General features: G+C 42.2%; 2 protein-coding genes across 8 annotated transcripts; one reads left to right on the top strand and one right to left on the bottom strand.

The window, feature by feature from the left end:
- Positions 1-31,037: 31,037 nt before the first annotated feature.
- Positions 31,038-58,694, bottom strand: LOC103280475 (UAP56-interacting factor). Of its 2 annotated transcripts, XM_062963800.1 has the most exons (9): positions 58,548-58,694; positions 46,009-46,146; positions 44,578-44,690; positions 43,006-43,136; positions 40,436-40,508; positions 36,902-36,945; positions 36,740-36,814; positions 34,430-34,541; positions 31,038-33,185 (listed from the first exon to the last, which is right to left on the bottom strand). In XM_062963800.1, the coding sequence occupies exons 1-9, from the start codon at positions 58,615-58,617 to the stop codon at positions 33,090-33,092; spliced, it is 852 nt and encodes a 283-aa protein (XP_062819870.1). In that variant the 5' UTR covers positions 58,618-58,694; the 3' UTR covers positions 31,038-33,089. The 2 variants fall into 2 exon arrangements, with proteins under 2 accessions (XP_062819870.1, XP_062819871.1); XM_062963801.1 differs by lacking the exon at positions 46,009-46,146 and having other exon boundaries at positions 58,548-58,692.
- A 2,918-nt stretch (positions 58,695-61,612) lies between these two features.
- Positions 61,613-113,940, top strand: lrch2 (leucine rich repeats and calponin homology domain containing 2). 6 transcript variants are annotated; one of them, XM_008119630.3, is made up of 22 exons: positions 61,613-62,228; positions 75,850-75,994; positions 77,959-78,085; positions 78,911-79,016; positions 79,125-79,261; positions 80,268-80,401; positions 81,712-81,799; positions 83,359-83,434; positions 86,038-86,135; positions 86,252-86,319; positions 86,795-86,899; positions 87,953-88,030; positions 90,133-90,201; positions 99,341-99,389; positions 100,935-101,051; positions 103,807-103,851; positions 104,750-104,800; positions 106,412-106,457; positions 106,539-106,648; positions 107,971-108,108; positions 108,708-108,785; positions 109,812-113,940. In XM_008119630.3, exons 1-22 carry the CDS (start codon positions 61,628-61,630, stop codon positions 109,929-109,931), a joined length of 2,586 nt encoding a protein of 861 aa, XP_008117837.2. In that variant the 5' UTR covers positions 61,613-61,627; the 3' UTR covers positions 109,932-113,940. The 6 variants fall into 6 exon arrangements, with proteins under 6 accessions (XP_008117837.2, XP_008117836.2, XP_003226760.2 ...); XM_008119629.3 differs by having other exon boundaries at positions 83,323-83,434; XM_003226712.4 differs by lacking the exon at positions 87,953-88,030 and having other exon boundaries at positions 83,323-83,434.
- Positions 113,941-128,800: the final 14,860 nt, after the last annotated feature.

The raw sequence follows: 128,800 nt of genomic DNA, 5'->3' as shown, positions 1-128,800 counted from the left end.
CCTCGGCTTATATTTGGGTCAGCTTATACTCAAGTATATACGGTACTTTTAAAAATTTATCATAAATGAGTCACCAACTGCATTGCAAGTATAATGTGAAAATGCATACAGAAGGCCTTCCTTCCCAATACAGGGTATTATTTTATTATGTCACAGCAAACAAGATTGATATGCTGGATTTCGTATCACAAAATTACAAGTCGAACACTTCCGAAGTTTCTAGGACTGTGTGATGTATTTTCAGATGATGCGCGCAGATCCCAGTAGGGTGGCCTTTTGCAGTTGGCAGATCGTAATTTTGTCAATGTCTATTGTTTCCAAATGCCGGCTGAGATCTTTTGGCACAGCACCCAATGTGCCCATTATTATTATTATTATTATTATTATTATTATTATTATTATTATTTGCATTGATCCAAACCTGCAAACTACAATGCCCATTATCCTATAGCACTGAACCAGGGCAGTTCAAGTGACACCAAACTGCATTAATTCCACGGTGTAGATGTGCCCTGGGAAGCAATTCAGTTCTGCCCCACCTAGCAAGAGACTGCAGGGTTTCCTGAAGGAAAATACAGTTTAAGAAGCTCACATTAAAACAGGGCAAGCAAGCTGAATTAAAATGCAAAGCACATAGGACCCAAAAGGGCTTCTCTTTCGAAATGCCACGGCCAGATGTGGGTTGGGTGATTCAAATCTCTCAAACCTCAATGCGAATGCTGTTTGCAACTAAAGTGTGACCTGCTTCCTTCCTGCTTAACAGTCGATAGGTGCAAAACATTTTTTAAAAATGCAAAAAAAAATTCTGCTCTACCTGAATGATCGCAATGAATATTATTTATTTATTTATTTCTTTATTACAATATTTATATCCCGCCCTTCTCACCCAATAGGGGACTCAGGGCGGCTTACAATAAAACACATATATACAATTGTACAATATATTGTGAATCAATTAAAAAGTTATTAAATTACATCAGACATTCATAAAAACACTTATAAAATACAGATGGGCATGTTCCAAGTTTAAAAGACTGGGTCTGTCAATTGAGTTCCAGCATACATAATAATAATTAGTGCTAATTATTATTATTATTAATCATAATTATTATTATATAATTATATATAATAATAATGAATACCAAAGAAAAGAATCCCTACAAAAGGCAACCGGCTTAATGCCAACATTTAAACATTCTTATTTGAACCAAAATTAAGTCACAAAGAGGACATCCACATTGTTGATTGAATGCAGTTTGAAACCATGGCCAAATAGGGTCATGCAGTCCAGCCCCCGTCTGTCAGGCAGGAAGACACAACCCAAACCATCCCGACAGATGGCCATCCAGTCACAGAACTATAGAATTATAGCACCATAAGGTTGGAGCCTCCGGTGGCTCAGTATGTTAAAGTGCTGAGCTGCTGAACTTGCAGACCAAAAGGTCCCAGGTTCAAATCCCGGGAGCGGAGTGAGCGCCCATTGTTAACTCCAGCTTCTGCCAACCTAGCAGTTCGAAAACATGCCAATGTGAGTAGATCAATAGGTACCACGTCGGCGGGAAGGTAAGGGCGTTCCATGCAGTCATGCCGACCACATGACCTTGGAGGTGTCTACAGACAACGCTGGCTCTTCGGCTTAGAAATGGAGATGAGCACCAACCCCCAGAGTCTGGACTTAATGTCAGGGGAAACTTTTACCTTTACCTTTAAGGTTGGAAGGGGTTCTAAAGGCCATTCAGTCCAACCCCCTTCTATCAGGCAGGAAGGCACAACCCAAGCCATCCTGACAGATGGCCATCCAATCATAGAACTATACAATCATAGTATCATAGAGCTGGAAGGGACTCTTCACGTAAAGTTGAAAGCCTTATAACGCTACAACTCTCATGAGTCCGTTGGATTGAGCCATGGCAATTAAAGGTGGGCCAAACTGCATTCCTTTTCCACGTTTTTATGATAGAATCAATTAGGAAATGGCCTTTATAACCCAGAAACAAAAATCGTGTTACATAGTGTTATATTTCCTTCTTGTTGCTAATTCAATTTGTAGCATTGACGGTTGTAGCAAACCCAAATCCGGCCAATGATTGATCAGTTACATTTCCTTTGCCTTACAACTTCAATGCATAGTCTTTGATACTGCACCAAACCCATGTCCATATATCTTTACTTCTCCAGCCCCAAAGCAGATAATCCACATTATCTGCTTTGAACTGCCAACCTAGCAGTTTGAAAACATGCAAATGTGAGTAGATCAATAGGTACCGCTCCGGTGAGAAGGTAATGGCGTTCCATACAGTCATGCCGGCCACATGACCTTGGAGGTGTCTACGGACAATGCCGGCTCTTCAGCTTAGAAATTGAGATGAACACTACCCACAAAGCCAGACTTGACGAGACTTAACATCAAGGGGAAACCTTTACCTTAATTTTTCCACTGGCCTATAAGCCATTTCAAAGAAGATAACCTGGATTTATATATAGAATATACTGTATATAATCGAGTATAAGCCTAGTTTTTCAGCCCTTTTTTTAAGACTGAAAAAGCCCCCCTCCGCTTATATTCGGGTGAGGATCCTGGTTGGCTTGTGTTTGGGTCAGCTTATACTCGAGAATATATGGTACAGTTATTATATTTCTCTAATATTATTATTAATACATGTATTATTTCACTCTGATCTTATTATTATTATTACATTTATTATTTTACTCTATTTATTATTGCATGTATTATTTTCTTGTAATTATTATTATTATTATTACATTTATTATTTTACTCTATTATTGTTGCTACTATTACATTTATTTTACTCTATTTTTATTATTATTAATGCATTTATTATTTCACTCTGATCTTATTATTATTACTACATTTATTATTTTACTCTATTTATCACTGCATGTATTATTTTCCTGTATTTATTGTTATTATTATTACATGTATTATTTTACTCTATTATTATTAAAAGGATACATAAGCACATTTACATTGAAGAAGATGAGAATAATGATTTGATCAGAGTTTGACAGTCTTATCTTAAATTTAAGCTGTATGTAAATATTCAAAAACATTTAACCTACTGATGCCTCAATTCATGTAATTTTATTGGTATCTATTTTTATTTCTGAAATTTACCACTCTCGGCTTATAATTGAGTCAATGTTTTCCCAGTTTTTTTGTAGTAAAATTAGGTGCCTCGGCTTATATTCAGGTTGGCTTATATGCGAGTATATATGGTAGATTTTATATAGATTTTATATGGAAAGGGCCTCAGAAACCACGCATGGCATTGCACCACCCGCTGCTACCTGACACCCAAACCTCATGTGACGCAGATCCGGGGGGCTTTTGTGCAGCTGCTGAACTCGAACACATGGCCCCAGTTGATGTGGTTTTGGAGAAGAGCAACTGCTGAGTAGCAACTGTCTTGGGAATGTAAAACCTAAGCAAAAGGTAATGGAGATGCCATGGATGCAGGGGATCAAATGTTGACAGCTGATGGATAGCCTTTGCATCAGAAGCAACTAGTGCAAATGGTTTCTTTAGATCAGGGGTCCCCAAACTAAGGCCCGGGGGCCGGATGCGGCCCATTGAAGCCATTTATCCGGCCCCCACGGCACAAGGGCAGAAGGGGGTTGGGCTAAATGACCCAAGGGGTTTCTTCTTCTCTTACAACCCTTATTATTATTATTATTATTATTATTATTATTATTATTATTATTATTATTATTTGAAATACAACAAGATGTCCACAGCAGATACTGGCTGTTGTATTGGATCCCACGTCGGACACTTCCTAAGTGTCTAGGACTGTGTGATGTATCGGCGAATAATGTGTGCAGATCCCAGTAAGGTGGCCTTCTGCAGCTGGCAGGTGGGGATTGTGTCAGCGCCGATTGTGTTTAAGTGCAGGCCAAGTCTTTAGGCACTGCACCCAGTGTGCCGATCACCACTGGGACCACCTTGACTGGCTTGTGCCAGAGTCTTTGTAATTCGATCTTTAAATCTTCATATCATGTCAGCTTTTCCAGTTGTTTTTCCTCAGTCCTGCTGTCACCTGGGATTGCAACATCGACAATCCATATTTTGTTTTTTAACACGATTGTGAGGTCAGGAGTATTGTGTTCCAAAACCCTGTATTATTATTATTATTATTATTATTATTATTATTATTGTTACTAACATTGAGGCTGGGTGGCCATCTGTTAGGGGTGCTGTGCTTGTGCTTTCGGTGCACAAAGGCAGAAAGGGATTAGACTCAGTGGCTCAAAGGGTCTCTGCCAATCCTCTTTATAATTATTATTATTATTATTATTATTATTATTATTATTATTACTATTATTATTTATTGCTCGGTGGCCAACTATAGTCTGGCCCTCCAACGGTCCGAAGGATTGTGAACTGGCCCCCCATTTAAAAAGTTTGGGGACCCCTGCTTTAGATTTTAATATTAGGACAGTGTCTTTTAATGTTTTTAGGTGTGTTAACTGTAGTTCTCAACCTAGAGCTTGGAGGAGAAGCAAGTAACTCAGGCATGGAGCATCCTTGGCCCACAGCAGTCTACCTGCCGGCCTCTTCTCTGCCTTTATATATTTCCAGATAAGTCTCTTTGCAAACCAGCTGTGAATGGATGGTGGCTCTGCATTGAGTCACGCGTCCAATGGTTTCACGTAGGCTCTTTTGCTCCCTTTTCCGCATCGCAGCCTCCTTGAGAGCTTTGTCGGTTGCCAGACTCAAACCAGGTGTGCATCACTTATTCATGATCCGCTCGGCTGGGTATCGCAAGGGGATAAATTACAACAAGAAAAAAGTGTCTGCGGTGCCAGGAAGTGCCGGGAAATGCCAGGCAAACGCCATTGCGGCCTCTCTCTTTGCAACTGGTGCTCAGAAACATGCAGTTTAGGCCCCATTGACACTCCATTATTTGATCAGTGCAGACTCATACAATGTGTCCAGTCCAGTTAACGTGCATATTCTGACTCTATATTGCACTAGCTGTGCCCAGCCACGCGTTGCTGTGGCTAAATATGGTGGTATGGGAAATAAAGTATTGAGAAACTGGTGGTAGTTAAGGTAAAGGGTAAAGTTTTTACCTTACATTAAGTCCATTATAAATGGGTAATATAGCTGTGTGGAAGGGCCTTGAGTCTACACTGCCATATAATCCAGTTAAAATCAGATAATCTGTATTTTATAGGCAGTGTGAAAGAGCCCTAAGTGAGACCTAACTGTGCCTGTCCCCTGGGCTGAGTGGGTTGCTAGGAGACCAAGTGGGCAGAGCTTAGCCTTCTAACTGGCAGCAATTGGATAAAAACAATTCTTCCTCTCCCTCTAATTAGGACTTTATTTTTCTTTTCTTTTTGTTGTATGGACGTAGAGGCATGAATGAGGGGTTGTGCTGCCAAGTTTAGTGTTTCTGGGATGTGTAGTTTTGTTGTTTTGTCCTAGGCCGAAATTTCATTACCCTTTTATATATATAGATTATATGTGTCTACACTGTGTTATATGGTTAGTATGGACTCATATAATGTGTCCAGTCCAGTTGAAGTGCATGATATGAGTCTACACTGCATTATATGGTCAGTGTAAGGTAAAGGTAAAGGTTTCTCCTGACGTTAAGTCCAGTCATGTCTGACTCTGGGGCTTGGTGCTCATCTCCATTTCCAGGCCGAAGAGCCGGCGTTGTCCATAGACACCTCCAAGGTCATGTGGCTGGCATGACTGCATGGAGCGCCCTTACCTTCCCGCTGGAGCGGTACCTATTGATCTACTCACATTGGCATGTTTTCAAACTGCTAGGTTGGCAGAAGCTGGAGCTAACAGCAGGAGCTCACTCCGCTCCGGGGATTTGAACCTGGGACCTTTCAGTCTGCAAATTCAGCAGCTCAGTGCTTTAACACACTTCGCCACCGGGGTGATTATATGTGTCTTCACTACATTATATGGTTAGTATAGATTCATATAATGTGTCCAGTCCAGACAGTTGAAGTGCATGATATGAGTCTACACTGCATTATATGGTCAGTGTAGACTCATATAATATGTCCAGTCCGGTTAAAGTGCATGATATGAGTCTACAATGTATTATATGGTCAGTGTAGACTCATATAATGTGTCCTGTCTAGCTAAAGTGCATAATTTGAGTCTACACTGCATTATATGGTCAATGTAGAGTCATGTAATGTGTCTGTTCTGGTCAAAGTGCATGATATGAGTCTACATTGCATGATACGAGTCTACACTGCATTATATGGTTAGTTAAAGTACATGGTATGAGTCTATACTCCATTATATGCACCTGCACTGCATTATATGGTCAAAGTGTATGATATGAGTCTACACTGCATGATATGAGTCTACACTGCATGATACGAGTCTACACTGCATTACATAGTTAAAGTGCATGATATGAATCTATACTGCATTATATGCACCTGCACTGCATTATATAGTCAAAGTGTATGATATGAATCTACACTGCATGATACGAGTCTACACTGCATTATATGGCCAGTTAAAATGCATGATATGAGTCTATACTGCATTATATGCACATGCACTCCATCATATGGTTGGTGTAGATTCATATAATGTATCCAGACCCATTAAAGTGCATATTCTGGCTCTGTACTGCATTATATACATCTACACTGCATTATGTGGTCAGTGTAGACTCATAGAATATGTCCAGTCCAGTTAAAGTGCATGATATGAATCTACACTGCATTGTGTGAGTCTATTGTGAAAGTTAACTATGACTTATGTGACAACTGACTTTCTTGGCAAAGATTCCATTGCTCACTGGGAGTTATAGCTTTGGGGAGGCACCCACAATTTCTGCTGACCTTGCAAAGCTACAACTCCTGGGATTCTCTGGTATTGAATCATGGTCGTTAAAGTGGTGTCAAACTGCATTAAAGCTACAGTGTAGAAGATGCACCAAGAACAGTCTTTAAGGGACATGCATGTTCCCCTTTATGGGCCCCATCTTTTCTTCATGTCATAGGGCGTTCCTAGAGGTCTAAGCCTTAGCTATCTGAGTTGCAAATTTAGCAAATGGTTAACTTCCCTTAACCAATCAGTTATCTTTGCCAGATAAGGAGCGAAGGAAAAGCATGTGCTCAAACATACAGAGGTCTTTCACTTATTTAAGAGAGCAGTCCTTCTAAATGCTGATTGAGAATATTGCCTGGTGTGGTCCTGAGAAGCTGAGAGAGTGCCTTGCAGTCAGAAAGGTGAAATTCCTGAATAAGCAGGGAGAGTGCATCTACACTGGAGAATTAATGTGGTTTGACACCACTTTAGCTGCCATGGCAATAGAATCCTGGGAGTTGCAGTTTGTTGCGTCGTTAGCCTTCTCTGCCAAAGAAGGCAGGTGCCTCGCCAAACTACAACTCCCAGGGTTAAACAGCATTGAGCCGTGGCAGCTGAAGTGGTGTCAAACTGCATGTATTCTCCAGTCTAGATGCAAAAGCAAAATCACAAGCTGCATCTTATATTCTCTTCTTCTGTCCCTGAGAAAAAATGCACTTAAAAGGCGATGAAAGAGAAGCAAAGGGAACAAAAGTGAAGGATGTGGTTTTTGCAAATGGGGTTGTTTTGCTATCAGAGGAAAGCCTTGCAAAACAGCTAAAAGGGTGGGAGGAGAAAAAGAAGATATGATCAAGATGAGAGGGAAGGGACTTATGGGAGCACCACGTATTTCAGAGTTTTCTTAAGCAAGGGATATTCAGAGTCGACCAGTTCCTTCCTCTGAAATAGAAACATTAACAACCTTAGATATGCAGATGACACCATTTTGATGGTCAAAAGTGAGGAGAAGCTGAGGAGCCTTATAACCAAGGCAAAAGAAGTAAGTGCAAAAGCTTTGCAGTTAAACACCAAAAAAACCCAAGATGATGGCAACCAGACTGACTGATAACTGGCAAATAGAAAAGATGGAGGTATTTATTTATTTATTTATTTACAGTATTTATATTCCACCCTTCTCACCCCGAAGGGGACTCACATTATATACATATAGGGCAAACATTCCATGCCCATATACACATACAACCAAGACAGAGACAGACACAGAGGCAATTTAACCTTCTCCTGAGGGGATGTTCGATCCTGGCCACAGGGGGGAGCAGCTGCTTCATCATCCACTCTGACGGCACTTCCTCATTCCAACATCGTAAATTAGTTAAATTAGTTAAAATAAGTGGTACCTTATTTCCTACTTGATAGATGCAACTATCTTTCGGGTTGCTAGGTCAGCAACGAGCAGGGGCTATTTTTTATTTTTAATTGACAGGTGCTCACCCCGCCATGGGCTGGCCTCGAACTCATGACCGGGGCCGGGTTGTGGCGCAGCTGGCTAGTAACCAGCTGCTATAAATCACTACTGACTGAGAGGTCATGAGTTCGAAGCCCGGTTCGGGTTAAGCCTCCGACCATTAATAGCCCTGGCTTGCTGTTGACCTATGCAGCCCCAAAAGACAGTTGTATCTGTCAATTAGGAAAATTTAGGTACACTTTATGCGGGGAGGCTAATTTACAACACCATAAAACTGCCAGCAAAACATGAGGAAAGGAATGAGGAAGTACAGCCACTAGTGGACAGTGAAGCAACAGCTCCCCCTGTGGCCGGAATTGTGAAGCTGGAAAAATGTTTTAAAAATGCCTCTGAGTCTGTCTAATGTATGTTGTTTGTCTGTTGGCATTGAATGTTTGCCATATATGTGTTCATTGTAATCCGCCCTGAGTCCCCTTCGGGGTGAGAAGGGCGGAATATAAATACTGTAAATAAATAAATAAATGACCTCATGGTCAGAGTGATTTATTGCAGCTGCTCAACAGCCTGCACCACAGCCCGGCCCCAAGTAGTGACAGACTTTGTATTTCTAGGCATAAAGATTATCGCAGACGCAGATTGGGACCAGGAAATGAGAAAAAGTTTGCTTTTTGGGAGGAGAGCAATGACCAACCTCGATAAAATAGTGAAGAGCAGAGACATCACACTGGCAACGAAGGTCCGCATAGTGAAAGCAATGGTATTCCCCATAGTAACCTATGGCTGCGAGAGCTGGACCATAAGGAAGGCTGAGCGAAGGAAGAGAGATGCTTTTGAACTCTGGTGCTGGAGGAAAATCCTGAGAGTGCCTTGGACCTTGGCAAGAAGACCCAACCAGTCCATCCTCCAGGAAATAATGCCCAATGGCTGCTCACTGGAGGGAAGGATATTACAGGCAAAGATGAAGTACTTTGGCCACATCATGAGAAGAGAGGAAAGCTTGTAGAAGAGAATGATGCTGGGGAAAATTGAAGGAAAAAGGAAGAGAGGCCGACCAAGGGCAAGGTGGATGGATGGTATCCTTGAAGTAACTGACTCAACCTTGAAGGAGTTGGGGGTGGCAATGGCCGACAAGGAGCTTTGCGTGGGTGGGTTGGAAACGACTGAATGAATAAACAACTCCTTCCTTCCTTTCCTTCTCCTTCTCTTGCCTTTGTTTCCCTTCTATTTCTCATTCCTCCCTCCCTTCCCCTCATATACATATTATCTCATATACATATCATGAACCCGGCGAAGACTGAGATTCTCTGGCATGGCCGCTCGACTGGTCTGACCCACTTGCTACCCACCTTCGATGGTGCTGCCCTATCTCCTTCGCCCACCGTTAAGAGCCTGGGTGTCGTTTTAGATTCGCAGCTGACAATGGAAGCTCAGGTCGCTGCTGCCAGCAAACAGGCCTTTTTCCACCTACGACAAGCGAGGCAACTGGCACCCTATCTATCTGATGAGGCTCTGGCAACAGTCATTCATGCCACGGTCACGTCTAGGCTGGACTATTGCAACGCCCTGTATGTTGGCCTTCCGATGTCCACGACCCGAAAGCTCCGTATTGTTCAGAATGCGGCAGCCAGGCTACTCACAAGAACACCCATGAAATGCCATATAACACCAGTGCTGCAGCATCTGCATTGGCTTCCAACTGACTACCATGGTCTATATAAGATGCTAGTTTTGACCTTCAAAACTCTTTACGGCCAGGGCCCATCGTATCTTAGGGACCGTCTCTCCTTCTCCCATCATCGGAGGTCGCAACGACCATCCCAATGAGACTTACTTTATGTACCGGGTCCTAGAGAAGTGCACTTGGAAAGGACCAGGCGCAGAGCTTTTTCTATTTCTGCCCCTGCCTTATGGAATGCCTTGCCGGCCCATATGAGAGCCATGCGTGAGTTGGGGCCTTTTACCCTCGCACTCAAGACCTGGCTCTTTACTAGAGCTTTTAAGCTATGTTAATTTTATCAATATTTGTATGTATGTTTTTATCCTTTACAATTTTATCTTGTAAATCGCCTAGAGCATCTTGGATGGACGGCGATTAATAAGTAATTAAATGATGATGATGATGATGATGATCTTTCTTTCCTAGTGACATCACAGAGGGCTACTTCACTTAGCAACAGCCTTTGTGGTGCAAGCAAACAGACAAACATACATACAGTAGAGTATCGCTTATCCAACCTTCACTTATCCAACGTTCTGTAAGTTCAGCAACTCAGCGCTTTAACACACTGAACCACCGGAGGCTCATATAAATATATGAGTAAATATAGTAATTACTACATAATGTTGCAGAGTATTGAACTGCTTTTTCTGTTGTAAAACATGTTGTTTTGGTGCTTAATTTGTAAAATCATGATGTAATTTCACATTTAATAGGCTTTTTCTTAATCCCTCCTTATTATCCAACATTTTCGCTTATCCAACGTTCTGCCGGCCCATTTATGTTGGATAAGTGAGACTATACTGTACTTTAAGAAAGACAGATAGATAGACTTCCATGCATGCAAAATTGAACAGAGCAGTTTTGCAAATGGAGTTGCATGATATTGCAATAGACAGGCATTGGTAGTTCGGTGCTGGAGTGACTGTTGCACCAAGGCCAATGTGATGTCAGGATCTCCAATCCTTGACATCTCTGCTCAGCGGACAAAGAACAGCGGACAAAGAACAGATGCCAGCCATAAAGCAGGCCGGCCATAAAACATCAATGACCCTCTGGTATGTAAGAGTCCCTATATATGTGGCACAAAAGAAGGTTCTGGTATTCAGTACAATAAAACTTCTTGGAATCTACCCGCGTGTGTCTTGGTGCTTTCTTTGGAAGACGGACCCACAGCACAACTGGGAGAAGAGAACCCGACAATTTGTACTGAATACCAGAACCTTCTTTTGTGCCACATATATAGGGACTCTTACATACCAGAGGGTCATGCACAACTGGGAGAAGAGAACCCGACATGTGCAAAGAGTTCTGTTGCTTGAGTTCTGATTCACATTTGCACATTCGTTTCAAATGCCTGATGTGCATACAAAGTATGCCTTTTCACCAGTGCACTGCTGTGCCATCCGTATTGTCCCACCAATGGAAGACGCCATTCACCTCTGAAATATCTTTCCATCCTTCCCACTCCAGATTTCCCAGCTTTGCCCCACATTCGAAGGGCAGAGGATGCCATTCTTGAGATTGCAGACCTGAAATCGGAAAGGCAGCTCCAAGTCACCAAGGCCGAGTACAGGAAAGATGCAGTCAGAAAATAAAATAAAAGAGATATCTCTGATAAAGGCCCACTTGCTGTGTCTTCGGGCAACATCCCACAGTCTGACCTTCACTTCTGGGAAGCTTTTGGGCTTTGCAAACAACAGAAAACGCTCTTAATTTCTTGCCTTAATGGGAAATGCCTGCTTTATGGCAATGTTCCTATCTAGTCATTTTTGCAAGGCAGGAAAAAGGAAGTGCCCTGAGTCATGCCAACCGAAAAGTCCCTGACGGGCATTAACGGAACAATTAGTCTTATTCAAATTAAATTAGCAGGAGAAAACTTCAGACCTCCAGGACTTAAATGCCACAGATAACATCACGGAGATGAACCACAGCATTTGACAAGGAAAGAACAATCCCCAATTGTTGTGTTCAGCGCTGGGGCCTTTAAGCCAAGCCTCCAATGTGGGAACAGCCAAATGTTAGAACTTCGCGTTTTAGTTCCATATTTTAACTTCCATATTTCGCAGCTGCTTCCTCATTTCCTTTCCTTAGCCTTTTTTGGGCAATAAGACCCAAAAAAAGAAGAGGAAACAAAATGATAGAGAGGAGAAACCTTATAAATAGTCATTCCTAGGAAGGATTTTTGCCATTTGCAAAGCACGCAAGTGATCTCTGGGCACTGAGAAACCATTGGCTGAAAACTCTAGTTCAAGCTTAAACTGGACAAATAAATCTTGACTGTAGAATTAATGTGGTTTCTCATCACTTTCTTGACTCAATGCTTGCTTTACTAGGTAAAGGTAATAATAATAATAATAATAATAATAATAATAATAATAATAATAATAATAATTTTATTTTTGTACCCTGCCACCATCTCCCCAGAGGGACTCGGGGCGGCTTACAGATATAAAACCAACATACAATAATATCAAATACAAAAACACACAAATAAATTTAAAAGGCATTAAAAAATCACAATTATTATAAAACACTTGAGAAACAAAGGTAAAGGTTTTCCCCTGACGTTAAGTCCAGTCGTGACCAACTTTGGAGGTTGGTGCTCATCTCCATTTCTAAGCCAAAGAGCCGACGTTGTCCATAGACACCTCCAAGGTCATGTGGCCAGCATGACTGCATGGAGCACTGTTACCTTCCCGCCGGAGCGGTACCTATTGATCTACTCACATTTGCATGTTTTCGAATTGCTAGGTTGGCAGGAGCTGGGGCTAACAGCGGGCGCTCCCGGGATTTGAACCTGGGACCTTTTGCTTGCTTTACTACAACACCCATAATCCAGTCTTAGCCTTAATTTTGAAAGAGCTATCCATGGTATCATATGGAAACCACATTAACTATCATGGTTCCAAACTATGGAATCATGGGATTTATAGTTTACAGGAGCCCAGTAAACTATAAGAAGATGGAATGCATTACATGTCTCTAGGAGAAAATTCCAACTTTGAATGAGACATCATAGAGAGGCAGCATAAATAAACGGTTTGAGCATTGGACTCTGGAGGAGACTCAAGTACGGATCTTCACCACAGAAACCCACTGGTTGACCTTGAATAAACTACATACTATAAGCCCCATAAACACCAACAGATTAGTGCATTGACTCGAGTCTAATGTACCATCACATCTAAAGCACATCTCAGTTTTCAAAACTCTGGAGCCAAAAAAAGGTATTTGCTGCCAAATGTAATGTGTGGCAGCCAAAAGTGCCCTCTATGTAATTTGGCCAAGACAGATATGCCTTACAGTTGCTGCCTGTCCTACTTCGAAACACCAAAGTTTCCATCAATGGAAAAGAAAAGCTCGGGATGCATTTATGCTGTAGAATGAATGCATTTTAATTGCCCTGGATCAATACTATGGAGTCATGGGGGCTGTAGTTTGACAAGGCCTTGAGCCTTCTCTGCCAAAAAGTCTAGCGACTAACCAAACTACAACTCCCAGCATTGCATAGCATTGCTCCCCTTCTGCTTTGGCTCAGCACTAATCTGATGTGCACCCTAATTTTGGGGAGGTCATTTAGCCCCAAAAGCTGAGCATTATATTTGAGTAAATAGGGTATATTATTGTATCCATTATAAAGGTACCGGTAAAGACATTAAGTCTAATCGTGTCTGACTCTGGGGGTTGATGCTCATCTCCATTTCTAAGCTGAAGAGCCAGCATTGTCCGTAGACACCTCCAAGGTCATGTGGCCAGCATGACTGCATGGAGCGCTGTTACCTTTCCACCGGAGCGGTACCTATTGATCTACTCACATTTGCATGTTTTCGAACTGCAAGGTTGGCAGGAGTTGGGGCTAACAGCGGGAGCTCACTCTGCTCCCCAGATTCGAACCTGCGACCTTTCTATCAGCAAGTTCAGAGGCTCAGCGGTTTAACCTGCTGTACCACCGGGGCTCCATTATATCCATTATATATTCCATGAATTTGGACTTGTATTAGCTTGAACCCTTTGTGCCATTCTCAAACACTTATAGAATCAAAACTGCAAAGCTAAGGTTGGACTTAAGGGAGGAAATTCTCCCTTTAAAAAAAAAAAAAAGCAAGATGGCTTAAAACTAATGCTAGGTCGGCTTATACTCAAGTATATATTTATTATTTTTCTCTATTATTATTGGTATTGTTGCATTTATTATTTTACTCTATTAATTATTATTATTACATGTATTATTTTACTCTATTATTGTTGTTACTTTTACATTTATTTTACTCTATTTTTATTATTATTAATACATTTATTATTTTACTCTATTTTTATTATATTTATTATTTTACTGCATTTATTATTATTATTATTACATTTATTATTTCACTCTATTATTATTAAAAGGATACATAAGCACATTTACATTGAAGAAGATGAGAATAATGATTTAATCAGAGTTGAACAGTCATATCCATGCAGTCATGCCGGCCACATGACCTTGCAGGTGTCTATGGACAACGCCGGCTCTTCGGCTTAGAAATGGAGATGAGCACCAACCTTTCAGCATGATCCAACCTCCAGATCTGCCAGTTGTGTCAATATTTCTAACAGGTTGAGCAGGGACATGATTATATTTGTGAGGATTTCATAATCAAGAAAGGGGCCAGATCCCCTCCCCATTGCTATCAATGATAGGATAAGTAGCAATGAGTTCAAATTGCAGGAAAAGGATTCCACTTAAACATTAGAAATAACGTCCTGATGATCAAAAGTGGCATATGGTGCCTCAAATGGTGATGAAACCTCCTTGTTTCTATGCCTTTTAAAATAGAAGCTGGATGGCCATCGGTCTAGAGGGCTTGGATTGGGTCTTCCTGCCTGGCAGAATGGGCTTGGACTGGATTGGGATCATGTAGATACAGTAGAGCCCCGGTGGCGAAGTGTGTTAAAGCACTGAGCTGCTGAACTACCAGACCGAAAGGTCCCAGGTTCAAATCCTGGGAGCGGAGTGAGTGCCTGATGTTAGCTCCAGCTTCTGCCAACCTAGCAGTTTGAAAACATGCAAATGTGAGTAGATCAATAGGTACTGCTCTGGCGGGAAGGTAACGGCGCTCCATGCAGTCATGCCAATGGCCACATGACCTTGGAGGTGTCTACGGACAACGCCGGCTCTTTGGCTTAGAAATGGAGATGAGCACCAAGCCCCAGAGTCAGACATGACTGGACTTAACGTCAGGAGAAACCTCTACCTTTTTAAAAAATCTTAAATGACAGTTTGATGTAAAGATTCAAAAACATTTAAACTACTGATGCCTCAATTAATGTAATTTTATTGGTATCTCAGCTTATACTGGAGTCAATGTTTTCCCAGTTTTTTTGTGGTAAAATTTGGTGCCTCGGCTTATATTCAGGTCGGCTTATGCTTGAGTATATACAATATCTGCAAATGAAGGTTGTTATTCTTTCTCTCACTCCTTCTCTTTCTCTCCTTCTTTCTCTCCAGCTCGCTCTCAGAATCTGGGATTGCATTCCTGCGGTTTCCCTCCTTCTCCGGCTCCAGGGCAAGCCGGCTGCCTCTCTTTCCACCCAGCAGCAAAAGCCAGACAAAAGAATGGGCTTTTTTTTGTCTCCACCTTGAAGAAAGGCCTGCTTTTCCCTTGACAACTGCTTCAAAGCCTGCCGTCCTTTTTCTGTTAGGAAATTACACTTGAAGTTGAAGTTGGAGGTTTGGGGGCTCTTTTTCTTGGAGCTCAAGAGAAGCGCAGGATCGTGTTCATTCCGGACAGTTGAGACCCAGGATGAAACCATTGCTTTGGTTGCTGCCTTCCATTTTTGGTCCCATTCTAGATGGTATTTCCCTGAAATATTTGATACAGTAGAGTCTCACTTATCCAAGCTTCGCTTATCCAAACATCTGGATTATCCATGCCATTTTTGTAGTCAATGTTTTCAATATATCATGATATTTTGGTGCTAAATTCATAAATACAGTTATTACAACATAACATTACTGCGTATTGAACTACCTTTTCTGTCAAATTTGTTGTATAACATGATGTTTTGGTGCTTAATTTGTAAAATCATTACAGTAGAGTCTCACTTATCCCACATAAACGGGCCAGCAGAACGTTGGATAAGCGAATATGTTGGATAATAAGAAGAGATTAAGGAGAAGCCTATTAAACATCAAATTAGGTTTTGATTTTACAAATTAAGCACCAAAACATCATGTTATACAACAAATCTGGCAGAAAAAGTAGTTCAATACGCAGTAATGTTACATAGTAATTACTGTATTTATGAATTTAGCACCAAAATATCATGATATATTGAAAACATTGACTACAAAAATGCGTTGGATAATCCAGAACGTTGGATAAGCAAGTGTTGGATAAGTGAGACTCTACTGTACCTAATTTGATGTTTAATAGGCTTTTCCTTCTTCCCTCCTTATTATCCAAGATATTCACTTATCCAAGCTTCTGCCGGCCCGTTTAGCTTGGATAAGTGAGACTCTACTGTACTCCTTTGGGGAGGGGTCTTGAAGAGGGGAGGAAGAAATGATTATGCATGACGTGACTTTGTTCCTTTTTGGTTCCTTTTCATTTTATAAAAAAAGAAAGCCATGTAACAATTTAAAAAAATAGTTTAAAGTTTGAGGGGGAAAGTCCCCTCCAATCATACCCCTCCACCCATAAAAATCCCTTCTCAAATGTCAGGAGGAAAACTAAGAAGTGTGTACTTCTGTAGAGTGATTTTAGCTGACCACTAAAGCAGTGATTCCCAAAGTGGGTGCCACCGCTCCCTTGTGGGCACTGCAGTGATCCAGGGGGGCGGTGATGGCCACAGGTGCATTTGGGGGTGGGGCCAGGGGAGGGGCGGGGCCTCTTCCCAAGTGCCGGAGACAGGGCTGAGCCCCTGAGGTGCCTGTTAGGACACAGGGGGCGGAGCTAGAGGAGTGGGAGTGGCTTCTTCCCAAGAGCCCAAGACAGGGCTGAGAATCTATACCTCTCCTGAGATGCTTGTTGGGACACAGAGGGCGGAGCTAGGGAAGGGGGCGGGGCCTCCTTCCAAGAGCGTGAGACAGGGCTGAGCCTCTATACCTCCCCTGAGGCACTTGTTTGAACACGGGGGTGGGGTATAGAGGTTCAGCCCCGTCAGGCACTTGGGAAGAGGCCCCGCCCCTTCCTCTAGCCCCGCCCCCTCTGTCCTGGCAGGTGCTGCAGGACAGGGATAGAAGCTCAGCCCTGCCTCAGAGCTCGTAACTCCGCCCATCCCAGTCCTGGCCACCTATTTGTGGCCCCGCCCACCTCCCCCTCCCCCTCCCAGCCCTGCATCTTGGACTAGGGGAGACACTCAGCCCCGCCCTCTTGAGCAGGAGCCACGCCCACCCCTCTAAACCACACCCCCTTTCCAGGGGGCGCTGGGTAGTATTTTTTCTGGAAAGGGGGCGGCAGGCCAAATAAGTTTGGGGACCACTGCACTAAAGCCTGAGTTCTCATTTGCAAAATTGTGTAAAGAAGAAGGAGCCAATGCATTGTTAAATAAGCGTGAAATAGGAGCCGAAATTACCTTTGGCTTCTCACCTAGATTTCCTTTTCTCCCAAATTGTTCCTGTCGCAATTGCAAATGCGTTTGAACAAGTATTATTGGTTTCTCCAGAAATGTCTCCAGAGGTGGCATGATGGGAGACCAGATCTCGTTTGACTTGAACTGACTGGCTTTTCTAGATGATATAATCCAGAGAATTTGAAGATGGGAAAGATGATATCAGCCACAGCAGTCACATGAGAGGCAGGGTGACCGTCCAAGGAGACAATGGCTCTTGTGTTGAGAGGACAACGCTGCTAGACAAATGGGAAGTCAACTGCCTCCTTGGACAGGGAGGATGGCTGTTAAAAATAACCACAGATGATTTAATAAGGAATTGGAGGGGGGTTGAAATGTCTGCCCAGAGTCACATGAATGGAAATTGTTCTTTGGTCCTGGTCACATGGAGAAAGAAAGCGGCATCCTTTATGGAAGATGATGGTGGAGAGATGAAGTGTCATCAACAGACATCCGTCTTCCTATCTGAGATAAGGAAGAGTTCAGACATCAATGAGAAGCGAAGAGATGGATGTTACCAGAAAGTGGAGAAATTGGACATGTTCAGAAGTGGAGATAGAGGTAATTGGAAGGTGGAGAGAGGGGATATTATCAGTACATATGTATCCAAATAACAGAAATGAGGAACAGATAGGAAATCACCAGAAGGTGGGTGTTGCACCCCAAGGCAGCGCGAGCACTCGAAAACCAGGCAGGAGCCAATATAACACACAAGCTGTTTATTGAAGCAGAGTAAATATATAGGTCTATGCGCATTTAAGGTGGAAAATCAAAGTAAGAAATAGTCCACAATATATACTCTATTGCAATTCAGAAAGAGTTCATCAATGTCTAATTTGTAATCCACAAGTGAAGCTCGATAGCTTTCCTTAGATATCAAAATTTGTCCATGAAACAATAGTGGAAAACAAGCACTGCAAATCCGCTTGAAAAGTCCCGTAGCAAGGTAAACAAAGCGAAGTCAATCTCGATTCAGGAACAAGGAAGTCGTGTTAACAAGGCAAGGTCTACTCGGGAGTTGCGGCTCGGCACGGCTCTCCTGGAACTGGAAACTTGGCACGGATTCAGAAGTCAAGGCAAGAAGCTGGAAACTGGAACCTCTTCCGAGGAAAGGCAAAGTTGACACCGCAATGAAAATACAGTGCAGAGTACTTTTAACAGAATCCCAAGTCTGTAAGAATTAGGGAGTACAGGGCCCACAAAAGTTCTCATGGGAAAACTAATCATTATCTAGTTTGAGAGCGAGTCTTTGACTTCTTCTCAGTCCTTGTTTTCTACTTCTATCTTGGGTAACAAAATCTCTCCAATTAAAACTTCCATTCTCCCCCAATTCTGTACCATCTGGTGTGGTTAACGCTGGAGAGAATTCGGAATGTTTGCCAATTAGCGTATCCGGCACCTGCAAGGCCATGGGGCCTGAATTCTGAGCAGGAATGTCTTCAGATTCCACCTCCTCATCTGTTTCTTTTTTTTTAACATTGTTTTTATTGTGCATTTTACAAGCAACTTGTATCTTTCTTAATACAGCCAGTAGTCTTTTTCCCCTTTTCTCGATGAGACCTGGGCCATGATGGCTGAGCCACAACACTGGGGAAATGGGACATCATTGGAAGACATCCGTCTGAATATCAGAGATGGTGAGGAGATGAGATATCACAAGAAAGTGTGGAGATGGAACACCATCATGAGACATCCATCTGAATATCAGAGACAGTGGAGAAATGAGACATCATTGGGAGACATCATCACTAGAAGTAGAGATGAGACACCTATCCAAATGTCAGAGATGGAGAAAGGAGATATTATCAGAAGTGGAGATGGAAGACCATATAAATATCAGAGATGGTGAAGAGATAAGATATCACCAGAAGGTGTGGAGATGGAAACGCCATCAGGAGACATCCATCCAAATATCAGAGATGGTGGAGAGATAAGATATCACCAGAAGGTGTGGAGATGAAAACATCATCAGGAGACATCCATCCAAATATCAGAGATGGTGGAGAGATAAGATATCACCAGAAGGTGTGGAGATGGAAACACCATCAGGAGACATCCATCCAAATATCAGAGACAGTGGCGAGATGAGACATCATTGAGAGACATCGTCACTAGAAGTAGAGATGGGACAACATAAGGAGACACCTATCCAAATGTCAGAGATAGAGAAAAGAGATATCACCAGAAGGAATAGAGGTGGAAGGACATCGAAATATCACAGATGGCGGAGAGATGAGATATCACCAGAAGGTGTGGAGATGGAAACACCATCAGGAGATGTCCATCCAAATATCAGAGACGGTGGAGAGATGAGACATCACTGAGAGACATCGTCACTAGAAGTAGAGATGGGACAGCCCAAGGAGACATCTATCCAAATGTCAGAGATGGAGAAAAGAGCAATCACCAGAAGAAATAGAGGTGGAAGGACATCGAAATATCACAGATGGCGGAGAGATGAGATATAACCAGAAGGTGTGGAGATGGAAACACCATCAGGAGACATCCATCCAAATATCAGAGACAGCGGAGAGATGAGACATCATTGAGAGACATCGTCACTAGAAGTAGAGATGGGACAGCCCAAGGAGACATCTATCCAAATGTCAGAGATGGAGAAAAGAGATATCACCAGAAGAAATAGAGGTAGAAGGATGTCAAAATATCAGAGATGGTGGAGAGATGAAATATCACCAGAAGGTGTGGAGATGGAACTCCATCTGGAGACATCCATCCAAATATCAGAAATGGTGGCTGCCACCAAAAAGGGGAGATGGGACATCATCAGAGATGACGAAGACATAGGACATCCTTGGGAAATATTTATCCAAATATCAGAGAGATATTTGTCCAAGATTTTATAGGAAGGTTAATGACTTTCACAGGGGACCTCATAAGGTGCTTCCTGATTTCAGCTTCCTCAAATTACAGTGAAGCGGAAGTGAGAGAAAAACATGAGAGATCCAGAAGTGAGAGACAATGTAATTAGTGTAAAGTTCTTTCCTTTATGGGTGAGGGATCTATGGGACGATGGGTGTTCTGCTCTTGCAAGTAATGAGCCATGGCTCAATACAAGTGGCGTCAAACTGCATCCATTCAACAGTGTGGAGACACCCTTCATCTTAGAATGACAATTAAAGGATAATAAGAGTTGGAAAAGATCATATGGACCATCTAGTCCAATTGCCTGCCATGTAGAAAAAGCACATACAAAGTACCCGACCCTCACTGTCTTCCGGAAGCAATTAAAAACATGACTTCCATTGTGCTTTTGAGTAGACAGGTCTATTATGACCTGGCCCTTATCCACATTGAAACACCCTGTCACTTTATAGTTTGATTTCCGTTCAGATACATCTTCCCTGCTTGTTGTGTCTATTTAATGTATGTTCTATTCTGTAATGGACACTCCCTTCATCAGTTTTGACTGTCGCCCAGACTGTTGTCCTATATTGGACCTTTTAACGCCTTGGATGATTGTTTTATATTTTAATTATGTCTATTTTAAATTATGACTTGTTTAATTTGTTTTTAAATGCATTCCTTGATGTTTCAACTGTTGATTTTATGGTGTTATATGATTGTATTGGGTTTGCCCCCGTGTGAGCCACTTCGAGTCCCCGTTGGGGAGATGAAGGCAGCATACAAAATAATAATAATAATAATAATAATAATAATAATAATAATAATTATTATTATTATTATTATTATTATTATTATTATTATTTTATGACATAGCTAACAAGATAGACATGCTGGATTTTGTATCACAAAATCACAAGTCGGACACTTCCCAAGTGTCTAGGACTGTGTGATGTATTTTCGGATGATGCACGCAGATCCCAGCAGGGTGGCCTTTTGCAGTTGGCAGATCGTATTTTGTCAATGTCTATTGTTTCTAAATTATTGTCAATGTTTATTGTTTCCAAATGCCGGCTGAGATCTTTTGGCATGGCACCCAGTGTGCCCATCACCACCGGGACCACCTGCACTAGTTTCTGCCAGAGTCTTTGAAGTTCAATCTTGAGGTCCTGATAGCGGCTGAGTTTTTCCTGGTGTTTTTTGTCAATGCAACTGTCACCTGGGATGGCGACATCAATGATCCAAACCTTTTTCTTTTCCACAACTGTGATGTCTGGTGTGTTGTGTTCCAGAACTTTGTCAGTCTGGATTCGGAAGTCCCACAGTATCTTTGTGTGCTCATTTTCCAATACTTTTGCAGGTTTGTGATCCCACCAGTTCTTTACTGCTGGAAAGTGGTACTTGAGGCATAAGTTCCAATTAATCATTTGGGCCACATAGTTGTGCCTCTGTTTGTAGTCTGTCTGTGCGATTTTCTTACAGCAGCTGAGGATATGATCAATGGTTTCGTCGGTTTCCTTGCAGAGTCTGCATTTTGGGTCATCAGCTGATTTTTCGATCTTGGCCTTAATTGCCTTTGTTCTGATGTCTTGCTCCTGGGCTGCAAGGATCAGGCCTTCTGTCTCCTTCTTCAGGGTCCCATTCTTGAGCCATAGCCAGGTCTTCTCCTTGTCAGCTTTTCCTTCAATTTTGTCAAGGAACTTTCCATGCAATGTTTTGTTGTGCCAGCTGTCAGCTCTAGTTTGTAGTGTGGTTTTCTTCTACTGGTTTTTTGTCTGCTGTGCTTTGAGGAGTTTCTGATTTTTGACTTCAATCAAAGCAGGTTCTTCACTTTGCTTTACATATTCTGCCAGGGCATGTTCTTCTTCTTTGACTGCTTGTTTGACTTGTAAGAGTCCTCTGCCCCCTGATCTTCTAGGCAGATATAGCCAGTCAACATCACTGCAGTGCAGTGAATGATGAATGGTCATGAGTTTTCTTGTTTTTCTGTCCAAATTGTCCAGTTCCATCTGTGTCCAGTTTATGATGCCAGCAGTATATCTTATGACAGGTATGGCCCAGGTGTTTATGGCCTTGATGGTGTTGCCTCCATTGAGCTTGCTTTTGAGAATTTTTCTGACCCTTTGTGTGTATTCTTTGTTGACCACAGTCTTCACATGTTCATGCTTGATGTTGTCCAGCTGTAATATGCCCAGATATTTATAGGCCTCTGGCTGGTGACACTTTATCGTTTGGCCATTAGGCATATTTATGCCCTCACTTTCAATGATTTTTCCCTTCTTCAATGCCACTGTCGAACATTTGTCCAAGCCAAACTCCATGCTGATATCAGTGCTAAAAATTCGGACAGTGTTAGTCAGAGACTGGATTTCAGTTTCCATTTTTCCATACAGCTTCAGGTCATCCATGTACATCAGATGCGAAATTTTGTGAGAATTCTTAGATGTTTGATAGCCGAGATTTGTTTTTTGTAAGATTGTAAGATTATTATTATTATTATTATTATTATTATTATTATTATTATTATTATTTACTATTATTTCCCCGATAGATGGCTATCCAGCCTCTGTTTAAAAGCTTCCAAGGAAGGAGCTTCCACCAGACTCCAAGGCAGAGAGTTCCACTGCTGAATAGCTCTTACAGTCAGGAAGTTTCTCCTAGTGTTTAGATGGAATCGCTTTTCCTGTAATTTGAACTCATTGCTTTGCGTCCTAGCTTCCAGGACAGCAGAAAACAAGCATGCATCTGATGAAGCAGATTAGACCTGAGGAAGTTCTTCATTGCCTGTTTTAACATGCCATAGCCCTCTCCGCTCTCCCCCATTTCCTAAAAGTTCCCAATGATAGTCAAAAGTCCTTGTAAATGAGTCAAAAATGTACTCCACGAATCAATATGATGCAAACCATGCAAAACTAAATGCACCTAATAACGATTTTGAAAGAACTGCGGTGGAGAAATCCTCTTTCAGTTCGAAACTGTGGCATTTGTCATATCCTCCCTTCTCGGCAGGTTGAATTGCTACAGAGGCGGCTGCATTGCTTCAGCAAGTCTCACTTCTGGACTGGTTTGCACACTAAGGGAACCAATGAGGGTAAGGAGTCTACTTTAGAAGGCCTTCATTCCCAATTCCCCATTTTGCTTTCAACCCAGAGCAGCAACACGGCAGGTAAAACCTTCCCAGCAATTGAGCTGCCAGCATTCCTTTAAGACAACCCAGATAGGAACGGAGCACAGGAAACCTTGCAAAAGTTGATGCAAAAGAGAAGATAGCAGTCTTGTCATTTGAGATCAGCATTTGCACAGAAGTAGGACAAATGTCAAAGTGGTGCTTTGTTGAAAAAGCACCGAAAGAAAGATTCCTGAGCTTCTCAAGCCCAAAAGAGATCGGGCAACTTCCACCCAAAAGGCCAACTCAGCATCCGGAAAGGCAGCTGGGCTGTGGCCAAAGAAAATGTCAGAAAATAGCCAAAGTAAAATGTCTGAGTCAGGGTTAAAATGCACTTTTCTTCGCCCTGTGTGTCTAACTTTGGACTTTTCGCCTACACTTGCTATTCTGGGTCACGAGAGAAGTGCAAAATCCCTTCCTTTACTTTGATTATAATATAAACCTGGCATTTGAGCTTTTCAGTGCCGGGTCAACTTTGGCCTTCTACACTGCCATATAATCCAGTTCAAAGCAGATAATCTGGATTTTATACGGCAGTTTAGAAGGGGCCCCAGTTGCATCCACTCCTTTCCAACAACAGTTTTCCAACAAAGGTAGAGGCAGCATAAAATTGTGGATGACCCATTCCTTTCGAATATGGGAATCAATTTAGGGATCCGTTGGGTGTTTAGTCTTCTCCCAACCTAGCAGTTCGAAAACATGCCAATGTGAGTAGATGAATAGGTACCGCTCCGGCGGGAAGGTAACGGCACTCCATGCAGTCATGCCAATGGCCACATGACCTTGGAGGTGTCTATGGACAACGCACAACGGACAACGTTTCCTCGTTTCTGGGACCTTGGCTTCGTTTTAAGGATCTTGTTTCATGCCTAATGTTTCCATGGATTTGTTCTTACAGCCTTGTTTTTGTAACTATCTTTTGGAACTGAACTTTTGCCTTTTATGAACTATCTTTTTCCCTATTCCTTAATAAACTACAAAAGACTACATCTGGTGTGCAGTCTGGTGTCTTTAGCAAGGTGAAGCTAGCCTGATGTGCGACAGCCCACGAGGTCTCTTCCAACTCTATGATTCAACATTGGCCATCAAATCCATGGACAATCAAAACTGCAGAAGCCAAACCCGCAATTGCAGAGGGCCGGCTGTAACTCAAAACCCTGGGCTCAACCCATTCATTCTCAGATTGTACTTCTTTGGCACCGGCTTGCTATTCTTTCCTTCTGGGTGAGTTGGCAATTTCTAAAAATAAAAGCAGAAGGAGTCACAAACAGAGGGAAGGCAACAGGGGAGTTAACCCTTCCCTATGCTATCCATAGGAGCCCCGGGGGCAAAGTATGTTAAAGCACTTAGCTGCTGAACTTGCAGACCGAAAGGTCCCAGGTTCAAATCCCGGGAGCGGAGTGAGCGCCCACTGTAAGCTCCAGCTTTTGCCAACCTAGCAGTTCGAAAACATGCCAATGTGAGTAGATCAATAGGTACCGCTCCAGCTTCGGCTTAGAAATGGAGATGAGCACCAACCCCCAGAGTCGGTCACGACTAGACTTAACATCAAGGGAAACCTTTACCTTTACCTATGCTATCCAAAGCTTCTATATCTATATCTACATCTATATTTACATCTAATCTATCTAGAGTTACATTTAATAAATGTCCCTGTTCCAACTTACACATACATTCAACTTAAGAACAAACCTACAGAACCTCCCTTGTTCATATCTTGGAGACTGCCTGTAATTGAAGGGCATGACCCATTCCATGCCATGCAAATGGATGGAAATATCCAAAGCAAAGCCTTGAACCAGAAGCCCGCGTTTGGGATGTGCATCAAGTGAGACATCTCCTGTCGAATATCATTAAACCTTTTGGATTGAACGCTGTCAGATTGGATGTGGAAGGAGCAGAAAAGGCCTGGAGAGGTTATTTTATCTGAAAGACTTTTCTTTGAAGTATATTTTGTTTTTTGAAAAGTTTTTGCTCTTTCAGGTAGAGAGATGGATGGATAGAGAAATGATAGAGACCGAGATAGGAGTTAGATAGATGGATAGAGACAGATGATAGAGATAGATAGATAGATAGATAGATAGATAGATAGATAGATAGATAGATAGATAGAAAGAAAAAATATTAACAACAACAACAATAACACTTGGACCTAATGTGCATGTGTACTGTGTTGTTATGTACAACAACAACAATAATAATAATAGTAGGCCAAGATCGAAAAATCAGCTGATGACCCAAAATGCAGACTCTGCAAGGAAACCGATGATCATATCCTCAGCTGCTGTAAGAAAATCGCACAGACAGACTACAAACAGAGGCACAACTATGTGGCCCAAATGATTCATTGGAACTTATGCCTCAAGTACCACCTCCCAGCAGCAAAGAACTGGTGGGATCACAAAACTGCAAAAGTATTGGAAAATGAACATGCAAAGATACTGTGGGACTTCAGAATCCAGACTGACAAAGTTCTGGAACACAACACACCAGACATCACAGTTGTGGAAAAGAAAAAGGTTTGGATAATTGATGTTGCCATCCCAGGTGACAGTCACATTGACGAAAAACAACAGGAAAAACTCAGCCGCTATCAGGACCTCAAGACTGAACTTCAAAGACTCTGGCAGAAACCAGTGCAGGTGGTCCCGGTGGTGATGGGCACACTGGGTACCATGCCAAAAGATCTCAGCCGGCATTTGGAAACAATAGACATTGACAAAATTACAATCTGCCAACTGCAAAAGGCCACCCTGCTGGGATCTGCAAGCATCATCCGAAAATACATCACACAGTCCTAGACACTTGGGAAGTGTTCGACTTGTGATTTTGTGATACGAAATCCAGCATATCTATCGTGTTTGCTGTATCATAAAATAATAATAATAATAATAATAATAATAATAATAATACTGTTCTAAATGCTTGGGAAGTGTTCGACTTGTGATTTTGTGATACGAAATCCAGCATATCTATCGTGTTTGCTGTGTCATAAAATAATAATAATAATAATAATAATAATAATAATAATAATAATAATAATAATACTGTTCTAAATGCTTGGGAAGTGTTCGACTTGTGATTTTGTGATATGAAATCCAGCATATATATCTCGTTTGCTGTGTCATACTGTGTCTTTTTTTAAAAAAAAAAAATACAAAATCCAGCATATCTATCGTGTTTGCTGTGTCATAAAATAATAATAATAATAATAATAATAATAATAATAATAATAATACTGTTCTAAATGCTTGGGAAGTATTTGACTTGTGATTTTGTGATACGAAATCCAGCATATATATCTCGTTTGCTGTTTCATACTGTGTCTTTGTGTCAATAATAATAATAATAATAATAAAGAGAGATAGATAGATAGATAGATAGATAGATAGACTTATGCTGAAATAGAGCATTGACGCACACTGGAAGACTAAGGCCCCTTCTGCACTGCCATGTAAGATCCATATTATCTGCTTTGAACTGGATTATATGGCAGTATAGACTCATATAATCCAGTTCAAAGCAGAAAATGTGGATTATCTGATTTGATCATCTGGATTGTAAAAGGGGACATAGTCTTCTTTGCCTAAGGAAAGCTATGGAAAATTGATGGGATTGTCATTAGTCAACAGGCATTTTGCCAAAGTAACTTTTGCAATATTTTACGGAACGTGCCCAGAAATGAGGGCCTGATGCTATACTGTGCTCCAAATGAGCTATTAGCTAAATGAAGTTTCCTATTGCCATCCAGCCAAGAAAGTCCTTTTATTGCTGTCATTGGGAACTCCTGGGGATATTAAAATGGCTCAGCATTCAAAGGGTCAGAAACAATTTCATTAAAAGATAGAAAATGCCAACATTTTAGTATCTGTAGCCAAATCTAAAGAAGCCCCCGGGAGCGCAGCAGGTTAAACTGCTGAGCTGCTGAACTTGCTGACCAAAAGGTTGGTGGTTCGAATCCGGGGGGCGGGGTGAGTTCATATTTTTGGGTCAGCTTATACTCGAGAATATAGGATACATGTATTATTTTTCTCTATTATTACTGGTACAATTCCCAGAATCCCCCTTTTCACATGGCCACCATACTTAAGCACTTCTTCTTCTTCTTCTTCTTCTTCTTCTTCTTCTTCTTCTTCTTCTTCTTCTTCTTCTTCTTCTTATTATTATTATTATTATTATTTTATTGTATGACACAGCAAACAAGATAGACATGCTGGATTTCATATCACAAAATTCCCAAGTGTCTAGGACTGTGTGATGTATTTTCGGATGATGCGTGCAGATCCCAGCAGGGTGGCCTTTTGCAGTTGGCAGATCGTAATTTTGTCAATGTCTCTTGTTTCCAAATGCCGGCTGAGATCTTCTGGAACGGCACCCAATGTGCCCATCACCACCGGGACCACCTGCACTGGTTTCTGCCAGAGTCTTTGAAGTTCAGTCTTGAGGTCCTGATAGCGGCTGAGTTTTTCCTGTTGTTTTTCGTCAATGCGACTGTCACCTGGGATGGCGACATCAATGATCCATACCTTTTTCTTTTCCACAACTGTGATGTCTGGTGTGTTGTGTTCCAGAACTTTGTCAGTCTGGATTTGGAAGTCCCACAGTATCTTTGTGTGCTCATTTTCCAATATCTTTGCAGGTTTGTGATCCCACCAGTTCTTTGCTGCTGGGAGGTGATACTTGAGGCATAAGTTCCAATGAATCATTTGGGCCACATACAGGGCTGTAGCCAGAAAAATTTTTCAGGACGGGTTTGGAAAATTTTGGGGGGGGGGGTTGAACCCCTAGCATATACCCCTCCTCGCTACAAACCTGTCAATATCTGCTTGAGATAGTGCCTGGAGGGACTCTCAAAGTTTTGCATCTCATAGACTTAGCATGGGGATTTGGTTAACCAGTTAAAATTCACGAGTAAATGAGATTTTTTTTATAACTTGAAAAATTTCAGGGGGGGGTTGAACCCCTAAAACCGCCCCCTCGCTACAGGCCTGGCCACATAGTTGTGCCTCTGTTTGTAGTCTGTCTGTGTGATTTTCTTACAGCAGCTGAGGATATGATCCATGGTTTCGTCAGTTTCCTTGCACAGTCTGCAAGATGGCACCTGCGGGGGGGATTATTATTATTATTATTATTATTATTATTATTATTGTATCCTACTTTTTATTGTTGCCATTAGGAGCCACGGTGGCGCAAAGGGTTAAACCCTTGTGCCGGCTGTGCTGCTGACCTGAAGGTTGAGTTGCTGACTTGAATGTTGGGGGTTTGGATCGGTGAGACCAGGTGAGCTCCCGTCTGTCAGCTCTAGCTTGCAGGAACATGACAGAAGCCTCCCAGCAGGATAGTAACACATCTGGGCAACCCCTGGGCAATGTCTCTGTAGACGGTCAATTTTCTCACACCAGAAGCGACTTGCAGTATGTTCTCAAATTGTTTATGATAAAAAATATTATAATATTATATTATTACCATAGCACAATATTAGTAAATGAAAGAACAATGCAATATTTAAAAATAAAAACAGTTTTAACCAACATACTGTAAACCTATCAGGATTTCAATGGGAAGTGTGGGCCTGCTTCTGCCAATGAGATAGTCAAATGTTGGATAAGTGAGACTCTACTGTACTAATAATATTGCAATATAGTCATATCATATAATATAGTGTAATATATACTTGTAAACTGCCTTGAGTCCCCTTCGGGGTGAGAAGGGCGGGATATAAATGTCTCTAATAAATAAATATAAATAAGTTTGATCCAATTCCATCTTTGGTGGAGCTCAGAGTGCTCATGGATTGCAGGTAGACTATATATCCCAGTCCCTACAACTCCTATAAATCATGGTAAATTATCCCCAAAACTCTTTAGTATGTTTAGTTGCGGATCAATTCCTCTGCTTGCTGTGTGCCATAGACAAGAATAGGAAAGGGTTAAGGGAGAGGCAGTGGCGGGGTCATGCAAATTCCACACCAATGAAGAGAGTCAGAAACACTGGGATGTCTGTGGCGGAGGAAAAACAGAAAATTTAGATTGAAAATGTTCCCGTATGAAAAGCTTCTCATGGGTCGTGGGTAGTATGGTGTTTGTGGAGGACATTGGCAGGGACCTTGGACATGTTGCCATTGAGACGCAAAGGTGTTGAAACATGATGGCTGGACTGCCATGCCCAGAATCCACCTCTTGCTGGCAACGAATTTGCTGGAAAAATTTGAGGGAGGAATGGTCAGAAAATGATGCGGGGAAATCCTATGGTAAAACACTCAGCTGACTATGCATTTGGCCCTAACAGCTAGAATTTCCAAACTCCGCCTGGTTCCTTAACATTTCTTAACCTTTCAAGTTGTCTGTCCTGTGGATTTTTTAGGGTTTTCTTTAGTAAGAAAAGGAAACTTCCTTGCAGCATTATCTCTCGTGTTCTTTGTTGGCCAGGATTTGCACTGCAGCAGAAGTATGATTCCTCTGCAGTACATGGGCGCCTTAACAAAAGCCAGCAAAAGATTTGTTTCAAAGCCAGCCAGGTCAGACAGGCAAAATGCCAAGGAAAGGAAAGACTAGTTTTCCAGCTGGAAAAGCCCTTTCCTGGAAGTTTGTAGCAGTTTGCAAACAGAAATGATCCAATGATAGAGAGCTGCTGCTACCTAGCGGTTGAATTCAAAAGCACACCGAATATAACACTATGTAACATTATTTTTGTTCCTGGGTTATAAATGTCATTTCCTAATTGGTTCTATCATAAAACATGGGAAAAGTTTATTAAACTGCTAAAACTTTGTTTTTGCAGGACATCCTGCAGCATATTTTGCTCTAGTTTTCAATGACTCATCACAGAGTCTCAAACAATTCAACATAGTTTGTGGCAGCCACAAAAACAATGTTTCTGGAGGGTAACAACTACTTTCACAGTAAGGACCACACAATTAAACAGGAAATAATACTTTCAAACCAGGAACAGAACATTTTTCAAATATTGTTACACTAGCTGTGCCCGACCACGCGTTGCTGTGGCGAAGTATGGTGGTAAGGGAAATAAAGTATTGAGGAATTGGTGGTAGTTAAGGTAAAGGGTCCCCTGGGCTGAGTGGGTTGCTAGGAGACCAAGTGAGTGGAGCTTAGCCTTCTAACTGGCAGCAATTAGATAAAAACAATTATTCCTCTCCCTCTAATTAGGACTTTATTTTTCTTTTCTTTTTATTGTATCAACCTAGAGGCATGGATGAGGGGTTGTGCTGTCAATTTTCGAGGTTGTGGGGTGTTTACTTTTGTTGTTTTGTCCGCTGCTGTGATGTCATCACTCTTTTATATATATAGATAGTGTTAAAAACTGTGAAATTGTATCTCTGTTCTTGGTATTTGGGTCTACTGGTTTTTGCCCATTGTCCCTGGCCAACTTGCCACCAAGAACCAAGACAATTTCGTCATTCCAGCTTCTCAAAGTGATTTTATTCAGTGCACTACAGCGCTTCGCAGTCCAATCCACCAAACAACCTCTGCAAAAAGTGTTTAAGTACTGTTTGGGTTTGGGAGGCAATAACAGAGGATTATCGTAGTTGTAGTCCATCCATATCCTTATGCATTTTCTAATGGGACCAGTCATGAAATTCCAGATACAAACAATGGCCTCATCTACACTGCCAGATAAATTCCAGATGATCGTCTTTGAACTTGATTATATTAGTATACACTGCCATATACAGTAGAGTCTCACTTATCCAAGACTCGCTTATCCAAGATTCTGGATTATCCAAGGCATTTTTGTAGTCAATGCTTTCAATATATCATGATATTCTGGTGCTAAATTCGTAAATACAGTAATTACTACTTAGCATTATTGCATATTGAACTACTTTTTCTGCCAAATTTGTTGTATAACATGATGTTTTGGTGCTTAATTTGTAAAATCATAACCTAATATGGGGGCTGGGCTGTGGCGCAGGCTGGTGAGCAGCCTGCTGCAATAAATCACTCTGACCATGAGGTCATGAGTTCGAGGCCAGCCCCTGGTGGAATGAGCACCCGTCAATTAAAAAATAAAAAATAGCCCCTGCTCGTTGCTGACCTAGCAACCCAAAAGATAGTTGCATCTATCAAGTGGGAAATAAGGTACCACTTATAAAGTGGGGAGGCAAATTTAACTAATTTACAACATTGGAATGAGGAAGTGCCGTCACAGTGGATGATGAAGCAGCTGGTCCCCCCTGTGGCCAGAATCGAACATCCCCTCAGGAGAAGGTTGAATTGCCTCTGCCTCTGTCTCGGTTCTATGTGTATATGGGCATTGAATGTGTGCCCTATATGTATATAATGTGATCCGCCCTGAGTCCCCTTCGGGGTGAGAAGGGCGGAATATAAATACTGTAAATAAATAAATAAATAAATAAATAAAATAGGCTTTTTCTCCTTATTATCCAAGATCTTTGCTTATCCAAGGTTCTGCCGGCCCGTTTAGCTTGGATAAGTGAGACTCTACTGTAATCCAGTTCAGAGAAGATAATCTGGATTTTATCTGGCAGTGTAGTTGGGGCCAAAGATTTTTTTCTAATGTTTATCCTTACCAAAAGGAACTGCTTCATGTCAGAAAGCAGCAGTTCATAGAATTATAGACTCCTCGAGTTGGAAAGGACACCATCTGAGCCCTCCCAACAGATGGCCATGCAGATGGTGCAAAGGAAGAGCAGATAGATAGATAAGATACCCTGTTTCCTCTAAAATAAGACATCCCCAGAAAATAAGACCTAGTAGAGGTTTTGCCGAATTGCTAAATATAAGGCCTCCCCCGAAAGTAAGACCTAGCAAAGTTTGTGTTTGGAAGCATGCCTGCCGAACAGAACACCAGAACATGCAAGATCGGTAAATGTACGTACCATAGAGTGTTGTACATGGAAATATTGGTAGTAACAAGACATTCTTGATAGGATTCAGTTTGTCTGGTTATGCTGGTTTATGATGACAACTACTGTACAGTATATGATAAATGTTCGCGTTTTTTTGTTCAACAATAAATGTGAATTCTTCTTCATGGAAAAATAAGACATCCCCTAAAAATAAGACCTAGAGCATCTTTGGGAGCAAAAATTAATATGACACTGTCTTATTTTCGGGGAAACACGGTAGATAGATAGATAGATAGATAGATAGATAGATAGATAGATAGATAGATAGATAGATAGATATGGTTTCCAGGTAGGTGCTATATTTGTGCCGTTTTATGATTGCATTTTCAAATTTTGTTGGAAACTGGTTCCAAAACCAGCCCCGGTCCATGGACCTTGACTTGGCTTCATAGTGTGAACTCCACAGATACAAAATAAGGGTCCTTTCCATCCACCACACAGAAGAAAGGGCTACGGAGTCATAAGGTAGCCACCCTTGTTGTCTTCATCCTTCTGGTCCGAGGTCGGAGAAGTCTTTCCCAGCGCTATCCAAGCCAAAGAAGACAAATAGCTCGATAGGGAGGCTGGAATAGGGCCGCCTCAGGGCAGCGTGACCATCCGATTTGTCCGGCGCGTGGTGTGGAAGGGCCGTTTGCCCCTCAGTCCGGAGAAGCGTTCGTTTAACATCAAGCTGGTCTATGATGGAAGAACATAAATAGAATATAAGATTGAAGTCCAAACTCAAGACGGAGTGACTTTTAAGGTCTAAAGGAATTGCCTTCCACTCATGTCAAACTTACGGCAGACCTATCGCAGGGTTCTCTGGGTGTGGTTTTTGGGTGGGGATTCGAACCCTGATCTCCAAAAGGATGGGCTAATGTTCAGAGCATAACACACTTACATCAAGCGCAGGCTGTAAATGCGCTATCACTATGTAACACAATTTTTGTTCCTTGGTTATAAATGCCATTTCCTAATTGGTTCTATCATAATACGGGAAAAGTTTATTAAACTGCAAAAGCTTTGTTTCTGCGGGACATCCTGCAGTCCATTTTGCAATAGTTTATTTATTTATTTATTTTCATTATTTTCATCATTTTTCACTGCTGTATTAACTCTTGTTTTATTGTCTTACTGTGTTTTACTATCTTTTGTATATTGTGTAATGTATTTATGCTGTTTCTGTAAATTGTGCTAGTTGGGCCTTGCCCCATGTGAGCCGCCCCGAGTCCCCGTGGGGAGATGGTGGCGGGGTATAAATAAAGTATTATTATTATTATTATTATTATTATTATTATTATTATTATTATTATTACAGTAGAGTCTAACTTATCCAAGCTAAACGGGCCAGCAGAAGCTTGGATACGCGAATATCTTGGACAATAAGGAGGGATTAAGGAAAAACCTATTAAATATCAAATTAGGTTATGATTTTACAAATTAATCACCAAAACTTCATGTTATACAACAAATTTGACAGAAAAAGTAGTTCAATATACAGTAATGTTATGTTGTAATTACTGTATTTACGAATTTAGCACCAAAATATCACAATATATTGAAAACATTGACTACAAAAATGGCTTGGATTATCCAGAGGCTTGGATAAGTGAGACTCTACTGTATTATTATTATTATTTTACCCTGTCTTTCTCCCCGGGGGGACTCAAGGCTGCTTCCAATAAATAGGCAAAAATTCAATGCCTAAAAACAGTGTACAAAACAACAATTCATATAAAAACAGATACCATTACAAAATAAAATCGCATTATATAAAATTTTAAACATATCCAAGATTAAAATCCATTCATCCAGAATCCAGTTTTTCTAGGAATATCTCATAGAGTCTCAACCAATTCAATATAGTTTGTGGCAGCCACAAAAACAAAGTTTCTGGAGCAGAACAACTACTTTTTAGTCTTTCTGACTCCTGATATTACCTGGTTAGCCATGGCACGGAAGTTGAACCTCAAGGGAACCCCTTTCGGCTGGTGAAGGGCCACCTTGGCTGCGGTGCCTCTCTCTCTGCGGAAGGGACGTTTTCCTCCTGGCCTAGGATATACAAAATGAGGAAATTGTCCCATTGAAGAAACACGAATTGATTCCTTTTCTCCATATTTTCCTTCCCAGAGCTTGGAAGCATTCCGTTTTGGACTTCATCTCCCATTCTCCTCCAGAGAGAATAGCTAGTGGGAAGATTCTGGAAAAGTGCAACCCCTATTAGAACTAGTATTACTATATCATCATCATCATCATCATCATCATCATAAACATCACTATCATCAACACCATCTTTTTTTACTGTATATACTCGAGTATAAGCCTAGTTTTTCAGCCCTTTTTTTAAGACTGAAAAAGCCCCCCTTGGCTTATACTCGGGTGAGGGTCCTGGTTGGCTTATATTTGGGTCAGCTTATACTCGAGAATATATGGTACATTTATTATTTTTCTCTATTATTATTGGTATTATTACATTTATTATTTTTCTCTATTATTGTTTCTACTATTACATTTATTTTACTTTATTTTTATTATGATTATTAATACATTTATTATTTCACTCTGATATTATTATTATTATTTTATTATGTCACAGCAAACAAGATAGATATGCTGGATTTCGTATCACAAAATCACAAGTCGAACACTTCCCAAGTGACTAGGACTGTGTGATGTATTGTCGGATGATGCGTGCAGATCCCAGTAGGGTGGCCTTTTGCAGTTGGCAGATCGTAATTTTGTCAATGTTTATTGTTTCCAAATGCCGGCTGAGATCTTTTGGCATGGCACCCAATGTTTCTGCCAGATGATGATGATGATGATGATGATGATGATGATGATGATGATGATGATTGCATTTATTATTTTACTCTATTTATTATTACATTTATTATTTTCCTGCAATTATTATTATTATTATTACATGTATTATTTTACTCCATTATTATTAAAAGGATACATAAGCACATTTACATTGAAGAAGATGAGAATAATGATTTGATCAGAGTTGGACAGTCTTATCTTAAATTTGAGCTTTATGTAAATATTCAAAAACATTTAATCAACTGATGCCTCAATTAATGTCATTTTATTGGTATCTATTTTTATTTCTGAAATATACCACCCTCGGCTTATACTGGAGTCAATGTTTTCCCATTTTTTTGTGGTAAAATTAGGTGCCTCGGCTTATATTCAGGTCGGCTTATACTTGAGTATATACGGTACATCCCACTTCTATCTATGAGCCCCTGGTGGCGCAGTGTATTAAAGTGTCATACAATATAATAAAAATTATATAGAATTTACCAGTGGGATAGAAGAAATAATAATAATGTAGAATTCAACAGTGGGATAGAAATAATAATAATAATAATAATAATAATAATAATAATAATAATTTTATTATGACACAGGAAACAAGATAGATATGCTGGATTTCGTATCACAAAATCACAAGTCGAACACTTCCCAAGTGTCTAGGACTGTGTGATGTATTTTCGGATGATGCGTGCAGATCCCAGCAGGGTGGCCTTTTGTAGTTGGCAGATCATGATTTTGTCAATGTCTATTGTTTCTAAATGCAGGCTGAGATCTTTTGGCACGGCACCCAGTGTGCCCATCACCACCTGCACTGGTTTCTGCCAGAGTCTTTGAAGTTCAATCTTGAGGTCCTGATAGCGGCTGAGTTTTTCCTGTTGTTTTTCGTCAATGCGACTGGTTTCTGCCAGAGTCTTTGCACACATCATTTGAAAATACATCACACAGTCCTAGACACTTGGGAAGTGTTCGACTTGTGATTTTGTGATATGAAATCCAGCATATCTATCTTGTTTGTTGTATCATAATACAATAATAATAATAATAATAATAATAATAATAATAATAATAATAATAATACAACAATTCCATGAACTAGTCAATTAAGCACTTTATTCTTTAAAAGCCTGCAGCTACACTTTTGCTTTAATCCTGTTGAACCCTACTTTAACTGCCCTGGTTGAATGCTATGGAATCCTGGGAGTTGTAGCTTTATATGGTCTTGTGCCTCCTCTGCCAAAGAGTGGCAAGCTACACATCCCACGATTCCATAGCATTGAGCCAGGGCAGTGAAAGTGGTGCAAACCTACATTTTATTCTGCAGTATAGATGCACCCTGGGTGGCAGAAATGGCAAGATAAATACAACAATAGTAAGATAAGCATAGCTCTATCAAACCCGCTAAAACAAAGGATAAATTCTGCTGCACTTACACATTCACTTGACTCGCTTGGGGGTTGGACACAGATACAGTCAGGACTGCGCCGGAATTGGGTCGCACTTGCCACCTGCAAAAGAACAGAGTTTTGCTTTTGTCAATTGATTTATATTTTTGGACCAGAAAGGGATTTTTCCTGTGCCACACTTCCCTTTACCTTCTGATCCTTGGTGGCTTCCCTTCTGCTCTTGGCTGCGTTTGCTGCAAGAAGAAAGGAGACGCGTTTTAATCTGAAAAAGCAAAACTCTTGACGATTGATTCCTCAGTAGCCTCCGTTAGCAAGTAAGATGGAAAGAGAAGTGGATATTTGTATTTTTGGACTACAGATCTCCCAATCCCCGACCAATGGAGCCCAAGGGGATTCTGGAAGTTTTAATCTTAACTTAAACCAGGTAAAATGGGGAAAGTACTGGAAATTAATTTTTTTTTCAGATTACAATTCCCGAAATCCCCAGACAATAATGGAATTCTGAAAGTTGTAGTCTAAACTTGGGTCTCATGGCAGTCCTAATTAGAGGGAGGGGAATAATTTTTTAATCCAATTGCTGCCAGTTAGAAAGCTAAGCTCCATCCACTTGGTCTCCTAGCAACCCACTCAGCCCAGGGGATAGGCAGAGTTAGGCCTCACTTAGGCTTTTTCCACACTGCCTATAAAATACAGATTATCTCATTTGAACTGGATTATATGGCAGTGTAGACTCAAGGCCCTTCCACACAGCTATAGAACCCATTTATAATGGACTTAATGTCAGGGGAAAACCTTTACCCTTTAACTTAACTACCACCAAATCCTCAATACTTTATTTGCCATACCACCAGACTTCGCCACAGCAACGCGTGGCCGGGCACAGCTAGTATTATATAATAGTATAGTGGTATAGTTCAATATAATAATATATAATGCTAATATTGTGTTATGCTAATCTATATATATAAAATGATGAAGTTGTTTGCCCAGTGACTATAACAACAAAACTAAACATCCCAGAAATATGAAATTTGGCAACACAATGCAAAAGGCTTGCCTCCAGGTTACAACAACACAACCACACCACGAAACCACAATCCAGACCCACAAAACTCACAACAACGCATCATGCGATAACAACACAACTAAACGCCCCAGAAATACAAAACTTGGCAACACAATGCAAAAGCCTTGCCTCCCAGTTGTAACAACACAACCACACCACAAAACCACACATGACCCACAAAACTCACAACAACTCATCGTGACTATAACAACACAACTAAACGCCCCAGAAATACGAAACTTGGCAACACAACACAAAAGCCTTGCCTCTCAGTTGTAACAACACAACCACACCACAAAACCACAATCTGGACCCACAAAACTCACAACAATGCATTGTGACTATAACAAATACAAAATTTGACAACACAACTCATCTACCTCCCCAATCCCTACATTCACACTTGGCCTCCAAAAAAACAATTACAATAATAACAATGACAATAACAACAACAATAAGAATCAACACCATCACAGGCAAGAAACAGCCAGGCACTGAGGCTGAGAGGCCAGTCAGTGCTACACTGGGCCTCCAAAAAACAATACAGTAGCATCTAACTTATCCAACCTTCATGACCACAACAACAACAATAGTAATAAACACCTACACAGGCAAAACAAAAAAAAGACTATTGTACCACAATAAAAATATAAACCGCACTCAGCAGAATCAGACATTACAACTAACAACAAACCAAAGACAACAGGGATCTCAAGCAATTATCAATCAACACAAAAATTGAAGAAGGTAACAGACTTCAAATACAGTAGAGTCTCACTTATCCAAGCCTCGCTTATCCAAGCCTCTGGATAATCCAAGCCATTTTTGTAGTCAATATTTTCAATATATCGTGATATTTTGGTGCTAAATTCGTAAATACAGTAATTACAATATAACATTACTGTGTATTGAACTACTTTTTCTGTCAAATTTATTGTATAACATGAAGTTTTGGTGCTTAATTTGTAAAATCACAACGTAATTTGATGTTTAATAGGCTTTTCCTTAATCTCTCCTTATTATCCAAGATATTCGCTTATCCAAGCTTCTGTCGGCCCGTTTAGCTTGGATAAGTGAGACTCCACTGTACTACTACTAATGTGAGTATAAAGAAGGTGGAGGTCACAGCATAAATACAGCCTCATGTAGACTGACCAACACCACCAGACTAAGCCACAGCAACGTGTGGCCGGGCACAGCTAGTAATATAATATATTGTATGTACATACAGCTGCTCTGAGTCCCCTTCGGGGTGAGAAGGGTGGGATATAAATGTAGTAAATAAATGCAGTAAATAAATAATTAATTTTAGACTTAGGCTCGGCCAAAGTCTGAAATGATTTGAAGGCACACAACAACAATCCTGATTAACTTGACTATCTCATTGGCCAGAAGCAGGCCCACACTTTCCATTGAAATCCTGATAGGTTTATGTTGGTTAAAATTGTTTTCATTTTTAAATATTGTATTTTTTGTTGTTGTTGTTGTTGTTGTTGCACTACAAATAAGACATGTGCAGTATGCATAGGAATTTGTTTTGTTTTTTTCAATGATAATTCGGACCCTCAACAGTCTGAAGGATTGTGGACTGGCCCTCTGCTTCAAAAGTTTGGGGACCGCTACGAATGATTAACATCTCCAGCCCATCCTCTGTTCGGATATCAGCCAGCACGCCAACGCCTTAAATCAAGGAAATAGTTTCCTAAGATCCACAGAGATACTCGCAGGAACACCTCAGCAAGCGAGAGTCCAAAAGTGGCAGACTAAAACCTAGAACCTCAATCTGTGACTGATACCAGATGAGAAACTTCCTCCTGCGCACACAGAAGACTGGGCGACTTGGAAGGCACTGAACAGACTGTGCTCTGGCACTACAAGATGCAGAGGCAATGTTAGGAAATGGGGCTACAAAGTGGAGTCTACGACATGCAAGTGTGGAGATGAACAAACCACAGACCACTTACTACAGTAGAGTCTCACTTATCCAACATAAACAGGCTGGCAGAATGTTGGATAAGCGAATATGTTGGATAATAAGGAGAGATTAAGGAAAAGCCTATTAAACATCGAGTTAGATTATGATTATACAAATGAAGCACCAAAACATCATGTTATACAACAAATTTGACAGAAAAAGTAGTTCAATACGCAGTAATGCTATGTAGTATTACTGTATTTACGAATTTAGCACCAAAATATTACGTTGTATTGAAAACATTGACTACAAAAATGCATTAGATAATCCAGAACGTTGGATAAGTGAATGTTGGATAAGTGAGACTCTACTGTACGATGCAACCTGAGCCCTGCCACATGCACAATGGAAGACCTTCTCACGGTGACACCAGAAGCACTCCATGTGGCCAGTTTCTGGTCAAAGAAAACTTAGCTAATGTCAAGTTTTTAACTTTGTTTGTGTTTTTAAATACATTATAACTTCATGTTTTGCAACAGAAAGAACATGGCTGAAACAATCTGTTTCCTTTTAGAAGAAACTGTAACATTCCTGGTCTGGATCCTGCCTGATACAGCTATTTTCCACGCTTCTTTTCACAATCGCCCATCTCCTCTTGCATTTGTGGGGCAAACTAAACTGGAAAGTTACAGTTAAGTTGCCCTTTGAGCCCAATTATCATGAAAAGAAACAGCAAACTGACCCTTTGTCCAAAGCTGAATCTCGGTTGCCGCCGGAAAAAAGGGGGTCCTGGGTTTTTCCAGAAAGGCCGGTTACTGTCGAAAAAGAAAAAGAATCCTCTATGTGTAATCAAAAAATTGATGGACTCAATATGAATTCTGAAATTATATATGAATTTTATTTTAGGGTTGTTGTATGTTTTCCGGGCTGTATGGCCATGTTCTAGAAGTATTCTCTCCTGATGTTTCACCCACATCTATGGCAGGCATCCTCAGAGGTTGTGAGGTATGGAGAAACTCAGCAAGGAAGGTTTATATATATTTGTGGAAAGTCCAGGGTGAGAGAAGAACTCTTTAGCCAGTTGGAGGCCAGTGTGAATGTTGTAGTTAATCATGTCAGTTAGCATTGAATAGCTTCATCTCCTGGCTTCCTGCCTGGGGGCATCCCTTGTTCAGAGTTGTTAGCTGCCCTTGGTTCCCATGTCTGGAACTCCTCTGTTTTCAGAGAGTTGCTTCTTATTTACTGTTCTGATTTTTGAGTTTTTTAATACTGGTAGCCAGATTTTGTTCATTTTCATGGTTTCCTCCTTTCTGTTGAAGTTGTCCACATGCTTGTGGATTTCAATGGCTTCTCTGTGTAGTCTGACATGATCCTCTCACCCCTGCAGAAGTCTACCATATACCATGCAGCTGTGGACAGGTCTACAAAGGGACCACCAAACACCAGTCAAAGAACATGAAAGGCACCGCAGACTCACTCAACCAGAGAAATCAGCCATAGCAGAGCACTTGATGAACCAACCTGGACACAGTATATTATTTGAGAACACAGAAATGCTTGACCACTCCAACAACTCTCATGTCAGACTACACAGAGAAGCCACTGAAATTCACAAGCACATGGACAACTTCAACAGAAAGGAGGAAACCATGCAAATGAACAAAATCTGGCTACCAGTATTAAAAAACTCAAAAATCAGAACAGTTAATAAGAAGCAACACTCTGAAAACAGTTCCAGATATGGGAACCAAGGGCAGCTAACGACTCTAAGAAAGGATGCCCCCAGGCAGAAAGAGCCAAGAGATGAAGCTTTTCAATGCTAACCAAGATGATTAACTACAACATTCACACTGGCCTCCAACAGACAAAGAGTTCTTCTCTCACCCTGGACTCTTCACAGATATATATAAACCTTCCTTGCTTAGGGTTATTGTATGTCTTTCGGGCTGTGTGGCCATGTTCCAGAAGTATTCTCTCCTGATGTTTCGCCCACATCTATGGCAGGCATCCATACCTCACAACCTCTGAGGATGCCTGCCATAGATGTGGGCGAAACGTCAGGAGAGAATACTTCTGGAACATGGCCACACAGCCCGAAAGACATACAACAACCCTGTGATCCTGGCCATGAAAGCCTTCGACAACCCATCTTCCTTGCTTAGTTTCCTCATACCTCACAACCTCTGAGGATGCCTGCCATAGATGTGGGTGAAACGTCAGGAGATAATACTTCTAGAACATGGCCATACAGCCCGGAAAACATACAATAACTCTGTGATCCCGGCCATGAAAGCCTTCGACAACAAATTTTATTTTAGTTTTACATTTTATAAGTTTTCGCAATATCGAAAGAGTAGGATTTCTCCCTCCCCCCCCCCCCACACACATTTGGCCTTATTTCCAGCAGCCTGGCCAGAAAACTCATGCACAACAAGGCTAAAGGCCTTGTAAAATGACATCTGTCAGGACTGTATAGCATTGAGCCATGGCACTTAAAATTGTGCCAAACTGTCTTAACTCTAGACCAGGGGTTCCCAAACTAAGGCCCGGGGGCCGGATGTGGCCCTCCAAGGTCATTTACCTGGCCCCCACCCTCAGTTTTAGACTTAGGCTTGCCCAATGTCTGAAATGACTTGAAGGCACACAACAACAACAATCCTAATTAACTTGACTATCTCAATGGCCAGAAGCAGGCCCACACTTCCCATTGAAATCCTGGTAGGATTATGTAGGTTAAAATTGTTTTTATTTTTAAATATTGTATTGTTTTTTCATTTACTAATATTGTGCTATGGTAATAATATCATATATTGTGTACCTATATACATATAATATTGATAATAATATTATAATGTAATACAATATAATACTAATAATAATACAATATAATAATATTAATTATATATTAAATGTAATATTATTAATATTACAGTATAGTGGTATAGTACAATATAGTAATATATAATGAAATATTGTGCTATGCTAATAATATAATATATTGTATGTACATACAACTTGTAAACTGCTCTGAGCCCCCTTCGGGATGAGAGTGGGTGGGGTATAAATGTAGTAAACAAACAAACAAACAAATAATTGTTGTTGGAGTTTTTTTGCACTACAAATAAGACATGTGCAGTGTGCATAGGAATTTGTGTGTGTGTTTTTTTTCCAAATGATAATTAGGCCCCTCAACAGTCTGAGGGACCATGAACCGGCCCTCCACTTAAAAAGTTTGAGGACCCCTGCTCTAGAGTGTAGATGCACCCCAAGATGGTTGGAGGTTATTAACGGGGAATGCACATTTGTCTTTACCTTTGGTGAAGCGGCAACGCTCTTGCATTTCGGAAACGCTGGGCTCTGATGGGCAGCGGCCGCTGTGGAGCCACGGCTGCCCCTCCATTGCTGCCGCCATCCGTGGCCATGGAGGCTTCATCTTCTTTGCCCTAGAAATTAAGTATATTCTTGAGCTCATTTACAGAATCGTAGAATTAGAAGGGACCCTCAAGGCCATCTAGTCCAACCCCATTCTGCTGTCTAGGAAGACACAACCCAGGCCCACCCGAAAGTCATAGAACTATAGAATCATAGCACCATAGAGGTGGAAAGGATTATAAAGTCCACCCAGTCCAACCCCTTTCAGTTGTGCAGGAAGACACAAACCAAGCCTACCCAACAGATGGCCATAGAACTATAGTAACATAGAGCTGGAAAGGATTCTACAGTCCATCCAGTCCAACCCCATTCTGTTGTGTAGGAAGACACAACCCAAGCCCACCCAATAGATGGCCATAAAACTATAGAATCATAGTATCATAGAGTTAGAAGGGACCCTAAAGGCTATCCAGTCCAACTCCATTCTGTTGTGCAGGAAGACACAACCCAAGCCATCCCAACAGACAACCATCCAGTCATAGAACTATAGAATCATAGCACCATAGAGCTGGCAAGGATTCTAAAGTCCATCCAGTCCAACCCTCTTTTGCTGTGCAGGAAGACACAACCCAAGCCCACCCAACAGATGGCCATAGAACTATAGAATCACAGTATCACAGAGTCTGAAGGGACCCTAAGGGCCATCCAGTCCAACCCCATTCTGTTGTGCAGGAAGACACAACCCAAGCCCACCCAATAGATGGCCATAGAACTATTTAATCATAGCATCACAGAGTCTGAAGGGACCCTAAGGGCCATCCAGTCCAACCCCATTCTGTTGTGCAGGAAGACACAACCCAAGCCCACCCAACAGATGGCCATAGAACTATTTAATCATAGCATCACAGAATCTGAAGGGACCCTAAGGGCCATCCAGTCCAACCCCATTCTGCTGTGCAGGAAGACACAACCCAAGCCATCCCAACAGATGGCCATAGAACTATAGAATCACAGTATCACAGAGTTTGAAGGGACCCTAAGGGCCATCCAGTCCAACCCCATTCTTCTGTGCAGGAAGACCCAACCCAAGCCCACCCAACAGATAGCCATAGAACTATAGAATCACAGTATCACAGAGTTAGAAGGGACCCTAAGGGCCATCCAGTCCAACCCCATTCTGCTGTGCAGGAAGACACAACCCAAGCCCACCCAACAGATAGCCATAGAACTATAGAATCACAGTATCACAGAGTTAGAAGGGACCCTAAGGGCCATCCAGTCCAACCCCATTCTGCTGTGCAGGAAGACACAACCCAAGCCATCCCAACAGATGACCATCCAGTCATAGAACTATAGAATCACAGTATCACAGAGTTTGAAGGGACCCTAAGGGCCATCCAGTCCAACCCCATTCTGCTGTGCAGGAAGAAACAACCCAAGCCCTCCTGATAGATGGCCACCCAGATTCTGTTAATGAGTGATTAATTGCATATCTATTCTGACAATTCCTACCTGCTGAGCAGAAAGCGTCCGATTCAACGGACTCATCCCATTGGCCACACCTTTCCATGCTGGTTTCCTAAAAAACTGCTGCTTCCGAAAGCCGCCTCTAAATCTATTCGGTCCTAGGGAGGGGGAAAATTATAATCTTTAAGTGGATTTAGAAAACAAGTGCCTGGATCTTCTGTTGGTCTTCTTCGTTTCTAATCACATTTTTAGAAGGCTTGCTTCTTGCTCTGCCAAGGAACCAAGGCAGCCTCTTTCAGAAATACTGTATATACTCGAGTATAAGCCTAGTTTTTCAGCCCCTTTTTTAGGACTAAAAAAGTCCCCCTCAGCTTATACTTGGGTGAGGGTCCTGGTTGGCTTATATTTGAGTCAGCTTATACTTGAGAATATATGGTACATTTAAATTTTTCTCTCTTATTATTGGTATTATTACATTTATTATTTTACTCTATTATTATTTCATTTATTATTGTACTCTATTATTGTTGCTACTATTACATTTATTTTACTCTATTTTTATTATTAATAATAATACATTTACTATTTATTTATTTACAGTATTTATATTCCACCCTTCTCACCCCGAAGGGGACTCAGGGTGGATCACATTATATACATATAAGGCAAACATTCAATGCCCATATACACATAGAACCGAGACAGAGACAGACGCAGAGGCAATTTAACCTTCTCCTGAGGGGATGTTCAATTCTGGCGATAGGGGGGAGCAGCTGCTTCATCATACACTGTGATGGCACTTCCTCATTCCAACGTCATAAATTAGTTAAATTTGCCTCCCCACTTTATAAGTGGTACCTTATTTCCTACTTGATAGATGCAACTATCTTTTGGGTTGCTAGGTCAACAACGAGCAGGGGCTATTTTTTTTTAATTGATGGGTGCTCACCCCACCACGGGCTGGCCTCGAACTCATAACCTCATGGTCAGAGTGATTTATTGCAGCAGGCTGTTCACCAGCCTGCGCCACAGCCCGGCCTACTATTTCACTTTGATCTTATTATTATTACATTTATTATTCTACTCTATTTATTATTACATGTATTATTTTCCTGCATTTATTATTATTATTACATGTATTATTTGATTCTATTATTATTAAAAGGATACATAAGCACATTTATATTGAAGAAGATGAGAATAATGATTAATCAGAGTTGGACCGTCTTATCTTAAATTTGAGCTTGATGTAAATATTCAAAAACATTTAACCTACTGATGCCAAAATTTAAGTTAATTTTTGGTATCTATTTTTACTTCTGAAATTTCCCATCCTCGGCTTATATTTGAGTCAATGATTTCCCAGTTTTTTTGGTGGTAAAATTAGATGCCTCCGCTTATATTCAGGTTGGCTTATATTCGAGTATATACAGTAATTGGTTGAATTCTTTCCACGCCCGGACCAACTTTCCATACCTTGCAGATTTCCCGGGATCCAGCGCCGGAATCTGGGTCTCCCGTTGCTGTAGGATGGAGTCCTGTTCTTGAGCGGCTGCCTCCATCGGTTCCCTTTTGGGTTGCCCTGGCCTTTCTTGTTCCGCTTTATAATGTCATCTAAATGGGCCAGAAACCTGTTATTTGGATGTATGAACCTTAGAAATATGGAGACAAGAGCTGGACAGATGGAGGTCTATGGGTCCGCCTAGACTAGGAATGGGCAAACTTTGACCCCCCGGGTGTTTTGGACTCCAACTCCCACAATTCCTAACAGCCGGTTGAATATTTATATTTATTGCAGTTGAATATTTATTCAACCAGGGCGGGCTGTGGCACAGGCTGGTTAGCAGCCAGCTGCAATAAATCACTCTGACCAAGAGGTCATGAGGTTGAGGCCAGCCCATGTCGGGGTGAGCACTCGACAATTAAAAATAAAATATAGCCCCTGCTTGTTGCTGACCTATGCAACCTGAAAGATAGTTGCATCTATCAAGTAGGAAATTTAGGCACCACTTATATGTGGAGAGGCTAATTTATGACTCAATAAAAATCATCCAGCTGCCGTTGGAATGAGGAAGTGCCGTCGCAGTGGATGATGAAGCAGCTGCTCCCCCTGCGGCCGGAATCAAGCATACCCGCTGGAAGTTGGAAGTTGGAGAATGTTTAAATTGCCTCTGTGTCTGTCTCTGTCTCTGTTCTATGTTATATGGCACTAGCTGTGCCCGGCCACGCATTGCTGTGGCGTTGTCTGGTGGTGTTGGTAGAAATTGTTGAGGTAGTAGTGATATTGAATGTCTGTTGTATGGTTGTCTTTATGTTTAGTATGCACACTGAAGTGGATTATATGGCAGTGTGGAGTCAAGATAATCCAGTTCAAAGCTGATAATATAAGATTCTAGATGTGGAAGGGGCTTGAGTCTACACTGCCATATAATCCAGTGCAAATTAGATAATCTGTGGAAGAGGCCTAAGTGAGGCCTAACTCTGCCTTTCCCCTGGGCTGAGTAGGTTTGCTAGGAGCCCAAGTGGGCGGAGCTTAGCCTTCTAACTGGCAGCAATTGGATAAAAACTATTATTCCTCTCCCTCTAATTAGCACTTTATTTTTCTTTTCTTTTTGTTGTATCAACCTAGAGCCGTGAATGAGGGGTTGTGTTGTCAAATTTCGAGGTTGGGGGGCCTGTAGTTTTGTTGTTTTGTTGGTCGCCGTGATGCCATCACTCTTTTATATATATAGACTAGCTGTGCCCGGCCACGCGTTGCTGTGGCGAAGAATGGTGGTATGGGAAATAAAGTATTGAGGAATTGGTGGTAGTTAAGGTAAAGGGTAAACGTTTTCCCCTGACGTTAAGTCCAGTTGTGTCTGATTCTGGGGGTTGGTGCTCATCTCCATTTCTAAGCCGAAGAGCCATCGTTGTCTGTAGACTCCTCCAAGGTCATGTGGGATGACTGCATGGAGCGGCGTTACCTTCCCACCGGAGCAGTACCTATTGATGCACTCACATTTACATGTTTTTGAACTTCTGGGTTGGCAGAAGCTGGGGCTAACAGTGGGGGCTCTGTCAGTTCCCCCAATTCAAACCTGCGGCCTTTCGGTCCAGAAGTTCAGCAGCTCAGCGCTTTAACATGCTGTGCCATCAGGGGACATTATTTCCTAAAGGTTGTGAATATACAATATTTCTGATTGTTTTGTTTGTTTGTTTTTTGTCTGTTGGAGGCAAGTATGAATGCTGCAATTAGGAAAAATGATTAGGATGTAATGGCCTTGCAGATTTAAAGCCTAGCTGTTTCCTCCCTGAGTGATTTTTTTGTTGGGAGGTGTTAGCTGGCCCTGATTGTTTCCTGTCTGGAATTACCTTGTTTTCAGAGTGGTGTTGTTTGCGATATTTTATATGCTTCTACTGTCTGTGGCCCTGAGAAAACAGAGGATTGGCCAGACTTTGATGATGGGAATCCTTTGTTGGGAGGTGTTAGCTGGCCCTGATTGTTTTCTGTGTGGAAATCCCCTATTTTCAGAGTGTTGTTCTTTATTTAGTGTTCTGATTTTAGAGATTGTATTGTTCTGTTTTATTATACCACATTAATTTTTATATATTCTGATTTTAGTGTTTTTGAATACTTGGAGCCAGATTGTATTCATTTTCACGGTTGACCGCAACACAATAATAATAATAATAATAATAATAATAATAATAATAGTAAGGATAGTAATGATAGTAATAATAATGACTTTGGTAATACATAGTGCTTCACTGCCTTCTCAGCTTCCTTTCTGGAAGAATCCTTTCTTGGGAGGTGTTAGCTGGCCCTGATTGTTTCCTTTGTGGAATTTCCAATTTCCTTGCTTTATTTACTTTCTTTATTTCTTTATTACTGTCCTGGTTTTAGAGATTATATTGTTCTGCATTATTCTATCCTAGAAATTATTTCATATCAAAGTAGAATCTCACTTATCCAACATTCGCTTATACAATGTTCTGGATTATCCAACACAGTCTGCCTTTTCATAATCAATGTTTTTGTAGTCAGTGTTTCAAATTCATTGTGATATTTTACTGGTAAATTTGTAAATACAGTACAGTAGAGTCTCACTTATCCAACATAAGTGGGCTGGCAAAATGTTGGATAACCGAATATGTTGGATAATAAGGAGGCGTTAAGGAAAAGCCTATTAAATATCAAATTAGGTTATGATTTTACAAATGAAACACCAAAACATCATGTTAGACAACAAATTTGGCAGAAAAAGTAGTTCAATACGCAGTAATGCTATGTAGTAATTACTGTATTTATGAATTTAGCACCAAAATATCACGATATATTGAAAACATTGACTACAAAAATGCGTTGGATAATCCAGAACGTTGGATAAGCGAGTGTTGGATAAGTAAGACTCTACAGTAATTACTACATAGCATTACTGCGCATGGAACTACCTTTTCTGTCAAATTTGTTGTATAATATGATGTTTTGGTGCTTAATTTGTATAACGATTACCTAATTTGATGTTTAATCAGCTTTTCCTGAATCCCTTCTTATTATCCAATATATTTACTTATCCTGCCGGCCTGTTTATGTTGGATAAGTGAGAGTCTACTGTATATTGATCATCTTATATTATCTGCTTAGAACTGGATTATATGAGGCCCCTTCTTCACAGTAGTATAAAATGCACACTAAAGTGGATTATATGGCAGTGTGGAGTCAAGATAATCCAGTGCAAAGCAGATAATATAAGATTATAAATGGGTTATATAGCTGTGTGGAAGGAGCTTGAGTCTACACTACCATATAATCCAGTGCAAATTAGATAATCTGTGGAAGAAGACTAAGTGAGGCCTAAATCTGCCTGTCCTCTAACTGAAATCTGGCTGTCCCTTGGTTGCTAGGCAACCAAGTGGGCAGAGATTATGTCACGACCCAGGCTACAGAGCACCAATAACCATACGCAGAGGCCAGATTCTATCTAATATCTTTATTAAGGAAATATATAAAGTTAGTAAAAGCAAATGTAAAAGTTAGTCCAGAAGCAGACCTTTCAGGAAAGGTCAAATTTAGTCCAAAGAACCAATGTCCAATATGAAATATTAAGGTCCAAAGTTGTAATCCAATAACCGAAACACTCACTTTGCCAGGCAAAGTGAGGGGAGATGACAAGGTCCTTTAGTCCATGAACTTGAGCAAGGCTAGGAAATAACTTGATACTTGAAACAAGGCTTGAAACGTGGAACAAGGTAACGAGGAACAAGAACAAGGTCCGTGGAATAACTTGGTATAATCCGTGAAACAAGGCAAGGTTTAGTCCTGGGAAACAAGGCAAGGTCCGAGGGTAAACAAAGGCTGGGAAACAGGAGCGAAGGCTGGAAACAAGGCTAGGCTTGAGCAGGGACGAGGCTTGAATCGGAGCGCGCTGTCCAGACACAACTCGCTCCGGAGGCTGACGAATTGACTCCGCGAAGTTACTACGCGGGTAAAACACCTATATAGAGTCTAACTTTCCCGCCGAAGCAGTTCTCTGGGAACCAGAAACGAAAGCTAAACTCTGAGACCAGATGTTTGACTCCTTAAAGATTCTCACGAAAACAGACTTAATTGGGTACATTCTTAGCTGCTATTCTCGCACTTCTGCGCGAAGCTGCTTCCAAACCCCTCTGTTGTTTACAAAACTCATGGCGAGAGAACACGGGAGATGTAGGCTCAGGGTTTGTTTGACATACTTCTGGGACACAACTTTCTTGCAGGTGCAAGGTTCCCAGATCTGCCTGGGAAAGATCTGGCTGAGAAGATTCCAGTTCTGACTGGGAAGGTAAAAAACCCAAGTTTTCTTCTTCATCAGGCATTACAATGTCATGAGCAGGACTACAAGGCCCATGAGTCATCACACTATCCCCCTCCTCAAGGCCCCTCCCAAACTGGGACTCTCCCCCCGAGGCGCGAGGTCGTGGTTTGGCGGGATAGGTCTGATGAAAGCGACGGGTTAGATCAGGAGCATGGACTGTGGAGGCGTCTTCCCAAGAGCGTTCCTCAGGGCCAAAACCCACCCAGTCAATGAGATATTGCAGGCGGCGGCGGTGAAAGCGGGAATCCAAAATGTCCTGAACCTCGAACTCGTCCTCCCCATCCACCAAAATAGGGACGGGGGCCGGCCGGTCTACATCTGGCCGCACACCATCCGCCGGAAGGAGCAGGGAGCGGTGAAACACTGGGTGAATGCGCATTGAACGCGGAAGTTGGAGTTTGAAAGTCACGGGGTTTAATTGCGCCACCACTGGATAGGGGCCAATGAAACGGGCATCTAACTTCCGGCAAGGGCGATGTGAGGGCAAAAAGCGAGTGGACAGAAAAACCCGATCTCCTACCTTGATTTCGGGGCCCGGCTGGCGATGTTTGTCCGCGTGACGTTTATAGTCCTCCTTGGCTTGCTCCAGTTGCTGGAGCAAAAGTTGTTGCACCGCTGTGAGTTCCTGCAGCCAATCTTCTGCTGCGGGAACTTCTGAAGTTTCAATGACAGGGGGAAAGAAACGTGGATGGAAGCCGTAGTTTGCAAAGAACGGCGTTTCTTTTGTAGAAGCCTGGACTCCATTGTTGTAGGCAAATTCCGACAGTGGTAACAGAGAAGCCCAATTGTCCTGTTGGTAGTTTACATAACAGCGAAGGTACTGTTCCAAAGTGGTGTTGGTGCGCTCCGTTTGCCCATCCGTTTGGGGATGATGAGCTGAAGATAAACGAGAGTCTATGCCCAATAGTTTTTGTAGTGCCTTCCAGAAACGAGAGGTGAATTGGGAACCACGGTCTGTGACCAAACTCTTGGGCAATCCATGTAGTCTGAAAACATGTTGGAGGAATAAATCTGCAGTCTCTTGGGCCGTGGGAAGACCTTCACAGGGAATGAAATGGGCTAACTTGGTGAAAAGGTCCACCACCACTAGGATCGTGGTGAATCCACAGGAAGGTGGTAAGTCAGTGATAAAATCCGCAGAAATTATTTCCCATGGGCGAGATGGGTTAGGAAGGGGGTGTAGAAGCCCTGAGGGCTTCTCCCTTCTTATCTTGGAGCGCTGGCATACTGGGCAGGTGTTAACATATTTTTCCACATCCTTGCGGATCTTGGGCCACCAGAAATCTCTTAGGATCAAATGCATGGTTTTAAATAGTCCGAAATGCCCTGCTGGTTTGCAGTCATGACACAGACGAAGTGCTTTTTCCCTGCCCGGTCCGGGTGGGATATAAACATGATTTCTATAGCAAAGCAGTCCATCTTTAAGCGAAAAGGGAAAATGCAGACCTTGACGAAGTTGGTCCTGCGCCCAGGCATCTGCTTGCTGACTAGCCCCGATTTCTTGAGCACAGATGGGCCCTGGAGTAGAGGGAGTTGAATCAATGGGAGTGGATTTGGTGTTCCCCACTGTGAGCGTGGCAAAGTTCTCGGGTTGCAGTAGTTGGGATTCAAAGGTCTCCTTGCGTCCTGCAGCGTATTCCGGTTTACGTGACAGGGCGTCTGCTTGCTTGGTTTGGGCTGGGGTCACATAATGAATCTGGAAGTTGAAACGTTCAAAGAATAAAGCCCAACGTTGCTGCCTTTGATTTAGCTTGCGGGCAGTTCTTAGATGTTCTAGATTCCGATGATCAGTGTGGACTTCAATGGGAAATTTGGCCCCTTCTAGCCAATGTCTCCAAGTTTCAAAAGCTGCCTTTATGGCTAATAGTTCTTTTTCCCAAATGGTATAGTTCCTCTCTGGTGCGGTTAGTTGACGAGAATAATAGGCACAAGGATGAAGGTGATCTCCCACCGGTTGTAGGAGCACAGCCCCAATTGCCACATCAGAGGCGTCCGCTTGCACCACAAAAAGGGTTTCAGGATCTGGATGCTGAAGGATTGGCTGGGATGTGAATAATTTCTTTAGTTGCTGGAACCCTTTCTCTGCTTGATCAGTCCAGCGGAAGGGCTGTTTTCCACGGATGCAGCTAGTGATTGGGTCAGACCAGCGGGCAAAATCTGGAATGAACTTGCGGTAATAGTTCGCGAACCCCAAGAATCGCTGCACCTCCTTCTTGTTAGTTGGCGCCCGCCATTCCAATACTGCTGAAACCTTGGCTGGATCCATGGAGAGCCCTAGAGGCGAGATACGGTATCCAAGGAAATCTACCTCTTGTAGATCAAAAGCGCATTTTTCCAGCTTGGCATAAAGTCCATGATCCCGCAATCGTTGTAACACCATTTTGACGTGGTTCTCATGTTCTGATTGTGATCTAGAAAACACCAAAAAATCGTCCAGGTAGATTATCAAGAACCTATCTAGATAGTCCTGAAAAATGTCATTGACAAAATGCTGGAACGTTGCGGGAGCTCCGCATAATCCATAATTCATAACTCGGGACTCGAATAATCCGAATTTAGTCTGGAAGGCGGTCTTCCACTCGTCCCCTTCTCTGATGCGAACTAAATTGTAAGCTCCCCGAAGATCCAGCTTGGTGTAAACCTTGGCTCCTCGAAGCCGGTCCAGTAGATCTGAGATTAAGGGCAGGGGATAGCTGTTCCGCTTGGTGATATTGTTCAATGCTCTGTAGTCCACCACCAAGCGTAGTTCCCCTGACTTCTTCTTCACAAACATCACTGGGGAGGCGGCTGGGGATTGAGAGGGTCTGATGAATCCCTTGCGAAGGTTTGTCTCTATGAATTCCCTGAGAGCTTCTTGCTCTGGTTCAGTCAGGGAGTAGAGATGCCCTCGCGGGATCGGGGCCCCCTCCACCAAGTCAATGGCACAGTCATAAGGTCTATGTGGGGGTAACTTTTCGGCTTCTTTTTCATTGAATACATCCCAATACTCGGAGTACTTCTTTGGCAAGGTGATAATGGGCTCGGTGTCTGTGGCATGGCAGACCTTGGCTACGAGGCAATGGTTTTGGCAGTACTTTGAAGCAAACTGCAGTTCTCTGTTGGACCAGGAGATGCTTGGGTCGTGAAGCGTCAGCCATGGAATCCCCAAAATCACAGGGAAATGGGGAACCTCAGTAACAAAGAAGGAAATCTCTTCCATATGTTCCCTTATCCACATCCTGGTGGGTTCCGACCACTGGCTTACGGGGCCCGTCTTGAGAGGGCGGCCATCGATGGCTTGCACCACACGGGCATTCTTGAAGTCATGATATTGTAATCCCAGAGAGTCGGCATACTCTCTATCAATGAAATTGTTGGTAGCTCCTGAGTCTATCATGGCGTGGATCATGACGGGTCCCTTTTTTGCTGACCATAAGGTGACCACTAGAAGGAACAGGACCCCGGTTGGCGGCTCTTGAACGGGTTTCTTGACCGGGTTGGCGAGCCTCTCTACGCCCGGTCGTTGGCTTCCCCCGCCGGCTGTGTGCCAGCCGCCTCAGACGCCTTCGTCTCCGTGGAGGACGCCGCCGCAAGACGGGCGGCGGGCTTCCCTTTGGCTGGGCACTCTCTGGCGAAATGGCCCCCATTCCCGCAATACCAGCAGAGATTTAGGCGTTGGCGGCGGGCCTTCTCGGCGGCATCCAATCTGGGACGCACATTGCCCAACTGCATCGGCACCTCCTCGCTCCCTCTGGGGTATGGGGATGGTGGTGGGGGTCTCCACACTGGACGCGGCTGAACGCTGGCGGGAGCGGGAGGTTTTGCCCCAGCTCTACCGCTCTGGCCTCGTACCCACTGTTTTCTGTTGGCAATCATGACTTCAGCCCGTAAACATTGATCGATGAGTGCTTCCAGCGTTTGGGGAGGATCCACCTTGGAGATTTCCTCCAGCATTTCAATGTTGAGACCCTCCCGAAATTGTCCTCTGAGGGCAACATCGTTCCAGCCGGTGTTGTGGGCCAGCACTCGGAACTCGGCTATGTACTGAGACATGGGTCTGTCTCCTTGGAAGAGGCGGCGGAGTTTGTGCCCGGCGGCCTCCAAATTGTCCTCGATTCCCCAGGTCGCCTTAAGGTGGTCCAAGAAGTGTTGCGCTGACCTTAGATGTGGGGAGGCTTGGTCGAACAGAGCCGTCGCCCAGTTAGCCGCTGGCCCGTCTAGGAGACTGTAAATCCACGCCACCTTGATGTCTTCCTGGGGAAACTCGGCATCACGGGCCTCTAGATAAGCTTGGCATTGGCGACGGAAAACATGAACCTTAGAAGCTTCTCCAGTAAACTTGGTTGGCAACGCCATGGCCGGAAGACGGATTCCGCGTTCCTTCAAACCCTTTATTTCCCCATCCTGTGCATTGAGCTTATCACGGATTCGGTCCACCTCATCCTTGTCGATGGTGTAGGTAATCGGCTGGCCGCTCGGCCCAGGTACGGTTCCGGTAGACATTCTGGCCGAGGTTAATTGGTGCTTAGGGTGGCGGAGTCAAACTGTCACGACCCAGGCTACAGAGCACCAATAACCATACGCAGAGGCCAGATTCTATCTAATATCTTTATTAAGGAAATATATAAAGTTAGTAAAAGCAAATGTAAAAGTTAGTCCAGAAGCAGACCTTTCAGGAAAGGTCAAATTTAGTCCAAAGAACCAATGTCCAATATGAAATATTAAGGTCCAAAGTTGTAATCCAATAACCGAAACACTCACTTTGCCAGGCAAAGTGAGGGGAGATGACAAGGTCCTTTAGTCCATGAACTTGAGCAAGGCTAGGAAATAACTTGATACTTGAAACAAGGCTTGAAACGTGGAACAAGGTAACGAGGAACAAGAACAAGGTCCGTGGAATAACTTGGTATAATCCGTGAAACAAGGCAAGGTTTAGTCCTGGGAAACAAGGCAAGGTCCGAGGGTAAACAAAGGCTGGGAAACAGGAGCGAAGGCTGGAAACAAGGCTAGGCTTGAGCAGGGACGAGGCTTGAATCGGAGCGCGCTGTCCAGACACAACTCGCTCCGGAGGCTGACGAATTGACTCCGCGAAGTTACTACGCGGGTAAAACACCTATATAGAGTCTAACTTTCCCGCCGAAGCAGTTCTCTGGGAACCAGAAACGAAAGCTAAACTCTGAGACCAGATGTTTGACTCCTTAAAGATTCTCACGAAAACAGACTTAATTGGGTACATTCTTAGCTGCTATTCTCGCACTTCTGCGCGAAGCTGCTTCCAAACCCCTCTGTTGTTTACAAAACTCATGGCGAGAGAACACGGGAGATGTAGGCTCAGGGTTTGTTTGACATACTTCTGGGACACAACTTTCTTGCAGGTGCAAGGTTCCCAGATCTGCCTGGGAAAGATCTGGCTGAGAAGATTCCAGTTCTGACTGGGAAGGTAAAAAACCCAAGTTTTCTTCTTCATCAGGCATTACAATGTCATGAGCAGGACTACAAGGCCCATGAGTCATCACAGATTAGCCCTCTAAACTGGCAGCAATTGGATAAAAACAATTATTGCTCTCCCTCTAATTAGGACTTTATTTTTCTTTTCTTTTTGTTGTATCAACCTAGAGGCGTGGATGATGGGTTGTGTTGTCAAATTTCGAGGTTGGGGGGCCTGTAGTTTTGTTGTTTTGTCCGCTGCCCTGATGCCATCACTCTTTTATATATATAGATTAAATGTTTGCCTTATATGTGTACAATGTGATCCGCCCTGAGTCCCCTTCGGGGTGAGAAGGGCGGAATATAAATACTGTAAATAAATAAATAAATAAATAAATAAATGTATTTATAAATGCAGTTTAATAAACTTTTTCCATTTTTTAATGATAGAACCAATTAGGAAAGGACATTTATAACCTAGGGACGACAATCGTGTTACATCGCATAAGAACAGGACGATAACAACAACCAAAGTCCAGTCCCAAACACAGAAATGCCAGATAGAAGAGCGGATATTTCCGCATGAGCGATGTGCACCAAAAGGGATTTGATGAGGCAAATGGAGGGCAGATTTTCCTCTTTTATAGTAATCCCTCGGGATGTGGTGGGTATTTCCAGGCTGCTGACTTCACCGCGGAGCATGATGTTTGTGCGCACAACCGGAGAAATGATCCGCAGCCCAGAAATAGACCGAACAGGACTCTATTTTGGGATGGCCTCACCGTTCAAGCCCTGGCTCCGGTTTGGACCAGAGGCTCCAAAATAAAGGGCCAAAGAGGGGGAATTGCCCCCTGAAAGTCCACTTTGGACCTATGTAGTTTAAGGGCTGGGAAGTTATAGTGTGGGGTCACATACGAGCCCCCTTAGACTGGTTTTGGGGCCAAATGGTGCTATAGTGCCTCAGCAAACAACAACTCCCACCATTTCCTTGCATTGAGCCATAGTGGTTAAAGTGCATAGATAAAACAAAAGGTTGCATATAAATACATATATTAAAAGTTTGAAGCACCAATACTAAGAAAATGTAAATTTAAAACACATTAATTGCTTTTAAAAAGTTTTGTCTCATTTTAAATTGTTATTAGGTTGTGTAGCCATTGCCTGGAGTCCTTATGGGGAGAAAGGTGGGATATTGCTAATAATGTCTATCTTGTTTGCTGTGTCATACAACGTCGTTGTGTCAATAATAATAATAATAATAATAATATCTCAGCAGGCATTTGGAAACAATAGACATTGACAAAATTACGATCTGCCAACTGCAAAAGGCCACCCTGCTGGGATCTGCACGCATCATCCGAAAATACATCACACAGTCCTAGACACTTGGGAAGTGTTCGACTTGTGATTTTGTGAAACTAGATCCAGCATATCTATCTTGTTTGCTGTGTCATAATAAAATAATAATAATAATAATAATAATAATAATAATAATATGGGGACAAAAGTGAGATATTAATAATAATACTGAAATAACAATAATAATAATAACAATAATAATTCTATGGGGAGAAAAGTGGGATCAGAAATGATGATTATAATAATAATACAGTAGAGTCTCACTTATCCAACATTCGCTTATCCAACGTTCTAGATTATCCAACGCATTTTTGTAGTCAATGTTTTCAATATATTGTGATATTTTGGTGCTAAATTCGTAAATACAGTAATTACTATGTAGCATTACTGCGTATTGAGCTACTTTTTCTGTCAAATTTGTTGTATAACATGATGTTTTGGTGCTTAATTTGTAAAATCATAACCTAATTTGATGTTTAATAGGCTTTTCCTTAATCCCTCCTTATTATCCAACATATTTGCTTATCCAACGTTCTGCCGGCCCGTTTATGTTAGATAATTGAGACTTTACTGTAATAACAATAATAATAATAACAACAATAATAATTCTATGGGGAGAAAAGTGGGATCAGAAATCATGGTGATGATAATAATAATAATTCTATGGGGAGAAAAGTGAGATATGAATGATGATTTTTTTTTTGTGTCAGGAGCGACCGGAGTTGCTTCTGGAGTGAGAGAATTGGCCGTCTGCAAGGACTTTGCCCAGGGGACACCTAGATGTTTTGATGTTTTACTATCCTTGTGGGAGGCTTTTCTCATGTCCCCGCATGAAGCTGGAGCTTAAAGAGGGAGCTCATCTGAGGGATTCGAACCTGGCAGCCTTCAGGTCAGCAACCCAACCTTCAAGTCACAAGGCTTTTATCCCCTAGGCCACTGGAGGCTCCTGTGAATAATGATGATAAATAACTAATATTTTAGAGTGACAGCTGTCTGTTGGAGAAACTGTGCAATTGAGTTAGGTAGTGATTAGTATGCTTCTTTCTTTATTATTTTTATTTATCCCTTGATTTCTCTCTCTCTCAAAAAAACAGAGACTCAAAGCAGCTTGTGTGTTTTTAATATTAAAATTGGATTTAAAATAAATATATGTGTATTAGAAGGACTATTTCCATTTAATTGGGACTGATTATTTGATTTGATTGGGATTGATTATTTGATTACATTGGGACTGATTATTTGATTTCCCTTGGGTTCATTATTGATCTAATTTGGATTTATTCCTAAAATGTGCAGGGAGAATCAGTTTGGGTTTTGGAGAAGATGGAACAGATCTGTAAAGGGATCTGGTGGGAAAACCTAGAGAAAGACAGCTAAGTGACTGACTATCTAAAACTAAAGCGGAGTGCCACTTACCCAAAGAGAGGTCGATGATCTCTGATCCGGTGGATTCCGGCTTGGGCTGAGGCTCCTTTGGGGGATCCATGGCCAGAGAGAAAGAGGGAAAGAGAGAGAAAGAAGGAGAGAGAAAGAGACAGAGAGAGAGAGGGGGCAGGACTGACCACTGACTTTTGCCCGCCTCCTGGCACCTTTCCAGGCAGGGAAGCTGCCTTTGTGGGACTACAGTTCCCAGACTCCCCTCTCCAACATAGTTTATGAGAAGTCACTTCTTGGGACTATAATGCCCAGAATCCCCTGAGCATTGTGTATGGGAAGTCACTTATTGGGACTATAATGGCTTCTTGGGACTATAATGTCCATAATCCCCTCTCCAGCACTGTTTATGAGAAGTCACTTCTTGGGACTATAATGGCTTCTTGGGACTATAATGCCCAGAATCCCCTCTCCAGCATTGTTTATAAGAAGCCACTTCTTGGGACTATAATGCCCAGAATCTCCTCTCCAGCATGGTTTATGAAAAGTCACTTCTTCGGACTATATAATGTCCAGAATCCCCTCTCCAGCATGGTTTATGAGAAGCCACTTCTTGGGACTATAATGCCCAGAATTCCCTCTCCAGCATGGTTTATGAGAAGTCACTTCTTCGGACTATATAATGTCCAGAATCCCCTCTCCAGCATGGTTTATGAGAAGCCACTTCTTGGGACTATAATGCCCAGAATTCCCTCTCCAGCATGGTTTATGAGAAGTCACTTCTTCGGACTATATAATGTCCAGAATCCCCTCTCCAGCATGGTTTATGAGAAGCCACTTCTTGGGACTATAATGCCCAGAATTCCCTCTCCAGCATGGTTTATGAGAAGTCACTTCTTCGGACTATATAATGTCCAGAATCCCCTCTCCAGCATGGTTTATGAGAAGCTACTTCTTGGGACTATAATGCCCAGAATTCCCTCTCCAGCATGGTTTATGAGAAGTCACTTCTTCGGACTATATAATGTCCAGAATCCCCTCTCCAGCATGGTTTATGAGAAGCCACTTCTTGGGACTATAATGCCCAGAATTCCCTCTCCAGCATGGTTTATGAGAAGTCACTTCTTCGGACTATATAATGTCCAGAATCCCCTCTCCAGCATGGTTTATGAGAAGCCACTTCTTGGGACTATAATGCCCAGAATTCCCTCTCCAGCATGGTTTATGAGAAGTCACTTCTTCGGACTATATAATGTCCAGAATCCCCTCTCCAGCATGGTTTATGAGAAGCCACTTCTTGGGACTATAATGCCCAGAATTCCCTCTCCAGCATGGTTTATGAGAAGTCACTTCTTCGGACTATATAATGTCCAGAATCCCCTCTCCAGCATGGTTTATGAGAAGCTACTTCTTGGGACTATAATGCCCAGAATTCCCTCTCCAGCATGGTTTATGAGAAGTCACTTCTTGGGACTATAATGCCCAGAATTCCCTCTCCAGCATGGTTTATGAGAAGCCACTTCTTGGGACTATAATGCCCAGAATCTCCTCTCCAGCATGGTTTATGAAAAGTCACTTCTTCGGACTATATAATGTCCAGAATCCCCTCTCCAGCATGGTTTATGAGAAGCCACTTCTTGGGACTATAATGCCCAGAATTCCCTCTCCAGCATGGTTTATGAGAAGTCACTTCTTCGGACTATATAATGTCCAGAATCCCCTCTCCAGCATGGTTTATGAGAAGCCACTTCTTGGGACTATAATGCCCAGAATTCCCTCTCCAGCATGGTTTATGAGAAGTCACTTCTTGGGACTATAATGCCCAGAATCTCCTCTCCAGCATGGTTTATGAGAAGTCACTTCTTGGGACTATAATGCCCAGAATTCCCTCTCCAGCATGGTTTATGAGAAGCCACTTCTTGGGACTATAATGCCCAGAATCTCCTCTCCAGCATGGTTTATGAGAAGTCACTTCTTGGGACTATAATGCCCAGAATCCCCTCTCCAGCATGGTTTATGAGAAGTCACTTCTTGGGACTACAATGCCCAGAATCCCCTCTCCAGCATGGTTTATGAGAAGCCACTTCTTGGGACTATAATGCCCAGAATCCCCTCTCCAGCATGGTTTATGAGAAGCCACTTCTTGGGACTATAATGCCCAGAATCTCCTCTCCAGCATGGTTTATGAAAAGCCACTTCTTGGGACTATAATGCCCAGAATCCCCTCTCCAGCATTGTGTATGAAAAGCCACTTCTTGGGACTATAATGCCCAGAATCTCCTCTCCAGCATTGTGTATGAAAAGCCACTTCTTGGGACTATAATGCCCAGAATCCCCTCTCCAGCATTGTTTATGAGAAGTCACGTCTTGGGACTATAATGCCCAGAATCCCCTCTCCAGCATTGTTTATGAGAAGTCACTTCTTGGGACTATAATGCCCAGAATCCCCTCTCCAGCATTGTTTATGAGAAGTCACGCCTTGGGACTATAATGCCCAGAATCTCCTCTCCAGCATTGTGTATGAAAAGCCACTTCTTGGGACTATAATGCCCAGAATCCCCTCTCCAGCATTGTTTATGAGAAGTCACTTCTTGGGACTATAATGCCCAGAATCCCCTCTCCAGCATTGTTTATGAGAAGTCACTTCTTGGGACTATAATGCCCAGAATCCCCTCTCCAGCATTGTTTATGAGAAGTCACGTCTTGGGACTATAATGCCCAGAATCTCCTCTCCAGCATTGTGTATGAAAAGCCACTTCTTGGGACTATAATGCCCAGAATCCCCTCTCCAGCATTGTTTATGAGAAGTCACTTCTTGGGACTATATAATGATCAGGATCCCCTCTCCAGCGTGTGTCTATTTCCACTCAACTCAATCGCGCCTGCGCAGAAGACTCCAAAAACAATAACATTCGAACCTGCGAGTGAAACCCCGCCCTCCTGAGGAGTAGGCCCCGCCCTCCTGAGAGTAGGCTCCGCCCCTAATGGCGGAGCTGGGGAGTCCGAAAGCGGTTTTGAGAGCGAGCCCCGCCCCTTTCCGCGCCTCCGCCTCCTGGGAGGGTGCGCGCGCGAAGGCCCGCCCTCCTGTCGAGAAGGCCCCGCCCCTCCAGAGCGCTCCCCCAATGGCGGAGCAGGGAGAGGGAGCCCCGCCTCTTCGGCTCAGATCCGTGCGTAGTGCGTGCGCGCTCCCGACGGGGCGCCTGCGCAGTGTGCCCGGCCCGCCCATTCCGCCGCTGTTTATTCTTCTGGCTCTTGTTCCCCTCAGAAGCGGCGTCGGTGTCATGGCGGCCGGGCAAGGCACCATGGCCAGCGGCGGGGAAGGGGGCGGAGGAGGGAGCGGAGGCCCGGCGCCGAGCCCTGCCTCCGCCTCGGGACCGGGTCCTCCGCCTGCCCCGCCGCCTCTGCCGCCTCAGGCCTCAGCCTCGGAAGTGGGCCTTCCTCCTCCGTCGTCGTCGTCCTTCTTCTTCGGCCTGGGCTTGCCGGCCCACCTCACGCTCTCCTACCCGGGCGGGGGCGCCGCTTCCGCCTCCGCCGCGGCCTCCTCTTCTTGCCCGCCTTCGTCGTCGTCCTCCTCGGCGTCGCCTCAGCCCGGCCGCAGCCTGGAGAAGGTCCTCGAGGAAGCCGCCAGCTCGGGCCTGCTCTGCCTCAGCGCCAGGAAGCTCCGCGACTTTCCTGCCAGCGCCTCCGGAGCTGCTTGCGACCTCAGCGACACCGTCCAGGCCGGTGAGGAGGCTTCTGCGGGGCAGTTTGGGGCCTGGGTCGCCTTGACAGCCCTCCCGGGATTCCCCGGATGTCCTTGCAAGGGAGGAGTTGGCCTTGAGGGCAGGGCTTTCCAAACTCCTGCAAATAAACAAACAATGCGGACTGACAGGAGGGCGCAATCTGGGCAAACATGGGCCTTCTAGATGTTTTGGACTTCAACTCCCACCATTCCTAACAGCCTCAGGCCCTTTCCTTTCCCCCCTCAGCCGCTTAAGCGGCTGAGGGGGGAAAGGAAGGGGCCTGAGGATGTTAGGAATGGTGGGAGTTGAAGTCCAAAACACCTGTTTGGCTTGGTCTAAGGCCTCCCAACAGATAGCCAGTCATCCTCAGTGTAAAAACCTCCAGAGAAGGAGGCTCCACCGCACTCCATGTTATTCTATACTTTAAAAAGGTAAAGGTTTCCCTGAGTTAATTCCAGTCATGTCTGACTCTGGGGGTTTGTGCTCATCTCCATTTCTAAGCCGAAGAGCCAGCGTTGTCTGTAGACACCTCCAAGGTCATGTCGCCGGCATGACTGCATGGAGCGCCGTTACCTTCCTGCCGGAGTGGTACCTATTGATCTACTCACATTGGCATGGTTTCGAACTGCTAGGTTGGCAGGAGCTGGAGCTAACAGCGGCCGCTCCCGGGGTTGAACCTGGGACCTTTTGGTCTCCAGCTCAGTGCTTTAACGCACTTCGCCACCGGGGCTCCATTCTATACTTTACTCGAGTTAAAAAGGACGCTCAAAGGTCAACCTGTCCAACCCCCTTCAGTCAGGAAGGAAGACACAGTGAAAGCCCTCCCAATGGTTTTCCATTCGGCCAGTGTTTAGAAACCTCCAGGAAAGGAGGCTCCATCTAGTACAACTCCCTCCAGCCAGGCAGGAAGGCACAGTCAAAGCCCTCCTGACAGATGGCTATCCAGCCTCAGTTCAAAAACCTCCAGAGAAGGAGGCTCCACTGGACTCCTAGGTAGTCTGTACTTCACTAGAGTCGGAATGGACCCCCCAAAGGTCATCCAGTCCAACTCCCTTCAGCCAGGAATGAAGACATAATGAAAGCCCTCTCAACAGACAGCCATCCAGCCTCAGTGCAAAAACCTCTAGAAAAGGACGCCCCACAGACTCCTAGATAGTCCGTACTACACTCGAGTTGGATAGGACCCTCAAAGGTCATTCTGTCCAACCCCCTTTAGTCAGGAAGAAATTCACAGTGAAAGCCCTCCCAACAGACAGCTATCCAGCCTCTGTTTAGAAACATTCAGAGAAGGAAGTTCCACTAGAAGAGACCATCTAGTACAGTGGTTCTCAACCTATAGGTCCCCAGGTGTTTTGGCCTACAACTCCCAGAAATCCCAGCCAGTTTACCAACTGTTAGGATTTCTGGTAGTTGAAGGCCAAAACATCTAGGGACCCACAGGTTGGGAACCACTGATCAAGTATAGTCCCCTTCAGCCAGGAAGGAAGGTACAGTCAATGCCCTCCCAACAGACAGCCATCCAGCTTCTGTTTAGAAACCTGAGAAGGAGTGTCTACTGGTAGAGACCATCTAGTCCAGTGGTTCTCAACCTGTGGATTCCCAGGTATTGTGGCCTACAATTCCCAGAAAGCCCAGACAGTTTACCATCTGTTAGTATTTCTTGGAGATAAAGGCCAAAAACATCTGGGGACCCCCCAGGTTGAGAACCACTGACCTAATCCAAGCCCCTTCAATCATGCAGGAAGGCATAATCAAAGTCCCCCTGGCAGATGGCCATCCAGCCTCCATTTAAAAACCTCCAGATAGGTGTAATCCCTACAGAAGTGGAGGGCTGGTGCTGTTCAAGCATAGGTCCTGTTTTAACTTTTATAATTTGCTCAGTTTGTGGATTGCGTTGCAGTCATTCCCGCTAAAATGGATACATTTCCAATTAAGAAAATTTTGTTGTCAGTGATGTTTGCAATGACATGCAACTTTTAGAGGAAACTGCACAAGAATCAACTGTAGAACATAGGATGGGTAAAGGGAAAAATTCCAAACTTCGTTTACACAGTAAAGATTATATGAAATACACACACACACACACACACATATTGTATGAAACTTTTCCAAGAGGTGGTTTAACCCCCAGTTTGCTAGTACTGTAAAACTCTATGACTGTGTCGTGAAAGGAGGCATGTCTCAAAAGAGTATCACCAACATGTTTTTTTAACAGAAGAAGAAGGATATTATTTTCCCTCCTGGGTGGCTGCAGATGGGAAGGACTTCAGGCCTCATTATCTCCAACCTGGTCCAGATAACAGCAATTTCCTTTCTTATCTGCCTCTCCAAATGAAAACTGATGGATATTGCATTAACTTCAGGAAGGGAATAGGAAGACAGGGTTTTGCCAGCTGGCTTCTCTTGCCCCTCCTGACCTGGAAGTGTCAAGGTGGGTCAGATGGCAGCCTCCATCATCCCCAAGCAGTTACATCTACCTCTCACCTTAGTTAGGATAAATAGGGCTACTGCCCACATTATCCCTGGCCAGTATATGTATGTCAGGAGCAATGGACTGGTGGGAAGGGAACTGAAATTTGAAAGCCCCTTCCAACCAGGCATATGATGAACCTGGCGCCCAACACACATCTGGAGAGCATGTTGGGGTGTAAAGGAAAGTGACAAAAAACACGGGAATGCTTGTAAAGGCTAAATAATGAAAGGTCTGGAGACTGTGAATTCGGACATGTTTAAATATTTCAAAGGATGTCATAAGGAAGACATTGTTTTCTGTTGCCCTGGAGATTAGGACTCGAATCAATTGGTTCAAACTACAGGAAAGGAGATTCCACCAGAACATGAGAAAGAACTTCCTGCCCATAAGAAGAGTGTTCAACAGTGGAACTCTCTGTCTTGGAATGTTGTGGAGGCTCCTTTGGAAGTTTTTTTAATAGAGGCGGGATGGTTATCTGTTGGGGGTGCTTTGTGCTTTCCTGCATGGCAGGGGATTGGACTAAATGGCCCATGTGGTTTCTGATTGTATGATTCTGTGCCATCTTGTCCAGAGAAGGTAGCTGTCCAGGAAAAGAGAAAGGTTGCCAAGTTAGGATGCTGGTGATGGAAGATAAAGGACTATTGGCAGCCTTGGATGTGGGTGTATAAGGTATTGAAAAGGGATCTGGAGTGTTCTTTGGGAAAGTAGGCTTTGTACAAATGCCGGGCTTTGCACCAAATGGCATCTGGGGAAACAAAAGTGAAGCTGCATCATGTTGGGAGGCCAAGGCCCCTGCAATGCTAGCTTATTGCAATTTCCTTCACTCATTTGTTTTTCAGACAAATGATACCCAGCATGTGTTTAAAACACAAAAATCCACCTCTAAAAAACTAAGTATTGGGTAAGCTGAGCTGGAGCTAAGCTAAGCGGTTGACTTGCTGTGGGAGGATAAAATTGCTTTGTCCCCTTGGTTCCCTCTTATCCATCTTCCTCCACCCCACAAATCTAAAACAATTGCACTGTGTAGAGGGGGAGCAGCATGTTACACAACTTGTAGTTTTCAGGTGAGGACATAACAATGGGAAGAAGGGATGAGTCTCTTTTGAAAAAAGGGGGTGTACGCCATAATAGGGAGGGAAGAGGGGCTTATTTTCTTGCAGAAGGAGGATTAATTTATGCTGTGTTTCTGAGGATTTGAGAAGGATTTGGGAAAAATGCAAATTGTTGTGTCACAAGGGGGTGGATGGGGCTATATTACAGGCTTGTCTGGGTGCATCGATAGCTCGGTGTCCTTTTGTAGTGGAGGGGAAAATGAAGGTAGTGCCTCAAGAGCCAGGGCTGAGGAATTCAGGATTGTGGGATTGGCGGCTATGTGCAATTGGTGTGTGCAAGCACCACGTGAAGCATTGGGAGGTAAAGATAGGTTATGAGGAAGGGAGCGTTTGGAGGGTTAGCACAATAGCACACAATAGCGGTTCTTGGATTGCTTGGCCAGAATGGCAAGATAAGAAAGGGAATGACAGGTAGGTGTGACAGTGGGGGCGGGACATGACACATTAGTCTCAGCATGCACACAACGCCTGATGCAGGCAGCGGCTCCTCACGAGCTGCTTATAATAGAAAGCATGTGTTTTTATGAGAGTATATCAAACACCGTTTTGCTGTGTAAGGCTTGTCAAAGCGATGGGGTGTAATGCAGATTTTTTATGGTATTCCTTTGAAGCGCATGAGAGGGGAAAAATAAGAGACACGTGGAGTTTGTTTGTAAATGCAATGGAATCTGCATTTTTTTGGCTTTATATTGAAACTGTTTAATAATACAGTTAGCTCTCTGCAGTAAAACAATGGGATGCACATGCTTCAGAAAGTTTGGCTTTTATACAGATACATAATGTTATCTTTCAGAGGTTTACACATCTATTAAATCAACTCTTGTGTCAATTATTTCAAATTGACAGTTATATTAATGTTGAAATTGAGATGGCTGTTTAGGATCGGATATTTGCATATCAATGACAGTTACATTAATGTTGAAATTGAGAGCTATTTAGGGAGGGATATTACCATACCAGTTTTATCATTCTGAGTTTAAAACTTTAGTATCTGCCCATTTTGGGTAAGTGTACTCTCATGAATACTTTTTCCCCCATCAGCTAAACATAGTTTCTCCATATGGATGTCAGCATGAAAATAACCTTGGAAATTTAACCCTAGTTTTAAGATCCTGTTTTGTTTTTATTCGAGTACTATGGTTTCCTTAGTTAAGCCAAGTAGAAAACTTTATTTATTTATTTTTTAAAAAGAAAACCTTGGATACCTTACTGTATGTTGAGATGGAAGGAAAGGGTGGTATTCAGGTTCATGTTGAATTGAGATACATCCTTCTGATTTGGGCCACCAATTCTGTCATTCTCGGGCGTGATAATTGAGGAGATGTGACACACATGTCCAGACAATAGGATGGGCATTTCTTTCCTCAGTTCTAGGACGTTCTGTATTTTTGGAGGACATTTATACTGAAAAACATTGTGAAGCTTTTGCCGTGTAGTACCGAGCAAGATGTGAAAGCATCAGCTTATTTTGTGGACAGTCTGACTGCCAGGGAAGTTCATGTTCTGTCCATGTTGCTGGTTTAACAAAAATAGCATGTGGTTTCCTGAAGCCTGCTTCTTTTTTGAAACAAGTTTTAAAACACTCATAATTGCAAAGAGAAACATCTAAATGTATGGGTAGTGCCTGCTTTTAAGGCATAAAAGAGCAAAATGTCTTTCACTTAAATGGTTCGTGGACTCCTGGAACAAAACAGTGAAATGTATTTTGATGCCTGTTTTGGATGTGGAACATGGGTTTCCCCTCCTTTTCTTTGTTTTTGGTATTATGCCAGATTTGAATGCTGCCGAGGAACTGCATTCAGATCCCTTGGAGCCTTGTATGGCAATATGGCAGCTGTGAGTCTTGAAATGCTCCTCTGTGCTCAAAGGCATTGGATTAGCGCTTGTCAATGTGGTCAGAGAAATGCACAGGAAACAATTTTATTGTTAGGTAATAATCTCATTCAGTGGTTTCGTGTGGAAGGTACATGGTGTGTGTGGTGAAGAGATAGGATAGATCAGAAATGGGCAACTCTTCCCAGGATGGGGGCCAACTGAACAGAATCACAACCAGGAGTGATGTACCATGGTTGCTTTGTATTGCTGTTGTTTTAAGTGATAAAAATAAATCACTTTGAGGAGGCCTGGAACTGGTAGGAGATGCCTTGCAGAATCCCTTAGCATAACTGCCATGGGATGGAGCTGTTGACCTTCAGCCATGCATGGGTTTAGAGAAACCCTGAAGCACAGTGCTCCTAGACATCACCCAAGATAACTAGTCCAAAAACGGTCATAGATGCTGTCAGAAACCACAAAGAATCCAGAAGAATTGAGAGGGGTTGCGCTTCCCTTGTTCTTCCATAGATCATCCATCTTTAGACTGCTTCTGTAACTCAGCTTTTAAATAAGGGATTTGTGTAGTAATCCCTGGCTGCTTTCATTCTGTGTAATCTTTCAGTTCTAGTTTAATAATGCAATCAAAACATTTCATACCATTTTAGACAAAACTGGAGGCCTATAAAAACGATTCTGCATATTTATCTTGGACTGCTCAGGGGCCTCGAAGTCATCTTCTTCCTTGGGAACAATTGAGGTGAATTAAGTCATGATCTGTTTGCATCTGCTGTAATCCCGGGCAATTGCTGTTACACAGCAAGGCTAGGCATTTTTATTTTTTTACATTTGGTATGAGATTTCTAAGATAATGTTTCTCCCAAGTGGTAAATAAACTAATAATCAAATAGAAGGATCATGAAAACAATTTCATTTCAAGCAAGCTATTTTGTCACAATAGCTAGAAACCACAGTTGCCAAGAGCAGCATGTAGCAACAAAATCATGAACTTATGCTCCTAATTAAATGCAGCCCAAGATAAAATCATATGTATGTCCTGGCTGAAAGTAGATGGGGGAGGAGGGCTGCTGTATCTTTGGAGCAGGGGGAGAAGCCCATAAATGTAGCCTCACTTCTTAAAACACTGCTCTCAATCATAGCTGCTAGCCTAACTATCTCCTGGCAGTCTCTTTTTCATTGTTATTTGCCATCAGCCTTTGAATGAGAGACCTTCATAAGTCTTACTCCACAGCAACCTTCTCACATTTTAGAAATTCATGTCTTCTATGGCTTCCTTGATTATTCAATCTGTTTACAATGGAGTCTTCTGCTTTTCTTATATCTCTTCTAACTTTATGGTCTTTTTACACACCCCTGTAGTTGATATCAGTATAATACTTCATACAGTATTATGAAGGTTTGAATGCCCAGTATTAGCTCTTTGATTTGGGGTTGGAAGCAAAGTAGTCTTCAGAGCAATTAGAATTTCTAGATGCTGTTATTATTTCCCATCCCTTCCTCAGAGCTTGCTTTTCTTGTTTAAGGCCATTATCCTGTCTGGAGAGGAAAAGACAGGCAGCCATGATAGCTGTTAAGTAGAATTTAATTTTTCTGGAGCCTTTGCCTATTAATTGGGCTTTCATGGGGCTCTTGATCAGATGAATAATGCTGCATTGAGTCTTGAAACTGCTCCTTTGACCCCAGGGCCCTGGCAGATTAAACTGCTCCATCGCCAGCCTCCTTGAGATCCTTGTTAGGTATAATCCCCTATGAGACCTTTAAGGCTGTCAGGACTGTCTCGGTCATGCTGTCATTATTCCACACTGGAGGAAAAAGGGAATCTATTCATCAACATTGCATGTGACTGTGCAGGAGTCCTACCTAATTTCCACCAAAAAAAACCAACAACGACCCTTAACCCAACCCATACTCATTGAAAACGGAACACATTTTTGCAATGTCTAGGATTTGGGAACATTAAGGTTAACTACAGCCAGACAAAACAAATTCTTTCCCAGAGAGGAAAAGGAGGTGTTTGTATGTGGTTCAACACTTATGACTGTGGTTTAGAGGAATCTGAACTGTTCCCTGATGGGGTTGAGAAAACACTCCCTGCATAATGGTAGTTTGGGTCATAGTGGACACTGAGATTATGTTCCGGTATCTTGAATGTGAGCTCAAGCAAGGAAACTACTGCTCCCTATTAGTAATAAGGAATTTGTTTTGTTCACACTTCATTGAATTTGCACTATCATGGTTTTGGTCATTGTAAAGTTTAAAGATTAATAGATGAGATGCACATAATGCAAAATAATCTGATCTCAAGGACTTCTCTTTTCTTGAGATTAGTTGCATTAGTGATAGGGTGCTTCAGACTAGTCTATCTCCCAGCCCCCTCCCAACTCTAATTACATAGAAACGTAAGCTCCATCCCTTAGCAACAAAGAAAAGATACATTCCCTTCTTTGGAAAGAATTAATGTTCCCCTCTGACATTGTCACTGAGCACTGCAGAAGTGACAGATGTTAACCATAATAGTGGAATATCTGCCCTTGTAGTGGATGACAATTCAAAGTCCTTTGGTTCGGTTCCTGGTTGGATGAGTCAGAAACTAAAGATGTAGGTGGAAGATTTCTCAGAGGTGAGCACTTCTCCTTCTTCAGGAATCAAACAATGGAGGATGTAATAAAACCTTAATGTTTACCTTGCATAGTCAACTATAAGTTAAGAATTTTAGACTACATTTTTAACCTGAAAACTTGGTTCAACCTATTCATAAGACAAGCCAATGATTTCCAATGCCTTACCTCTCCACCCCACGTATTGTGTGTGGTAACCCAAAAGCAACAGGAATCACCTGAAACTTAATCAGGAAAAAGACCCAGCCTTAATGTACTACTTCCTCCAACAAAATAAAGAACTAAGAATGCTGTGCATGTCACATACTGCAGTTTAATGGTTTAAGCTCCTTAGGTGTCACAGAAACTTGGTAGTGAAATCTGAATTCTCCACTAGCAAGTTATAACCTACATTTGTATCACAGGTTATACTTGTTTACAGCTAAAATGTCAGAATCTGGAAGTGACAGATAAAACTCCCTCTCGTGGCGCATGGCTCTCATCCCCTATTGAGGGCTGTCCATTTTTTTCCACCAGCCTCTTAAACAGATCTTTTATATTGTCAGTACCAAACGGAAGGAGCTTGGCCACTTGCCGGAACATTCTTCTGAACCAGTCGGGAAGAGCAAAAGGAATGGCCCCAAGGTGGGCAAACAGTGGGATGCGCATTGGCCTACTTTTCTGTAGCAGCCTCAAATATTTGATCTGAAGGGATCAAAGGAGACCCACATTGAAAGTGTATTGTAAAATGTTTCAGCTCATCTCACCTTACGCAGTTTGTTTCGTTCCACAGGGGACATGTCTGCGATCAGAAACAAGCCTTACACCAAAGCGGTGTTCAGGCTTTGATAAGAATTGTCAGGTCATATTCCTTGACTTAAGTAATGTGATATATTGACTTGAGCCCATAGCCACTCTTTTAGATAACACACAGTTTGGCAAGTTGTGGCTCCTGGTTTCTTAGCAGAAAACTCTCAAGGGCATTTTACTTTCATTCTGGGTTGTGCACAATGTTCACTGTAGCCATTATTAAACATCTTCCAGCATACAGAGCTAGTAATTTTACAGCACAGGAATCTTGTTATTATTACTGCCAGATTGCTCCGAGGTTATTCCTTGCAGCTCTTCATCTCCTGAATGTTAAGCTTAAATGGATTTATAAATCTAATCTCAGCGATTCATAGCATAGGCAACATGCAAAGAAATAAGTGAATGCTGCAGTTCGAATAAGAAGCTACTGAAGCTAATGGGGCTTGGGATTTGACAGGGCATCTTTGACATAATTCCATTTTTTGCACAGGCAAAGGAAACTTGAAATCCCTTTCCACTCAGGGAGTGTTGCTCACTTGCATGCAGCAGTTCTGTTTGAGCCAAAGGGCATTTTTAATTGTTAAACCTAGAGGTCATGCTGAAAGCATGTTCCGGATGTGTGCACTTCTTTTCGGTGCTTTGTACGGGTGTGCTTTATTGAAGAAAAGAATAGCAGTGCGGGCAAACGGAAGTATTGTTTCCTGTTGGTGCTCATGAATGTATTCAGTCATTGGGCCTAATGCTCAGAATCCTAGCAGCCGTGTCAGGCAGTCACACAGAAACTGCGAGGCTCTCCCTGGAAAGAGGAATGCAGTGTCTTATCTGTCTGAATACTTCTGCTTCCAGGTGACGTTAAGACAGTAAAACTCAAGGATTAAGAAAATTGTGGATTATAGCTGCCACAATGTGGAAGGGATTATGGTTTTGCGATTCGTTATAGAGTTGAAGAATCTCCATTTAAGGAGGAAGGCCAGATTGACAAACCCAGGGGGTTTCAGACAGCTGAATAGAGAGGGAAATGTTGCATACATATGTGTGCATGTGCATATTTTAGAGTGGTTTTTATTTTTACGACAGTGCTGTTTGTCACTTTAAAAACCTAAAGCCAGAATATACTCACCAACCTACTATGCATTTATGACAAATGTGGGATATCCAAGGATAGCCATTTTTATGCCCCTCCTCTCCAAATTCCCAGAGGATTTTGGTTTAAACACGAGTGCTGATGTTTGCCTGTTTTATAGGATTCTATCCTTGTAGTATTTGGGGCTCTGCCATGCGGTGATAGATTAAGTGTCTTTATCCATCTTCAGATCAGAATATGCAAGACTCTTAGCTGCTGCCTCTCCAGCCTCCAAAGCAGGGAAAGGTAGGAAAAGTTTGTATTACTTCCCTAGGCTTCGGAGCACAGGATGTTGCTCTTTGATGTCCAAGAAGACTCTTTCCCCATCTTTCGTAGCTTTACAAGATTTCCATTATCATTCTGTCTCTGGCGCAGGATGGATTGGAGATTGCTGAGTCAAAGATTTCACAATTCACTTCCTCACCTGTGATGCTTTTTTTTTTTTTACTACAGATACCCAGTGTAAAAAAAATATATCAGAAGAGAGATGTGAGATCATACTGTATCTCTGCTAAAAAAACCCTCTACAATGAAGATCCTTTTTACAAAGTCTTGGCATCTGCCCAGCTTCTGCTTTTCTGTATTTATCCTCAGCAACATTGACAATGGAAAGACTTCAGGTGCTCCCTAGTTTGTTAAAATGTTTTTGTCAAGTTTTGCAAGGCTTGCCAGAGCTACGGTAGTTATTTTGTTTCAGATGTGCATAAGATTTGGGGTTTTTTTTCAGAATAAAATATTTTCTTAAACATGTTGAACAATTCTTCTTTTTGAGATGTATCAACTTACCTTGTTGCAAGTTATTTCTGCCTCTTGATACATTTTGTTCACATAGTGCCCACAAAAACATTTACTTTGATACCTAAGGTATACTTATAGTTCAATATCCCATCTTCACCAGAGGCGATCCTGCGAAGCTGGAAATTTGGGAATGAAGAGAAAATGCTCTCTTGCTCCTGGTTGTTTTCCTTGAGCCTCTGGCATTCTGTAGTATGCAGTTCCCTGGACATTCAGCCATTATGTTTGATTGTTGTTGCTGGACCAGTTGTCTTCCTTGCATTTGTCTATTCTGCCCCCAGTGCCATGTGAGCCAACTACCAGCTGTAGCAGTGTATTTCACATATTCTTCATATATTATGCATTTTGCATTATTGCATTCCTTTGTCTGACTTGAATCTACTCTGGGTCTGCTGCCTATCCAAGTACCATTGGGTGATTGAGCCTCTGTTGCTGAAGAATATTGAAGAAAACAAATGTCTCGACTCCATACTGTTTTAAAGGCTTCCTTCCACTGTTATCACCTTTTCCTCCTTAGTAGAAAGACTTCAAATACAAGAGCTTTCCTTTTTAAAGGAGATCTTCCTGCCCAGGCCCATAGCCAGGATTTTGATTTTTTGGGGGGTGGGGGGGGGGGGGGTGGGTGGGTCTGAGTGAGAGAGGATCTACCCTAGCAAACCTTTTGTATTGTTATCCCAATACCCCCATGCATATGGGATATATTGAGCATGGTGATCAGATCATGATATGAATAAACATAGTTTAAATAGTACCAGTAAGGCCTTCTCATGGACAACCCTGAGAATTTGGGGGGGGGGGGGGGCTGAAGCCCTTCAAGCCTCCCCGCCACATGCCTGCTCCTGCCCCATTGAATGTTTTCTTCTGCTCTTTTGTGCTTAAATGTCCTTCTTCAAATGTACTCAGTATGCCCTTTGTGCTGTGACTGTATTGTCCATGATAATTTAAAATAGTCTTCTAAAATTGGGGTTTCTTTTTTAACCTGTTCCTAGTCTCCTTGGGAACAGTGCAGCTGAATAAAACCTATGAAATATTGATGAGGTGGGTGGAGATCATAAGGATTATGATTATTGAATAAGATTGTAAAAATACTACTCGAAATTGCATTTTAATTAGGCAATTATTCTATGACATCTGCTATTTTTGTACAGCCCCTCCCTCACAGATGGTCTCTAATTCTGTACAAGGCTGTGATTTTTGTCATGTGAAACAGAGGCGTACTGATCCCGTTAGCTTCTCTTTTTTAACTACTGGAATGAAGTAACAGAAATAATCTGCATTGTAGGCTTTACAGACAGGGAAGGAAAAGCCGCAACTTTGGGAAGTATTAATCAGCCTTAAGGGGTTCGCTTGCATGTTTATCTCCTCATGTGACAGAGAGATGAAGCCAAGGATGCCATTCTCTTTTTCCAGCATGGAAAAGTTAGTGTTTCACTCTGCTGGATACCATCGTTCTTGCTTCCCCTTCCTCCGAAAAGGTCTATTAAACCAGAAGACATAACTGAGGATGTCTCTGTAAATTGAAAATGAATCATTTTAAAGGCTGTGAACTACTGTGTCTCTTCATAGACGCCGTGGGTGTTTTATGGCTTAGCTTCATTGGCACAGAGATGGCAAAGATGTCTTATCCCAGTAATAGAATGGCTTCCTAAATGATGAGTGTCACATATGCAGCATTGCCATTGTACACAACACTTTGCATAGTCTTATAAATAAAAAAGAATAGGTCCCTGCCCCAAAAGGGGCATGGTAACAGATGTGCCCACATAATTTCATCTAATAGGGGTTTGGTTCAGAAGGAAGAGTTAGAAGATTGTCTAGATCAGAAATTGGCAGTGTTCTCTCTCCAGAAATTCGTAAGATAAAGCCTCCCATCATTGCTGATGGGAGTTGTATTCTATAGGAAGAACTATAGAAGTTCCAGTTGTCTATTCATCATCTGAAGACTTCATGAGAAATGTTGATTGCCTTCCCTTGTAAGAAGAATTCAACTTGTGTTAGATCAGACAAGAACTCCCATTATTTTCCTTTCTGTTCTCTCTGGGCCTGCCAAGAAGAATAAATGGCTGTGGGAGACCATTGGACCTTCTTTTGACCTCTCTGGTTGAAGTATGCTTTTTCTTAGATGCCTCTTATTTCCTCCTTCATTGCTCTAGATTAGATTACAGACAGTCCACAAGTTGTAAACAAGAGAGATTTTGTAAGTTTGCTTGTGAATTGAATTCATATGTAAGTAAGAACTGGTACATTTTTAAAGTGTAACTCCAGCCAAATATATATATAGTTTAACTTTGGATCACATAGAGAAGGGTGAACCATCCCTGTGATACTTATTTTTCGATCTGTGCCCCCGTTCAGAAGATTTCACCTCACTCTCTGTTCCTGTAATTTGGATTTTGGAAAAATTGGCTTGTTGTGGAAACAAGGATTGGGGATAAAGCGTCATTTGAGACACATTTTTCCTGTGATAATAACTGTTTCAGCAGTTAATTTCCCATCATTTCACTTCCTGTTGTCTCGCCCCCATTCTTAGCTATGAGTCGTAAGTTGGATGTTTGTAACTTGGGGACTGCCTGTATCTGGCATTCCAAATGTTTTTTAATTCAACTTCCGAAAACCCCAGTCAACATACGCAACGGTAAGGAGTTCTGGGAGTTGTAGTTTTCAACAATTGGAGGGAATAAGCCTCCCCACTCTTGTTCTAAACCCTGGTAAGTGCTATGCAAATGTAGCTATTCCCTCAAATCTTTGTTTGTTTGTGAAAAGTACCAAATTGCAAGATGATAATGCTCAAAGGTTTTGTTGCCTTTTAAAGAAAAGCAAATTTATTATGCAAAGACTGAGCTTTTGGAAACATTATCCCACCTTGCTTCTCTTTTTAGATCTTTCCAAGAACAGATTTACTGAGATTCCTCCTGAGGTCTGGCAGTTTGCACCGCTGGAGACGTTGAACTTGTATCACAACTGCATCAAATCCATCCCCGAAGCCATTAAAAACCTGCAAATGTTAACATATCTCAACATCAGGTTGGTAATCGCTTTCGTGCAACACATGCATAATTGCTTGGCATTGGAAGTAGCTCTCCAAATTGCGAGAACGTCAGCTTTCTCCCTCCTCCTTCGGGAAGACTACACAACTATTTCTCAGTCTATAGCTCAAAGGCCAAAACCCTTAAGTTACGTCTGCTCTAATTTTTTTCCTGGTATTCCCTTTTTCAGATTGTGATCTTTGAAACGCTAAGGTAAAGGCTTGCCATTCTATGCCTTTCTGCTTCTAGCAGTTAAACTAATGCAGAAAGAGCTTTGCTGATCTTGCATGCCTTTGGAGAGAATGGCTGGGCTGATTGGCAAGATTGGCAAAACGATGATGTTTCCTGAAAGGAAGCAATGTTAGTGTGCACTGTGTTTGAGTGTGTTGCGTCCACTTCCTTTCTTGTAGACTATGGAAAGATTTGGCCATGATCCTTTGCTACATGGGTGTAAAAATCCCAAATACATGTTGCTTGTGAGGAATGGAAATATACATAAAAGTATGTTTTCTCCTATTCCAAAGAGTAGGGGAAACTGTTCTCTGTGGAGCAACCTGCTGATGTGCAAACTGCCCAGTATCCTGTCTGAACTGGCTTTTGTAAACTGAGTGTATATGAGTCATGCTTTTGTTTATAACTGCATCTTTGACCGATTTTCCTTCTAATTCTACACATCAGGATTGTTGCAACCTATTTAAGACTGGTTGACCAGTGCCAATAACAAAGATTATTGAAGAATAGCTGTCTTTTTGTTTCTTGGGGGTCTCATTTCACATCAGGGAGTTTTCTATACTCAAACCTGGAAAAGAAGTAGAGTGATAAATGTACATGTGAGGGGAGAGTTTGGTGTGGGAGGAGAGGCTGTACTCTCTCTAGTTTCATAAGCAATGAGAAAATGGCTGTTCATTTTATTCTCAAAGGAAAGGAGAAAGAATCATGGGCTGAAATGACAAATATCTGTGTTTAATCCTTTAGGGAACATTTCTTAACACCTAAGGAGAGCTTATGACATTAGAGAGAACTTCTGACCTCAAGAGCTGTTCAGTGGTGGAATTCTCTGCCTCAGAATCTGGTGGAAGCTCCTTCTTTAGAGGCTTTTAAGCAGAGGCTAGATGGCCATGTGTTGGGAGGGATCAGATTGTGTTTTTCCTGTCTGGCAGAAGGAGGTTGGACTGGATGGCCCCTGGCATTTCTTCCAATTCTAGGATTCTATGATTCCATGACATGTCCTTCAGATGATTTCAAGTAAAGATAAATTGTGACTGGAGCACACTAGAGTGATGACAGATTATTTCATTCTAGGTCCCTTTAAACACAAATATCTCGAGATATCTTTTAGAAACATCAAAAATAGGTGACATTCCTTGTGTCTAAGAAGTCTAAGATTGCCTGATCTTAGACTTCAGAGGCTTTATAGCTATTGTTGAAACTCACTATTGCTGAAACTCAACATATACAGAATCCCTCCACTCGTGTCATCAGTGTGCTTGAAGGAAGGAGCTACATTAAATGTACTATATATACAGTATATTTTTTAATATTCAATTTTTTATAGGTCAGCAGATCTGATCTGGTTTTGTGAAACCCTCTCGTATTGTGCCTAATGAGCTGAAGAGATAATATGTAAATTTCTGAGAGGAATAAATTTACTGGATCAGCTAAAGTGTTCACATAAATTACCATTCTGTTTTCCCAACTCTTCACCACAAATTTGGGATGAATGTGTGACATGAAATTACAGGCCAAGACCTGTTTGCGTTGACTTTTTTTTTTTTTGCCTTAATGTCAGTTTAGGATGAAAATAGCAGTTAGGACATTTTTATCATCTTACAGCTGTTGCCCAGCTCTAAAAGTTTTACATTTAAGTGGGAGTATTATTGTCTCAAGGGACTTCACGCAGCCTGAATATTATCCCAAGCTGAATAGCTCTAGTTCACCACCTATCTTCTTTCCCCTCTCTAGTCGGAACCTTTTGTCGACGTTGCCCAAATACTTGTTTGATCTGCCACTTAAAGTTTTAGTGGTCAGCAATAATAAGCTTGTGTCTATTCCCGAGGAAATTGGCAAGTTGAGAGACTTAATGGAGTTGGTGAGTACATCGGTACAATCGTTGTTTTCATTTTAAATTTCATCCCCAGTCATCTAGTATAAGTCCAACTAAATCCAGGAGAAAATAATTGACATTACTCTATCCCCATCTTATCTTAAACCAAGTATTTCAGGTACTTTCCTAAATAAGAAACTTGATAGAATTTGGTAAGTCCCTGGAAGTGATGCTTTGAAATTCACAAAGAACCTTTCCAGCTCAGAAGAATATTTATTTCTTGTCTGTTATATGGTCACTTTGGTAGATCTTTGATGCAGGGGTTTGATCAATGTTTCCAACATTTGGAAATAATATATATATTTAAAATAATCCCATCTGGGGAGGAGGGGCTTCCATCTTGTATTAGGATATCCATTCTTTCCATTACATTACGTAACAAAATTTGAAAAATGTTCTGTTCCTGGTTTGAAATTGTTATCTCCTGTTTAATTGTGCAGTACTTGCTTTGAAAGTAATTGTTCTACTCCAGAAACTTTGTTATTGTGGTTGCCACAAACTAGGTTGAATTGGTTGAGACCCAATGAGATATTAATTGAAAAAACTATAGCAAAATGTGCTTCAGGATGTCCTACAAAAACAAAGTTTTGCAGTTCAATAAACTGTTACCATGTTTTTATGATAGAACCACGCAGGAAATGACATAACTCAGGAACAAAAATCGTGTTGCATAGTGTTATTAAATATCAGGGTTATGATCATCCTCTTAGAATGCTATCTTTTCTTAAAAGCTGAAATGTTAAGCTGCTCCTCTGCTTCACAGTTCAGTCGAACTCTCTGGTCTTTTGACTCGCAGTCTCTTTTGTTTAGGATATCAGCTGCAATGAAATCCAGGTACTTCCCCAGCAAATAGGAAAACTACAGTCACTAAAAGAATTAAACTTGAGGAGAAATAATCTTCACATTCTACCTGATGGTAGGCTGCCATCCCCCCCCCCCCCCCCCATCTTCTTCCAGTCTCCTGAAGTACTGTATTCCATTATATCTAACTCACTCTGTGGATTTTCTTTTTTCTTGCTGACAGAATTAGGAGATCTTCCCTTGGTCAAGTTAGACTTCTCTTGTAATAAAATTGCAGAGATACCAGTCTGTTATAGGAAGCTACGTCACTTGCAAGTAATAATTTTGGATAACAATCCAATGCAGATGCCGCCGGCTCAGGTTTGTAAAACCCTTTCATTTTCCTCTGTTTAGGGAGAAGGAGAGGGTTGCAGCAGATACTTATTTAGCCAACCGCCTGTGGCTAAAACTCACTTGCAGAAGCATCTTTTCTGCTCGACTGCCTCCTAGAACTTAAATGGCTATGTCTGTAATGAAGTTGGCCTGAGGCTAGCTCTATCTTGGGAGCAGTGAGCTGGCCATATTCTGGAGTGACTTTGGCAGTGCTTTGTAAATACAGAGAAAAGAACCACCTTCACTGGTCACCAAAGCTGATGTATCTCATGAGCCTTCTTCAGCTGTCTTAAGAGTACCCTATTTACTCTAATTTAATGCTCACCTTTTTTGGCTAAATTATCTTGCCAAAATTCGGGTGCGAGTTAGAGTTGCGTCATACGATTATCTTAGTGCTGAGCCAAAGCAAAAGGAGAAGCTACTTCTGGAGCTCCTCTTTGAAGGACATCATCTCTTAATTTAATGGCCACGACTCAGTGTTATACAATTCTGGGATTTGTAGTTTGGTGAGGCATCAGCATTCTTTGGCAGAGAAGGCTCGATACCATGTCAAACTACAATCCATAAGATTCCATAGCACTGAACCAAGACAATTAAAGTGGATTCATTCTACGCATAGATGCATTCCTAGGTTTTCCTTTCTGTTGTTGGAAGCTTTGGTGTTCTAACATTTGATTTTAAAGAAGGAATTCTAAGCAGGCAGCAACTGTAATGAATGTTCACCTTTTTAGAACAAATTACAAAACACAACTTTTTTGGCTCAATTGTGAAGAGTGCAATTTTTGCAGCTGCGCATAACATTCACCAGCAAATGCTTCTTTTGGTTTCAGGGTTTTGAACATTGAGGTGCACCTTAGATTCAGTGTTGCATTAGAATCGCCTAAATATGGTAATTTCTGGGTAGAGGCTAATGTAGTAAATGAAGGTGGATTCAGAATGTTGCCGTGAATGAATTCCTTGCTAAGTCTGTGTGGTTTTAATGTCTTCTTAACAGATCTGTCTAAAGGGCAAAGTACACATCTTTAAATTCCTCAGCATTCAGGCCTGCCTCAGAATGGATAAGAAGCCAGATTCTCTGGATTTGCCCTCTTTGGGCAAGAGAATTCCCTCTCAGCCACTCACAGACAGGTAAGGCTTTGAAATTCATCCCCTTAATACTTAATCCCCAGAACGCTGAGATATTGTATTGCTTCAGTTCTAAGATACACTTTTTCCTCTCTAAAAATGGGGTGCTTCTTTGAATCGACGGTGTATCTTTTTTTGTTGTTGTTGGTACTGAAATTGGGGTGCGCCTTACAATCGATAGCATCTTACAATGGAAGAAATACAGTATATTTTGTCACTGTAAGAACGAGGGCTCACATTTTCCTTAAATTGCTCACCTTTCTCATCTCCAGTGTGTCATTAAATATTACCCAAAGTCTCTTCCCCTCCCCCCCCCCTTAAATACAAAGCAGAACTGTTTCCCACAGTCTGTCATCTGCTGTCTATACAAGTTTCATTATTATCCTTCGTTGATACCTTATTAAAGTCCAAAGCAGTGCTTCACATTTAAACACTTTTTCATGATATCATTTGAGATAAGTTATGGACTGTTATGGAATGGGTTTCGTCCCAGCTTTTATCTTGCTGCTGCTGATTAAATCACAGGTTGAAAAACAAATCTGTATTTCCAGTGATCTGTTTTTCTTTTGGGCCGATGTGATTTGGTCCACAGCATATGAGTTGTTGCAAGATAACCCTGAGGTCCTCTGGGTTTTACATTGACTCCGTCCATCCAGAATCTGACTGGCGACCATCACCCAGAGGACCCCCTTTTCATCAGCCCTAAAAGAAGACTGTGGAAGGAGAAAGAGATCCCATAGCAGCTAAATCAGCTGGAATTTAAGATGCAGCTTAAGACCCATCTTTTTTGGCAGAAGGCAACCCAGTCAGTTTTAAGATGTGAATTTTAATCTGCATTTCATCAGTGAATTTTAACTTGTATTATGTTGTATGTTTTTTAATAGTATTTTATCTCCTGTTTTAATTATGTACCCTGCCTCAAGCCACATTTATTATTGTTATTGTTATGTTATATTGTTGTTATAAACTCTAAGGCAAGTGGAATAAAGGGCAAAGCAGAGCACAGACAAAGAGAGCAGGCAGTCTTACCATTCCTGATACTGATACAGGGTGCAGAATGCTTGCAATTTGGCATGAAACATAGAAGCTTGGCTATGAAATTGCGATGAAAGCAAAACGAACCTTTTGGGGGACTGATTGCATCATTGGAGGAGTAAAGGTTCTAAGTTACCTTCTTTTTCAGATTTTATAGGCAGAACTAGTGAAGCTAGCTCTCTGTCTCATCTTGCTTCCAGAGAGAAGGTGCTCCATGCTTCAGAAGACTAAAGTTTGCTCACTTGTATTTGCCATAAAGTGGCTCTTCTTTCTTACAGTATAGAAGATTTCTATCCAAACAAAAACCACGGCCCAGACTCTGGCATTGGCAGCGATAATGGAGATAAAAGATTATCCACCACAGAAGTAAGTCTGCCGTTTTCTAGAATTGCTCAGCAGGAAAGAGGTTGGAGAGGATAAGCACCTTTTCTCTGTTTGTTTTGTGCAGGTTTTTCTAATGCTCTGCTTGAGGTCTCTTAATGTCGACGGGGGAAATCGTACTTTGGTTATAATACTCATTCTATACTTGATGTTATCAAATATAATTTTGGGATAGCTATGAGGTACAGTGAAACAGCTGGTGTGCATTGTGGTCCATACTTTGCCTTCATAGCTTCATTCTGAGGCATTGCTCTTACAGTTTTTTAAGATCAAATCCGGGGGTGCCGTGGTTTTGGCTAGATGGATAGTTTTAAAATTTATTTTAAGGGTTTTGACTGTTTATTTTTAATACTGTTTAATTCTATGTTAATGTTTGTATATTTTTAGGTTTTAAATTCTATTGTATTGGTTTGATTGTGAACCACTTTGAGTTTCTTCTTAAGAGAGATAATGTGGGATAATAATAATATCAGATAAACAATCCCTCCATTGCGGTAAAGCCAGTGAAGCTGCTTTGAGTCTCTTTTTTCAGAGAGGTAACGCAGAATACAAATTAATAATAATAATCTGTCCAACTAGATAAACAATCACTTCGTTGAAGTAAATTTAGTGAAGCAGTTTGAGTCTCTTTTTAGAGACACTTCCCAAGAGTCTAGGACTGTGTGATGTATCGGTGAATAATGCATGCAGATTCCAGTAGGATGGTCTTTTGCAGCTGACAGATGGTAATTTTGTCAGCGCAATGGTTTTTAAGTGCAAGCAAAGGTCTTCAGGCACTGCACCTAGTGGGCCAATCACCACTGGGTGATCAAATTATTATTATTATTATTATTAATAATAATAATAATAATACCCGTATTTACTCGAGTTTAATGCGCCATCGGATCTAACACATACCTCAGTTTTCAAAATCCTGAAACCCAAAATGGTATTTACCATATTACGTGAATCTAATGCACACCCTAATTTTGGGAAGGTAATTTAGTCCAAAAAAGTGAGCATTGGAATCGAGTAAATACAGTAGTAATAATAATAATTTGTTAAACCAGATAAACCATCCCTCAATTGCAGTAAAGTTAGAGAAACCATTTCTCTTTTAGAGAAATAAAGCAGGATACAAATTAGTAGTAGTAGTAGTAGTAATAATAATTTGTTAGACTAGATAAACAATCCCTCTATTATGGTAAAGTCAGTGAAGCCTGACATTAAATCCATATCTGACAGGTTAAATGAAATCACTCTGATGGATTTGTGCAAGCACAACCTAATCACCTTGGTCTTTTGTGAATATGCTTCTGGAGTTTCTCAATTAGTTGAACCCATTTTTTGGCTTGGCAGCAAAATGTTACGAGAGTAATGCCTGCCTTTTCAGAATGTAGGCCTCTCATCCAGAATTGTCCCGCCCTGGTTTCTTTCCAGTGACGGCCGGGAAGAGTGTTTTGTGCTGCAAGGTTTAGTGGAAAGAACGAGTACAATATGCAGGTGATGCTCTTGACTGCTTTTTTCAGCCCTCTGATGATGACACAATCAGCCTTCACTCTCAGGTCTCAGAATCAACTCGGGAGCAGACCCACAGAAATGACAATCAGCTAATAGGAAACAAACCAGAGTTGCATAAAGGTACGCCTGTTCCTCAGGAAAGTAGACTTGTTTTATACATCCAAACTGTCGGGTTTGGGTTTATTTTACCCTCTGGTCTTTTTGTGGCGAGCCGGTATCAGAAGCCAGGCTTTTGATTGCTGAAAGTGAACGTCTTTAGTCTCTTCAAAGCCATGCCAGAGTTGTTATTGTAAACTATTGTAAATATCAGGATTTAAGGCACAGCTGAAGAGCCATCTCTTCCAGCAAGCCGACCCAGTCAACTCTGAATCATACATTTTGGATTTGCATGCTATCGTCGCTATATGTTGTGCTTGGTGTACGTTAAAAAAATAATGGTGTGTTTTGATATATGCCTTTTATGTTGATATGTTTTGATTTTATTGTACCCACCTCGAGCCATTAGGAGAGACAAATAACAAATAAAATATATTATTACATTAGGGTTGGGTAGGTCTGGGATGAAGAATTGTCAAAGACAGAACGCCACAAGATAAAAGATAACAAAGTTTATTGGAGTTACAGAACCAAAAATGCCCGTAAAAGACAAGGGCTAGGCAAACACTGGCCTTAAAAGTAAAAAGAGACAAGAAAAACGTTCAAAAGATAAACCGGATTAAACCGGAGTTTAATCCGGGTTAAATCAAAACAGCTTGCTTCAGCCTGGGAATAAACAAACAGAAGCTGGTGAACAAAAAGTTCAAAGGAATGCAACTAATTGGCAGCAGATGCTTCTCTGCTGCCAAGAGCTATGTTTCAGTAACTTAGAGGTTACTCCTCCACACAGCAGGCAATTTCCCAATACAAACACAGCAGACGAGGGCAGAAGCAGTCAGCGAAGTCCCAATCCGTTCCGAAGGTCGTAAGGCAGATGCAGACATTTGTAGTTCACCAGTTCCAACGATAGACACAGGTAGGAGAATCCGAGGCCGTAGTCAGTCAGTCCGTAAGTCCAGAGTAAGCAGATGGCGTCCGTCAAGAAGACGACGGAAGGTCAAAGCTATTAAGATTAAGCAGAAGTTGCACAACAAAACCCCACACAATTCCTCCCGCCGTCTGAGCCCAATGTCCAGGATAACTTACGTAGTCAGCAAACGAATCACACCCGTCTTCAGGAAAACTTCCCACACAGATCCCAAGCGTTCGTCCAGATTACCTTGCCCAATGCAATTTGCTATTGCTCCCAAACCCCATTTTATGCCAGTTACAAGTCCTCATCGCTATCAGCTGTTCTCCTTAGCCCGGGCGTTTCCTCATCACTTTCCTCATCAGAACTGGAACACCTTTGACTACGCCCCACAGCATCCCCAGCTGTGGATCCCGTCCCATCCCTCCAGCTTGTCCACGGGTCTAATCCTGAAGGTCCCCAATCGCCTTCCATACTATCATTGCCAGTGGCACCCAAATCCTCTCTTACACGAGTCCATTCCATGTCATCCTCTTCCGAGCTAACCATCTCTTCCTCCATTCTCTCAGTAAACCCCTCAAAAGAATCCTCGTCAGATGGTTCTGCAAAGATATCTCGCAGCCGCTTCCTTTCTCGCTCCTCGAGAGTATCTGACTCTCGAGGAGTCTTACGCCCACGTCTCCCAGTAGTAGAGCCATGAGGCTCAACCATAACAAGAATAGTGTAGAAAAATCTGGAAAAAATCACCCAGTTTTTTCCTTGGTGGAAGAATGGCTTATAGAAACTTTTTATTCATTATTCTAAAAAAAATTAAGTTTATATGCTTCCTTCCCCAAAATTACTTTTTAAAAAGCTTTGCAGGAGGAGGGAAAACTATATGAGACAATATAGAGTCTGATCGTTGCAGTTCCTTGTGTTGGTTTTCTTTTCTCAGTTCTTTATATGAGAATGAGTGCTTTGTGTTTGCTTGATACTATTCAGAACCAGAAGCAAAATACATCTCTTTATTTTACAAATTGGGTGATATTTTTTGACCTGTCCTAAATAAACTGACAAAATCAACGGGTCCAAGGCTTGAACATGTGTTTGAAGCATGTCTGTGAGTGTCTAGCTGTTGTTGTACTTAGCACCCATTTTGCTTTGAGAGTAGAACCAAGATGCGCCTGAAAGCAGAAAGGAGCAGAGGAATGTAACTCGAACAGAGTTTACTTTTGCAACCATTGGCTCCCTAGGACTGGCATTGCAGCCACAGATTTTCCTGTCTGGGGCAGAAGTGTTGGGGGAGAGGAGTACAGTCAGCCAGTAAATACTTAACAAAATTATTAAGGATGTCTATAATAATTTAATTAGGAATGCATGACCCATCATTTGTGGCTAAATGTTACCTCCTACCAGCCCTTTTGGGGGGAGAATAAGGGCCATGCTACCAGGAGGCTGTGAGTTTGATTTTCTGGGGAATTCTCTGTTTTAAATGTCATTTTATTTGTTTGTTTGTTTAGATATGTAATACATTTTATTTATGACCCGCCTCTCCTAATGACTTGAGGCGGGAAGAAAGGTGGGATATAAATAAAGGTAATAATAATAATGGTGGTGGTGATGATGGGGATTGCAGCCTAGCAAAGTCTGCAGAAAAACAAGTCCTTCCTCTTTGGTCAATTACCTCGAATCCTTTTCTTTCTTTCTCCCACTGGTTGTGCTGCTGTGATCCCATTAGATCCTGATGTGTGTGATTACCTTGACCCCAGCTCAGAGGACGTGGCGTCTTGTGACCAAGGAGAGCTGCCAAGAGGGCCATCGATCTCTTATATCAAGGTAGCAATGCTATAAAGTATATTCAATATCTTAACAGTTCTGTTCTTTGAAAAAGCTGTGCAGTGTGATAATGGAACTTCTGTGCTCTTTTACTTCCCTTTATCCTGATGTGAAAGGATCGAGGGAAGCAGGCGGAGAAATCCCCGAAAACTGAATCAGGCGAAGACTGGGGAGATGAAAAGAGGTGTGTACCCCTCTGATTGCATTCACAGAGGAGTCTTTGTTGCTATTTAATACTGCCTGAGTTAGGGGTTTTGCAAGGATAAACATTAGAAATACTCATTGTTTGGTTTTGGATTTTAAGAAAAGACACCAAGTTTGGTCCATATCCCTTTTTGGTTGGGGTCACAGTGCTCTTTGGATGTTGTTGGACTGCAGTAACCATCATCCCAGGGCCATTCACCCCCAAACCCTCCCAGTATTTTCTGTTCGTCTTTGGTGTGGGGTGGGGGTGCCTGTGTGCCAAGTTTGGTCCAGATCCATTGTTGGCGGGAGTCACAGTTCACTCTGGAAGTGGGGGCCATCTTGGAAAATACATAGAAACATAGATAGATTTAAACATATTTTCATATGGCTAGAAGTCATTGGGGGTGTTGTAGCTCTTCCATAGCTGTGTTGTTTCCTGCTATCAAAATACATTTTGTGTCACTTCTTCATAGGGTTCAGAAAGAACAGGTATTGACAGAGGAAGATGACGAATTGAAGGAAGTGACTGATCTAAGGAAAATAGCTGCTCAGCTCCTGCAACAGGAACAAAAGAACAGGTATTTGGCCCCTGGATCACAACAGTAGGGAAAGCTCTCTATGCGTGTTGCATCCAAATATGGGCATGGTTTTTTTAAAAAATGTAGCAAAATGACTAATGTGTACTTATGTGTGGGGTCTGATATTGGCCCACCCGAACAGAGTCTTTTTTCTCTTTTTTAACACCTGTGTCATTTGTCCACCTTAAAATAGGTAAGTAGTGCAAAACTAGGTGGATTGAAAGGAATTGCCTTAGCCATTTGAGCTGTGCATACATTCTCAATTTTTAAATATGGCTTGATTACCTGTAATTGAAATAAGCTTTAGCATTTAGAAGGCTGATGTCAACATAGCCATGTTTCAACATTGGAAAGGAGGTCCTAAAGAAGAAGAAGCAGGCCATGTTTCCTTCTGCCCTGGAGACTATGATTCAATGGAGCCATGGGTTCAAATGGCAGGAAAGGAGATTCCACCTGACCATAAGAAGAACTGCTCTACAGGGGCTTCTTTGAAGACTTTTAAAAAGAGGGTGTTATGCTTTTCCTGCCTGGCAGAAAGAAAGGGGGCTACACTCCATCACCATCTGTCTAGAGGGATTGGATGGTGTCCTTCCTGGCAGAAGGTGGTTGGACTTGATGGCCCTTGGGGATCCCTTCCAACTCTAGGATTCATTGATTATGTAGCTCTATTTCTCCATGAACCTACTAATGCCTGTGAGACTGGGAGGCCATCTGTTCGGGATGCTTTGATTGTGCCTTTCCTGGGAGAAGGGAGGGTGGACTGGGTGGTCCTTGGAGATCCCTTCCATCTCTATGGTTCTATGATTCTATGACTTGGAGTGTACCTTTAAAAAACCTGGATGTCCAAATCTTGCAAACATACCTGCAAAACAAGAAACCCTACAAGGCACAGGTGGACCGTGAGGCATGTTTTCTTTCTAACCCTATTTATTCTCTTCTCTTACCTGTCCTTCCTTCTCACTGTACTAATGGCTTCCCTGTCCTCTCCTGTCGACCTTTTACTGCTTCCTTCCTCCGCCTTTGGGTTTTGGTGTGCATGAAATGCGAACTCAGACGAAGGCCCTTAAGCTATAGGACTTCGTTCAGTGAAAAGCTTTTCCAGAGGACCAGGGTTGCGGGACGCGCTTCCAGGTATTTGGCGTTTATGGCGTGTTCATGTTGAAAACAAAAGGGTTGCCTGCACCGTTTTTGCATTCAAGAGGAGGGGGTCAAAGTATGAGGAAATGTGAAATTCTGAGGAAGTCAAATATAAGAAGAGTCATAAACAATAACTACTCCCCTTCCAGAACCTTTGACTTGTTAATGTTTTATTTTTAAAGTATTTGTATAACCACCTTTGTACAGGGAAAAAAAAATTCAGGGAGAGGTTTCCCCCAAAAATTTGATAACCAAATATCAATTCATAGAATAGACCTAATTTTATCAATAGCCCAAGAGAGAAATAGTTACATTCTTGAGAGAACACATCTCTAACAATCTCTAGGTGCTTCAGTACTATTCTCTGTTCAGTTTCCCACCAAAGATGTGCTGGAGGACCAAGAGATTCCTAGAGATGCATTCTCTTTAGAAATCACTGCATCTGTGAATCTGTGGTCATTTTCCAATGGCAGTCCAGATGGAGGACTTCGAGTTTCCTAGAGAGAGCATTGTAATTGAATCCGCAAAAGCCAAGCCTACAAATGTGGAGGGCAGACTGCTTTCATATCTTCCAAAACCTTTTGAGACTAGTCGTGCATTTCGTGTCAGAAGCAACTGTTCACTTTCTGTTGGTATTTTATGCACACATTAAATTCCCTGCTTTGAGGGAAAGGCTTCTTTGTTTGTTTCAAAAACATAAAAGGTGATAATAGTGCTGGCCTATGCTTGGGTGAGGAGTAAACTCTCTTCCATGCCTTTGGCATCTCATTTGATTCACAGACCTTTCTTTTTAATCCAGAGGCAGCTTTGAGTCACTTTTGTAGAGAGAGAAAGTGAGGTATAAATAATAAATAAACATAATAATAATGATGATGATGATGACGTCCCGGTGGTGATCGGCACATTGGGTGCCGTGCCAAGAGCCGGCATTTGGAAACAATAGACATTGACAAAATCATGATTGCCAACTGCAAAAGGCTACCCTACTTGGATCTGCACACATCATCCAAAAATATATCACACAGTCCTAGACACTTGGTAAGTGTTTGACTTGTGATTTTGTGATACGAAATCCAGCATGTCTATCTTGTTTGCTGTGTCATAAAATAAAATAATAATAGCTGCTTCTAGAGGCATCCAGGGAAACACTTCACTCTCTCTGTACTGTTTAACATCACAAACTACCCTTTTTTGAAAGAGCTGGAAGCGTACCTCAGCCTCTGTCCCTCCTCTGATTTGAAAGTGACTTCTAGTCCTGCTGCAGTGGCCCATCCGCAGAAGCACAATGTTGGTTGTTGGCTAACATCTCCAGGCAGCCATTCATAGGAAACACTGTTCTCTTCAGTGGTATCAAGATACATATATCTCTATTCAGTATGGGAATGCTGGATGTGTTTAGGCACATATTCCATACCTAGATGTGTCCTGAGGTTAGAGAGGAGGGCTGTGTATGTCAACAGCAGGAGAGGATGCAGTTCCAAGAGAACTCCAGAGAGGACTTTGCTTCCTGTTTTTTCCCCTCTTTTTCTTCTTGTTTCCTGTTCTGAGCCTTGATTTCTCTCTGTCCTTGTTCTGATCTTTGTGTGCTCTTTGCTGTCTTCCTCTCAAGTGCTCTGACTTTGTTTCATGGCGCTTGCCCTTCCCTTTTGGCCCTGGAGGAACCGGCCTCAAAGAGGGGAAGAACCATTGAAAGTAGCATAAGGGCAAGTTTAGAACATCTTTCCTTCACCTTTCAGCTGTTACGTCCAGGCTGTGTGAGGATAAGGGGAGTTGTAGTTCTGTATATTGAAAGGCAAAGATTCGCATGGATAATCTTCAGCCCTCCAGGTGTTTAGTACTTCAGCTCCAGAATTCCTGGTCATTGATCAAGCTGGAAATAGGGGCTTCTGGTAGTCAGAGAACCAAACAACTGGAGGACCGCAAGTTGAAGACTACAAGTGTATAAGGTGTATAAGATTCAGGTGGATAAGATCCCAGACACTTTGCCAGAGGTTTCAGTGGAAATAAAATTAAACTATTCTAATGCTGTTCAGCATATTCCTGTCTGCTGTTTTGTTGACATCAATGATCTGTTTGTATGTTTTGTTTTTTTCCAGGCTGCTGAATCACTCCTCCTCCTCGAGTGCAAGAAATAGGCCAAAACAGATGGTGGAATCAGAAAAAAGGTAGCCATGACCCTCATTTTCTTTTCCTTCTTTCTTGAAAGCTCTCCTTTACCTCCAAAGAGCTACTGATTCTAGAATTTGTGGCTGAAGGAAGTGCCCTTGAGAGTAAGGATTTTTAAGACGCTGTTTCCCAAATGAAATGTTTTGAAGGACACTTTAAGGAAGGCGTCTCTGGAATGAAATCTTGCTGAATTCTTTAGCTGAATTCTTGCTCACTTAATGTTTTGGCTAATTGCTGGGAAGTCTTTTGCTTCTGAATACTTGAGAAACCAGCTGGTCTCAATGTTAATCTTTAGAAGGGCTAATTATTGACAAGAAAACATTTCTAGGAATTTATGAACAATAAGTCATGGCATGGAAGCAAATCATGCCTAAACTGCTTTGACTTAAAGCCATGGTTTCTTAATCAGTAGCCATCAGAAGTTTTTTCAGGAAAGAAATAATTATAAATAATCTCTATTATTATCTTCTATATATATAAAAGAGTGATGGCATCACGGCAATTCACAAAACAACAAAAGTACAGGCCCCCCAACCTCAAAATTTGACAACACAACCCATAATCCACGCCTCAAGGTTGATACAACAAAAAGAAAAGAAAAATAAAGTCCTAATTAGAGGGAGAGCAATAATTTTTTCTATCCAATTGCTGCCAGTTTAGAGGGCTAATCTCTGCCCACTTGGTTGCCTAGCAACCAAGGGACAGCCAGGTTTCAGTTAGGGGACAGGCGGATGTAGGCCTCACTTAGACTTCTTCCACAGATTATCTAATTTGCACTGGATTATATGGCAGTGTAGACTCAAGGCCCTTCCACACAGCTATATAACCCATTTATAATCTTATATTATCTGCTTTGCACTGGATTATCTTGATTCCGCACTACCATATAATCCACTTCAGTGTGCATTTTATACAGCTGTGAAGAAGGGGCCTCAGATAATCCAGTTCTGAGCAGATAATATAAGATTAGAAATATACAGTAGAGTCTCACTTATCCAACGTAAACTGGCCGGCAGGATAAGTGAATATGTTGGATAATAAAAAGGGATTCAGGAAAAGCCAATTAAACATCAAATTAGGTAATCGTTATACAAATTAAGCACCAAAACATCATATAATACAACAAATTTGACAGAAAAAGTAGTTCCATGCGCAGTAATGCTATGTAGTATTTACAGTAGAGTCTCACTTATCCAACACTCGCTTATCCAACGTTCTGGATTATCCAACGCATTTTTGTAGTCAATGCTTTCAATATATCGTGATATTTTGGTGCTAAATTCATAAATACAGTAATTACTAGATAGCATTACTGTGTACTGAACTACTTTTTCTGACAAATTTGTTGTCTAACATGATGTTTTGGTGCTTAATTTGTAAAATCATAACTTAATTTGATGTTTAATAGGGTTATCCTTAATTCCTCATTATCCAACATATTCGCTTATCCAACGTTCTGCCGGCCTGTTTATGTTGGATAAGTGAGACTCTACTGTACTGTATTGTATTTACAAATTTACCACTAAAATATCACAATGAATTTAAAACACTGACTACAAAAACATTGATTATGAAAAGGCAGACTGCGTTGGATAATCCAGAACATTGTATAAGCGAATGTTGGATAAGTGAGATTCTTCTTTAATATGAAATAATTACTGGGATAGAATAATGCAGAACAATATAATCTCTAAAACCAGGACAGTAAATAAACAGGGGAATTGTTATGATTGAGCCTCGTGGCTCTGTTACTGACAGGCGTGGGCGTAAGACTCCTCGAGAGTCAGATACTCTCGAGGAGCGAGAGAGAAAAAGACTGCGAGACATATTTGCAGCACCATCTGACGAAGAGTCTTTCGAAGGGTTTACGGAAAGAATGGAGGAGGGGCTGGTTAGCTCAGAGGAGGATGAGATGGATTGGACTCGGGTAAGGGAGGAATTGGGGGCCACTGGCCATGATGGGACAGAAGATGAATGGGGACCTTCAGGATTAGACCCATGGCTTAGCTGGAGGGATGGGACGGGATCCACAGCTGGAGATGCTGTTGGGCGTAGTCAGAGGTGTTCCAGCTCTGACGAGGAAAGTGATGAGGAAACGCCCGGGTTAAGGAGGACAGCTGACAGTGATGAAGATTTGTAACTGGCATAAAATGGGGCTTGGGAGCAATTGCAAATTGCGTCGGGCAAGGTAATCTGGGCAAACGCTTGGGATTCGTGTGTGTGTGTGGGACGCTTCCCTGAAGACTTGTGTGCTTTCCTGTGCTGAGACCTTGACCTTCCGTCGTCTTCTTGACGGACGCCATCTCCTGCTTTGAGAACTCGGACTGAACTGACCACGGCTTGTCTTCCCCCCTTCTTGGACTTGGAAAAACTACAAACGTCTGCTTCTGGCTTTGATCTACGGAACGGAACTGGTCTACTCTACTGCTAAAATCCCTGGCTGCGTCTGCTCGTGTTGGAGATCCTGTCTGCTGTGTGTGTGTGTGGGAGCGACGCAAGTTACTCTAAAAACAGTGTTGGCAGCAGAGAGGAATCTGCTGCCAATTAGTTGTATTCCTTGTATCTTTTGTTTCTTGGCTTTCGTTTTGTTTTTTACCCAGGCTGAAGAAAGCAGTTTGTTTTTACCCGGATTAAACTCCGGTTTAATCCGGTTTATCTTTTGAACATTTACTTTTGTCCCTTTTTGCTCCTAAAGGCAAAAATTGCCTGGCCCTTGTGTTTTACGGGCATTTTTGAGTTCTGTAATCTAATAAACTCTGTTACTTTGAATCTTGTGGCGTTCTGTCCTTGACAGATTGCCCGACGCCCATAAAAGGTTTATTGCAGCAATAAACCCGTCAGGAAGACGATGGATGAGTTAAGGGTCAAATTAGACCAATTGCAAACGGCTTTTACCGTTAGCCAAACAGCTCATGCCGTGAAAGGACATGTTTTGACTCCTGAACGCTTTGACGGAACCAGGTGCAAGTTGCCAACCTTTTTGGCACAAGTGGAGCTTTATTTTTCTCAGCTCAGTGTTCACGCTTTTCCTACAGACACTAGCAAGGTGGCCTTTATTTTGAGTTTGTTGACCGGTCCCGCAGGACAATGGGCCACTAATTTAATTTTGGGAAATGACCCAGTCAAGGACAATTTGAATAATTTCAAAAAGTTGTTAACTGATACTTTTGGGGATCCTCTCCGCACGGAGAACGCTGGGTGGGCTCTGTATCGGTTGAAACAGGGAAAGGGGACTGTTTTGGATTACTTAAATAAGTTTAACCTGTATCGCCACCAGCTGGATTGGGGGGAAAATGCATTCATGCTTTTATTTACTGCCGGGTTAAATGATATGCTCCAGGATGAATTAGCACGCTTGGAGCCGGCTGAAAGCTGGGACGCCTTAGTAGCTAAGGTGCTGCGTTTAGACGCAAGGTTCGAGGCTCGTAAACACTCAAAAGCAATGTGTGCGCCACCCATGCATGTAACCAGGGCACCTGTGGTGATGGGGGAAGAGCCCATGGAGCTTGGGGTCTTTAAAAAGCTGTCTACAGAGGAAAAGAGCCGTAGGAGGCAGCTGGGCTTGTGTTTGTACTGTGGGAATGCTGGGCATTTTGCCAAAAATTGTAATGTGAAACCTTCCCAGCTTTCGGGAAAAGGCCAGCCCTAGTGCGACGTGAGTCCAACGCACTAGGGCTCCTCAAGCAGTCAACTGAGGGGAGGAAGCATGTTTTCGTACCCATTACTTTATCTGTTGGGGGAAGGGAACTTGTTTCTACTTTGGCACTGCTGGACTCAGGGGCTACGGTCTCATATGTAGATATTGAGTTTGCTAAGAAGCATGGCATTCCTAGAGTGCGCAAGGCATGCGACGTGTGGGTGGAAGGAGCAGATGGGAGACTGCTGGAGACTGGGGTGGTTAACCAGGAAACCTCAGCAGTAACGTGGGAGGTGCAGGGAGTAACGGGAACGTTTGTGTGGGATATTACGAGCTTGCCTAGATATGATGTGATCCTGGGGATGGATTGGCTAGCTGTAGTAAACCCACAAGTAGATTGGGCAACACGTAAAGTGATCTTAAAGAGGCAGGATTGTTGCACTCTAAATGTTACTCATTCTGATATGGAGGGAGTGCCTGCTGAGTATGGGGAGTTCTCTGATGTATTTTGTAAAAGAGAAGCGGACAAATTACCACCGCACAGGCCATATGATTGCGCCATCAAGTTGGCAGAAGGTGCGAAACTGCCAGCGGGGAGGCTGTATGCCTTGACTGTACCGGAAAGGCAAGCTTTGCGGGAGTTTCTAGATGAAAATTTAGCCAAGGGGTTTATTCGCCCATCTAGTTCTCCAACTGCGGCACCAGTATTCTTTGTAGCCAAAAAGACTGGGGAACTTAGGCTGGTCTGCGACTATCGGATCCTAAACAAATACACCATTCGGGATAGGTACCCGCTCCCTTTAATCTCGGAACTGTTATCAAGGGTGCAAGGGGCTAAGGTCTTTACCAAGCTTGACCTGCGGGGGGCCTATAACTTAATCCGTATACGGGAAGGGGATGAATGGAAGACGGCATTTAACACGTGTTTCGGATGCCACGAGTTCCGAGTCATGCCTTTTGGGCTTTGTAATGCTCCTGCGGTCTTCCAGAGGTTCATGAACGATGTGTTCAGGGACCTAATTGACCAATTTTTAGTGATTTATTTGGATGATATCTTGATTTTTTCTAAGGACGAGAAAGAACATCGTCAACATGTCAAGCAGGTTCTGCACCGACTGCGGGCTAATGGGCTTTTCGCCAAGGCTTCCAAGTGCGTCTTTCATGTGCCTGAAGTGGAGTTCCTAGGTCATGTAGTGTCAGGTAGGGAACTTAAAATGGACCCACATAAGGTTGACGCCGTCAACTCATGGCAGGAGTTGAAGACTAAGAAGGACGTACAAAGGTTTTTAGGTTTCGCTAATTACTACCGGGAGTTTATTCCGAATTTTGCAAAGCTCACGGTACCTTTGACGCAGCTTCTGCGCAAGAAACAGCCATTTGTGTGGGGGCGGGAAGCTCACGAGGCGTTTCTACAACTTAAGTCTAGTTTTCAATCGGACAACATACTAACCCATCCTGATGTTGACAAGCCGTTCGTGGTAGAAGCGGACGCTTCTAGCTACGCGTTGGGGGCTGTATTGTCTCAGAAGGATTCCTCAGGGACCTTGCGTCCCTGTGGATTTTACTCGCGGCAACTAACACCCTTCGAGCAGAACTATACCATATGGGAGAAGGAGTTGTTGGCGATTAAGGTGGCGTTTGAGGTGTGGCGGCACTGGCTTGAAGGGGCACGGCACCAGATCGTGGTCAGGTCTGATCATAAGAACTTAGAGCACTTGCAAACAGCAAAGAAGTTAAACCAGCGTCAAATCCGCTGGGCTTTGTTTTTCTCCAGGTTTAATTTCAAGGTGCAGTTCGTGGAGGGGAAGGCAAACTTGCGGGCCGATGCTTTATCCCGCAAGCCAGAATTTAAGACCAATGAGCAGGTAGTATGTCAGACCATCTTGCCTACTGCCTCGCTGTGTGTTGTAGATAATGAGCTCGGGTTACATGACCAGATCCTTGAGGCTCAGAAAGATGATGTGTGGACACAGGAGCAACTGATGCTGCTCTCAGCAGGTAACCGTACCATACTGCCGCATCTCCAAGATCAAGACGGGGTATTGGTGCGTAGGGGGCAGGTTTACGTACCAGTGGGGGCCCTCAGGTTGGAGGTGATTAGAGCCCACCATGACGAACCCATGGCTGGGCACTTTGGCAGGTTCAAGACCGTACAGCTTATCACCAGGAGCTACTGGTGGCCAAAGATGCGGCAAGACATTCTGCGCTTTTGTGACAGCTGCGCCGTTTGCCAGCAGAGTAAGACGCCTGTTGGGCGCCCTAGAGGGTTGTTGTCGTCTTTACCTGTTCCGGAGAGGCCATGGCAAATCATTTCCATGGATTTCATTTCAGATTTGCCTAAGTCTGGGGGTTATACTTGTATTTGGGTGGTGGTGGATTTATTTAGTAAACTGGCTCATTTTATTCCTTGTTCAACCATTCCGGCGGCCCCTACGTTGGCCTTACTATTTACAAAGCACATCTATCGCTTGCACGGAGCACCCGAGGTGATTATTTCCGATAGGGCTCCGCAATTTGTGTCACGCTTTTGGAAACACTTCCATGAGTGCTTGGGGACTAAGTTAAACGTGTCGTCCGCTTTCCATCCGCAAACGGATGGACAGTCGGAACGGGTTAATGGGCTCTTAGAGCAGTATTTGCGTTGTTTTTGTTTAGATCAACCCACGGCTTGGGTGAAGTGGTTACCGGTGGCGGAATTTGCTTACAACAATGCGGTGCACACGTCTAGTCAGCATACGCCGTTTGAGCTTACTTATGGCTTTCACCCACGGGGAGGTGTGGCGCCGTCGACCAATGTGGTCTCTTCGGACCCTGTGTACCGCTCTACGGAAATGGCTGCATTGCATGATGTTGCCCGTCGCTTACTGTTGGAAGCTAAGGCAACGCAGAAGACTCAGGCTGACCGCCACAGGCAGGCAGGGGAGGAGTTGGAAGAAGGGGATTTGGTGTGGTTATCTTCCAAACATATTAAACAGGCTGGGGGAAAGTTTGCGCCTCGGTATTTGGGTCCCTTTCCTATCGTTAAAAAGATTTCTTCTGTTGCGTTTCGTTTGCGTTTACCGTCTAGTTTAAAGGTCCATCCAGTCTTTCATCGTTCGCTGTTGAAACTTGATACCTCTAGTCGTCGTGGTGCTATAGCGGAGGGTATCACTGCCACTTCTCCGCCATCGGAGGAGGAGGCCTTTGTGAGAGGGGATAGTGTTATGATTGAGCCTCGTGGCTCTGTTACTGACAGGCGTGGGCGTAAGACTCCTCGAGAGTCAGATACTCTCGAGGAGCGAGAGAGAAAAAGACTGCGAGACATATTTGCAGCACCATCTGACGAAGAGTCTTTCGAAGGGTTTACGGAAAGAATGGAGGAGGGGCTGGTTAGCTCAGAGGAGGATGAGATGGATTGGACTCGGGTAAGGGAGGAATTGGGGGCCACTGGCCATGATGGGACAGAAGATGAATGGGGACCTTCAGGATTAGACCCATGGCTTAGCTGGAGGGATGGGACGGGATCCACAGCTGGAGATGCTGTTGGGCGTAGTCAGAGGTGTTCCAGCTCTGACGAGGAAAGTGATGAGGAAACGCCCGGGTTAAGGAGGACAGCTGACAGTGATGAAGATTTGTAACTGGCATAAAATGGGGCTTGGGAGCAATTGCAAATTGCGTCGGGCAAGGTAATCTGGGCAAACGCTTGGGATTCGTGTGTGTGTGTGGGACGCTTCCCTGAAGACTTGTGTGCTTTCCTGTGCTGAGACCTTGACCTTCCGTCGTCTTCTTGACGGACGCCATCTCCTGCTTTGAGAACTCGGACTGAACTGACCACGGCTTGTCTTCCCCCCTTCTTGGACTTGGAAAAACTACAAACGTCTGCTTCTGGCTTTGATCTACGGAACGGAACTGGTCTACTCTACTGCTAAAATCCCTGGCTGCGTCTGCTCGTGTTGGAGATCCTGTCTGCTGTGTGTGTGTGTGGGAGCGACGCAAGTTACTCTAAAAACAGTGTTGGCAGCAGAGAGGAATCTGCTGCCAATTAGTTGTATTCCTTGTATCTTTTGTTTCTTGGCTTTCGTTTTGTTTTTTACCCAGGCTGAAGAAAGCAGTTTGTTTTTACCCGGATTAAACTCCGGTTTAATCCGGTTTATCTTTTGAACATTTACTTTTGTCCCTTTTTGCTCCTAAAGGCAAAAATTGCCTGGCCCTTGTGTTTTACGGGCATTTTTGAGTTCTGTAATCTAATAAACTCTGTTACTTTGAATCTTGTGGCGTTCTGTCCTTGACAGGAATTCCACACAGGAAACAATCAGGGCCAGCTAACACCTCCCAACAAAGTATTCCCATCATCAAAGTCTGGAAAATCCTCTGTTTTCTCAGGGCCACAGACAGTAGAAGCACATAAAATATCGCAAACAACACCACTCTGAAAACAAGGGAATTCCAGACAGGAAACAATCAGGGCCAGCTAACACTTTCCAACAAAAAATTCACTCAGGGAGGAAACAGCCAGGCTTTAAAGCTGCAAGGCCATTGCATCCTAATCATTTTTCCTAATTGCAGCATTCATACTTGCCTCCAACAAACAAAAAAAACCAATCAGAAATATTGTATATTCACAACCTTTAGGAAATAATATCCCCTGATGGCGCAGCGTGTTAAAGCGCTGAGCTGCTGAACTTCTGGGCCGAAAGGCCGCAGGTTTGAATTGGGGGAGCGGAGAGAGCCCCCACTGTTAGCTCCAGCTTCTGCCAACCCAGAAGTTCGAAAACATGCAAATGTGAGTGCATCAATAGGTACTGCTCCGGCGGGAAGGTAACGCCGCTCCATGCAGTCATCCCAGATGACCTTGGAGGAGTCTACGGACAACGCCGGCTCTTCGGCTTAGAAATGAAGATGAGCACCAACCTCCAGAGTAAGACTCGACTGGACTTAATGTCTGGGGAAAACTTTTACCCTTGACCTTAACTACCACCAATTCCTCAATACTTTATTTCCCAGACCACCAGACTTCGCCACAGCAACGCGTGGCCGGGCACAGCTAGTATTATTATAAAATTACCAGAGCCTCATGTTATGGTACCTCTGTAGTAATGCTTCATATTCCAGCATCAGAATTCTTTAATAAAGGCTATGTTTGTAATTGTCCAATAAGGTAATTAATGCAAGTATTTATTTGTTGTAAACCTGTGGCCTAAATTCATAGTCTTTGGGCTGATTTCAAACTGACGATTAATTGAGAGGGACACATAGAGAGAAAATATAATGTCACTGCTGCCAAAAGGCCCAATGAAGAAATCTGGGCCTCGGACAGAGAAATAATTCTCACCAAATTTGTCAAGGTGTTTTACTCTAGATATAGGGATATTTTTGTTCCTCCTTAAGTCTTTACCTCTCTGGTTAATTTGATTACAAAGAAGCACCTGGGGATGTTCTGAATTTCCTGCCTTGGTTATAAGAGGGGGAAAGTGATCAAATGTAATGTGCCATAAATCTCATGTTTATTTGCTTTCATTTAGCCTGTCTGCAGACGAGGCAAACTCTCCATCATCAACGTATGGATGGCAGGTAATGGAGATGCCATGACTCTTTGGCAAATGTTACTACAGTAGAGTCTCACTTATCCAAGCCTCGTTTATCCAAGCTTCTGGATTATCCAAGCCATTTTTGTAGTCAATGTTTTCAATATATTGTGATATTTTGGTGCTAAATTCGTAAATACAGTAATTACAACATAACATTACTGCGTATTGAACTATTTTTTCTGTCAAATTTGTTGTATAACATGTTTTGGTGCTTAATTTGTAAAATCATAACCTAATTTGATGTTTAATAGGCTTTTCCTTAATCCCTCCTTATTATCCAAGATATTCGCTTATTCAAGCTTCTGCCGGCCTGTTTAACTTGGATAAGTGAGACTCTACTGTATTTTGCATGTTAAGTTTTGCACTGCCTCACTTGCTGGATCATTACTAGTTGATGCTGTCTTGCAAATTCTGTTTTGTTATTATTATTAGCTTAGGTACCCAACGATGCCCAGGTTAGGGATATTGTAGAAGTAAAATTGCCAAGTTAGAAGTAGTCATTGTTTGGGCGTGGGTTTAATGAATGGCCCCATTAGAAAATGTATTAGGGTGTGGGTAAACTGCATTTACCATCATCCTCTGTCATTGTCCTCAAACTCCATCAGTATTCAAAGTTAGTCATGGTATATGTGCCATGTTTGGTACATCTCTATCATGGTAGGGGTCACAGTGTTTTGTGGATAAACTGCAACTACCAATATTTTCTGTCTGAGTCGATACCCTCCAAATCACTCCTGTACTTAAAGTTGGTCATGTTGGGTATGTGTGCCAAGTTTGGTCCAGATTCATTGTTGGCAGTAGTCACAGGGCTCTCTGGATGCGTGGTGAACTGTAACTTCCAGTATCCAAGGTCAATTCCATCTTTAAACTCTAGTATTCAAAGCTGGCCATGTTGGGCATGTGTGCCAAGTATGGTTCAGATCCATCGCTAGTTGAGTTCACAGTGCTCTCTGGATGAGGGAGAACTTTAATTCCCGGCATCCAAGGTCAATTCCCTCCAAACTCTGCTGGTACTTAAAGTTGGTCATGTTGGGTATGTGTGCCAAGTGTGGTCTGAAATTCGTTGTTGGTGGGAGTCACAGTGTTCCCTGGATGTGAGGTGAACTATAACTCCTGAAATCCAAGGTCAACCCCCCCCCCCCCAAAAAAAAAAAAAAACCCTTCCATTATTTTCTGCTGGTCGTGTGTGTTTTTGTGTGTGCCAAATTTGGTCCAGATCTGTTTTGGGTGGACTAAATTTAAAAATTGTAGATAAGCAGCTTTTTTTAAAAAAAAAAATCTAAACTCTTATTTGAATGTCCTTTTACTTTGTGTGATTCTATTTTTATCTGTCTTGAATAAAATGTATTAATTAAAAATATGGAACACATCACATTTGGCCTTATCTGGACATTAGCATTTAACAATGACAGGAATGGGCAAAATCTGAGGTTTCAGAAGACATCTTTGCTTTCTGCTCGATCCTGGCCAACACAGAGACTTGTGAGAGTATTATTTGAAAGAATAAAGTGGCCTTTTCCTTCTGTAGTCACTAGAGAATCCAAAGGACCATCCGGATGAGCCACACTGGCCAGACATGCAGCCTCTGATCTGGCAGAACGAGGAACGGAGACGGAGCAAGCAAATTCGAAGGGAATATTTCAAGGTACGGTCCGATCCTTGGCCTGAATAAGGCGAAGGCTTTGTCTGCTCAAGGAGTAAGTTGACTTTGCTGGTTAATTCCTGGTAACCAAGGGGAAGGAAGAGGAAGAGGAATTGGCAGCCTCTTAGTTCCTTGTTAGAGAAATGGAGAGGAATTTAGGAGAAGAGTTTAGCAGCATCTTTAGAGTTATCTATGCATTCTAGCTGTCAGTGGAGATCTCGGTCCCATTGAAGAGCCTGGAAGAGTGTTTTCCATTTTGATTTCCTTTCTTGTTTCATATGACTGGTGCAAAGTGGACAGAAAGAGCATTTTTCACTTCCTTGTTGCTACGGTGATACAAGCCAAACCTGTGGAACAGTCTTTTTGTTCTCTAGAGACAACTTAAAGACCCCATTTGAAAAGGAAGCAACTTGCACACATCATTGTGAATGCATTCTTTTAAATACAAACATGTCTGCCCCTAAAAATAGGCTGTGTTTTATGGCCTTTTTCTTTGAACAAACTGTAAACAAGGAAAGCCTTAACAGACTGTTTTTTAACAGCAATGGCTGAGTTCTAAATTCCCCCTTAAAAAAAAGATAATCACAGTTCCAGGAGAGAAAAAAATAATTGAGATGCAAGTCTTGTGCCGTAAATTGCACAAAAGAGTGAGATGAGGTTGATATCTGATCTCTGAGGCAGAGAGGCTTAATTACTGGAGAGACCCTTTGGAATAGGTTCAGCTTCTCTCACTTGAGAATATCATCATCAAACTTAAGCACCAGGGGACAGTTGTGCTATTGAAATACATCATGATTTTCCTCCCTTTATCACAGTAAAATCTCTCTTTGTCTCATAATCCCCAAATTCGGTGTCTCACCCTTGCATTGAGCAGTCAATAAAAACGTAGAAAAGAAGTCCAGAATTTGCTTTAGACTGAAAGGGAGGCCTTCCAGATATTGCTAGAGTTCCTATAACTTCAGAAATGGAAACCCAGGTTAAATCTGAATCTAAATGCTTAACCACGAGGTGGCAGTGTTCCCTTTCTGGCCCTAAGAGGCTCCCGGAGCATAATTCTGGTGTCAGGTTGAATTTAAAATCTGTCCTTCGTTACGAAACTGGCATTGGGAGAGATGTTTCATTCATAAGACAGACGCAGCCAGACATCATGCGTTCCGAGTAAAATGGTGTTCTAAGAATAGATATTTGGATGATCGTTGCTGTTTCATATTAACCGTGCCGCAGAAGCGATTTCTTGCCATTATTAAGGTGCCAAATTGGATTTCCTGGAAGGGAGGGCTGCAGCAGTGAAAATAGGGGCAGAAAGGGAAACAGGAAGAAATACCTTGTAGGGTTGGATAGCTCAGTGTGAGCCTGAGGCACAGAATTTGGGGGTTATGAGACAGAGATTTTACTATGACAAAAGGAGGAAAAACATTTCAAAAGCAAAACAGCCAATTTTGGCTTAATTTGGTGGTGATCTTCTAGAGTGAGAGAAGCTGAACTTCAAAGGTTGTGGAATGTGAGTCTCATTTCATGAAATAGCTTTGTGATTAATAACACTTAGTAGGGAAACCCCAGAGTCAGCTTTTAGGATGTCATTTACTTACAGAATGGATTGTGTTGCAGTGCACTTGTACATTTAAGTGTCAAGTGGTCTGGGGGATTATCTCAAAATGTGAGATACAGTGAACCTATCCTTCTAATATTGATTATTGAAATCAACAATATTTATTATTGTTGTTTTATACCTGCTGCTATTGCTGTATTTTACTGGTTTTAACCAGCGGGGTTTGTGAAGTGAGATATTTATGTTGGCTGTTATTGTTTTATGTTATTGTTTCTGCAAGTTTTTTATTTTCTGTGTTTACACCTTTGAGCGCTTTGTAAGCCACCCGAGTCCCTCTGGGAGATAATGGCGGGGTATAAAGATTATTATTATTATTATTATTATTATTATTATTATTATTATTATTATTCCATTGCTCTGTTTTTAATTAACAGAGATCTGGGGAGGGAAATGTAGGACTGGAAACCATTGGCGGGTGTCAAGGTTTCTGTGCAGCACTATACAGGCTCCTCCGAAATCAACCCCATTGAACTGAGTAAAACTTCCATCTCCAGAGGTATAGAGCATTGAGGCCTTAGGCTTGAATACCTCTTTTCACATATATTTTTCTATGCAAGATGCCTTTTTAGGATCAGGAGAAGCAAAGGTGCTCTTGTTCTTTCCTGCCTATGATCAGAAGTGTTCTAGGCCCAAACCAAAACTGTGAAAACAAAGCCGTGGTCTACTTTGCCATACGCACAGCTCCCAATTTGGTCAGAGAAAACCAGACTGTAAAGTCAATCACCACAGGGATTTTTGTCAGTGTGGGTGGGCAAAGTGAGAGGTATGGGGCAGCAATGAAATGCTTTCCTGGGCATGTTTCAAAGATGGCAGTCAACGAATCCTCTCATGCTTAGGACCAGCCCTTGTCTGTTTTCTATTAACCATATTCAAGGCCCATGGGCAAAATCTGAACCTCTGTGTCCTTTCATGTAGCTCTCCAGATACTGAACTACAACTTCAGTATTCTTTATCATTAGACATCATGATTAGAGCTGATGGGAGTTGGGATACAGGAACATCTGGAAGGCTGTTCTGCTCTGTTGAATTTCATGGCTCTTTCAAGTTGACCATCAGGCTGATGGTGGCCCTTCATGAGAATGAGTTTGACAGTCCTGCTATCAAAAAATGCTGTAAAAACTATTTTAAAATGACCCATTTGCTTTTCAGTATAAATCTTCCCGGAAAAGTTCAAGTGGAAATGAAAACGATGAGGTGAGTTAGAATTGAAGGGGTTTTTTTTGGGGGGGGGGGGGGTGAAATACTGATTGGATTGAGGGATCAGATTAAGTATCAGGAGGAACCCTGCCTTAGATTTTAAATAAGTACTACCTTTACATTGCCACTGGCCAGGTTTGGGCAAAATGGAGCCTTAGAAACTGTGCAAACCTTCAAGGATGTGTTTGCCATTTCCAGACTTCTTTTATATGTTCCCTCAAATGGAGAATTTGCCTCTCTTGAAAGCCACCAGAGAACCAATTCACCTTGTAATCAAATTGCCAAACTCCCCTGATTCATAGAATCATAGTTGGAAGTGATTACATGGGCCATCCAGTCCAACCTCCTTCTGCCATGCAGGAAAAGCACAATCAAAGCCCTCCTGATAGATGGCCATGCAGCCTCTGTTTAAAAGCCTCCAAGGAAGATGCCTCCAGTGGACTCTGAGACAGAGAGTTCCACTGTTGACCAGCTCTTCTTACAGTCAGGAAGTTCTTCCTGATGTTCAGGTGGGATCTCCTTTCCTGTCATTTGAAATCCATGGCTCCATTGAGTCCTAGTCTCCAGGGCAGCAGAGAACAAGGCTGGCTCCCTCTTCCTTAGGACATTCTTTCAGATATTTAAATGATTTAGTGTTCGAAAAACAGATGTGGATTTCCAGCCCCTGCCATTTTTAGTAGTTACATATCTTTTGTTTCTGGTCTGAGCAAGGTTCATATATGTTCCATGTTCACAGTAATGCTGCAGTACATGTATGTGTCCTAGTTGTCCTTGCGTTTCAGTAGGTATGTCCCCATCTTCGACACACGCATGCCAGTTCATAATCTCACGCCAAACCTTTCTTTCGAGAGCACGCTTCCATTTTGTAATCTCATCTTTTTGGTTTCTTTTTTAGCAAGACAGTGATCATACTAATGTGTCCCCACAGTCTCCTGTCTCATCTGAGGTACAGCTCTGTGTGTGTTGATGTGTGTTGACGTATGTGGTTTTCTTCTCTACCTGCGGATGTTGCATCCCGGCTGTCACTCAGAACACACCATTCTTTGTGGGGAAATGGAGAACGCTGCACAGTAGGGATTCTTTTGGAAAAGAAACACCTTTTGCGTTAGCAATGACGCACTTCAGGGGGAAAGCAGAAATGCCTCTTCAGCCTCTTCACAACTCAAGCTGCATCCCCCAACCTCCCTTTCCTTATTAAAAAGGAAATATTATCATGCCAGTATATAGATTAATTTTAAGTAGTAGAAGCACAAAGTTGTGGCAAGGAATCACAAAGTGAAGAGGCAGGAACATCCTTTTCTTGATAATGTACTCATTCCACCCTCCCTCTAATGCTCTTTCCCCCTCTCTTCATGAAGCCAAACATACCAGGAATATAAACCACACAAAATCAACTAACCAAAGTTCCTCAAAGCAGACAAGAGCAAAGTGGACAGCAATCTCCCAAAGTAGACAAGAGAAGAGGCACAGAAGCGGTTCCCTTGAAGCCCTAAAGCCCTGTACTCCGATGCTAGCGTTCCCCCTGAACTCAAAATGCTGCTTGTATGTCAAAGCAAAACCTTGGCCAAGCAACCGCTCTTAAATTCAAAACACTCTTAAGTTGGGGCACTCTTAAGTAGATATATATCAAACAACATTGAATATTCGGTGGATGTGTGTGTGACACACACACACATAACACGTATCCACCTAATAGTTCTGTTCAGTGTTGTTTGTCTCATTAATGTTCCATCTTTCTGCCACTCCTAATCATTTATCATAAAAATTGTTAGTGGCCAATCTTCCCAAGCTTGCTTTAATTGATTTATTAATTGATTTATTAATTTTATTAAAGCATTTTATCCCACCCCCTTTTTAACAACAAATAAGTGATCTAAGAAAGGCAAAAATAGATTAAACACCTCAAACAAGTTTGAAACAGGTTGCAAAGGCTGTAAAAAGTTATATAGAAAACATAGACCATCTTACAAGAAAAATAAGCTCCAAAGGCTTCAGGGATTTCTTTTCAAATGCAAGCGCTTACTATGTTCCTTGAGGATTTCCCACAGCTCAATGCTATGAGATTCTTGGATTTGTAGTTTGGTGTGGCATCTGCCTTCTTTGACAGAGAAGGTTCAAAACATTGTAAAACAACATAATTCCATAGCATTGATCCAGGGCAATTAAAGTGGATCCCTTCTGCAGCCTAGATGCACCCCAAGGTTTTCTTTTCAGTTGCTGGAAGCTTTCATGTCCAAACACTTTTGTATTCCAAAGAAGGAATCCTAAGCAGGCAGCGACTGCAAAAATTGGTCAAATGACAAAGAGCACACTTTATGTTGCTGCACATTATATTCAGCAGCAAATACGGTTTTTGGTTTCAAGGTTTTAATAAAGGAGGTGCACACTACATTCAGTGTTGCATTAGACTCCAGTCAATACAGTAAGTAATCATACAGCTAAATGAATAGCCAGAGCAATCTTGCTATCATGGAACAGGTGCAGGCCCTATGAAAACTGTCCATCCTGTGCATCTTTCTGTGGTTTGCTGACGCCTCTCCTTTCTTCTCACTGCCAGGAATACGAGAGGGCTGATGGGCCATTTGGACTCAAGCCCAGATCAGGTAAGAGGCATCACTCTGTGGTCTGAGGGACAGAGAGCACTGAGGGAAGGACCCCTTAAACTCCCCCCTTTCCCTTTGCAGCCTTTGCCCGTTCACGCCAGGACTACAGCACTGTTGACCCTGGATTCACCATGAGGAGGAAAATGGAACACTTGCGGGAGGAGAGGGAGCAGATCAAGCAGCTGCGCCAAGTACGTCTCTGTCTAGAATGGATCCAAGCATTGTTGCCTTAACTTGCAGCTCATTGGGAGAGGAGTCCAGTTTGCGAGTCACTATAAGCAGGCAAACCTGGATCCCATTTACACCGCCAAATGATCTAGCTCCTGAATCCAGATTACACTGTAATAAAATCTGAAAAATTGCTTTGCCTGGTTTGAAAGTGTTATTTCCTGTTTAATTGTGCAGTACAGTAGTCTCACTTTTCCACGCCTCGCTTATCCAAGTTTCTGTATTATCCAAGACATTTTTTTAGTCAGTGTTTTCAATATATCGTGATATTTTGGTGCTAAATTCATAAATACAGTAATTACAACATAACTTTATTACTTATTTATTTACAGCATTTATATTCCGCCCTTCTCACCCCGAAGGGGACTCAGGGCGGATCACATTACACATATAGGCAAACATTCAATGCCTTTTAACATAGAACAAAGACAAACAAACATAGGCTCCGAGCGGGCCTCGAACTCATGACCTCCTGGTCAGAGTGATTCATTGCAGTGATTCATTGCAGCTGCTCTCCAGCCTGCGCCACAGCCCGAGCCCAACTTTACTGCGTATTGAACTACTTTTTCTGTCAAATTTGTTGTATAACATGATGTTTTGGTGCTTAATTTGTAATATCATAACCTAATTTGATGTTTAATAGGCTTTTCCTTAATCCCTCCTTATTATCCAAGATATTCGCTTATCCAAGCTTCTGCCGGCCTGTTTAGCTTGGATAAGTGAGACTCTACTGTACTTACTTTGAAAGTTGTTCTATTCCAGAAACTTCATTTTTGTGGCTGCCATGAACTTGTTGAATTGGTTGAGTCTCAGTGAGATATTCATTTCAAAAACTATAGCAAAATGTGCTGCACAATGTCCTGCCAAAATAAAGTTTTGGCAATTTAATAAACCTTTTCCATTTTTTTATGATAGAACCAATTAGGAAGTGACATTTATAACCCAGGAACAAATATCGTGTTACATAGTATCTGCTTTGAACTGGATTATATGGCAGGATAGATTTATATAATCCAGATCAAAAGAGAAAGCCTGAATTTAGAAACTGGATTGTATGACAATATAGATTCAGCCTTGGAAGCACTCCATCTTCTCTGAAACAGGACTAGCGTGTTTTATAAAATTCAGTTTTATTTTATTAGCTTTAATTTAAAAAAATTAAAAATATTTTCAGTAATTTTTTTTTTAAAAAAAAACATTTAACTATTGCATCGTTACATTGACTATTCTCTTGGCGCTGGAAGTTGATCCGGTTTGTATGTTGGTTTGTTTTAATGCGCATTAGAACCTGGAGTCACGGTTGAAGGTCAGTTTGCCGGATGACATTGGAGCAGCATTAATGGACGGCGTAGTTTTGTGCCATTTAGCCAACCACATCAGACCTCGGTCTGTTGCCAGTATTCATGTCCCGTCGCCAGCGGTGGTAAGTTCAATGCCCCCTTTCAAGTTCAATACATTCCCTGTTTCTCACAGGACCCACTTCCATTCGATACTCCTTTTCTAATTAGATGCTTTGCAAGTGCTACCATTTCAGATTGGTTTGGAGGAAGTCCCCAAGTTATGAACAAGAGAGGTTCTATAGGTTTGTTCTTAAGCTGAATGTGTAAGTTGGGACATTTTTTAAATGTAACTCCAGCCAAAATATATATTTTCTAGCTTTGGATAGCATAGGGAAGGGTGAACACCCCAGTGGGTTGTTTTGCTGTCTGTGTCCCTGTTCAGAAGACTTCACCTCTCTTTCTGTCCCTGTGACCATTGGATTTTGAATAAAGCTTCAGTGGAGCCCCCTTTTCCCCATGATAATAACTCTTTCGGGGGGGGGGGTGTTTCCCTTTCAAGGGGAGATTTCTCTCACTTCTTGTTTTTAACTAGGAGTTGTTTGTAAGTTGGATGTTTATAACTCGGAGACGGCCTGCATTCATCAAAATATTCCTATATTTTGGCTCTGGTTTAGCACCAGGACTTTTGCTGCTGTTCAATGCCAAGTTCTTTGCTCAGTTTGGACTTTTTCTCTCTTAACAGCCTAAACTCAGTATGGCAAAGTGCCGAAGAAACGTAGAAAACTTCCTAGACGCTTGTAAAAAACTCGGTGTGCCACAGGTAAATGCCTAGAATGTATTCCTTAGTGCCTATGACTGATTTAGAACTGCTTAACTGTTCCAGATTTTGTGGAGCTCAATAATGAATAATGTGGATTGTATTCTTGGTTTGGGAAGGGATTGCTGTCTAAAATGTGTAAGAAGGAACTGAGTATTTAGGCCCCGCAGCGAAGATGAGACTTTTGGCTGGTTCTCAGGCCTTTTCTACATTGTAATATAAAATCCAGATTATCTGCTTTGAATTGGATTATATGGCAGTGTAGACTTATATAATCCAGTTCAAAGTAGATAATGTGGATTATCTAATTTGATAATCTGGGTTATATGGCAGTGCAGAAAGGGCTTCAGAAAGTGAGGCACTGAAGGTCGAACTGAATGAAGGAAAATTTCTTTTATTGCCATAACTTGGAAAAGGAGGAGGTTTAGAAGAATTCTGGACATGACCGTCTTTAAACAAAAGTCTTTTCCAAGCCCTTTTTAAATATCTGTATCAATCATGCTGAGAGAACATACACTGCCATTATAATTTTTGCAGATTGAACTGGTCATGTAATCCAGTTCAAAACAGTTAAATTGTGTTAAATGTGCCTGCAGGCCTCCCCAGTCAATTTTAAACTTGTGAATTTTAATCTGTATTTTATAAGGGGGCTGAAGTGGATGTCTTTTGGTATATCTTCCAACTCTAAGATTCTAGGTAGGGTCTCTTTTCATGTAGTTTGAACCCTTTGCTCCATTGTGTTTCAGTCTTTGGAGCAGCAGAGAGCAAGCTTGCCTCCCTCTTCGATGTGGCCTCCTTTCTGGTATTCAAACATGGCTGTAAGGCAGACATGGGCAAACTCTGGCCCTCCAGGTGTTTTGGACTTCAACTCCCACAATTCTTAACAGCCTACCAGCTGGTAGGAATTGTGGGAGTTGAAGTCCAAAACACTTGGAGGGCCAAAGTTTTCCCATGCCTGGTATACTCACCGTTCTCTTCTACAGACTGACTGAGACCCAGCTTTGTAAAAACAGCCCTTTTCTTTTCCAGGACAGACTCTGCCTGCCCCATCACATTTTGGAAGAGAGGGGCCTGGTCAAAGTGGGACTGACGGTCCAGGCTCTTCTCGAGATCCCGTCCTCAAAGGCCTCGCAGCTGTCCTGCCTGTGAGAGATACAGGTCCCATGGCCGGGCTTATTGACCCGTTAGGCCCTTGGAGGTTGCAGACTGAGCCTTACATTTGGGGACCTGTTCCCTTAATGCCGAACTGACTGTTCGCCCAGCGTTTCGAACTCAGAGCCATAAGAGATCCTGAAAATCCTCAGGATTTCTTTCCAGGTAGTACTCGCCTTCACTTCCTCCCGTGACGTCTTTTTCCCTTTTTGTTTTGCAAAGCTGTGTTGCAGCACATTGTTTTATTCTGTGAGAGAAAAACACCCCAATTGAGAGGTGTTTACTGAGAATCCCAACCAACTCCTGGTTGATTAGTATTGTGGCCACATCCTGAACAAAGTGCATTTTTCTCGCTTCTTCCATTCAGAGTTGGCTGTTCTGGTTGACACAAAAGCCACTCTTAACCACATTTCCACTACAGTTTGAATCCCCTTTTTGTATACATTTCCCCCCTCAAAAAAAAACAAACCCTAATCACTACAACATACTGACAAAAACTATGTGATTAATTATGTAACCCCTTTTTTTCCTCTTCCCAGAAGTTTGCTTTTCTTAATTTCTTGCACTTCTTCTTGTTGTGCCATCTCCGATATTTGAGTTGAGGGTGGCGACAAAATAGTATACAGCATAAAGAACAAAAGTGATGTGGGACGTTTTCCCTTTTTCTCTCAGTATTTCTAGGTTGGTGCCAAAATATATATATATCTATATATAATTTCAGTTGTACTGTAGATTGTTTACATGTGAAGTGCCTGTGTCATGAATAACTCTTTTACTAGTCTTAAAACCTTTTTTTTTGTAAATCCTTTTATGTCTTGATAGATGCGATGCATATTTTTTAAATATTAGAGGGTTTTCCCCCCTTTTTTGTAAGATTGGTAATATGTGACGTTTCATGGACTAACATCTGAGTGTTGGATGTTCTTCAGTTTGCACAGTTTTGAATTTACTAGATTTGGTTTTTAGGGGAGGGAGGAAACAATGTAAATAAGCTTTTATTTATCATATTTAATTAATTTGATACCTAATCACTTTTTAAAGGTATTGTCGGATGGTGGATGTCTCTTTTGGTTTTTGTTTTTTTTTAAGAAATCTATTATTTTCCTTGTCTGGGTTGAACAGTGACACAGAGAGTGGTTTTAAATGCACATCAACTTAGGAGGTAAGGATGTTGAAGTAAAACTGCCAAATATATAAATATATATATATCTATATATCTCAGGTTTATATTGTGATGGTCAGGAATTCACATCTTGCTCCTGGCTTCACTTTACTCTTTTCTTTCTTTTTTAATACGAGGAAATGCTGTCGAAGGGCAGAACCCAAGTTGAAGTTGTTCTGTTTTTGCAATATTTACGAATACTTTGGCGAACTCCTAGGTTTGAACATTTGAGGTGAGTCCACTAAGCAAGAATTGGAAGGGATGTCTCTGTCCTTTCTCGATGGAGCTCAGATACATTCTGAAAGAATCAAGCATTATAAGCATCTCCACAGAGAAGGACAAGGCGGCCACTTTGCCTGACCTGCCTTTCTAAGCTAGCATTTTGGAAGCATTTTGGACGATCCCAAAACCCTTGGAAACCATTCCTCAACCTCTGAAGTAGGTTTTCCTCCAAGCTTAAAAGGCTTGCTCCACTTTGCTCTGTAATATAATAAGCATTGTAGAAAACAAACAAACATACTGACAAGTATTTCCTTGTCTTTGAATTATCTTCTAGTCACTCTGCATCATGTGCTTCATTTCAATCAGATTTTGTCCTTTTTTTAAAATGTTGTTTATTTAAAAGACTAAATGTCACCTTCCTGTTCCCAGTGAGAAACAGTTTCCTTTCTGCTGCCAAAAAGAAGTGTTAGTCGGATTAATTTTGGAACTGCAGCAACGCATTATTGGCTAAATAGGCAGGCCTTGTTATAGGAATGGTGTTTGGATGGGTGACTATGTCTCGCCGTCCCTGTGGAGAATGAGCTTTATCACTATGATGTCTTTTCATTACGGTGCAAATGAACAGCGAGCAGCAGAGTCGGCCTCTTTGAGCCTAAGGATACACATAAATTTGTATTATAAAGTAGGCTACGATTTTAAATGAAGTCCATACTATGAATTAAAAACCCAAGATAAATCTGGCCTAACCCAGGTTCGTAATAGGACCGATTGCTCCCCTCTCCTTCCCTCAGACGCCAAATGCTTCCCAGAGTGGTTTAGTCTTCATAAGAGCCTCTTTAGAAAGTAGGTCTTTCCAAAGTGAGTCCACTTCTGGGAAGAACAAATAGTGATTAAGAGACTTTGATGTGCTTTTGGTATTCAGTGCCAACGACACTAGGATGTCTTCCAATCAGGCAACATACAAATTTAAAAAATGTTAAAAGACAACTGTAGTCTGCTCCTATCAGAGGCTCTCAAGATGTTTGGGACAACAGTTCCCAGGACTCTTGACCATTGGATTATGCTCAGAGGCTGATGGGAATTGAAATCCAAAAAGTGGCTGAAGGAGGAGAACCAGGGTGGGGAAGATCTTGCTCCTGAGCTCATCTCTCCTTTTGCCCTTGCTTTGAGTTGAGAGTGGTTTCAAGTCAGAACTGATATGTTTAGCCCTCCAGGTAGTTTTGGATTGCAGTTCCCATCACGATTGCAGTTGCAAGACATTTTGAGACACAAGCTAGAAACATCTGGGGGGACACACATTGCCCATCTGAGTCCTATTCAGAACTTATGGTTATGAGTCAGTCATCCAGAGTACCTTGAGTGGCTTTTGATTCCATTCCTTTCTTCATGAGACCTTTAATTCAGAAACTACTGGGATTTTTTGAAGGCCCTCCTTTTCTTTACTGCTCTTCCCAGTTGCACCTCAGTGATCTTTTAAATATTGGACTTAAGAAAGGCCAGTGTTCACTGTGAAACGGCTCTCGTAGGCCACAATCTCTGCCTTTCTTGCTCAGAAACAAACCCACAAGGACCCGCGAGACTCTCCTCTACAAATCGATTCTCCACTCAAACACAATTGAATATATGAAAGTGTATTTGCCTTTCTAATGTTTAGGCCTATTTATTGTTCCTTTACTTGGGAAAAAATGTAAGTGGTTTATAATCTTTGATTTCTTTGGAATGGGGTTTAGGGGGAGGAAGTGCATTCTGCCTTTTAAGTAGAAGTAGTATTTAGGGAAAATGTAGAAGTAAAACCCCCTCAGAAGGGAAGTATATGGAATGGTGAGTTTGTAATTTGAAGGATGAATGTTAGCAAATTCTGCCCTGTTTTGACAAAATTAATGGAGAGCACAAAGCAGTTCTTGCATGAAAATCGGATATAGCCTGTTTCCCCTATTAATGGTTCCTACATTCAAGTTTATATGCATCCTAACAGAAACCAAATTCTGGATTTGGGGCTTCTCTTGAGGTGTGTCAGGTCTTAACGTGTTCTCCTGAAATCCATATAGTGAAAGGACGGTGATATTAAACCACAATGCAAATGCCACAACTTCTGCAAAAATAAAGGTGGCTTTGCAGCAGGAGGGAGGGGCAGGTCTGCAAACCTTTGTGGAGTCTTTGAAGGATTTGTTACATGCTTTAAGTAATGTCCTTTCATAGTCACCATTCACATATTTTTGTATTTTCTGTAACTGAACCCACAGCAGGAACAAACTCGAAACAACTACTTTTATATAACTGTGTGAAAACTGAATACAAATGTCAACTGTTTGCAAAGGGACTTTGCCTTTTTGTGTGTGTCTGTATAATACTGCCATGTTTGATCCTGCATTTTAATTCACTCTTCACTCATGTTCTGCAAACCCCTCCTTTTCCCTGTTCTTTATGACTCTCTGACACCTTTTTTCAGGACAACTTTATTATTGCTGGAGCTTCCAACAAGTGTGTGTCCATTGAGAAACAGTCCTGCTGTCTAGTTTTCTTTTGTACATAGTTTTTTTCTATTGAAATCTGCATGGCTGAGACCTGCGTGTCCAAAACCAGTGTACATATTCTATGTATAAAATGCAAACTCTTTCCTAACTCTTGCGTGTAGGTTGTGTTGTATTATGGTTTCTTCTCAGTTGTGTTGGTTTCTGTGGAAGGGGCCTAAGATGCCATCGATTGCAGAACTCACACTAGTTTTAGTACCACTACCAACAACAAGAAAGGACACATAAGACACACTTGGCGATTCTTATGATACTTCCCATTTTTAAGAGATGTTTAAAGGTAAAGGTTTCCCCTGACGTTAAGTCCAGTCATGTCTGACTCTGGGGTTGGTGCTCATCTCCATTTCTAGGCCAAAGAGCCGCCATTGTCCGTAGACACCTCCAAGGTCATGTGGCCAGCATGACTGCATGGAGCGTCGTTACCTTCCTGCCGGAGAGGTACCTATTGATCTACTCACATTGGCATGTTTTCAAACTGATAGGTTGGCAGAAGTTGGAGCAACAGCGGCCGCTCACTCCGCTCCCAGGATTTGAACCTGGGACCTTTTGGTCTGCAAGTTCAGCAGCTTAGTGCTCTAACACACTTTGTCACCGGGGCTCCTAAGAGGTGTTTATATGGAGGGAAAGTGTGCCTTTAAAAGAAATGCAATACAGTAGAGTCTCACTTATCCAAGCTAAACAGGCCGGCAGAAGCTTGGATAAGCAAATCTTGGATAATAAGGAGGGATTAAGGAAAAGCCTATTGAACATCAAATTAGGTTATGATTTTACAAATTAAGCACCAGAACATCATGTTATACAACAAATTTGACAGAAAAAGTAGTTCAATACGCAGTAATGTTATGTTGTAATTACTGTATTTACGAATTTAGCACCAAAATATCACGATATATTGAAAACATTGACAACAAAAATGGCTTGGATAATCCAGAGGCTTGGATAAGTGAGGCTTGGATAAGTGAGACTCTACTGTATATAACAACTAAATGTAATCTTCAGTTTTAGTCATGTTCAGTTGCAGAAATGTTCAGAAGTGAGAGAAAAGTCGGAAGTTGAACAATGTTAAGCCGGAGCCTTGAGCTTGCAAGGTTACTCCTCTATAGAGATTTCGTATTAGAATCAGAATTGGAAGAGACACCATGAGCCATCTAGTCCAAGACCTTGCCATGAAGGAAAGACACAATCAAAGGACCTCTGACAGATGGTCATTCAGCTTCTGTAAAACCTTCAATGAAGGAGCTTCCACTACACTCCGAGGCAGAGAGTCCACTTCTGAACAGCTCTTATAGTCAGGAAGTTCTTCCTAATTTTCAGGAGGGACTTTCTTTCCTGTAATTTGAACCCATTGCTCCGAGTCCTAGTTTCGAGGGCAGCAGAAAACATGCCTGCTCCCTCTTCCTCATGGCATCCTTTCAGATACTTAAACATGATGACCATATGTCTTCTCAACCTTTTCTGCAGGCTAAAAGGACCCACTTCTTTAAGCTGCTCCTCAGAGGAATTCATGGTCTCCAGACCTTTTATCCTTTTGGTTGCCCTCTTCCTCTGGACACATTCTAGCTTGTCAATATCTCTTTTAAACTGTGGTGCCCAGAATTGGACACAGTAGTCCAGGTGAGGTCTTACAAAGCAGAATAGAGAGGCACCATTACTTTCCTCAGATACTATACTCCTTTTGATGCAGCCCAAAATCCCATTGACTTTTTTAGCTGCTGTAATCATATAAGTAGAAGCAAATCTGAAGGAAGATAACCACAACTAACCTTCAATCCTCTGTAAAGACAATTCACAATACTTTCCAAAGTACGCTTCATATGCCAACTGGTTCCCAACAACAGAGCACTGTTTTCAATTTATTGATATGGATCTGAAGGAAGCTTCATCCTATGTTTTGTTTGATTATTTAGTTGAGTTTTAAGCAGGAAAAATGGAGGCAACTTTCCTGGCAGCCCTGTGTTGTATTCGCGCTTTCTTCTGTGCCACACAAACAGAGCAAAGAGTTCAAAAAATGTAGATGCAAAGCACCAAGGATTTGATCTGCTTTCAAAGGCAGAGAACTTAAAAGCCTGACTAATTCTCCAAAAGTGGGCTTTGTTTCCATGGCTTCTGAGGAAAGGATGCGATTCACACCGAAATGCAAGCTTATGAATTTCTGTACCGTGAAGGTTGAATATCTCTGGATGCGAAAGAAAATGTGTAAAAAGGAATCACTTTATGATCCCTATAAATCAATCCTAACTCTTAATGGAGGAAATCTCTCCAAGTTTATCTGTTCCAACCGGAGCCCTTTTACAAGACCCGTTGAGGGTCTCAGAGACATGCAAAAATGCCAAAAGCTCGGAAGTGTTTGTAGGATAATATTTGATGTTAAAATGTGCATTTAATTCAACAAAAAGACCTAATGAAGAGGAGATGTAAGAGAGGAAAACCCTAGGTAATGAATTCCCAGTAAGAACCAGAGACAACTGGAAGACCTGCTGTGGAAACAAAGAGTCTGGACCATGCTATTTGGATCCTGAAGAGCCTTGGAAATTATAGAAAATGAAGTGGCAAAAGAAAAAGGGTAAGTGTGCTTTAAAATGGAAGCATTGAACTCATTGAACCAGCTGTGTCAATTTACAGCTGATCTTTATTAGCAAAGCCAGAGGATACCTTTTTGCTGCAAGACTTTGGCTTGCATCATGCACATTTCCTAGCTTTTGGCTTGTTCCTTGGACTCTTTCCTTCCTCCTTGGCTTTGGACCTTCTTGGGCTACTTTTGATGCTCAGACCATGGATGGATTGCAGGGGCTTTACTTCTGCTCAAAATAGACCACCTGCAAATTACTCGTTCTGATTTAGCGTCTCCAAGACCTCTTCTCTTGGACCACAACTTTCCAAAGCTCTACAAGAGGAAAACTGCAATTTATTGAAGTTTCCAAGAGAAGCAACATGGTCTGGATTTTCGGCCAACAAAATGGCAGACCAAGGAGTTGGAAGAAGACCACAGAAATGGATGCTTCCGAACCCAGGACCACTGGTTTCCTCCTTCAAAGTAAGTTAAATATTTCACATAGTGGCTTAGATCAGTGATTCCCAACCTTTGGGCTTCTTGGTGTTTTGAATTTCAACTCCCAGAAATTCCAGCCAGCTTACCAGCTTTTAGGAACTGTGGGAGCTGAAGCCCAAAGATTGGGAATCACTGAGTTAGATAAAGGCTGGGAAATGCAACACAAGAAGCACAATTTTGCTTTGTTTTTGATGTAAATATTCAGACCCCAAATAATTGCATCACCAGGTGGGTGGGGGGCAAGAAGCACTCCACCATCCAATGCACCTTGGATGAAACATTTCATTACCATTACTTTTAATGCTGTCATAACAGGATGGCAACCGCTCAGTGGCCTTCTTGACTCCACTGCAGAATAAATAAATCGATGCTCTAAATTAAATTTTCACACAGAAAGTGACTCAAAGCAGGATGGCTGCCAAGGCGGAGCGCTTCCTTGGCACAGCATCCCTCTTCTATCGATCACATTGTTTACAAGAGGCAGGGCAGAGGTTCAGTAGAATGAAATGCCTTCTATCTGGAGGTTTGGCCTCCCTTTCACCCCCTGGATAATGGTTTATTTTGCTTCACCAAAAGCTTGCCTTTATAGTATCTGGCTGCGGCTCCCATGTCAGAAAGGCATGGTTTGGGGGTCACTTTACGGGTCCAAAATACAGGCAGTCCCCGAGTTGTGAACAAGAGAGGTTCTGTCAGTCCTGAATTTATATGTAAGCCGGAACAGGTACACTGTGCCCCTATGAGGATTGGATTTTGAAGAAGTTTGCTTGTTGTGGAAACAAGGGTTGGCGATAAAGCTTCAGTGGAGATCCCTTTTCCCCATGATAATAACTCTTCAAGGAGTGTATTTGCCTTCTGAGAGATACACAGTATTCCCTCACTTATTGCGGGGGTTAGGTTCCAGGACCACCCGCAATAAGTGAAAATCCTTGAAGTAGGGGTGCTATATTTATTTTAATATTTATACATTATTTTAGTAGTTCTACACTATTTTAAGTTTTTATCATTCGTGTGTTGATAAATCACCTCCTCCTCCTGTTGCCGCTTGGGCTCCTTTTCTCTCCCTTCGGCTTCTCCTTCCTCCCTTCCTTAGGCTGTAAATTGTAATTTTTTACGATTTATAATAGTCTTTTAGAGTTTATTGAAAAACCGCCAATCCGCAAAAAGTGAACCTCAAAGTAGTGAGGGAACACTGTATTCCTCTCACTTGCTGTTGTCTCACCCCTGCTCTTAACTAGGAGTTGGATATAAATTGGATGCTTGTAACTGGGGATGTGTTGGAATAAGTCACTGCACCTCACTGCATAGTTAAAACCTGGACTGGATTGGCTGCCCTAGTGGCATGGAAGCCCCTAGATGCCTTTGCATTCCTTTCTTATGCAACTAACAGGGTTTTTGGGCCCCAGAACAGCTTTATATAAGGGAGTCTGGTGTCCTCTTGAAACCCAAGAGAGCACAAGAACTGGCAGGGGAAAAGATGCAGGGCTTACGCAGAACAGCAAAGCAAAGTGTGAGCCATGATTCAATGCCATTCTGAATTGCCAGAAATATTAGTTCATAAGTACCTTTTTTTGTATCTTCAAGTCACGTCTTCCTTATGCTGAATCACATTTGTTCAGAGAAGTTTTCCCTTTGCCTTTGAAAAAGAGTGACTTCTCCAAGCTCTCCCGGTGGCTTTCCACGGCCAAACAGGGATTAGAGTTGTTATTCTATTTCAGGGGTCCCCAAACTAAGGCCCGGGGGCCGGATGCGGCCCTCCAAGGTCATTTACCTGGCCCCCGCCCTCAGTTTTATAATATAATATTTTATATCAGTTTTAATAATATAATATATTGTATATACATATAATATTGATAATATTATCATTTTATACAATATAATACTAATTGTAATACCATATAATAATATTAATTATATGATATATATTACATATAATATTAAAGTATAGTGGTATAGTTCAATATAGTAATATATAATGCTAATATTGTGCTATGCTAATAATATATTGTATGTGCATACAGCTGCTCTGAGTTCCCTTCGGGGTGAGAAGGGTGGGATATAAATGTAGTAAATAAATGTAGTAAATGAATAAATAAATAATTTTAGACTTAGGCTCGCCCAAAGTCTGAAATGACTTGAAGGCACACAACAACAATCCTAATTAACTTGACTATCTCATTGGCCAAAAGCAGGCTCACACTTCCCATTGAAATCCTGATAGGTTTATGTTGGTTACAATTTTTTTCATTTTTAAATATTGTATTGTACTTTCATTGTTGTTGTTTTGCACTACAAGTAAGACATGTGCAGTGTCCATAGGAATTTGTCCAGTTTTTTTTTTCCTTCCCCAAATGATAATTCGGCCCCTCCACAGTCTGAAGGATTGTGGACTGGCCCTCTGCTTTAAAAGTTTGAGGACCCCTGTTCTATCTGGTCTGAAGAGTCTCCTTTATAGGGAGACATATAGAAGGGTGGAAGGTAAACAAACCCTATCCATCCATCCTACCTTCCAATCTTCCTTCCTTTTCTCCATGGCTTGATGAATCCTGACCAAACTTGGTACATAAATCCTTCATGATCCAACATGGAAGGGATAACGGATGGAGAACAATGGGAGTTGTAGTAAGACTGCATCCGGACATCCACACAATTCCCACTGAAGGCATGGCTCTACTCCTAAACAGTGAAACAATGTTGTCTCCTTGCCAGGCTGCATCTCGCAACACTGATAGATCTTTCTGCGCTAGGCAGGCTGGGATGATGGGAATTGCAACCTGATTGGGGAGGATGGGGAGAGTTGCAAGTAGCATCCCAGCCAGATCTGGAACCTGATGGGAATCGAACCACTCAGATCTGGGAATGATGGGAGTTGCAGCCCATCCGCTGTGCAATTTTTTATAAAAGGTCCCATCTATATATCTAAAAAGGTAATGAAATTTCGGCCTAGGACAAAACAACAAAACTACACATCCCAGAAACACTAAACTTGGCAGCACAATCCCTCATCCATGCCTCTACGTTCATACAACAAAAAGAAAAGAAAAATAAAGTCCTAATTAGAGGGAGAGGAATAATTATTTTTATCCAATTGCTGCCAGTTAGAAGGCTAAGTTCCGCCCACTTGGTCTCCTAGCAACCCACTCAGTCCAGGGGACAGGCAGAGTTAGGCCTCACTTAGGCCTCTTCCACACTGCCTATAAGATACAGATTATCTGATTTTAACTGGATTATATGGCAATGTAGACTCAAGGCCCTTCCACACAGCTATATAACCCATTTATAATCTTATTTTATCTGCTTTGAACTGGATTATCTTGACTATTTCCCATACCACCATACTTCACCACAGCAACGCGTGGCCGGGCACAGCTAGTTATATTATATGGGTAATGCATTTTTCTAATGGGACCATTCATAAACTCCAAAACTAAACAAAATGACTTATTTCTAATCAACAGAATTGTAAAACCCTTTAAAAATACACACTAGTAGAAAATATAGAAGGAAAAGGGGTGAAACTCTTGATGGCTCTCCAAAGAAGTCATCTTTGCTTCTTTGCCTGAGTGCCATTCTGTGATCAGACTGATGATGATGATGATGATGATGATGATGATAGTGCTACTGATGATTACACAGCCCAACAATGTGTGTGTGTGTGTGTGTGTGTGTGTGTGTTTGGTATCTTCGTTTTTAGGTCTGTTCCTAGGGTTCTTCAGGGCGCCGATTCAGAAAATTGCATTGGATAGACTTCATCAACTCTAGTTTCTTAGGTTTATCATCACTTTCTAGGGCCAACTGGTAGATGGGATGTGTTCCATACACAAAAACTAGAGTGGGTAGGGGGGAATGTGTGCCATTTTTGGAATCAGCGGATCAAATAGACTTGAGCAGGGCTCCCCATGAAGCACTCAAAAGTGTGTTACCCAGTATTACGATTATAATCCCACTTCCACTTGAAAGTCGTTCTACTCCAGAAACTTTGTTTTTGTGGCTGCCACAAACTCTGTTGAATAGTTGCGACTCGATGAGATATTCATTGGAAAAGTAAAACAAAATGTGCTGCAGGGTGTACCTCCCGCAGAAACAAAGTTTTTGCAGTTTAATAAACTTTCCCCATGTTTTTATGATAGAACTAACTAGGAAATGACATTGATAACCCAGAAATAAAAATTGTGTTAGATAGTGTATAATATCTATATATATAATAAAAATTTGAAGTATCTTCACTCACTTCCCGAGACCACTGCCACCCCCAGCAATGGCAAATAAGGACCAAACATGGTACACAGAGCCCCCATGACCTACTCTACTTCCTGACGCTGTTTGGAAAGGGATGGACCATGGATGATGGGACATGCAATACCTTCACTCACTTCCTGAGAGCACTGCGATTTCCACCAATGACTGATCAAGACTACACTTGACACATAGAGTCCCCATGACCTACTATACATCTTAGCATTGTTTGGAGGGTGATGGACCATGGATGATGGGACATGCAATACCTTCACTCACTTCCTGAGAGCACTGCGATTCCCACTAATGACGAATAAGGACCAAACATGGTACACAGAGCCCTCATAACCCATTCTACATCCTGGCACTGTTTGGCGGGGGATGGACCATGGATGATGGGACTTCCAATACCTTTACTCACTTCCTGGGAGCACTGCGACTCCCACCAATGTCTGATCAAGGCTACACTTGACACATAGAGTCCCCATGACCTACTATACATCTTAGCGTTGTTTGGAGGGTGATGGACCATGGATGATGGGACATGCAATACCTTCACTCACTTCCTGAGAGCACTGTGATTCCCACTAATGACGAATAAGGACCAAACTTGGTACACAGAGCCCTCATAACCCACTCTGCATCCTGGCACTGTTTGGCGGGGGATGGACCATGGACGATGGGACTTGCAGATGGGAGCTGTAGTTCATCCGCACCCACTGAACCCAGCTGACATTGGATTGAGACTACACTTGGAACACAGACAGGCAATGCCTTTCTCAAATGACCTGGGCACCGCCGGGTTCCCAAGCTAGTAATATAATATACTAGCTGTGCCCGGCCGTGTTGCTGTGGTGTTGTCTGGTGGTGTTGGTGAGAAATTGTTGAGGTAGTGGTGGTATTGAATGTCTGTTGTATGGTTATCTTTATGGTTAGTATACATTTGGTTGTTTGTGTACTGTGAAAGTGGTGAGGATAGAGGACACTGTTTATGTTGGATTAGTGAGACTCTACTGTATATTTGTAATCTTATATTATCTGCCTAGAGCTGCCCCTTCTACACAGCTGTATAAAATGCACACTGAAGTGAATTATCTGGCAGTGTGGACTCAAGATAATCCAGTTCAAAGCAGATAATATAAGATTCTAAATGGGTAATATAGCTGTGTGGAAGGGCCTTGAGTCTACACTGCCATATAATCCAGTTAAAATCAGATAATCTGTGGAAGAGGCCTGAGGCCTAACTATGCCTGTCCCCTGGACTGAGTAGGTTGCTAGGAAACCAAGTGGGCGGAGCTTAGCCCTCTAACTGGCAGCAATTGGATAAAAACAATTATTCCTTTCCCTCTAATTAGGACTTTATTTTTATTTTATTTTTGTTGTATCAACCTAGAGCCGTGGATGATGGGTTGTGTTGTCAAATCTCAAGGTTGGGGGGCTTGTAGTTTTGTTGTTTTGTCCGCTGCCCTGATGCCATCACTCTTTTATATATATATACTAGCTGTGCCCGGCCACGCGTTGCTGTGGCTTAGTCTGGTGGTGTTGGTCAGTCTACATTAGGTTGTATTTATGCTGTGACCTCCACCCTTCTTTATACTCACATTAGTAGTAGTATTTGAAGTCTGTTACCCTCTTCAATTTTTGTGTTGATTGATAATTGCTTGAGATCCCTGTTGTCTTTTGTTTGTTGTTAATCGTGATGTCTGATTCTGCTGAGTGCGGTTTACATCTTATTGTGGTACAATAGTTTTTTTTTTTTTGCCTTTGTAGGTGTTTATTATTGTTGTTGTTGTAGTGGTCATGAAGGCTGGATAAGTTAGATGGTACTGTATTGTTTTTTGGAGGCCCAGTGTAACACTGACTGGCCTCTCAACCTCAGTGCCTGGCTGCTTCTTGCCTGTGATGGTGTAGATTGTTATTGTTGTTGTTGTCATTGTTATTATTGTAATTGTTTTTTTTTGGAGGCCAAGTGTGAATGTAGGGATTGGGAAGGTGGATGAGCACTGAATGGCCTTGTAGACTCAGTGCATGACTGATTCTTGCCTGTGTAGGTGTTTATTATTAGTGGGTGAGTGGATGCTCTCCTTGTTTCCTTTATTCCTATGCTGTTCCCTTTCTCTGCTCCGATCCTGAGCTCTCTGATAAGAACACACTGGTCAGAAAGGAGGGTAAATATAACCGGATCAATGGTCTTTCTCTCCCTTTTGCTCTTGGCCTTCTGGGCAGAGAGGGAGGGCTCTTATACTTGGCGTTCCTTTGCTTCTCTTCCCTCTCTCCTTCCTTCATTCTATCCGTCCCAGCCTTTCCTGCCTGCGGAGCCATGGAACTGGGTCAGTGGGTTGGATGGCGGGGAAAGGGAGAAGGAAGAGGCCTCTAATTGAAATGCATGGACTCCATGCCATGGGGTGCTGGAATTTGTAGTTTGCATCCAGTCCAACCCCTTTCTTTCTTTTTGTCATGGAGGAAGAACCCACCCAAACTTCTCAGACAGATGGCCATCCAGTTTACTTGTGTTGTTATAGTCACAATGCGTTGTTGTGAGTTTTTTGGGTCTGGATTGTGGTTTTGTGGTGTGGTTGTGTTGTTACAACCGGGAGGGAAGGCTTTTGCATTGTGTTGCCAAGTTTCATATTTCTGGGGCGTTTAGTTGTGTTGTTATAGTCACGATGCTTTGTTGTGAGTTTTCTGGGTCCGGATTGTGGTTTTGTGGTGTGGTTGTGTTCTTACAACTGGGAGGCAAGGCTTTTGCATTGTGTTGTCAAAGTTTGTATATCTGGGGCGTTTAGTTGTGTTGTTATAGTCAAGATGCGTTGTTGTGAATTTTTTGGGTCCGGATTGTGGTTGTGTTGTTGTAACCGGGAGGCAAGGCTTTTGCATTGTGTTGCCAAGTTTCGTATTTCTGGGATGTTTAGTTTTGTTGTTATAGTCACTGCGCCCGCAACTTTATCCTTTTATATATATAGACTAGCTGTGCCCGGCCACGCGTTGCTGTGTCTGAGTCTGGTGGTGTTGGTCAGTCTACATTAGGTTGTATTTATGCTGTGACCTCCACCTTCTTTATACTCACATTAGTAGTAGTATTTGAAGTCTGTTACCTTCTTCAATTTTTGTGTTGATTGATAATTGGTTGAGATCCCTGTTGTCTTTGGTTTGTTGTTAGTTGTAATGTCTGATTCTGCTGAGTGCAGTTTATATTTTTATTGTGGTACAATAGTCTTTTTTTTGTTTTGCCTGTGTAGGTGTTTATTACTATTGTTGTTGTTGTGGTCATGAAGGTTGGATAAGTTAGATGCTACTGTATTGTTTTTTGGAGGCCCAGTGTAGCACTGACTGGCCTCTCAGCCTCAGTGCCTGGCTGTTTCTTGCCTGTGATGGTGTTGATTCTTATTGTTGTTGTTGTTGTCATTGTTATTATTGTAATTGTTTTTTTGGAGGCCAAGTGTGAATGTAGTGATTGGGGAGGTGGATGAGTTGTGTTGTCAAATATTGTATTTGTTATAGTCACAATGCGTTGTTGTGAGTTTTGTGGGTCCGGATTGTGGTTTTGTGGTGTAGTTGTGTTGTTACAACCGGGAGAAAAGGCTTTTGTGTTGTGTTGTCAAGTTTTGTATTTCTGGGGCGTTTAGTTGTGTTGTTATAGTCACGATGCACTGTTGTGAGTTTTGTGGGTCCGGATTGTGGTTTTGTGGTGTGGTTGTGTTGTTACAACTGGGAGGCAAGGGTTTTGCATTGTTTTGCCAAGTTTTGTGTTTCTGGGGCGTTTAGTTGTGTTGTTATAGTCATGATGCGTTGTTGTGAGTTTTGTGGGTCCGGATTGTGGTTTTGTGTTGTGGTTGTGTTCTTACAACTGGGAGGCAAGGCTTTTGCGTTGTGTTGTCAAATTTTGTATTTCTGGGGCGTTTAGTTGTGTTATAGTCACTATGCGTTGTTGTGAGTTTTGTGGGTCTGGATTGTGGTTTTGTGGTGTAGTTGTGTTGTTACAACCGGGAGAAAAGGCTTTTGTGTTGTGTTGTCAAGTTTTGTATTTCTGGGATGTTTAGTTGTGTGCCAAGTTTCGTATTTCTGGGGTGTTTAGTTGTGTTGTTATCGCATGATGCGTTGTTGTGAGTTTTGTGGGTCCTGTGTGGTTTTGTGGTGTGGTTGTGTTGTTACAACTGGGAGGCAAGGCTTTTGCATTGTGTTGCCAAGTTTTGTATTTCTGGGGCGTTTAGTTGTGTTGTTATCGCATGATGCGTTGTTGTGAGTCTTGTGGGTCCGGATTGTGGTTTTGTGGTGTGGTTGTGTTGTTGTAACCTGGAGGCAAGCCTTTTGCATTGTGTTGCCAAATTTCGTATTTCTGGGATGTTTAGTTTTGTTGTTATAGTCACTGCGCAAACAACTTTATCATTTTATATATATAGATATAATGTATAGGTTTGGAAAGCTCTGGCATAGAGGGAAAGCCCTTGGAGGAGGGAACGACAGGCCCCAATTACTAGGGTTGTCCAAATATTCGTTATGTTTCTCATTTTGTAATTATTTTGGATTGTTCTCGTTTTTTTAAACGAGTATTGAAACGTTTTCCCTGGGCGCAACTGGCAATGTAATTCGAACCATCGTTGGCCCATTCTCTAATTGTTTCTTAAAATTTTCGTTAAATTTTTTCCTTCCAAATTTTTTTTTTAATATTTTTGAAAAAAATTTTTTAATTTTTTTTTGTTTCTGCAACCTAACATGAATGGGAGCCTAGCGCAGCCTAACATGGCCAATCAGAGACTTCCACGATGGCTGAAAAAGGTGGGGGCTAGCGTCCTCCGCATCCACGTGGAGGATCTCTATAAAAATCCCCTCCCCAACTGAGCCAAGCCATTCTGGGTTGGGATACCGAGGAGAGAGGGTGTTTCGCGCGCGCTGGGAAGCTGCTTGCTTGCTTGGGGGAGAGAGGGCTAAGTGACTGGGGGTAGAGTGTTTCTGTTGTTGCTGGTTCAATATTGTGTTGTTTGGGGGGGAAATTGGCTGGGGGCTTGGGGCAGAGTCCTTGCTATGGCTGGCTTTAGGAAACTTTTTTTTCCCAAAGGACATCTGCGTTCCTGCTAGTGCTGAGCTTGGGGTGCTTTCCATCTACTCCTGAGGGAGACCTTTTGCCTTTCTGTTTTCTTTTTTGGAATTTAGCAATCACCACATCAGCCCTTCTTTGCAATCCTGAAAAGGGGGGGGGGGGACTTGAAAATAATAGTTTCCAAAGGACGTCTGCGTTCCTGCAAGTGCATTGCTTCCCTCCCGCTCCGTTTGTAATCCCAAGCCCCCGGGCTGAGTGTTATTGCAGCAATCACAAAGACACACATTGTTTTCAAACCTAAAGGGTACATTGGAAGAAAGAGTTTCCAAAGGACGTGGGGCACCCACCAAGGCATTGCTTCCCTCACGCTCAATTTCTATTCCCAAGCCTTGGGCTGAGTTTTATTTCTGCAATCACAAAGTCAGACATTGATTTGATTCAATAGAGGGTCCACAGCAATTTATAGTTTCCAAAGGACAGTGGCACTCCTGCCAAGGCATTGTTTGGCGTGTGCTGCATTTCTAATCCAAAGTCTACACAAGTAGAAGAGGGACTTTTACAGTGATAAAAACCCAATTGAACAGGAAATAAGACTTTCAAACCAGGAACGGGTTTCTTCAAATATTGAAAAATAGTGTATTATAAAAAGTTATGAAAATTTGCCAAAAATCATAGGAGACAGGAAACATTCTGCAATTTGTTGAGCAAAGAGTGTGGAATGTGTTCTCCCACTGTACCAAATTTGATGAGAATAGCTCAAGAAATGAGGGCGGGAGACCCCCAGAAAAGTCCCCCCCCGGTTTCCTGTTTTTTGGCGATTGCACATGCGCGTCTGCCATTTTAGAAACATTTTAGAAACATTACGAATTTTCGGAAATATCCGAAAATTTTGGGTGAAACATTAAGAAATAATTTCTATATCGAAGAGCCGGCACCCCCTACTTTAGAAACGAGAATTGAAACATTTTTTCCATCGATCGGACAAGCCTACCAATTACTCTTCTGCTGCATGTGACCTCCCTCTCTAAGGCTTCCGAGGACCGCATCTGGCCCATGCGACTGGTCAATACTGTCGAACAAATGCAATTTGGCACCCAATTTCAACTTCCGTGGCTCAACGTTATGGAATCCTGGGATCCGTAGTCTCCCAAGGACTTGAGCCTCCTGCCCAAGGGTGCTCACCAAACTACAACTCCCATTATTCCACAGCCTTAACGGTCCAAGTGGCACCAAACTACTGTTGTGTTTTTGCAGGATGGCCTTGTGCACGCAAGGCACGCAACAGGCTCCTGCTGAGATCCCTGAACGCAGGCCAAGCGCAGAGGCGGTCCCTGTGGTTGCAGCAAAACTCGCAACCGAGATCCGTGCCAAGATCAATACTCATTTGCAAGCCCTTCTGCTGGCTTTCCTGCTACGGAGGGCCAGCACTTCCTCAAGACCTGACAGCAGGATAATGGTCCGGAAAGTTTGGACGAGTGACAAGAATCCGCTCAAACAAGCGGAGGGGTGCCAAGAACATTTCAGAAAGAAGGGGAGAAGGAAGACTTCCAAGTTGGAGAGAGGAGAGCTTCTATGTTCTGGGGACACGTATCTAAGTGTGGTTTATGTCTTGCTGCGGCTGATAGATTTTAAGGTAGTTTTTGGGGAAATCAGGCAAAAAATTTAGGAAAAATGATTAGGATGTAACAATTATTGCTCTCCCTCTAATTAGGACTTTATTTTTCTTTTCTTTTTGTTGTATCAACCTAGAGGCATGGATGATGGGTTGTGTTGTCAAATTTCGAGGTTGGGGGGCCTGTAGTTTTGTTGTTTTGTGAATTGCCGTGATGCCATCACTCTTTTATATATATAGATAGTTCACCTACATCCAGAGAACACTGTGAATGCAAACAGCAATGGATCTGCACCAAATCCGACACACATACCCAATATGCCCAAATTTGAATACTGGTAGAATTGGGATAGATTGTCCTTGATATTTGTTGATTGTAGATACTGGGATTTATAGTTCACCTGCAATCAAAGAGCACTTCGAACCCCACCAATGATGGACTTGAACCTAACTTGGCACACAGAACCCCATGACCAACTGAACGTATTGAAGGGATTTAATGGGACTGACCCAGCATGGTGGGAATTGTAATTCATCCTGCAACTGGAAAGTATACTGAACCCCACCAATGATGCATCTAGAGCAGATTTGCCCAACATAACCAACTTTAAGTATTAACAGAGTTTCAGGGAGTTAATCTGGCATGATGTGAGTTGTAGTACACCCATAACCTTATGCATTTTGTAAAATAAAAAAATGACTTCTTCTAATAACTCGGGCAATGTCAGGTACCCAAGCTAAAATAATAATTAGAAAAAGGTTTGGATCATTGATGTTGCCATCCCAGGTGACAGTCGCATTGACGAAAAACAACAGGAAAAACTCAGCCGCTATCAGGACCTCAAGATTGAACTTCAAAGACTCTGTCAGAAACCAGTGCAGGTGGTCCCGGTGGTGATCGGCACATTGGGTGCCATGCCAAAAGATCTCAGCCGGCATTTGGAAACAATAGACATTTTGTCGAAGGCTTTCATGGCCGGGATCACAGGGTTGTTATATGTCTTTCGGGCTGTGTGGCC

Source organism: Anolis carolinensis, unplaced genomic scaffold, assembly GCF_035594765.1.
Source record: "Anolis carolinensis isolate JA03-04 unplaced genomic scaffold, rAnoCar3.1.pri scaffold_12, whole genome shotgun sequence".
NCBI lineage: Eukaryota > Metazoa > Chordata > Lepidosauria > Squamata > Dactyloidae > Anolis > Anolis carolinensis.
This window is presented reverse-complemented; position numbering and strand designations above follow the sequence as displayed.

What these genes read in the sequence shown, in the direction of transcription:
- LOC103280475 (XM_062963800.1), bottom strand. Translation starts at nt 58,617, where the DNA reads ATGGATCCCCCAAAGGAGCCTCAGCCCAAGCCGGAATCCACCGGATCA. An exon ending in GATCATCGACCTCTCTTTGG is followed by an intron (nt 46,147 to 58,547) that starts GTAAGTGGCACT and finishes TGGCCCATTTAG; the next exon opens with ATGACATTATAAAGCGGAAC. An exon ending in AAGCCACCAAGGATCAGAAG is followed by an intron (nt 36,815 to 36,901) that starts GTAAAGGGAAGT and finishes GTTCTTTTGCAG; the next exon opens with GTGGCAAGTGCGACCCAATT.
- lrch2 (XM_008119629.3), top strand. Translation starts at nt 61,628, where the DNA reads ATGGCGGAGCAGGGAGAGGGAGCCCCGCCTCTTCGGCTCAGATCCGTG. An exon ending in AGATCAAGCAGCTGCGCCAA is followed by an intron (nt 106,649 to 107,970) that starts GTACGTCTCTGT and finishes AATGCGCATTAG; the next exon opens with AACCTGGAGTCACGGTTGAA. An exon ending in AAAAACTCGGTGTGCCACAG is followed by an intron (nt 108,786 to 109,811) that starts GTAAATGCCTAG and finishes TTTCTTTTCCAG; the next exon opens with GACAGACTCTGCCTGCCCCA.